The sequence below is a fragment of the Patella vulgata genome, chromosome 3 (assembly GCF_932274485.2).
Source record: "Patella vulgata chromosome 3, xgPatVulg1.2, whole genome shotgun sequence".
NCBI classification, from domain to species: Eukaryota; Metazoa; Mollusca; class Gastropoda; family Patellidae; genus Patella; species Patella vulgata.
The window spans coordinates 15,649,901-15,775,373 of NC_065881.2; the positions used below are offsets into that span (position 1 = coordinate 15,649,901).

The window sequence follows — 125,473 nt, forward strand, 5'->3', positions numbered from 1 at the left end:
GAAATCGTAGAAAAAGAGCCTTAAAATCGAGCAAAAAAGTCAGTTGGGTCTGCGAATAACCGTTTGGGAAACCATGAAACGTTTCTCTTGTTATTTCCATTCCTCAAACGACAGGAGCAACAATATTAGAATACGGTTTACTTAAAACATACATTAGCCAAGAGCTAAATCTGCCAATTGCAGGTCTTTCATTAGGCCTAAAATGTTATCTAAATTATTAATTATATACTAAGTAACTTATCCAGACCATAATCAACTCTCGATGGCATCGCCACCCTGCGATATTTACTTGATTAGATTCCGGTTTGCTGCTTCTGATTAAATCAAAAAATGGATAATCGAGACTATGTTTTTTATCGTACCGACTTTAGTAATGATGATCAAGGCTAGGCCGAAAATTTAATCTCTAAATTCTCGGTTCAGGGTGAATCAATTTGATTGAAATTTTCAGCAAATTCTCTTTACATTATCTAGTTTTTATCAATTATAGTGAGAACTGCCAGTTCTTTATCTAATCTCCCATAATGTATCTTTAAAGATGATGGAAGAAAGGGGTTGATATAAAAGACTGTCCACGCAGGATAACCAATTTGTCATTTAGTAACGATGGAATTTGAACATACTTGCTTTAAGATCAATAAATCTATAATATTTGTGTTAATCGTTCCCGTGGTCAGGTCCACGTACCATGATTAATTTGTCTTTTTTTATCCATGGAATTTGAATGTAATTGTCGTCAGTATATGTTATGTCTTTTACACTCTTAAATTGCATAAATGATTTTGATATATTGATTAAACTTAAAAGTACACACAAAGCGACTGGTTTCAAACACAAACACTGGGTCAGTGAGTAGGGCGCTGGCTCCCTATTAGCGACGTTTCGACTGGGTAGTTTATGCATTTTTGGCTGTTTCGAAATTTCGTTTACAAAGATCTGTGCAAAATTAGAAACCGAATTTAACCGTTCTGTTGCAAATTTTAGAACCCGATTAAAGAAACATTATGGGAGATAAAACAAAGAACTGGCAGCTCCTACTATAACAGTTAAAAACTAGATAATGTAAAGGGAATTTGCTGAAAATTTCAGTCAAATTGATCCACTCTGAACCGAGAATTCAGTGAATGAATTTTGGGCCTAGCCTCTATCATCATTACTAAAGTAGGTACGATAAAATACATAGTCTCGATTATCCATTTCTCGATTTAATCATGAATGAGAGTTGAGCAGCAGATCGGATCCTAATCCAACAAATATCACAGGGCTAGCGATGACATCGAGAATTGATTATGGTCTGGATAAGTTAATTAATGTCTAAATTAATTAATAATTTAGATAACATTTCGGGCCTAGAGAAAGACCTACAATAGGCAAATTTAGCTCCTGCATAATGTATCTTTAAGTGTACTGTATTCCATATCTAGAACATATATTATTCTTTTTCATTAACTTCATTACCTATTTTGAAAGTATTATAGAGAAAACTTTCGGGGTTTCTTTTTTATCTAAATTCTACATAATGCATATTTAATGACGAGTATTCTCAGATAATGTCTCCTCTCCAATACCTTTGACGCACAAGTTACATGTAAAAATAATATAAGATATATGAGGACCTTATTATCGATTATTTGTGTAATTATTGAACCTAAAAAAACGTGTATAGATTATGGCTTTGTTCAGTGAAAAGTGCTTTTATTATCTCGAGAGTTCTATTAGGAAAACGTGACAAGGAATAGGATCGCCTGTCCAACCTCGTGGGTTTTCTCCGGGTCCTCCGGTTTCATCCCACTGCTAAAGATCCCTACGCACAAGCGAATTATTGAAATAAAACTGAACCATGTGTTAGTCAAGAAATGACCTAGTTTGTGTCGAGTGGACGTCAAACCCCATCTCTTTCCCTCTCTTAGAAAATGGGAGGAAAAACGGGACAAATAGTTCGGCCATAAGGGCGTGCTACGTACATTATTCCTTCTGGTATAAGTGAGACAATGCCCCCAACATTTGACGACAACCTTTATTATAATGTTGGGGGATTGGATGGCCGAATGGTTAGAGCGTGTCTGTCATTGAGTATATTGTCCGGTTGTACGTGACAAGGAGTAGGGTCGCCGGTCAAACCTGTTGAGTTTTCTCCTGGTCCCCCACTGCTAAAGACCCCTACGCGCAGGCGTATTATTGAAATAAAATAAAACCATGTTAGTCCCGAAATGACCTAGTTTTGTGGGGTGGCGTTAACCCCCTCTCTCTGTCTCTTTGATTTAAATGTTTGATGCTAATGCTTGTCTCCAGTCTCTCGCCAAAATTCTGCTTTGGGTTGAACGCTTTGCACCACAGACGCTTTGTCCAAAGATTGTGTGAGGTTGCCATTGCAAAAGGTGTATCAATCCTACGAGATTGAAAAGCGACCGACTCGACACCTAATTGTCACGTATCGGCGGGGAACCGAAACCATACTAGTTGACTCAAGGAAAGACTTCAAAGAAACCGTTTGCCCACACCCCCTACCCTCCCCCGCATTTAAATTGGCAAACGCGGTCAGTTATCAGGATCTGGATATTACCGAGGACACAAGTCCATTGGTTTCCTAATTTTTTCAGTGATGACGCAGGGGATTACGTTGATTGTTATATAATTAAAGATGCAGATTAGATAGTGTATTCCATTGAATCCTTCGCGTAATATAGCCCGTTTGGTGCTGACGTCATAAAAAACATTATTCATTACATTAGCAATTCATGATTGGGGTGGGGGGGGGGGGTGGATGGCTGAAAATTAGCGTGCGCGCGCTGTATCATAAAGCCTGTCATAGAGTCGACTGGCGTGGTTTCGAATCCCCGGTTGTACGTGACAAGGAGTAGGGTCGCTTGTCCAACCTCGTGGGCTTTCTCCGGGTCCTCCCACTGCTAAAGACCCATATGCGCAAGCGCATTATTGAAATAAAATTAAACCATATGTTAGTCCCGAAATGCCCTAGTTGTATCGAGTTGAAGTTAAACCCCATTTCTCTCTCACCATCCTAGGTCCCTGGAGCTTATGGGTATCTAGATCGCCGGAGATGCTTTCTGAGCGATTTCTGGCTAATGTAATTACTCAGCAGGGAAGTTTTAATTCTTTTCTAAATCCCTTACCACGAAAACGCAGTCGATGTTGACCTGACCATGTTATACTGTATTGTCTTATTTGGGGTTCAAATGGCATTTTCTGATCTGGCGCCTGCTGTGAGTCATGAATAATGCACAGTACCATAATCATCGCTAAAGTAAAACACCAAAATGTGAGCAAACCGAGAGCTAAGTGGGGTTTAAAATCCGCCAATTCAACACGAAATGTAACATTTTGGTGGCTACCATTGTGGGTTTTGATTTCAATAATTCAATTGCCCGTAATGGTCATTCGTAGTGGGTGGTACCGGATAAAATCACACGACGTTATTACAGCCGACCCTACACGGTGAGCAGTACAGTCTTGAGATGGCAACCATGACATTTGTCCCAATGACAGACCCTGTGATCTAAAGCCCTCGCATTAGACGCCCGAACATACAACTGTCAGTTCTAACGGGCTCATCTGTCCTTTAAAATTGAAGCAAATGTGCAATTCCCAATATGACTCTTGACTTCCATTTTCTCTCCAATAAAGGAAGGGTTCGTTGTTTTAGTACGAACTCATATCTAAATCACCAAATCAGTTCCAACTTATCTAGATAACGAATCTCATTCACCGTTTCAGATGACTGAACATAATAACACAAACAGATCAGATACAACCAATAACGAACGACACACTTTATTCGATCGCCAGTATTCCTCACTGTCAGTAAGTAGGACGCTAAACCTCATTTCGTTTCCATTTCCCGCTATCAATAATCAATCAACTGAAACATTTTCCTTTAGTTATCAGCATCCAACATGTTGTTTGGCGGTGTCCTGTAAACGTGTAGTAGAACTGCCCCGTTGGCTTCCATCAACATACATCACATGTTCTTTGAACGTCTGATATTTTTTTTTCAAAAGAGTAAAGTAAAGTTCACTGGGTCATAATACAACACTATTGATCAACGGGTCAAAATTTTGCTCGATCTAGCAAGAATCATTTGATCAACTGGTATTGTTTTCGAATGATGCTAGTGCGAATCGCGGTGGGGTTACAAAGATGTTTTGTCGATCAACAACTATGTAACTTTTGAAATGCAGACTAAAGCCTAGTTTCATTTTAAAGGATACACCACTTGATTTTCGACCATGGTGAGTACGATCATTTATCTAGTGCATTGTATGTCAAGCACGGTCTTGGTCGGACTTACCTTCTTGTGGGCCCCAGGTCAGACTCCTCAGTGAAATCTCAAATTTATTAAAAAAAAAAACCAACCCAGGTTATGCGATCGTTTCAGTGGACCCCACTAGTACGGTCCACTTACTATAATCTAAAACTTAAATATCAATCAATCGATTAAACACTAAAACCTATTTACACATACACGGAGGCACAATTGAGGTGCTTAACGAATTCCCAAGGGGTATTTCATAATCCGATTTCGATATAACAGAATGGATTTATAAGTAAATGATTTAGATATAACTGTATGGATTTATAAGTAAATGTATATTTCATCTTAAAATGAATGTATTTTTATCGTGACCCATGTAATCATTTCAACCTAAGCCCTTGTTTTATTCCTAGTAGAACTCAACCACTAGATTAATACATTTTCGGTAAGTGGCAAGTTGGGTAATTGCGTGATGAAAATTTTTAAACATGTTTTTAATTAAGAACGCCATTGAGTTATTGTTCCGAATTAACAACAATTTGATAATAATTTGGAATTCCTAAACGTGAAGTAGATAGACGTATTGTGATGTGTGAAAATTCTAAACTACGCCACTTCCATTAAACGGAATTTGCGTTGATTGTTTTGCAGTGTAATAAGTACGAATTAGCGTTCTTTGTCAGTTCATAAGTGTATCTCTGGACAGTCTATACTAAATGCTTAAATTAATCAGGGTTCGCATTGGTTGCCCTGCTGCTGTTTGACAGACAGTTCCGTTTCATCTGCTGAGTGGCCTTCCGCCCAGTCTACTTTACGGTATTTAGTAACCACTGAGCTGATTGTTACTAAACGTCTCAACAACACTAGATTGTGGTCTTATTACTAAAAACACTCAATTCCATGGAACTTAATTCATATTAATTATGACGAATGCCAAAAACATTTAATAAATCAAAGCGACTTACGTGCCGAATTATACATACAAAATAGTAGAACTATTAAAACGATATGTCAACGCCATTTTTCTAATTCCCTCATGATCGTAAGTCAATACCAGTGCGTTTCATAGTTATGATAATTGCCTTTAGTAGATGAAAGTATTTTGATTGGAGTCGTCTTAACCGGTACCGTTGCCTTTGTCGTTACCAGTAGAGATTGTCAAAGGAATCTTGCCGTATTGATCAGAAAAACACAGTGTTCGTGCCAGGGCTAACTGCATGCAACACATCCAACCGTTATTGCCTCACGAGAGGTGTTTATTTCTATTCTCCCGTTTCATTGGTTGAAAGAGACACATAACGGTATATGTCCAGTTTTACGAACGACTTTTCATCAGTATTTGATTATTGTTCCTGAACTGAAGGGACAAACCTTCTCATCACTCATATGTTATTGACTTTTTATTAAGATCAGGGAATATTCCAATAATTTTATCAAAAGATTTTTATTATAAAGGTAAGTCTATTTTAGTATTTGGCATGTTGAATTCTACCTGTGTTCCTCTCTTTTTTTGAAAAAAGACAAGCTTGCTAAATTAAATACGGATAATTATCTTTATTGCGGGATTTACTTTGTGGTATTTAATTTAGCAGAGCACACCCAGTTCCGTTTTATATAACTAATTTCAACTGTCAAATCCGATGGTGCTCAATAGAAACTACAAGTAATACATACCCACTTATACTTTTTGGAAAATTTAAAAGACACCTTTGCAGATACCACTTTTTATTTAATGCGAGAGAGAGAGATATGGGGTTTAACGTCCACTCGACACAAACTAGGTCATTTCGGGACTAACATATGGTTTAATTTTATTTCAATAATTCGCTTGCGCATAGGGGTCTTTTAGCAGTGGGGGGAAACCGGAGGACCCAGAGAAAACCCACGAGGTTTGACAGGCTTTTATTTAATGATTTTCTTTTGTTGTTTACATAGGGAGATTTAACAGTTGTACAAGCCGAACAATACAATAACAATATAAACCGCATATGTTCAAAGTTATATGATATCTTGAAATTGAATCGATAGCGCGCAACATAATATAATACCACGAAAAAAAAAATTAACTAAAAATAGTCAGGGTATAGAATATTAAAGGAAACTGTTTCCTTTTAGAAAAAAAAACCCATAAAACATATTAAACTGATCTGATTGCATACTGTGCCATTAGGGAACACTTACTCTAAAAACCACCCTGACTGCACAATTAAATTCTAGCCCGCTATGAAGAACGGATTTTTGTTCAATAGGTAACGCTAATTAGTAGCCTAATGACGGAAGCTAAAATGATGGAGTTAATTTTAAAGAAATGTAGGCGACGTAATTCAGAACACCCTCAAACATTTTATGCTTTTTAAGTTGTTGATTTACATTACCATTGGAAGTCCGGACTAACAGCAATTAGTAGCCTAATGACTGAAACTCAAATGATGGAGTTAATTTTAAAGTAATGTAGGCGACACAATTCAGAACACCCTCAAACATTGCATACTTTTTAAGTTGTTGATTTACATTACCATTGGAAGTCCGGGCTAACAGCAATTAGTAGCCTAATGACTGAAACTCAAATGATGGAGTTAATTTTAAAGTAATGTAGGCGACACAATTCAGAACACCCTCAAACATTGCATACTTTTTAAGTTGTTGATTTACATTACCATTGGAAGTCCGGGCTAACAGCAATTAGTAGCCTAATGACTGAAACTCAAATGATGGAGTTAATTTTAAAGGAATGTAGGCGACACAATTCAGAACACCCTCAAACATTGCATACTTTTTAAATTGTTGATTTGCATTATCATGGAAAGTCAGAGGTTTCCCTTGAAAGCATATAACCTTCCATGGCGTTACTAACTTTTATAAAGATTTAAAACAAAACAACAACTGAAAACACGCAAGTTAAGTACTTGATGTCCCTTTTCAAATCAAATTAGACAAACTACAAATTGTATAAGCACATCCGATTATTGCCCGTTATAAATTTGAAACATAACAAAATTGAGATTCATATCCAAACTCTTAAATCGGGATGCACAATTTCTCGTGCGCTAGTTGAAACTGGAACAACCGCATAACTTTTGTAGAAATACATTTAATGCGATGATATATCAGTGAGGGTTTTCCAAAACAAGACTACTAGCAGTCCCCAGAAACTATATTTCTTTTGTAAATGTATCACTAAGTTTTACCTAATTGATTCCGGGATGCGTCTTGTTTGGGCATCGTTTGAGTATTAATCGAAAGAAATGACATGAAACGGTGTTTAACGTCCTGCTGTTCTGTGCCAGCCTTGCTAATGAAGGGGTCATGCGCCATGTATGTGAATTGATGGAACATTTGTCTGAACAACGACGCGCCATAGTCTTTGTCAAATTAAACTATCAAGGTTTCTTTTAGTGCATGCCATCTCCAGTTTTTGGTATCAACCGAACTACGAGGTGTTCCTTGTTAGATCATCCATGCTGTACCACTGACAACATCCTTGAATGAACCCAGGACCTCTTAGTTAGCGAGCAAGCACCTTAATCACCCCCCCCCCCCACTTTAACCTAAAGACTTTAGTGTGATAATCAATATATATATATATTTAAAGGGACAATAACACACTTGCTGGCTTGACAGCTCCAGAAAATAAAAAAACTAGATGTGTTAGTGTCCTACCTGTTGTGTAAATTATCCATTAAATCCTATTTTACTTGTCCAGAGGGTTCAAAAATATTTTTAAATCCAAGTCACATTTGAAAAGCTTTACGTCAGGCTTTTCAAATCATTTAGTTGAATTTTTCCAATTTTTTAAATTAGGTGTGTTAAGATGAAATTTGTATCATCAATTAATTGGAATATTGTAAAAGAGTGCAATTTGTTGACCAGAATAAAGATTGGGACATATTATTCAGTTACAACAAGAGTGGTATTGAGCCTTTAATATACACAAAACACGTTTACTTTTTCTAGAATACATGGCACGACTTTCCTTTGAGGGGGTTCGCGTGGCTTACACTTTTGTATAGTACTGCTGTGTTATAGTTAATGCTAGTCCCGAAACCCCCATCCCTCTCTCTCTCTCTTATGCAACTGCGGTTGGTTTACTATCAAATGGTAAGTGGAAGAAGTACTGCAAATAAAAACCTCATAGCACACACCCGTGGACACGCCATCTAAATTATACAGACACTGCAAGCAATAAACAACCACTATAGTATATCGAATCAAGTGAATGTTAACTTTGATTGAAGGGACAGTTTTTAAAATATCTCTACTGACTGGTTACACAGATTATATGTTGATAATGACTAACCATAAGATGACGGCCAGTGGTCAACAACATCCGACATGCTGGCTGGGGATGAACGTATTGTTAAGCAGTTTATATGGAAATATTCTGACAGCCTGATTGATAGATAGGCCTTGTGTTTTAATTAGTATGCAACCCACGAGTAGAGGACGGAAACATCATTATTCTTCAATATTCAGGAAGGCGCCATAGCTTCTTGCTATGCCAGTCGCGTTTACAATATTTACAACATTAAGCGAAGCATTTGGGAGATAGTGTGCAGGACAATTTCAGGTTAACCGATATTGTGCTTTAGTTAGAAAAGAAAATGTATAAATCTGCATGCATATTGATCGTTATCACGGATATCGCGTAGATTTATTTCATTGTCTTTGACTTGACACGTCATACATCATCAAATTACATGTAATCGACCCCCCAAAACCCTGCTTCGGGTGACATAAACCTCCGTAAGAACCTCCCCATTACGTAAGCACAGTGATTCATTTATTTAATATCAAGATGTCATGCTTTATAATTCCTGTGCTTTTTCTTCCATTTGGACTCAATTAATGATTCATATAGTGCATTTCATGGATGCGCTTTTCCGATTTAACAAGAAATTAAATTTGCAGAAATCGGACGCATCTTGATTCACTTCAGGCAAACACAGCCTTTTGGTATGTTGTTCCTGACTGCTTTCACATACTGCACCATACCACAAACACTCGGATTGTTAATTAAGGTGTTTACACTATATTTACCTAAAACCAGTTATAAATAACACATTTACCAGAATAAATTTCAAATTTAATATTATAGAGCATACAATCATTAATACTGTACCAAATATAAAATAGATAACATTTTCGTCTATTTTAAGGTTTAAAAAGAGTCATACACAGTTTAGACATCTCTTTAAATGTGGGGAACCACGGTGGCTAAGTAGGTAAGACGCTGGATCGCTAGCCTGGAGGTCGGGGGTTCGATCCCAGCATTGGCCGAGAAAGTTCATCCAGATTTTCCGTCGGGATTTCCTCCCTGACAGTGATGCAGGACGGAGTGTCTTCATTAGTCCAGTTCGGAGCAGAACAATAGGAGAAAACAATGGGGTTTAATGTCCAATCGATACAAACTAGGCCATTTCGAGACTAACACATGGTTCAATTTTATTTCTATAATTCGCTTTAGCAGTGTGAGGAAACCGGAGAAAACCCACGAAGTTAGACAGGCGAATCTCATCCTTCATTTCATTAACTGTGCTTTATAAACCATTGTAGTTTAGTTTACACCAGACAATTCAACTTGCCGATAAACATCTTAGAAGCTTAATATTTTCTTTATGTCAAAAACAAAAACCGCGTGTGTAATTACAGTATGATGAAGATGCTAGCGAAAAAAACTTCAACCAGTGCAAGCCTATACGAGATGACATTTATTCAATAAAAATCTGACATTCTCTTGAGACCATTAAGTTATGGAAAGTAATATCGATATGAACTTTAGATGTTAACTAAAGAAAACGCTTGCATGAATTATTGAACACTTGATGTCAGAGGTATTATAAAGTCTCGATTGACATGTCCTGTGTCGACTTGATGGCAATTTTGTTACAGTGTGTTTTTTTTTTTCATTTTTCAATCGCGGACATTCCGTACAGGTTGAGATTTGTAAAATGTTGAAAAGTATTCCATATCAGTAGTCTATTTAGTATATTGAGAGAGAGGGGAGTGGAGAGAGGGTGGGGGGGTAATTTCGGGACTAACGTGGTTCAATGGTAGGGATCTTTAGCAGTGGCAGAAGACTCATCTCATTGACATACTTTATGCGTTAAACCCCACCTCCTTAATATTTTAATAACAATGCCTTTGAGGTATAGATCAGAATATGTTCCATATTGCTGGCTGGAATCAAAGTGCACATAAGACGAATCTCGATTCTGACGGTCATGTCGTACACTGTTAGGCATAAAACCTCTCAAAGATCCAGTCCATTACAAGTTGCAAACCTCGTTACCAGTAAGTGGCCATGACATTTGACCCCGTCATAAACTTGGACTAATCCGCCATGTGTCATAACTGCCTGATAAAACTTAATCAAGATAACAAACTGACCGATCAGGGCTATTGTGACGGACGAAGACAATTACTGGGCGATATACAGCTACCAATTTTTATCGTCTTTCATGTCTATTTTATACAACGATCGTGCATTTTATGGTGATATGCTAACGGTTTATCGGAACCAGAACCATAAAAGCCAGAGAGCCATGGAAAAGTTATGTTTAATTCACGCGGTAGTATAAGCACAGATTGAATACGATGTGGTTGATGGAGGCCAGCATGATGTCCATGGGAATACTTACATGGAAGACAGCTCGTAGTCCTTTACAAGTAATTACAAATTATGGCTTTCGAGCAGACTCGAGGAGAATAAATCATTGTGTTGTTAAGCGGTGCTAGTGTTTCTATCTTGATTACCGTTCATCGCCGATAGTCTTGTTTATTCAATTAGTAAATAATGATCCTCAACGTAATATTACAGTAGAGTCGCTAGCATGGCAACGAGAGTCTATAGTAATTAGTTATTTCATGCCGCCTAATCTCATAGATTGAAAATTCATGTAGGTTGAAATTAACACTCTATGCGTCTAATTCAATTGGATCGAAATTTAATAGATGTATAGATCTGGACCATCCACGAAAAATAATTAATCTAATAATTAAGCATTGTTAGAGAGGGGCCGCCCCCCCCCCCATCAACTAGCAATCTGAGTATACAAATATTTCATATCAAAATTAGGGGACAGACATTCCCTTTGGATCAGACAATGCACCCAGGTAGTTTCAGAAATAAGTAGTCGCGTTAATGCGAATATTGGCATGTTTTATTAAACCACGCCATGACTTTAACACAGCACAGGTTATATTTCCAAAAGCTGGCCAATAAAAACACAATTCTTATTATCAATATAACCTTATGTCTTTGCTATGTTTCAAAAAAAATATTTGCAAGCGTATTTTCGGTTGCCTTAACATAATTAGTTATCTGGGTGTTCCATTGGTGGTTGTGGCCATTGATGAATGGTAATTTTTATGAGCAAAACATCTACAATAATCACCGGAAATGTAATTGTATGCCTGGTAAGTGCACAGCCCATCGAGCGTTTATGTGTTTATTAATATGACTCCAGTGTTTACCAAATGTATATTATTCCACTGATTTGCGTGTTTTAGTTATCATATGATAATTGTTGTTATTGAAGTCTTAACTTTATACTTTTATTTCATCTACTTTACTGTCAGTAATCAGAAGGAAACATATTTGTAATTATATAGATTGTAGGCAATAAACCAAGCGAAACAATAAATGTCTATTCTAGGTTACAGATGTTTTGATAATTCACCTGGATAAAAAAAAAAAAAACCCGACTTATTTTTTTTCCCAAACGTGAAAATATCCTCTTTTTGCACAACCTTATCGCACCCATAATCAAGAAATGAAATGAAATGGGGTTTAACGTCCTACTGTTCTTCTCCGACTAAAGAGTTAGTCGGCACCTATAATCAACAAACAGGTTAGATAATGAAATGGGCGTTAACGTCCTGCTTTTCTGAACCAACCGGCATAATTGCGGCAGTTAGATAATAACAGCGACACAGGGTTTGAAATCCACTTTACACACAAACTAGGTCATTTTATTTTGGGATGACATACGCGTAGCAGTGTGAATGAGTCACAGAAAACGGGGGAAAACCTACAAGCAATCTTACCCTTTAACACATTTACATTCATGACATACAAGACCCCTCCAAGTTACGTAATAATTCTTGGCAAGTTAGAATCAAATCAATATCGGATAGGTTTCGGAAATGAAGTGCTTCTAGTTATCTAAATCTTTAAAGGGCCCAGAAAAAGTCTGGTTCAAGTTCATCAATGAATTCTGCGCACTCTTTTTTACTGAGACCTACCAATAAGACTAGATATTAAAACACGAATGCAGAAGTTCTGTTCGGGTCATTGTATTGTTGCTTTTTTGTGAGATAGCCGCCGCGAGTTCTGTGTCAGTAGAAACGTTAAAAGGATCATTTAATGTAATTGATTTACATCGGAAATAGACATTAGATTAATGTACTATTTTGCAGGCAGTTTTTCCTTTTTTAGGCCAGTTAACTCAATAAAAGTAGTACATGTGCTTCAGTATTTTAACCAGGCTGGCCCATTTCTCGTTTATAACAATTTGCTGAATTCTTGGATTGGGATAAACAGGCTGATTTTATTATGGTAATTCGTTGACCTATTGCTGAATACAATTGCAGATGGAACCATTGACTTCATCATATAATTCCCTCTCAGTAATCTGAATTGACATACACAGCCTGAGTAGATTTTAGATTATGGTTGGGTACAAATCGTTCATAATCATTGTAATACAGGGTGGAGATTATTTTCAGATCAACATCATCTTGATTTCCCGAATACGTTTGAGGGGATGGATGGCCGAATGGTCAGCACGTGCGCGCTGCATCATGAGGCCTGTCATTGAGTCAACTGGCGTGGTTTCGAATCCCCGGTTGTAGGTGACAAGGAGTGGGGTCGCCTGTCCAACCTTGTGGTTTTTCTCCAGGTCCTCCGGTTTCCTCCCACTGCTACAGACCCCTACGCGCAAGCGTATTATTGAAATACAATTAAACTATATGTTAGTCCAGAAATGACAAATTCTGTGTCGAGTGGACGTTAAACCCCATTTCTCTCTCTCTCCGAATAAGTTTATTTTGGTCTACAGTTTCGACATTCATTTCTTTAGACGAGTTTTGTACGGGGCCCTTATTTGTTCTATTCAAACAGTCTTTCGGGTGTTATCCTTTAAGTTGAACAGATCATGATATGATTTTTGTTGTTGACAATAGTAAACGTTTCATCAGCTTATTTGTTTTATAAACAGATGGTCACACTATTATTGGATATGTCTATGCCGGAAAAAACATACCAAATTACAAAGTCCACATTATTAAACAACCTATGAAATGAAATAAAATGAAATGGATTTTAACGTGCTACTGTTCTGCTCCGAACTAGGCTAATGAAGACGGGCAAACGCCATACATTGTGCTATGAGGGAAACTTGGCCCGGACAGCGGCCTACTCTTATGTCAAATTCCAACTGTCAAGGGATCTTTTACGTGCACGCTAATGTGTACATGGGACCTCGGTTTTTCCTCCCATCCGAACGACTAGACGGCTGTCTTTGTCAGGCCCTCCGTCTTGCATCACTGACAAGGGGGGGGGGGGCACGCCGGAAAATCTGGATGAACTTTCTCGGCATATGCAGGTATCTAACATCTGACCTCCAGGCTAGCGAGCGAGCGTCTTACCCCTCTGAACTGCAGACTAATACTTATTACATTTCTTTTCCCTATTAAAGGAAAAGGGGGAAAAGATACTCCGAACGACTAGACAGCTGTCCGTGACCTCCGAACAACCTATGAGCTGAAAATAGTAATGGTTGTGGACAGTTAATTGTAACAACAACCATCGTTCAGCACATTGAGTACCTTTAAAGATATGTGGTTATCGACAATTTTAATAGCAACCATCATTCAGCACATTGAGTAACTTTAAAGATGTGTGGTTGTGGACGGTTTTAACAGCAACCACCATTCAGCAAATTAAGCACCTTTAAAGATATATGTTGTTGCTCTAGAGAACTGCTTCTAAGTTGGTGATATTGGTAGTCATAAGGTCAGTTTCCTACTAATTCTCATTCTCTGTCATCCAGCTGTAAATGCTTCTACTAACACCAATCGTTGAAATTGATCAATTGTTTGGAATTAGACTGGAATCACACAGTAGCGTGGATTGGTAGCATACCGCCGTCTATCATGTTATGGAGCTCACGTCCGTCAAATTATCTTGTATACCAATATATCACCGGTATCAAAATAGATCCCATGATCTCCCAATGTTATTTGAAACTAATTTACGCTAAAAGCTCCAATAACAGAATGCTTTGAAGGCGTCTTTGAGGGTTATATTTTGAAAAACACATCTACAAACTATTGTTTTACTGAATTAAGGTCGTTTTACTCAGTAAATGTTTGATCAAAATCAAATTATACCTTATAATTTGAGTAACATTAGCACCGTGATCATGGTATAATATATATGTATGACACTGATCGGCTTATTCCCTGGCGTTAAATGGTGTGTTGAATAATAATATGCATTTTCTTTAATAAGTTAATTGGTTCATTTGGTTATCATTTCAAGCTATTTTGAAAAGGTGCTGTGTGAAATGTGTTATAAATATATCGGCATAATTTGTAGAAATTGAAAGAGATGTACAATTGTACAATACAAAATAGCTCTTATTAGTAATCATGCGAACGTTGTCACTGCTGTTTGTGATCAATGAATAAGCCCATCTTGCCAGTGAAATCCTTGACCTCGCAAATTGTCTTCTCTAAAATACCAAGAGAAATAATTTCCGTTCCATTTTGATACTTTTGAATACTATTTAGCGGACGTTATTAGTTTAACGAGAAGCTTAGTTCTAGAAAGTGGGTATTTCAACCAAGTTTGATTACCCACACAAGGACCCACTGGGGCTGTTTGCTATGCATATGCTCTATGATTATATTGTCGTTATGTTGTTCCGGGGATAAAGGTGTCTTAACGACATTGTAAATTTAACATTAAGTCATTTAGAGGGCTCAGTCTCTTGGGTGAATTTATTTTCTACCAGAGGCCTAATCGTATAATGTTTTGATAGCTTTTGTTAACACATCTTCCTCAGGAGTTTGGAGGGATATCATCTATCTATGTAAACATAACCCTCGCGTCAACAGTCCATTAAATTACAAGTCACAAAAGAGAACAGATGGATACACTGCAACACAACTGGATTGAGTATTTTTTCCATTTACACAATGATTGACCTTTAATTATTATAGTGCATTAATTTAATTTTTGGGGGGAATTACTGACATTCCTTGAAACATTGTGCAACTGGGACCGATTACTGGAATACGGTGATATTAACAACATTAGCCTGTCGATATTTGTATACGACTTCATGTACTAATCAACTATTACACGTGAAGCTAAAGAAGCACCCATACAAAACCTTCTTGTTAAAATGGATAAATGATTAAGTAGCTGTCAACAGATTTTTATAAGTAAAAGCGATTGCTTAATTACACTACCAAATTTTTACACTAATAGGATTGGGTTCATGGTAAGGATTACATGGCTACATTTTAAAACTTGATATTTTTAGCACTCGTTGTACTTGAGTTTAAGGTTACTTGCATATTGATGTAATTCATATATTTAAAATGCTGGCTAAGACATTATCATTTGGACTAATTATTCGTACTGTTGGGTTCTATAACCGTATAAATGTTTAACGGCTGGGAAATAAGGTCTATCAAATCGCTCGAAGACAATTGGGCAGAAATGTTATAGTAAGGGCAAAATGCTCTTTCGCGTCATGCATATGAAGGGAAATGAGGATTAACGTTCTACTCTTCTGCACCGACTGGGATAATAACTTTTTTTTTTTTAGAAATGGGGTTTAACGTCCACTCGACACAAACTGAGTCATTTCGGGACTAACGTATGGTTTTTAATTTTATTTCAATAATTCGCTTGCGCGTAGGGGTCTTTAGCAGTGGGAGGAAACCGGAGGACCCGGAGAAAACCCACGAGGTTGGACAGGCGACCCTACTCCTTGTCACGTACAACCGGGGATTCGAAACCACGCCAGTTGACTCAATGATAGGCTTTATGATACAGCGCGCACGTGCTAACCATTCAGCCATCCAACCCCCGACTGGGATAATAAAGACGGGCATATTAGATATTATGCCATTCAGTGTGCTGACAGGCAAATTTTTCGCGGACGGTGGCGCTATGGCCTACTCTTATTTCGAATCTCAACTGTCAAGAGCCCTCTGTCGTTCACGCTAACATGTACACGGGATCTCTTTTTTTTTCATACCATCCGAACGATTAGACACTGACACGGGGACACCGCGCCGGAAAATCTCGAGGAACATTTTCTCGGCAAACACAGGGAGCGTCTTACTGAACCACCGCAACTCTCTCATAGGTATTAAATATATGCAATTCAACAAGGTCACAATTTTTTATCCGATTTTGATGAAACTGTAGTTCGGTCTATTTATAGTAATTCTCTCTCTGTCTCTTTTCTCCCCTTTTGCATGCCCATTTCTGTTGATTTTTTGGTCTAGAATGAACGAAGAGGGTTTGAATAAACATTTTCTTCCAAGTTTTTTTTTGAATATTCATGATTTTGAATATTCTTGTGTATGCAATGAATTCTCCCCCGACTTCGCACCCATTGTTAGGTAGTTCGTCAGCTAAGTCACGTGACACAAAGATAGCCTCTTTTAATATAATCTTTTTTATAGCAGGGGTATTCCCTCGCGTAAATAGTGTTTTGAGAAGGATTTGTAGCAAAATGTGTATAGATTAATTAGTTTATTTCGAAATTTGAAGGCTAAAGTTAGAATCTGTATGACTTAAGAAAAAATTAGCGGCTAAAGTTATACAATATCCACGTAAGGTTTTATAAATCAAACCCAGTTGGTAAAGTGCAGATTAAACTATTACTTTGTGAGATAAAACTATGAGAATCAAGTTGGTGGTTAAAGAAACCACAAATTCTTTAAAGGTTCTAGACGCATTTTCTTTTAGAAATTTGAAGGCTGAATTTAGCATCTGTATGACTGTTGTGGGAAACCTATCGACTAAAGTGATACGATATTTTAAAAGATTATACACGTAAAGCATAGTAACATCAACTCCAAAAGGGGAAGGGGGGCTTTAGATGATATGGTCTGTGGATTAGTTTCCCTCGCAAGGAGTGAGGTCGCCTGTCCAACCTCGTGGATTTTCTTCGGGTTCCCCCCACCCCCAATTCTAAAGACCCTACGCGCACGCGAATCATTGAACCATGTTAGTCCCAAAATGACATAGGCTGTTTCGAGTGGACGCTAAACCCAATTTCTCTCCATTAAGAGTGGATGGATATATGCACGACAATATATGGTCGCATGATTGTGGGCGCTTAATTGATAAAAGCCGGATTAGGGTATTTTGTTTTTTTTAAATTGCTCAGACATTTGTATAACAATCTTACTTCTACTGTTCACTGGTTTTGTCACTAGGGAAATCACAAAGAACATGGCTCTAACTTAGGATTAAAGTGTCAACCATATATCACAACTGTTTGCTTTATTAATTTCACCAGTGGGCATTACAAAGAAAAGGAAGAACGCCAGACACTAGTTTATAAAATTGACCCAGCCAAACCCATAGACACAAAATATAACATAAAGAAATAAAACCATATTTTTGTTTAAAAGCGTGATAACAATAACATGACATACCCTTTAATATCAATTACGTAAATTTAAAGCCGTTTATTATTACACGGACTATCAATTTGTAATTGTTTACGGCCTTTACATGGTAAAATATACTCAAATCGATTATTCACCATTTAATTCAGAAAACAAAATATCAACTGTAGGTAAATGAAATGAAATGGGGTTTAACGTCCTACTCCTTTACTGGGTTAATGAAGACGGCTATTCCATACAGTATGCTATGAGGGGAATTTTGCCCGGGCAGCGGCACTATCACCTACTTTATATCGAATTCCAACTGCCAGGGGATCTTTTACGTGCATTCCAATATGTACACGGGACCTCGGTTTTTCGTCTCATCCGAAGGCCTAGCTGTCCTTGTCGGGCCCTACGTCCTGCATCACTGACAAGGGGAAACCACGTCGGAAAATCCCGATGAACTTTCTCGGCCAATGCAGGGATCGAACACCCGACCTCCAGACTAGCGAGCCAGAGTCTTACCCACTTAGCCACGTGATCCCCTAACTGTAGGTAATCTCCCGGCTAGGGTTTACACTATCGAAATGAAATGAAATGCTCCGAATCGGCTAATAAAGACAGGCATACGCCATACAGTGTGCTATGAGGGAAATTGTGCCCGGACAGCGTCACTAAGGCCTACTCTTACATCGAATTCCAACTGTCAAGGGATCTTTTACGTGTACGCCAATGTGTACAGGGGACTCGAACGACTAGACAGCTGTCCTTGTCAGGGGTGCCTGTTTGTTTTGACCACACCTCGTTGATATTATCTTCAGATGATGCCAACTATGGACAGATTAGCAATTCACCATTTATCTTTGTACATACATGTACTGAACAAAATTTTTAGTTTACAAAGTAATTAAACCACCATGAAGTATTTTAGAATTTATTATTTTAAAAAGCCTTAACCTTACAGCTATGGTTAAGAGTAACATATTAATAGAACGGCAAGTCCATAAGAACTGCAGTCTTCATACAGTAAACACCCCCCCCCCCCAACGGAATAAACTTTTTTTTCTGGATTTGCAGTTAGCGTGTTTGTGATCATTTTGTTGGGTGGACACTGGACAATCCGCTCGATTTTGTTTCCGAGAGAGAGTTATTTACAAAAGTTCTTTGAAAATATGAGAACGGATAGACCAATAATCAAAAAGATGTGTACAGCTCCAGAGAATGATGGGCGCTTAAACCAATCCATGTTACACTGGTTATGACAACCTTAAGCGGTTTCCTCAGAAATTCTAAGTCGATGTTACATTTCCGTCGGCCATTCTATCTTGTCTGTACTTCTATAGCTGATTTGTCTGGAGTTGGCGAAGGAGTCTTTGATGTTTTCAGCTTCCCATATCCACTTCCCCCCAACAAGAATTGGCCTTCATTACTTCAATTTTTAGATCAAATAGGCTAATTTTAGATCAAATAGGCTTATTATTAAGAGTACAGTTCCAGCCAACATAAGGGACCAGGTTGGATGCATATAAAATCACAAAAACTATATTATGATCAAGATTGTCGCCGTCTGTAAATTCTTTTTGATCTCGGGGTGGTATTTTTGATAATTTTAATGTAACCGCTAGTAGCCATAATTGTACAAATAGACAAGAAAATACATATCCATCATATAATCTTTTGATTTTGTTAATTGAAATATGGCGGTCGTTCATTTTTAGGTTGTGTGCCAATTTATGTCCTACGTGATCAATGAATTTACAGAGATGTAGTCAAAATTAATTCTCATATGAGTAATAGGTCTACTATTTTCTGGTCCTCCCATCTCACCAAATCTATCATCGTTCGGAACTATCAATTTTGGAGGAGTTGAATCATTAAAAAGATCCTATCGCGTTTTCTCGACACTATCCCGAAATCTCGTCTTCAGTTAAAATGGCTTGGAAGCGTATTATTCGTCTTATCTAAAACATCAATGAACACAAAATAACATTTAAAGTCATAGTTAATTCTCCCTCCATTTTCGATTTTTGTAAATTGGAAAACTAATTCATTTTTCTCTTCTTGCAGTGGTAACTGTTGGACTTCACGCTATATATTGTGTTAAAGGTTTAATATGTAGAAACGGGTTTTAAAATTCGTGTTCTCTCGGGAGTAGTGTTGACAAGTAAGGTACTTCATTAGGTTTTTTTCTAAGCCGACAGGGCGAGTTTTGCACTGAATTGGACGCCGATGCTGCTTACATACCCGTGCCAAATTCGATTCACCCAACACATTGCAAAATTAATTTTGTCCATAACGAATCCTGAGGGATGCTGATAGAGGCTCGTGATGAATGATAAAAACAAAAACTGGAATACTAATTGCGTCTTCAACTCTTCAGGATTTCGGTAGACATTTTATAGGTAAAAGGAACTTTAGATCACGTTTGAGTAATGAAAAGAGAGGACTGCAGTGATGTCTTATTTGTCTGCCAACCATTTCTAATGGTTGGTTTTATTTTTTCAAATTCATTTATAGATCGCCTTAAACGATATATTTTGAATCTTAAATGAAACCACTTGACTGCATTCTTTGTCGATAGACTAATGCTAAAATTGGTTGGAATTCATTATTGCAGCCCATGCTTAATGCTGCTTCCGTATTGTGCAAAGATATTAAGGTAATTTGACACTTTTATATTAGGACATAAAGATTTAAAAGGGTGTTTTATTTAATGTCAAACTGTAATTGACTTCATAAATCTTTTACGCCTGGGGTTGTGAGCCAGAGATAAAAACATATTTGAATACAGAGAGGATATTGCATAAAAAGTTCACCGCAAAGTGACAATTTCTGAAAGCCCCAAACTGGTAAAAAAAAATTCAGATTGTACAAAAGTGAATAAATATATTCATATTTGAACACCGGAAAGGGTCCTGGATTTTTGCTGGCACTAATAAGCTTCATCATATTAAGCCCGTCTCGGGAGACGGTAAAACTCCTACAGGGCCAATAGGAGGGATGAAGTTGTTTGATGTCCACATGTTCATCTTAAAGTCATTGTCAGCCATTACACTAATTGCACTAATTATTTACTCCACTGGGTCTGTATTGTTAGATACTAGACTTTAAAAGAGACACCTTTTATATGATATTTATATAAATACGAGCTTTTTTCATAATTTTTGAATTTGGTGTACATACTTAAACTAACTTATTTTTGGAGACACAGAAAATAATGTTGCGGAGGACCTGGCATCTAGTGGTGCGGGTGCGGTGAAACACTAAGGTCACGTGTACACATTGGCGTGCACCACAATGATCCTTGGCAGTTGGACTTCGAAATAAGTAGGCCGTAGTGCCACTGCCTGGGCAAAATTTCCCTCATAGCACACTGCATGGAGTATGCCCGTCTTCATAATAATAGCTTTACACATTCTACTATTTATCTTGGCTATAAACAAGAGGTCAGGTGAACAGAGTATGAAATCAGCTAATCATTTACTGATGCTGATGTTTTTTCATCCTGCTTTTTAAAAATGCCACACCGTTACAGATCATTTACATGTTACCGGTATCAGTTATAATCCATAATAATGTTAGATATAATATAGGTTTTCAATAATAAATGGTAATTCTAGGTAATATAGACATTAGAATCGCAGACACTTATTTAACACATCATTACCTGAATGGTAATAAACTATTGAGCGATATAGAACTAAATCTAATTTATAGCGTGGAAACGCATTGATTATAAACAATCTACAGAGAGTGGCGGATAATTTATAAGCCAGTAGACTCATCTATTTCAGTAAAATGGACGCGCTTTAGACCGAATGAATGAAATGGGGTTTAACATGCTTCAAAAACCTGGTTAATGAAGACGGACGGTGTACTTGGAACAGAAAATTGTCCGCCTACTGTTAGTTGTCTAAGAGTACACTTGTGCACCTTGGGTTTTTTTCCGTATCGGACCTTCTGCGTTACACCCATGATCACATATTCTTTCTGGTCAATATTTTAATTAAATTCATCCGTGTATATATGGTTTGTTACTTTATTGTTTATTAGTATCTGACATGTCCATTTACTAACCACCTACGAAAATTATTTTATATTAAGAGTGGACTTTTAGAAACCTTTGTCCATCCGTTTCCTTTAAAAGTAATTATGATTAAATCGATGGTGAACTTCATCGTAAACTTAATGCAGACTTTCTATAAAATGCCACAGAAACCTACGTCATAACTTGACCAAGTAGCCCTAGCCAGATGTTTCATAAATCACCACCACCCTTAAACTCTCGAGTATTTCCTGGACAGTCTTGTTTCGTATTAAAGGATTTTATAATGACACTCCGTTTGATTTGATTAATGCAACCACATTGTATAACATAACTATAAATACATTATGACTTGTGTAGGTTGATTGGTGATCTAATTCAAAGAATAATGCATAATTCAAAGAATAATGCAGAATATATATATATATGTGATTCAGTACAATGTTTGTCCCATAACTCGAGGCTTTATACTTAAGTGGCTGGCTTAGTTTTATTTAAGCTAACAGAAACGTACGGAGAATCATTAATCAAAATGAATGCTCAGAACAATGGCACACACGCCCTTATTGTCTCTCTTAAAATGTGATTGATCAAGTACAATATACGGCACGTGATTTTACCAAGCAACTTGTTCTCCGACCAATAGTTAATAATAGATGTGAAATGACCAGAGGTACCGACTTGTCTGGAGCTGAGGAACATATAATAGATGAATACATATCCCCAGGTGCCACGGAGATAACCGACTTTTATCCGATGTCTATCTCATCTTGACAATGGCTAATTGAACGGACTGAGCGTACTTGATAAATATTATTATTCCCTTTTTCATTGTATATTGATAAAGATCTCAATATTTGTTATTTTAATTCCACTTAATTGTCCGGACAGTTTATTCATAAAGATAAACGACTAAGATTGTTTGCTTGGATGGTAGTTTATTTAACGTATACATCCGGCTGAATTCCGTCAACCCGCCCTGGGCCATGGTTTTAGTAAATCAGTATAATATTCTTGTACAAAACAGTAACAAATGTACGTTGCTTATAGTTACATGTTATTAACGACTGATAAAATCTACTGACTTGAGATGCAATTGGGTTTAATGTGGCTGCAACAATCGGTCTAATGAAAACGGCGAAATTTGTTTTAGCAAAATAATTAAGGCAATACATTGGAATTACATGCACTGAAGTATAAACCAACATCTTTTAAGGGGTGTGTTCAGGAGTTTTTGGAGCAAGGGGTACAATGTGTGGAGACGTCAAGTTTGGTGCGAGGCCTGGGGGATTGTCCGAAAATTTGCTCAAATCGGAAGCTCTGAAATAATATGTCTGGTCATTTAGAGAGAGGCATACATGCACAGGGTTATAGTGGAGTGGCGACAAAACGACGACAATGCTTAGCAAAATTGTTTGATCAACAATGTTGGAGAAATAAAAATGCTTTACGCGAGCAGGAGAGATCCGAACGCCCTCTGGACATGCACGTTTCCTTACTGTTATGAAGCATTGTCTAAAATGTCAATTAAGAAATATTTGTTTAGCCGAACATGGTGGTGGATCTAACTCTCAGCTATTGGTCTGGTGTCCGCTTCATAGCCTAACTTGGTAAATAAATAGTCTGTTATATCCATTTAAAGAGGAAGTCAAGACTAATTGTACCGGGTCCTAGTTTGTATCTATTATTTTATTGTATTTACGAACACTTGTGGAACTTTGTTAACACTGATATAAAATATTTATTATGTTTTTAATAGTTAATAGTCAGAATAGAAAAACGGCGTATATAGCAAATTCATGATAAATGTGAACACATTACTATGTCTATATTGGCATACTCGAAGCCAGTAAATACAAAATAAAAACAGCTAATAATACATTAAGTGTGTGCAATCCAATAGAAGTCGAATGGAATGGAATTGCACATCATGCTTTTCTGCACCGACTGGCATAAGAAAGACTGGCGTACGCAATACAGTGTGCAATAAGAAACATTTAACCAGACAACGGCACCACGGCCTTTTTCGAATTGTAAGTGTTAAGAGTTCTTTTACGTGTACCTTATTGTGTCAATTTACCTCGAGTGTTCGTCCCTTCCGAAGAACTAGATACTGTTCTTGTCCGTACCCCCACCCCATCCTGCACCACTGACAAGGCTGGAAAATCCCTAAAAACTTTCTCGACCAACCTCTGGTAAGAACCCCACCTAATACTTAGTGAGCCAGCGCCTTATTGAGCCACCCCCTAAACAACCAACAAAAGAAAAAAGAAAAAGAACCCCCCACCCCCACGGAACCAGCTAACACATTAAGGGTGCATGAAGCTATAGAATAATTGGATATCCATTACCTGGGTTTAACTCTATTATAACGTGGAGAATCATTGTGAAACATAATGAAATGATTTTAAAGTAGGCTTGTATTTATTTTCCGGTGGGACGAAAACCCGAATTTGAATTCGATGAAGAGTAATCTCAAATGTCACTGTCAGGTTTTAAATCCCCCGCCCCCAAGCATAAAGCATACTACTTGGCATGATTGTCTTCTGTATCCCAGTTGGTGTAAAAACGTAGGGCGTTAATCATCCCCATTTCATTAAATATAATTAATGAATTTTACTTATAAATGTTCAAATGTTGGTAAGGATTTCCCGTTTATTGCAGGCACGTCTAGCCTCTTTATTCTCTGTAATATAGCAGATACTTGGGTGTCCAAATTCTTTTAACTCGATCAAAAGGTATGGCATTCGATCGCCTACTTGTACTTGACAAAGAGTTCTTGGAATAAAATTAAACCATGTTTCTCCCAAAATGAACTAGTTTGTGTAATGTCGACGATAAGCACCCCCCCCCCCCGCTCTTTCTCTGGTGCACTCAAGAGAGAGTCACTATGCAATATTAATATATGACGCGACGTTTCAACATTTGTGCCCGAAAACGATAAATCAGTGTTGGTGATATTCCATATAAATCGTCTTTCAATAATGTTAAGTTTGCTTTTCGATATTTCAACCTCAGCGTTGTGCCCGACACCAGTTTAAAAATCTCATGAACTCAGTGACAAACCACTTCTCAAATCAGACAAGATTCGTTAAGTCCGTTCGGTTTGCGTAATATTCTTGATTTGAATCCGTCAACTCGTGATTATCTATAACAGATTTTGTCTGATAGAATCGGAAGAAAACTTCAGAATATCCGATGAAATAATTTGAATGGTGTTCATCACCTTGTCAACATTTTTCATACGTACTAAGACGGATGGGAAAGAAACAATATTTCTTGAAGTAAATTTGACATTATTAGATTTTTTGTTGTAGCTTCGGTGATCAGTATCATTTAATGTAAGAAAAATGTCAGAACACTTTACTAATGCTGTGTAACGCGGAAAACCAAATGTTCTTTGTTTTCTTTAAAATGGGCAGCGGGCGAATGGTCTAACCCGTGCGCTTATAGTTTATCAGGTCGTGGGGTCTGTAATTTAATCAAGCATGTTCAATCTTGTGTTTTCTCCTGGTCCTCAGTGCTAAAGACACCCAAGCGAGCTTTTAAAATAAAAATTAACCACGTTCCTCCCAAAATGACATAATTTGCATCAATTTGACGATAAACCCCATCCCCCCCCCCCCGATACCTACCCCCGGGATGGCCGAATGGTTAGCACGTGCGCGCTGTCTCATTGAGACAACTAGCGTGGTTTCGATTTCCCCGTTGTAAGTGACAAGGAGTAGGGTCGCCTTCCAACCTCGTGGGTTTTCTCCGGGTTCCTCCCCGGGTCCTCCGGTTTCCTCCCACTACTAAAGACACCTACGCGCAAGGGAATTACTGAAATAAAATTGAACCGTGTGTTAGTCCCGAAATGACCTAGTTTGTGTCGAGTGGACGTTAAACCCCATTCTCCCTCTCTCCGATCACCCCGCTGCTAAATTGAACCATGTTCTTGTTACCACTAAGAACTTGTTGCAGGATTAGATTTATAATGACGGAATCAGCTGGGTGGCATTATCAAATACAGAAACCCTGATATCGTTCAAAGGTCAATTTGATCAATACGTAATTAAAGGGAAATTTATTTACCCATGAGTCAAAGCAAACGTATTTTATAGCCACTGTATAACATCAATAATACTGAATAGTAGCTGATCAACACTTCAAAGGGTCACTAGCAATTGATTTTATGTTGTAAAACTGTTATGAAAATACCAATTTAACATCAACACAATAGTTTATGATCTTCTAAAAGAGTATTGTTATATATTTGTAAATGTAAAAGCGTACTCGAGCTAAGAATAAACCTATCTGATTGCAAAGATAAATCTGATTTTTTCTTGAGTTATATAACGAAGTCAAAATAGAGAAATGGAAAGACCTTTTCTTCCCATCGTGGAAGCACCGATAACATACTTCATGAATTATTAAACGTGAACGAGAATATTACGTCTAGCCATCTAGTGTGGACCATTTTCAGGCTTCAAAGACGTCAAAATAAAGTATTTATAAGATCCAAACAACGGGTAGCTTAAATAAATTGTTTCAGCGGTATTCGCTACACAGGGCACAATCTTAGGGAATGTAATTACTGTTTGTTATCAATCCATAGCTGAAACATCGCTCACTGAAAACACAGTAACTTTATGACATAGAACTTGGTCCTGTGCCCCTTCGAGGCCACATTTAAACTATAATATACGTTTACCTGCCCTACAGATGTTGGAGTCCATCGGAAGGTCTATCATTAAGTCAAGTGGTGTGGTTTTAATCCCATGAGCGACAAGGATTAGGGTCACTCTCTCAACCTGGTGAGTTTTTGCCCCCCCTACCCCGATCCACGCTCTAATGAATACATAAAATAAAATTGTATCAAAAGTTAAGTCCCGAAATGACCGAATTTGTATCGAGTTGTCTTTAAACTCTCTCTCCCTCGCTTAGAGAACATGAATTGCAATTTATTATACAAGATAATATGCTTTACGACCAAACTAGACGAACACTTAATTGGTTAATGCGTATAATGCATTTAATATTTCTAATTGATCCAAATGCTAAAGCAGCATGTGCCATTTCCATTGTGATTGATTAGATTAGTGCTACGAGCCACAGATATATATATCTCATGATATTATTCTCAAATGCATGGTTTTCCAATTCATGAATATTTACACGCACTTACCTCAGAGTTACGTAAATCGTTAATTTTTTGATTATTGTAATTAAAATAAACAAATAAATTCGATCTATTGATAATCCCACACAAGCAGCAAATTGTTAACAAAGAACAACGTCCGTTTAAATCATTGAACATGTTTACAGAGAATTACTAAAAGAATTTCTTTTTAAAAAAAATCCATCCACAAACACTTAGTTAGATTACTTCGTTAACCTCGGATGACTACCATAAGCAATACACAATGGGAGTACATGTTTAAAGATATGCGTAATTTATATGGGACATTTGTTTCATTTGAATCCTTCCAGACGAATACATGTTAAAACCAACAGTTGAATTAAAGTTATTCGTTTCCGTCAGATATCACATCAATATAAACACGACCGAAATGTAAACCTAAGAAAAAAAAAAGAACAACCATACAGAAAAGAACTCCTACAAAGCAAAACCATTTTCCCCCGTGGTCTTTAGGGAGTATTACAGAGTTCCAAATGCTGACAAAGAATGAGTCAATAACCATTGGAATCTTTTACAAAACAAGTCGAAAAAACAACCTATGATACAAAGATCTATTCAGTTTCCCTCGACGACGATGTTCGATCTACGTGAAAATTCTATGAATTTAACACTGTGAGAATTAAACAGAACTGTATTGCTTTGTTGTTTTTTTTTGTTTTGGGACGAAAATAAATCTTGAAAGCTAAAAGGTTAGAACATTAAAGATGCTGAGTTTTCTATAAAATTTTCTTTCAGTTAACACAGCTATGTGCAACATGGATCCATAAATTGATTCTTTTTAAGTGATAATATTTTATCCTGAAAAGTTCGGACAGTTGTCTATATTGACTAAGGCTTTTCATTCTGTCACCAGATTCGTCTCACCCATTAAAATTTAAGCATCAGTCACGTCAGATGTTCTCTTTCGCCCATAAAAATTTAAACCCCAAGTAAATAGACTACATAGCGACAATTATACATTGTATCTCTGAAGAAGCTAATTGCGAAACTTTCTCGGCTGCTCCTAAAACTAGTTTAAATAATGTTCAACAATGAAATCTGCAAGGGTTGATGTTATAGTATATGGTGTTCAGAAACATGGCAAATACCTACTCAAAAAAATTATTCAGTGTTTCGTTCAAAAGGCTATGTAATAATAATAATACATAACGTAATTAAATCATATTCAAAAATCTAAGGTCAACGTTTTGTCACTTGCTAAAAGAACATTTTCCCAAAATAACAATTCCGAAATTAACATATCTGTAAATTCATGTTTTCATGAACGAAATTGGCAAAGAACTAGAGCAACTAACACTTCTGGAACGTTTATTGTATTGCGGGCGTCACATCAGATGGCCATACAAATATGGAATTTTGAATATCGCGCGAAGATGGCCCTGAAATTGGTCAACAGCCGCAGCAACTGCGGTGCCTATAGAAGGTCACACGATGGCACTCGAACGATACACGCTAAGATGCGATTTTGTCTAGTGGTTTATACCCGATGGTCACACGAATTGGGTTACTCAGGAACGACGCAGGAAGAAGATGCTTTGGGGGCGTCACAATTATGTTCCGGAATTAACACCGTAAAGTAAATGTTCAAATTCGGCGCTGATGGTAATAACATCGGGTCATTCGTGAGAGCATCTTAAAGTAGCTAAGTCTCTAACTCAATATCATCCAAAATCTTCAACATTGAAAACACAAATTATTTGTCAATTTAAATCAACATTGATGCTGTGATCTTACCGGGAAAAGATGGGCTTCTGATATCCAATATTTAAGACAAAATAAACATTTTGCCATTGGTACACGAATCGTGTATCATAATGCGTTTCAGCCCCAGTTCTAGCAAGAGACTCGAGGAACGAGGCTAGACATACTGCACCAAACCAAACGGCGTATGTAGACTGGAATAACCAGGCGCTAGAAATTTGCATTCGATTGAGACTGCGGGCTTATTTCGCGGAACATAACTGATTTGAAATTAAAGTAAAAACGGAAACAATTGAATGTATATCAGTTTATATACATTCATATTACAGTATTATATGAGTTGCGACCCACTTGTATCAATTTCTAGGTCCCAAATGTTAGCGATTTAGCTCTTTTAAGTCATCGTATGACCGCCTGGGGAGTTTATCAGGCTCCGACAGCAACGTCAAAATTGCCGAACGACCTTGAAGTGGTATGACCATTTTGCCATGCATACGATGGCTTAAGACGTCTAGAATGGCCCAAAGTTTTTACGATCAGTGTCGAAATGAACATTTACTTTATCGTGTGTCCATCTTGTTTCAATATCGGGAGAATGTGAAGCTCGAATATCCGATGAATATCACAACAGATCCTATTTGAATCGCTATTTTTGTACGAGAAAAGTCTTAAATCTTAATAATGAATCAAGGAATTTACCAGATAGTTTTCAATAATGAATCAAGGAATTTACCGGATAGTTTTCAATAATGAAGATGAATATACCCAAACATGTTTCGCAAATTTAAGACATATTTTATGTTAAGTATTAATGAGCCATAATATTCATGAAAAAGATAGATAAAAATATTTTCAGGATTCAGTCTTTTTATTGAATGGACGTTCTATTCATGATGCAGCTTTTAGTTTTAATCCAGTCAAAAGATCCAATCCTTACAAGTCCGCGTAGGCATGAAATTTGAGCGCCAAAATACAGATGATTGATGTATTTACCTTGTCTCAAAATTTCAGTTCAAAATATTGAGTTGTTTGGACGTGAACGTCAAAACCGCATATCCCGACACGTAACCAGTTGAAGATTTCTGGTCTTTTTTCGATGGGTGATAATCGACTGCCTTTCCTTTGGAGGTCTATACAGTGCATGGTCCAGGTGTTGTACTTGATAACGAAAGGTAAATTTCGCCTACACGTTAGTTTTATAAGTAAAATTCTGGTTTTATCCATACACCATATAATACAGCTTGGGATACAGGTCTCCATTTACAGATGAAGACTGGCTGGTTTAAGTTGTTTGAAAACGTATCACGTATATTAAGTTAATTGCTCAGGCATGCAGTAGAGAATTTTAAGGGCTTATAACACAAAATTAAGCAGTTTTATTCTCCAAAATATAATCGAGATTAGCCCTTTAAACTAAATGAGGATGACCCAGATACTGGTCAACTTTCATCTGTTGCAAAGGTAACAAACTGGATTGAAAACCGTTGGAGATTATTGATGTTTGTCGCGTAACGACAGCAAGGCAGATTTCATGGATTACTTACGCCATTTATTTCTTTAGGTTATATTGTTTCTGGAATGCTTCACAGTTAAACCAGTTATCTAGAAAAGCTAGCCATTTAAATACATAATTCAACATGTTTTATTGTATGCTGTAGACTAAGCCATTGTTCCTAATCTTAATAATATTGATTTTAAAATAATATACCGGGCGAGTAATAGAATTATAAAGCACTATGATTTTTATTTACTTTTTTTTTTATTGATTGTACACATGATTTACTCTGATTAGAAAATAAAATCTTATTGACTGTTTTACATCTTTGGAAAATATATTCTTTGAGATTTATTGAAGCTTACTATTGAATTCATTGACATTATCTATTTCATCAGTAATTCATGTCTATGTAATTCCATGGTTTTAAACGCCTACCTTCTTCGTTACTTTTTATCGGATTTATTTTAAATTTGAAGTTATTGAATATACGATCAGAAATTTATGACGTATATAGTTACATGGTTTTATGCACCCACATTTTCGTTAGGCGTTAGATACTTTATCGGCTTTATGAGGGTTATACCAATCTGTTTCACAGATCTTTTAATATCTCCGTTACAGATGACTGTTTCGACACGTGACGTAACATCATGCGGCGTCTATCATTGGCTCAATAGCGCGTGCATTGTTTACATAAGACGTTACTGATTCGGGCTAAATGATGAATATTACTTATTTTAATACCCATTTACACTAAATAGGAAATGATTTTTTACCTACAAACAATTCAAACGTCTTTATTTATTTTTTTAATAAATGAAAAAAATGTTTTAGAATTTAATTTGACGGAAGAAAAAAGTTAATATTTGGGACTCATTAAGTCGCATCGATGTCTTCTTTATCAGTGATTCTAGCGGCCTAGCGAAAATTCACTGCTGATCAGTGTGGGGTTATACATGCACGAGGACGAACCCTATCGACATTGGGTGGGGAGGTGGATATCCGAATGGTTAGCACGTGCGCGCTGTATCATAAAGTCTGTCATTGAGTCAACTGGTGTGGTTTCGATTCCCCGGTTGTTCGTGACAAGGAGTAGGGTCGCCTGTCCAACCTCGTGTGTTTTATCCGGGTTCCTCCCACTAATAAAGACCCCTACGCGCAAGCGAATTATTGAAATAAATTTTAAAAATGTGTGAGTCCCGAAATGACCTAGTTTGTGTCGAGTGGACATTAAACCCCATTTCCCTTTCTCTCTCCCCTATCGACATACAGCGCTCCGCCAAAGACTGTCATTCAATTTGAACCCTTCGCGTATTTCACCGAACTGATTACAAATGACAGTAAAAAAAAAAGAAACGATTGAATACAAAGCAATTTATATACATTCATAATATATTATTATATGCGTGGAGACCCATTTATGTCAATTTCTAGGTACCAAAGAATAGCTATTTAGTTCTTTTAATTTTTACCATGCATTGTCAATTTCCAGAAGGGCACTTCGAGAGCAGCACATCCGTGGACATAGCGCTGGCTCCGGGATCGATGCCAATGTTGGTCGAGAAATCCCTGTGGATTTCCAAGCCTGGTTTCCCCTTGTCAGTAGTCTGCCAAGGAAAATTGTCTATTATTTTGGATTGAACGAAAAACTAAGGCCCCGTATATATCGTTACAATACAATGACAGTTGTAAACGAAGTAAGAGCATAAGTGGTAACGTCACGGTTATGTCCATAATAGTACATTGCATGGTATATGTCCGCCTGTGTACGTAGAAACGCCAAAATAGTACACTGCGTAGCGTATCCCAGCCTTTATTAGTCCGGTGTGCGCAGAATGTCCAGTCCTATCTAATAATAGCATATAATGCAAGGTTAATTCTAATGTAAGTCAGAAAACTGATTTCGACAGTTTGATATATTGACGTAAAAATGTCATAAAACTAGACTCGTCCATATGTAGTGACAGATGTCATACACAAGTTAGAGCATGCTTGCTCTTTCTACAAGACTCATTGTACTAGTTAATTCTGATGTTCACGTCCCTAATAAAACGATCTGTATTGAATAGATTCATGTTTTAAAAATGATAATCTAAGGTTCCAGACAATAGATGTTTGTCTTAATCAAATAAAACAGAATTAAACTCGTTCTTAACAAAAACAAAGCTAAACCTGTGGCTATAGATGTAAAGATTAATTGGTTTTAGCTGTTAAGAGGCGAGGATGTCATGTGATTTATCTTGTGAATATGTAGCGGTGTCTATAAAACTCTGAATGACTGATACCAAAATAACGTGAATCTGAACTGATGCGCTTCCCTACTAACTAATATTAATGTCCACATAAAGCAGATTAGCTTTCCACAGCCCACTATATCTCGCAATAAAGAAAGGATTGAGACGTTAATTGTTTACTACTTTATTTCTTCGAATCCATTAATGCCGATCTTTATCCCAAACTCGTAACACGGACTTTCATATTATTGGTTTGTTTATGACTGTATAACAACGAATTAAAATATTATGTTACGTACATCGATGTTTTTTTTAAAAACAAAATATGAATAATGACGACGTCGAGACCCCCTAGTTATACGGCAAAAGCTGAAAGTTAAGTCCCATTGCAATTTCGTGATAGGTCACGAGATGTAAACAGGGTTAGGACACGTGATGGTTTACATCCAACTGACCTATGACGAAATCTGCAATGTGCCTCGTCTTTTAGATTTAACCCTGGTTATAATAAGCAACCGCTATACCCACCGTGCCATCCCGAGTAATATGACATTCGGGTATGTTTGTGTTTTTTAAAGAGGGTCACGGTGGGTATAACGCTGGCTCGCTAGCCTGGAGGTCAAGTGTTCGATCCCTGCATTGGCCGAGAAAGTTCATCCAGATTTTCCGGCGTGGTTCCCCCTTGTTAGTGATGCAGGACGGAGGGCCTGACAAGGACAGTTGTCTAGTCATTCGAATGAGACGAAAAACCGAGGTCCCATGTACACATTGGCGTGTACGTAAAAGATCCCTTGACAGTTGCAATTCGATATAAGAGTAGGCCCGTCTTCATTAACCCAGTTCGGAGCAAAACAGCAGGACGCTAAACCCCATTTTATTTCATTTTTGTTTTTTAAATCGTATGTTAGCGATGTGATCCCATGTGATTGGTTGTTACATTATTCCACGCAAACTAAGAACACGTTTTACTGGATCGTTTCAATAATGTAGTAACGAGACCTCTTACCGATAACATTTACGTCACCAATCGTCTCTATTCGATATTCCATTATGAGCTCTGAATCCCATTTAATCAAACACAAATATGGCAATATTATTGTCTCTGGGATGTGTGATTGTGTTATAACTCATGTCTTTCAACCGAGATATCTTAACGTATTCACCTTTTATTTTACCAAGAGCAGAAACATGTCTGCGTCACCAAATGCCCCTTATCACGAGTGAATAATACATATTATGCAAATGTAGACTGGATTACATAGCCAAGGCAAACGTATTTAATAGCCTCTTTTGTTCTCGTGTCAGACATTAACATGGTTAGGAGACGAAACCACCAAAACACATCTTCGGCACATCGACAATATGACACCGCATGTCAGCGCCAATAGCCAGAGTCTCTCCGATTGAAATACGCCATGGCATGGTAATGAAACGCAATTACTCAAGTCATTTCAAAAATAAACTCTATGACATAGATTGTCGTTTATATTTCTTGTTTTCATACCGCTTCACTTCATTCTTATTATAGAGATGAATTGCCTTTAAATTGCCTATGTATTATACAATACAGGTTTCCACGATAAAAGAGCAAAGAGGCTGTTTCCAAACTATAGCTAGAAGCCAATTGGTTAGGTCATTGTAATAAGCCGTGTAAAAACTTGGGAATTGAGGTATCTTTCGACAGGAATCATTAATCACAGCTGAACTTGAGATAGGTTGCCAGACTACTAACCATACGGACAACGAATCACACGCTTATAACAGAGAAGTCTTGCGCGCAGTCTATTGATGTTGTGGCTTTGTGCATCTGTAAATGTAAACCAAAACCTAATACTTATCATTGACACGTTGAAAATATTATTTGACACACTCAAGGACAGTAACTCTAAAAGTATCAGATTTATTTTCAGTGATTTCCCAACGTTACTTAACCACTTTATAATGCAACCTGGGAGTTTTGGATCGAAATTGCATACCGGGCTCTCTATATATGTGTGTGCATTTTGACTGTTGATTTATTACATTTAAAGTTGAAGGATACAGACCGCTTGTCACAGTTATTTTTCCATGAGAAAACACCACTGAGGTGTATTGCGTTGTCTTTTTCACGAGCTAAGTGGGCTGTTTTTTGTTGTTGTTATTTTTTTTTTTTTTTGCGGGGGGGGGGGGGGTGCAACGCAAAGACCACACGGCATACCCTACCTGTTTCATTCCTATGTTATTAAATACATGCATACGCCTCATTTCGAAGAGAATTAGTCCAGATGGAAACTGCGCCCTATAAGACTAAGCTAAAATTATAGTCTAATCGTATGGGAATTTATATATTTGTCGGCATAGTAGAAGGATACACACCGCTTGTCACAGTTTATTTTTTCACGAGAAAACTTCACTATGTGTATTGTGTTGTCCTTTTCGCGGGGTAAGGTGGCTGGTTTGGGTTGGGGAGGCCTGGAGGGAGGGGGCAACGCAAAGACCGCACGACATACACTACCCGTTTCTTTCCTATGTTATTAAACTCATGTTTACGTCTTTTGTGGGGGGGGGGGGGGTGGATGACTGAATGGTTAGCGTGCGCGCGCTGTATCATAAAGTCTGTCATTGAGTCGACTGGCGTGGTAACGAATCCCCGGTTGTACGTGACAAGGAGTAGGGTCGCCTGTCCAACCTCGTGGGTTTTCTCCGGGTCCTCCGGTTTCCTCCCACTGCTAAAGACCCCTATGCGCAAGCGAATTATTGAAATAAAATTAAACCATGTGTTAGTCCCGAAATGACCTAGTTTGTGTCGAGTGGACGTTTAACCCCATTTCTCTCTCTCACACGTCTTATTGTGAAGAGGATTAGTCCGGTTGGAAACTGCACCTTAGAAGACATAAATGTAAATTGACAATTAGATCGATAAGATTCATTACATGGTGAGTAAGCTTCACCTAGTATTCAATCCCTATAATGTTAACCTATATAACAACAGGACAACACAATATATTAAATAGTCTTTGACGTTATACTGGTAATCTAACCTACAACCTGCTGTTTTAGAGGATATAAAATATCCTGTTCTAGAAATCACCAAATCAATGTAATGGAAGACAAATTATGCAATTTCAATATTAATTATGGACCAACTTTACGGGTGTGGTGTTGTGAGAACGGTATACTCTCACTTTGTTTAGGGGGTCACGGTGGCTAAGTGGGTAAGACGCTGGCTCGCTAGCCTGCAGGTCGGGTGTTCGATCACTTGTATTGGCAGAGAAAGTTCATCCAGATTTTCCGGCGTGGTTCTCCCTTGTCAGTGATGTAGGACGGGGGGTCTGACAAGGACAACTGTCTAGTCGTTCGGATGGGACGAAAAACCGAGGTCCCGTGTGCACGTAAAAGATCCCTTGACAGTTGGAATTCGATATAAGATTAGGCCGTAGTGCCGCTCTCCGGGCAAAATTTCCCTCATAGCACACTGTATGGTGTATGCCCGTCTTCATTAGCCCAGTTCGGAGCAGAACAGTAGGACGTTAAACCCCATTTCATTTCATTTAATTTCAATTTGTTTAGCTTGGGGTAAAACGCGTTCTCTCACTATTTCAAGTAAATCCAACTTTACAATTTTATTATATAATTGAGTAGTTCAATTGTTCCTTCAACCCAATCACTTTTACTTCAACTTACACGATGTTAGCTTATAATTTTTGAGATCCGGTGTGGGCGTGCAGGAGAGTGAGTAGAATCTGAGTATCACGTTCAAAATACGTGACCCCTCTTCATTTGCTTAACACTACTACCCAACTAGTCATGCGAAACTAAAATGAACAATAACTGCAGGCGGATCCAGGCAGTTGGTGGTGGCGGCTCATGTGTATTGAAGAGATTACTGTTTGAACACCACCCACTGAAGGAGTTCTTCATTTGCTTAACACTACTACCCAACTAGTCATGCGAAACTAAAAAGAACAATAACTGCATGCGGATCCAGGCAGTTGGTGGTGGTGGCTCATGTGTATTGAAGCACCACCCACTGAAGGGTGTTGGGAACTCTGTTTTTGACATCCTGCTCTCAACCACGAATGCTCTTCAGCAAATGCTGTAATGGCGAACTAACAGCAACAGCAAACCCTTTAAAGGGTTATATCTTTGACAAAACATCGTTCATCACAAATTCTCTTGCGAATTAATCAAAAGAACCCATTATCTAAAAGTACTTATCCAAAAGAATGATTTGTCATAATATTATAAATATTAAATACGTTTTATTGTTTACTAGCCATTGTGATACCCATCGTGACAGATAACACAACACATAGATAACAGAACAATATATCCCAGATAGGGACACCGCAAAGGAACTCGTGTAAACAAAACATATATTATAAATTAGCATGTAGGTCGGCTCTTTTGGTATGAACAATGCGTTGAATAATTACTGATGATTTACTTCGTAAAACTGGCGATTGTTTCTTCCCCAAGGCGATCGTAGTCCTTTGTCTTGGTATATTTTGAAGTTTGAATGTTATCTGATCCTAGGCACGATACTCAGGAAATTAAATGAAATGGATCGTAATTGACGTCCCGACAACATAATGGTTCTGTCACGCTTTTGATTTATAGGTGCGTGTGCATGACGGGGCGAGGGCAATTACTCATACCTCGGCTGTCCAAGCTGACTTCTGTTTTCGTAAAGTACCCTTCGAACAAAATGCGCCTGATGATTCTAAACTTCACTTCTAAACAAACACCCCTGCAACCAGCAGTCTGGATCATGATTATCAAATATGTAGCTTTAGATGGCCTTTACACCAAGACTTTCGACTTGTAGTTTAGTACAAGTATTGCAGGGGTTTTCCCGGACTCTGGTTTCATTTAACCCCGTGAACCAGAACTGACAATGTTGTTAATTGACGGAGCCTTAGGCTTTTTCGATTAGCGTCACCCCAAGAAGAAGATGAGTAGCGGTTAGCGACCAGTTCCCGGTCCATCAAAAATAGATCATGAATGAATATTCCAATCAAATTACTTATTCTGGGTTACGATATGATTGTTTGATTAAGTTTTGACACAATTTAGCCTTAATACTCGCAATTGTTAAGTACCTCGGCTACGATAATAGTCTTTTAACGTTAAATTCTTTAATGGGCTGGGTGTTCTAATCAATATAATATATCGCCCAGCGGATGGTATAGAAAGTTAATTATGGGCTTGAAATGTGAATAAATGTCTAAATAGTAATTTATATAGCATTTGAAAACAGAAAAAAACCTGCACATCACCACCGATTAGCTGCATTCGGTGTTCTTGAATACGGTCTTTAACTTGTTGTTGAACTGAATAGATATATGCAACACGAGTGGCAAACTAATTATCGCCAACCTTTAACAATCCTATTAATAAAATTGAATTGTGGTGCATTACAATTACTGTTAACTTGAAATGTATTTCTCCTTCATAATATGTCAATTACATAGCATGTTCCATCACATGATGTCGATTTGCCAGACAACACAATCTGAAGATTGCGTGTTTATACACATCATAAACTCTCAACTGTTGCTTCTGGAGTTAAATTTTTAAAATTGATATCTGTGTAAAGTATTTCGGACGTCTAAGTTGATTAATCTACAAAAGAAGCGCACTTAAACCCTTTTTGCCCAGTGTCGGGATTTAATCCCCTTGTCAAAATCTCAAAGACTCGTTTACCAACTGCTTTGTCATGCATTAAATAATTTTCGAATCAGATTTCACTTCCATTTGTCAATTTCATTCGTATTGAAGTTAATCTAATTAGGCTTATGACTTATAATTTCCATCAAGTATACATAGCCAAATTTATCATTTTAAAAACCGATTTTATCTATAGAATGGAAATGGAGTTTAACGTCCTACATTTCAGCACTGACAGGGTGTAACCTACGCCATACAGTGTGCTATGAAGGACATTTTGGCCAGTCATCGATGCTACGGCCCAATCTTATTTCACCTGTCAAGGGTCCTTTTACGTACACACCAACATTTACACGAGATCGCACGCTACGTCATCAGTTCTAGAGGGCTTCCCCAACGGCGGCAGACAGTGAATTCCGTGGCGGTTTAATTCTATTTTAGACAATCTTTTTCATAATTATACTGAAACACATCCCTTTCAAATATAACAGCCTTTGTTGGGCACTGCTTGACTGGTCAAATAAAAATGAAATGATAGAACGAATCGACACTTTCAAACTGTGCCCTTTTTGCTCTATTCAATTTTCAGGAAATGTGTTGTATTATGTACTAATTTCGTTTATGTGGATTTCGTTTCGTTCGGGTAGTGCATCTGAACCTATTATACCTGTAATCAAGTTTTGTTTTTAAACGAAATGAAATGGGGTTTAACGTCCTACTCCTATACTGGGCTAATGAAGACGGGCATACGCCATACAGTGTGCTATGAGGGAAATTTTGCCCGGGCAGCGGCACTATCGCCTACTCTTATATCGAATTCCAACTGTCAGGGGATCTTTTACGTGCATTTTAATATATACACGGGCCCTCGTCCCATCCGAACGACTATACAGCTGTCCTTGTCAGGCCCTCCGTCCTGCATCACTGACAAGGGGGAACCACGCCGGAAAATCTGGAAGAACTTTCTCGGCCAACACAGGGATCGAACACCCGACCTCCAGGCTAGCGAGCCAGCGTCAATATTTTATTCACAGCATACCGAAACAGGCCAATAAGAGAGAAATGGGGTTTAACGTCCACTCGACACAAACAATGTCATTTCGGGACTAACATATGGTTTAATTTTATTTCAATAATTCGCTTGCGCGTAGGGGTCTTTAGCAGTGGGAGGAAACCGGAGGACCCGGAGAAAACCCACCAGGTTGGTATATAAATCAGAGAGACAGAGAGAGAGAAATGGGGTTTAACGTCCACTCGACACAACTAGGTCATTTCGGGACTAACATATGGTTTAATTTTATTTCAATAATTCGCTTGCGCGTAGGGGTCTTTAGCAGTGGGAGGAAACCGGAGGACCCGGAGAAAACCCACCAGGTTGGTATATAAATCAGAGAGACAGAGAGAGAGAAATGGGGTTTAACGTCCACTCGACACAACTAGGTCATTTCGGGACTAACATATGGTTTAATTTTATTTCAATAATTCGCTTGCGCATAGGGGTCTTTAGCAGTGGGAGGAAACCGGAGGACCCGGAGAAAACCCACGAGGTTGGACAGGAAACCCTACACCTTGTCACGTACAACCGGGGATTCGAAACCACGCCAGTCGACTCAATGACAGACTTTATGATACAGCCATCCAACCCCCCGTATATAAATCAAGTTGACGAGAAATATTAAATGGGCTAATAAAGACAAATTATGATGAGTCTCCTAGCATGAAAGCATCTGCTGTAAAATATATAATTTGGTGTTTATTTCAAATTATTTCTGTACAAGAGACCCACTTGAAAGGATCAATATAGTACAAACATGTCTCAATGACATGACAGTCCATTTGATGATAATTAGAGGTCCATGGGAATATTGAAATCACGAAGAAAAATAACAAAGCATCTCATAAATTAACACCACTCCCAACCCCGAATACATTCACTTGATTTGTCGGGGTTTTTTTGTGAGCAATGGGGACCTTTAATACAATTAATGGCAAAATTTTACTGACGATTAAAAATATTTCTATACTGAAAAATGCTAGTAGAAGTGCGTACGAAAAAATCCATTTATGATTCCTTGAAGACATTCAAAAGAATGGCACAAATGTTATTTGTAGAAAAATTTCTAACGAATCTAAGAATTGTTCAGAGAAAATTTAATTTAACTTGGTGGATGTATTCATGCACATTTAATGTGTTTTTGCCATCTGATCGTTGTTAGAATGAAATGAATTCATTGATATTTTCTCTTTAAAACACGAAGAGGGTCGTGTAATTTGGTTTATCAACACGCAGTCAAAGGGGTGCATGTGAATTAATCCGGCTTTCAGTAAACTGTATTACAGTCTAAAGAAAACATGAGATATTTGGAATGACACATGAAATTAATTACTCTTTCATATTTCCACAAATTGATTCCATTTCCATCGTCTGTCAAGAATTTGATTAGAATTTTACAATATATTAATTCCTATGTCAGACGAACCGATCAAATCAATGCATACCTTCAGTAAGGTAATGGCTCAAGCTTTATAATCTATCTGGCAATGCGCCATGATGTTTTAAACAAACTCGTATTGCTCTCTCCGCCATGTTGTTTTTTTTAAATCGACTTCCACATGTCAAAGCAACGTGTACTCGTCTGTTCTTTCGTGTCTGTCGGAAGGAAAGGGGTCGATCTCAAAGAGTCCTGATCTAATTAAACATCGATGCTTCATTTGGTATTTGCATTGGACATCCAGTAGATGTTTCACAGAGAGAGGGGTATAGAGAGGGCGAGAGTGTGTTCTAAATGAATACACGTATCTGATGTACCAGGTTGCCTCTTCAACTCCTATAAAAGAATCTGCACTGCATGTTGATTGATGACACGAATAATTTAATTAACGAACGGTTGCCTTGCAAGATACGCTCACATTTTGCAAGAGGTGGGCAGAAAACAAGTTTCGGTCTGATTTTCACGAAATCCGAACACAACCGTCATTAGGTTGTAAGACTGATATATTTCAACGTTTTTTAAAATCCGATAAAAATAGTGACCTCCAATCGGAGACATTGATATCACATAATCTCAAAATGGCGTATGATTTCGGCGATTCGCCATTTTGTACAAGTCACATGATCGACGTAATTTACTAGCAGAGTGGCGAACCTTCTCGAAGCAATCGCTACGTGTACCCATTCGTGATCGGCCGTAAAAAAATGTCTGGCGAATTTCACTCAGCGCGACCAGGCGAAGGAAATACGCTCGTCAGGCACTAGGCTTTAATCTAACAAACCCATAGGTAAACCTAACACTGTGTGTATTGTATGTTAATATAATGGACCGTAGAGATAAAATACTATAACATGCCAATACCGAATTTGCATACACATTTTTTTAATATTTCCACTCTCGATTTGCCATGCTTGAGACAATACTTTGCTTCTCGGCAGTTTTTCTGGGCGTTTTTTTGATTACCTAGAAACAATTTTGCACCATGCAGTAAAAACTTGTTTACAAAGCAAAACAAAATGCATAAATAATACCCCTTTGTATTCATCGCCAGTGTTATGGAGCGCTCTTGGTTACTCAAACAATTTTGAAGCATACAGTAGAAACATGTACTCATTACAAGCTAAAGCAAGCAAAGCAAAAAAAAATGCTAGAAGTAAATCTGGCGTTTTATTGAATTCATGTCATGGAGAAAGTATAAAAAAATCGATTGAGTTGTTATGAGTGTTGAGAGGTTATCAATATACTTTATGAATGGAATCAATCTGTATATGTGATTAACCTATTGTTCACACAGGGTGTAACAGAGAACAAGTTTCCTTTAATCTAGCACGTAATGGCTTAAATATGGACTGTTACATGTTGGCTTTGATTACTAAAAACATGACATTGCTCCGATATGGAGATAAAAAGAAAATTACGCACGTTGCCCCACAACTGGTAGTTTCATATTCTTTTATATCATATTCTGCAAGGTTAGGTCTCCTGGGATATTATCATCACAAACGGGGATATTGTCCTTAATTCACATCTGGTGTACTCCGAATGCAGTTCACGAGCTAGTAATAAGGTATCTATCCTTCACAAGTTAATAATTGTTTTGCATTTGAAGTTCATTTGACTTTTTTTTTGGGGGGGGGGGGACTAAAAAAGCAACCCCAATTACACTAACTGGATATTCTTGCGGATCATCACATCTGGAAAGAATGCGGTGTCTTCCGTTGCTGTTACTTGAATTTATCTATTACCTGTATTTCTCAGAAGTAATTACCCCCTCGACCCCGACAGCGTCTTCCGTTGCAGTTACTTGAATTTATCTATTACGTATATTTCTCAATTAGAAGTAAGTAACACCCCCGACAGTAGCCCCGCCATAGTTCCTGGGGTTTGGGGCGGATTAGTGAGGTTTCGTACATGTATGTTGTAAATTGCTGGAAACCCTGGCAATTTGTGCCTCGTTTCGAACGGCAGAAAATCCCCACAAAATCACTTCGCACCCACTGTTTTGCTATCTTTAGCTCCAAAGGGTTGGCCACTAATGCACCCATACATGGAATTGTGTTTCTGTACAATTTATCAAACTTATTGTACTCGTATCATCCATGTATGTTGTAAATTGCTGGAAACCCTGGCAATTTGTGCCTCGTTTCGAACGGCAGAAAATCCCCACAGAATCACTTTGCACCCACTGTTTTGCTATCTTTAGCTCCAAAGGGTTGGCCACTAATGCACCCATACATGGAATTGTGTTTCTGTACAATTTATCAAACAAACTTATTGTACTCGGATCATCCATTCCACGCACTTTTAGCTACTTGATGTCACATCCTATTTATTTATTAAGAAATATATATCAAAAATAATGAGAATATGTTTCTAGTGACATGTTAAATTATCAAAATCATATATTTCCACGGAAGATAATGAATTTTTTCTGTTTCAGTGGCTTATGTATGTAAATGATACATTCCTCTAGATCGTTAAAAGTAATTACAACGCAGATGTTGGGCACGGAAAGGGGCAGGTCAAACATTAGAGTCGTTATAATGGGATTATCCATGGGATCTATGAAACTACACAAATGAGCCAGCTGTGCCGGCTATGTGTTCAATATCCATGTTGACAAATGTATTCATTGATAGTCAGCAATAACTTAAAATGTCGCTTGAGGTTAATTAAGTCACTGTCGCTTGAGGTTAATGTCACTGTCGCTTGAGGTTAATTAAGTCACTAATTCGAATTCCCCAACATTATTTTTTTTATCTGAAATAAACTAGAAACAACAATACTTTTTAACCTGGGATAAATGAAATATCAATAATAATTGTGTTTGTCGAACAGTAAAATATTAGCCATTTCAATACAGAGGGCGAGAGGATAACGCCCACGAGGTAGGAAATGAAATGAAATGGGGTTTAACGTCCTACTGTTCTGCTCCTATGCTGGGCTAATGAAGACGGGCATACGCCATACAGTGTGCTATGAGGGAAATGTTGCCCGGGCAGCCTACTCTTATATCTGATTCCAACTGCCAAGGGATCTTTTACGTGCATTCCAATGTATACACGGGACCTCGGTTTTTCGTATCATCCGAAGGTCTAGACAGCTGTCCTTGTCAGGCCCTCCGTCCTGCATCACTGACAAGGGGGAACCACGCCGGAGGTAGGACACGTTATTGGCCTGTGAATGTACGGCTCGTGTAAAAGTAAAGATGTTATGGCCACATGGTAAAGGTCCAGACTACTATCATGTCTAAAATCAGCTGCATTAAGTCTGTCTAGCATTTCCAGTAAAATCAGTTTCCATTGCGTCTCAGTTAATATGAATACAATAGAATATATTAGTAATTGTAAGAGAACCGCAATACACAAAAAACAAAATCCACAAGACTAACATGTGGATAAGACCAACAGCATAGACATTGCAAGAAATAAACAACAAATCTCAAATCAAGTGAATGGATCAGGGGGCCAGCGGTAAGCTCCAATTGTACAGTTCCGGGTCTTATATTAACTTAGTCTGAAACCTATATCACCACATTTCCAATACGTCATGCTAATTCTAAAAATATATGTCCGAACAAATAGTTCCGATAGTGCAATTTTGACCGATTATTTCCTGCAAGAAAATGAAAGCCATTTTCAGTGCCATGGGATAATTTCAGACCAGATATATCTCTTGAGAAGTGTTAGCAAAGACTGAAATATTTACTTGAGGAAGGAATTCAAATATCTTTAGCTGAAAATCAATAGAAAAACATTTGTAATTGATTGCTGGTCTATATATCATATCCAATTCTCCTTCATAGACCAGAAAACACGGGTTCAGGGGTTACAGACCTTAAATTGAAACAAGACCGGTCCCCATTCGAATCTGTTCATCAATTTTTCACAAGAGGCAGACATTTGGTAAATATTCCCAACTTTCTTATTTTAATTACTCTTTCTCCGACTACCTTAACTTTAAACCATATTTGCTTTGATCTCACAAACAAATTTGTCCCCTGGCTCGAGGATTATTCCTGGGTGTACTTATCACGTCTGTTAAGATGACGTTTAGAAGAGTCAAAGCAAATGTTAGTTTTACGTTTGGGAAAAGATTTTAATTGTGGCAGCAGACGTGCAGTTCTTTAAATATCTATTTCACGAGATAGGCTTATCTTCTGTGGATCACCTCTGACATATAGCTATTATACTTGTGTGTCCATTTTTGAGCAATTTCCTGAGACATTCGGATTGTAATAGATTGGCGTCCACTACCATTTATCCCATGATAATGTTCTAGTATGATCGGTGTCTTTTATTTGCAAAGACTCGACTGAGAAAACAGAATTTGACGAAATATTTGGACACGTCACCTAATGCCGTGATCTGTCTAGCCAAACCTGCGAAAGGGTATTATTTTCATCACCGGCTTGCAAGAGAGGGAGGGGGGAAGAGCAGGGGGTGTTAACGTCCACTATTAGGTCATTTTGGGACTAACATATAGCTCAATTTGATATCAGTAATTCGCTTGAGTGTAGGAATCTGTAGCAGTTGGAAGAAACCAGAGGACCCCCGCCCGCAACTTGACTGGACAGGTCACGCACAAATCTGGTATTGAAACCACGTGACTTGACTCAATAACAGAACGTTTTGTATTAATGTACCCATGAATTTTAAATCAAATCATTGAAATAAAACCTAGTCTACTCACATATGCACAAAATATCCAGACATTAATTGGTGCAATGGCGAAACTAAAGAGTTTCAAGGTGGTCCTTTTACATTGCCGCCCAACCAACCCAGAAAACACAACACACATATGAAAAATACTCAAATTGTCAAACATTGTTTACCTGGAAAAATAATATTGTGAAATGTGGCTTGTATCCATCTACTGTCCGGACAGAAAAAGGCCTCTCAAAACAGAGTACATGTAGACTACCAAACGTGCGGAGTCCTAAAAAGGTCACCATTGACAGGGATTTCAGAATCTGTCAATTATTTTTTTTTGCTACCCCCCATAGAAAGCCCCTTTTCTTGTTCACCACACGCATCGTCCAAGATTGGCATACGCTTGTATTTTATAGCCTTATTAATGTTGCTTTTGAATTTTCCGGCGTGTTTTCCCCTTGTCAGTGATGCAGGATGGAGGGCCTGACAAGGACAGCTGTCTAGTCGTTCGGATGGGACGAAACACCGAGGTCCCGTGTACACATTGGCGTGCACGTAAAAGATAGCTTGGCAGTTGGAATTCGATATAACAGTAGGCCGTAGCGCCGCTGCCCAGGCAAAATTTCGCTCATAGCACACTGTTTGGCGTATGCCCGTCTTCATTAGCCCAGGTTAGGAGCAGAACAGTAGGACGTTAAACCCCATTTCATTTCATTTCATGACCCGAAAAACGTCCCACTATGCAATATGGAAATATCCACTCTAATCGATTAAAGTAAAATCGAAAGTTGTTTTTCTTTTATCGGTCTTCTCAGGTAGCAGAAGTAAGAGTGTCTCTTTAATGTTTAATTGATATAATTCTTTATCATGATTTTAGCATTGCTAACCCAGATGTGAAAAACATAATCAAAGTCTTAATTGTTTATTTTAGGTATTGGAATGACCAAACAACCACGCAGATATGTTAACATACCAAATTGGTTTGTTTTAAAGGGAGATAGAAAAAGAAATAATACTAAATCATTCTGATGAGTTGATGATTCAACTTTAAATTGATGTAAGTATATGTTGTGTATATTTGAATAACGCGTGGAATGAACACTCAGCAAACCTCAGCAGATTCCGGCACCCTACATCTAGCCCCGGCTGTATGACGAAGTCCGCCATTGAAACTACTTTCAAGTTCCCGGATTACCAACGGACTCTTTGAAGAATGTTTTATCATACAAAGATTTCAAAGTCTGAAGCTGTTTTTCTCTCAAGTTTGTCTTTAGACAATGACAAGTTTGCACTGAAAATTCTACACACTCTTCGAACGACGCAATTGTGAAAACTTCTTCTAAAAGCGACAAGTTTTCCTAATAAGTAAACCGGTGCCGCATCGCAATTGTATAGGCGTATGTACATATCACTTACCGTCATACAGCCGAAGCTAAATGTAGGGTACCGGAATCTACCGAGGTTTGCTGAGTGGTGGAATGAAATGAAATAGGGTTGAACATCCTATTGTTTTGCGCCGGCTGGGCTATTGAAAACGGGCATGTCATATATTGTGCTATGAGGAAAATTTTACCCGGACAGCGGCTCTACGACCTATAATCTTATATCGAATTCAAACTCTTAAAGGTTCTTTTACCTACATTAAACATATTTTATTGTTCAATAAACAACTGTAAAAACACAAGTTTTACAACTTATAAAAGTCTTCTCCATTTATTACATAAATGAACTTAAATGATATTAAATACGTTTTTATATTAAAGATACATTATGGGAAATTCGATAAAGAGTTGGCAGTTCTCACTATAATAGTTAAAAACTAGATAATTTAAAGGCAATTTGCTGAAAATTTCATTAAATTGATCCACTATGAACCGGGAACTAAGCGGTTGAAATTTCCGCCCAGCCTCGATCATTATTACTAAAGTCAGTACGATAAACAGCATAGTCTCGATTATCCATTTAATCGTTAAATCGTGAAGGAATGTTATGCATAATCCACTAAAGATCGCAGGCTAGCATAACCATCTAGATTTGATTATGGTCTGAATAGGTTAATCAATGTCTAATTAATAATTTAGATAACATTTCAGGCCTAAAGAAAGACCTGCAATAGACAGATTTATCTCTTGCATAATGTATGTTTAAATAATACATGAAAAACAAATAAAAATAAAAAATCGTGGCGTGACAAGCAAAATGATTATTTAGGTAAAGTGTATTCTAATCAAACACGCCTTTTTATTCAAAATAATCAAACACACCAACCCTTCCATTAGAATAACTTGATTATGATATAAATTATAGTATATGAATCAACTGTGTAAGTAATTTAAGGAGTACGGCATTCATCTCTAGTTCGGTGAGTACATTAAATTGTTATTAATCTAAAATCGATCATGTATGATCTGTAGAAAAAAAAATATCTTTTAACATGTGACTGTCCCGAAACTAGTTCCAAAGATCTTGATCAATACCTAATATTATTGTAAATATCTGCTGACATGAATGTTTAAAGATATATTATGGGAGGTTAGATAAAGCGCTGGCTGTTCTCACTATAATAGTTAAAGTAGCTAAGTCCGTAACTCAATATCATCCAAAATCTTCGACATTGAAAACACGAATTTTTTGGCAATTTAAATCAGTGTTGTGATCTTGCCTGGAAAAGAAGGGCTTCTGATATCCAATATTTAAGACAAAATAAACATTTTACCATTGGTACACGAATCGTGTACCATAATGCGTTTCAGCGCCATTTGTAACAAGGTGCTCAAAGAATGAGGCTAGACATATTCCACAAGTCATGTCAAACGGTGATATCATGTTCTTATTTGGAGAGCATGCGCAATAAATAAAATCGGTGTTGACTGGAATAACCAGACGCTAGAAACTGACTTCACAGTAAAACGAACACGATTGAATGTAAAACAGTTTATATAAATTCATATTACATTATTATATGTGTTGCGACCCATTTGTGCCAATTTCTAGGTCCAAAATATTAGCGATTTAGCTCCTTTAAAAACTAGATAATGTAAAGGGAATATGCTGAAAATTTCAGTCAAATTTATCCACTCTGAACTGAGAATTTAGCGATTGAATTTTTGACCTAGCCTCGATCATTAGTCTCGATTATCCATTTCATGATTTATTCATGAATGAAAGTTGAGCAGCAAATTGGATCCCAATCCAGTAAATATCACAGGTTAGCGATGACATCGACTGTTGATTATGGTCTGGATACGTTAATTAATGTCTAATTAATAATTTAGATAACATTTCAGGTCTAAAGAAAGACCTGCAATAGGCAGTTTTAGCTCTTGCGTAGTTTATGTTTAAGCTGATATACATTATATGATCGCATTCTGGAAAAGCGACAAGTTTTTTTAATGTATTTTTGTATAGCTATAAATATAGAACATTTACGTCATAATTAAGTGTTTTGTTCCCAAATAATAACAGATCGGCAGTGATCAGAGTACCCATCAAATTCAAGAATGTGCTAAATTTAGATGTAACGGTAGTCTTCGTCGGATTAAAAAGAGCCTCGTCAAAGATCACATCCAATACTGGTTTGCCCAGTACCGTTGCTACGATAATATACAATCAACGCTACATCTGTCAACACTTATAACGTCGCTCAGACTATTCAGTTTGCATAATCTATGTTTGAATTATTATAATAAACACGGTCTGCTCTTTATCTAAATCTTATATAATACATCTTTAATAGACACGTCAGAATCTATTGTCATCCAACCTGCCTTGCTCAACACTCGTGCGGTAACATTTTTTTTTTGGGCTAGCCTTGAAAAGTAATCGGAATTCTAATAGCGGTTTCCTATGTCTAGACTAAATTCATATTTCTTCATTAACTAAAAATATTTATACAAGACAAACTATATTTAAATGAAATAAAATATTGATTCAATTTGTATTCTGCTCGTAAGATCAAAGCAGGCCATTTTAACTTAATGTCGTTCTGCTATTTAGTGCATATCAATACAGTTTAAAAAATATGTTTCAACGTTGGCAGGTAAACATAAGAGACACGACTTCCTGGTCAATACCGAAACATGGTTAAAGGTATCTTTAATGATCAGCCCGTCTTCGTTAGCCCAGTCGGATCAGAACACTAGGGCGTTAAACCCCATTTCACTGTATTTATCAACTCTTGATGCCATCGTATAGTCTAGATTTTCAACCGATTTAAATCCGATCTGCGGTTGATGATTTACCGTAATAATGAATAATCGAGACTTTGTTTATTATCGTTACAACGGTAGCAATGACAATCGAGACTACAGTGTTATTGTAACAGGATAACTTGGTTCGCGGTTAAGTAATTTGAATGAAATTTTCAACATATTACCTTTTCATCATTTATCATTTAACTATTATAGCGAGAACTGCCAGCTCTTTATCTAATCTTACATAATGCCCCTTTAATGGTGAGTTACTCGAGTTTATGATTAAAATACGTGAAATGAAATGAAATGGGGTTTAACGCCCTACTGTTCTGCTTCTAAGACGGGCATACGCCATACAGTGTGCTATGAGGGAAATTTTGCCCGGGCAGCGAAACTATCGCCTACTCTTATATCGAATTCTAACTGCCAAGGGATCTTTTACGTGCATTCCAATGTATTCACGGGACCTCGGTTTTTCGTCTCATCCGAAGGAATAGACAGCTGTCCTTGTCAGGCCCTTAGTCCTGTATCACTGACAAGGGGGAACCACGCCGGAAAATCTGGATGAACTTTCTCGGCCAATGCAGGGATCGAACACCCGACCTACAGGCTAGCGAGCCAGCGTCTTACCCACGTGATCCCCGATTAAAATACGTACATCTTACACTAATAATGTGTATATTAATGCCCTGCTTAAAGTAGCTGAAGTGGGGTGGTAACAGATTTGAAAGGCTAATAAACAACAGATATTCAGATGTTAATCCGTCTCTCCAATGATTATAATGTTTCTGAAATCTCGATACACAAGTTAGCATCGACATATTAGACACTTTTGGCAAGCGTAAATTCCTGGTCCGTATCGATTTTGCGCGTGACGTCATCAATGCGTGTGTATTTCTCATACGTGAAACGGCGCACGGATACGGCAGCACGTATCGATCAGCTTTCATACGGAAAAGGTCCGTATAACATCGTTGTCTTTTAGACGCTGAAATGTTGTGTCGTAGCGTTTTTATGTATCTATGTGTATCCTAGAACACGAAGGTGTATATTTGATGTGATTTTAACCATGATAAAGACTGGAATTTAATCATTTTTTTATGAGCTTTTTGCGGAATTTTCATATTGTTCATGTCTGTCTGCATGCTGGGTGATCTACGTGCTAAATTTAGGGAGGTGGGACCTTGCAAATCTGTAAAAGAGGTATATACTTTCTGAAATGATACATTAGTGAAACCAAAAAAGGCTGTCAAGTCCAAGTCGAAGATTTTTAATAAGATTCGACACTATTTTTTAAAAATCTTTTTAAATAGCTCAGCGATTGTCGAGCGACTTTACTCCCTTCAGAAATTTGTAGGCTAGGCACTTGACTAGTACTGATGTTGATCTTGGTAGATAACTGCCATCAGTTAACTGTAATAGAACTAAGTTCAGCTCAAGCTACCCACAGCCTACATGTACGTACGCGAAAATCTGCCAAAACTCTAAAACTACATTGACGCAACGTATCACTTGACGATACGAATAGGAAAAAATTCACTTGCCAAAAGTCTCTATTGGCTTAATGCTCCCGTGTTCAAAGGAAAAACAATGCCATTGTTAACAACACAATCCCAAAGATTTGCACAGCGTGCGAAATAGTTGTGATGCAGCTTCGTTGGGTTGGTGAAAATCGGTTATATATTAGTTCACATCGGTTACTTATAAACTTACAATGGCATTGTCCTGGGAAGAGGCATTTAATATTTTTTATCCATGATTGCATTAAATCTCTGCGCCAAGGGGTTACTGATAAGTGCAGTTTGTTGACTGTATGGATCGGCTATGCATTTGCATTATTTAAAAGTAGTGAATGCATCCATCTTATCTTATTTAATTAAAACGTAGATATCGTGAATCATTATTCACAAATTAATTTAGTACAATGGGAAAGGTCTGAATCATAGTTGTGTCAATAGACGAGAGTGACCAGACATGATTTCCTATGGGCCTCTTTAATGGGTAATAAACGATGCAACAAATTGACACAGAAAACCCTTTTATGTAATTTATACTAACAACATTGATGTGTCCCAGGAGGGATTATAATGTATTGGTCATTCAGCCTTGTCAACATCGGGGTTTATATTAAACTATAACTTTATAAAGGTTTTTGGAAATTTGTTACAGTCTGTCTATGATATAGAGACAGCTGGAGATTTACCCGATACATTCTTTATTTATTTCACTATTATACACTAATTACGTTTTACCAATACGGGCGCATACAGTGTAGCATTTATCATGGTTTCTCAAAAAGTCGTTGAAAGCTTTGTTAAGGCTGTAACTAGAAAACGTAACCCATGTGCGCGTTATTGTGTCGGCAAAGGATCGGATGGACTATCGACCTTTCGGAACTGACCAATCAGCGCAAGCTAAAATGCCTTGTGACCTTACAAAATAACGATACTGACTTGGACATAAGACCACAATCATGAAAACGCGGCTGTAAACTGAATGTGCGCACTCACACGTACCAGACTCGTTGCTTCAACAATCGCGAAAGTAGCATATGTGCGCAAAACGTACAGGCTCCCTAGAACTTGTTGTGGCGACAGACAATCTCTTACCGATCTGAAAAGGCAGGTTTCCTTAGAAAAAATATAAAATTAGGAGATCAGTTTGGTATGACTGACACAAACGCCAACTATATTTCCTTATTATTTCTTTGAAAACGCGTCAGCTTTGTAATTCTTTAGTTAAAAAACTACAGGAAGCCTCAATCGGTCTAATTCTAAGTACGGACCGTCGTTATACACATCCGGTTTCTTCTCCTTACTATTTCTAGAATACCTGGTACGTTTATTTAGAATCTTCAAAGTATTAACATGATAAATTCAACATTTTGTATTCAAATCGAAAAACTACGATATAGCTTTGTCCACGGAAGGTCACTTTCGTCGTCTATATATCTAGTTACTGAAAACGATTAATAATAATTTCCATGAAAGGTTATTTACTGTTTATGGTGATGATATTTTTTAATCGCTGCCGTTAGTCTCCAGTCATAAAAACCATTAATCATAAGATAATGAACTATGCGTGTGATTATGAATAAGATATTTCAGAATTAACTATATGGTCCATTCACGTGATTCATAAACTGCAAGAAATGTTGATCGGCTTCGTGTCACTAAAGACAATCACTTTTCCACAACAGACCTTTCCACAAGTTAGACTTCTCCTTAAGGCAATGATTTACTGGATATCCGTGTTCATTCAATGTGTTAATGTTAGGAACCACGGCTCTGGAGGCATTTATGTAAAAAAGGTCTGTTCTGAGATTATCGTTAAGACCCCCGTCTCGCACAGAGATCCAGATAAATGCCAACAAACCCTTTTTCAAATTAACGGCTTATTCGATAATTGTCTTATGCTTAAGGTGCAATCGAATGTATGGGCTAGAAATGCAGATTTCTAATAGAGTGTAAAATTGGAATCTGTAACCTATAGCTGTTAATACCATTTGATAAAAAACAATAATGTATCAAAACTCATTGAGTCGTGGCCAATTTCGCTGGAATACTTCGACACTTCAGATCTAATGGCAATTTTCATCAACCCTTAACAGCGTTAATAAAAGTGTCACATAAAATCTTTTTTAAATTGGCTGCGAAATGAACCATATTGAATTAAATTAAATTCCAGAGAATTCATTCTGAATTTAAAAAGTTAGTATTGGAGGAAGCATGGTGGCTCAGTGAAGGGGTTCGATCTCGATGTTTTACTAAGGTTTTCCTCTTGTTAGTGATGTAAAACGGATGGTCTAACAAAGGAAGGTGTAAAGTCGTTCCGATGGGGCTAAAACCCTTGGCTCCATATACACATTTGCATGCACGTAAAAGAACCCTTTATAGTTTAAATTCGATGAAGAGAAGGTGAGAACGCTGCTGTCCCGGGAGAATGTCCCTCATAGCATCATGCATTGCGTCCAATCGTCTTCATTTTCCCGGAAGGTGCAGAAAAGAAGAACAATAAATCCCATTTCACTGTTGTTATTATCGGAGACTTACAATCGGGAAAACCTCAAAGTAAGTCATTTAGACCCTAGAAGTAGTTTTCACCACCGACGCATATTTGGTTAGTCGAATATAACCGATTGACGTTGATTGGTAAAACACCAATTATTAGACCAGTAATTTTAATTGATTGCGTAAGGGAATCTCGTACTCAATAACACCCAAGTTATTTTATAATTACACATTTTAATCATTGTGTAGTGTTAACAGACACAATACCTGCCTTGTAATTGTGTGTACTTAAGCGCACGTTTGTTTGATGCGATGGTATAAATACAACATCCTTGACAAGGAAGGTGCAACGATGTCACGTTCTGTAAACTAATGGACTATTCACCGAGATTTGTGAAACCTCTGAATCTATATTAAATATCAATGTATGAATCTGGACAGGATATTCGCTTATCTCGTGCTCACAGCGGCATTATTGATGTTCGCCAAACTATTCTCGCCTTCTATCAAGCTGTCAGAACTCATCCCCAATATTGTTTGTTTCGTCAACACCATTTCACTAACTCGTATTCATAGTTTATTGTCCTAATGAATCTTTTAGCATCGGGTCAATAGTTTTTATACCACTGGCTTCCCCCTATAGAGTTTGTTTTCAATCGGCAGCATCAGCTTCTAACGCCCTCTGTCCTTCCTCCTTTTCCTATTTAGCGTCCAACACTAAAAGCGAACGCGATATCGGAAAAAAAGAGTAGAATAGCGTGATGCCAGTAGTCGATTCCTGGTCCACTTGTACACACAAAATCTCAGACGTCTTTTTAGAAATGAGAATATCCATACGTGGGTTTCATTTCATCTGGATATAGAATATTGAAAAAAGTTAGTATCCTCAGGTCTCTTATTTGTTCTTAATATGAAGCAGACTCAAAAATACAATAATATTGACCAAATCACACTGTACTTTGCTTTCACAAACTTCTCAATCTACAAATCGCGCGTATATGCCAATAAATAATTGGTCTGTATTCATAAAATCCAGTACCGGATTAAGACGCACGGAGGGCCCGGTGCACTTAAGTAAATGGGCCCCCTACCCCAGCCCTCATTCAAACAATAGTTTAGGTTTATACGGAGTACATAATAGCCAAATAGTAAATCAGTATACACGTAATCTTAAATCACTGAATCATGGATGGAATGAGAAGGACTCTGTGAGTATGGTATGATCGTGGGGACCCTAAAAAGGTTAGGGGGCCTTTTTTAGTCCTGAATGTACGTTGTTTTTGATACCTAATTGTAATTATTTCTTGATATATTATTATCTGTTTGATGGTATGTAAGCTCTGGGGTTATGGGTACTCTAGAACGGACCATTTATTCAACCTTTCTCGCACACGGGTGGAGAGAATCCCTAGAGTAGGCAACCTCACGGAACCAGGCTCTGTGACCTCCTGCCACCAATCCGTCCCTGCACGCAGTGTTAATCTGTTTCGTTTGGAATAAACGAAGGAAATTTGTCAGTGACTACGGTGGTTAAAAATAACTACCGATATACAGTTTTTGAATGAAGTATACAGAAACAATTCTGTATTCTAAGTGGCCCCAAAACCTTGGGGTCCCTGGCACAGCTGTTCCTCGTGCGCTATTGGTGAATGACGTGATTCTGCTACACTTATATAAAGAAATACTTTTAACGTTTCGTCCGTATTACTTTGAGAAAAGCGTGATTCCAGAAACATAAACCGATACACGATCAGAATAATCTTTAATACATATTAATTATTATTCCCCATTAGGTTTAAAGAACAAAGAATCTTCCCCGGATTATTGTCTTATTCTGTTTCGAACAGTAGTCTGCTTCATCCTTTCACTCCATCTGATGTTATTTCAAATTTATCTTGACTTTTTCTCAAAATTCTTACGATACACCCTTGAGGTTGCTTCCAAATATTTCTCGAATTCCTTATCCGAAATCAATTATCCCACGTGGATTCTCAAGTTTGCTATCAGACGTACCTTGTGGTCACATTGGCGTATTAGAAAACTATTCTAAAGCCAACGCGTTCTACTTGAATTTCAGATTGACTAGTTCCATCATTTGCTTACTTTAGTGTCAATCCTTGTCTCATCTGGTCAAGATCTTACTTTAGACATATTGTATAAGTTTCATTTGATACGCGTCCTCCGGGTTGGTCTGGATCCAGTCAATCTAATGTCCGTTGTTCACATTTAGAACCTGTGCCTCAAGGTAAAATGGTGCGACAAATTACTCTTTTAATTCTTTATTCTTTAGGTAGCTATTTGATAAGAATAGATTCCGCTATTCAAAGCAATAAAAGAAAATAATTAGTTAAGAGTTATGCCGAAGGTATCCCCAATTCATTCCCCAACTTCTATTTACAACGGCTATTATAACAGGATAGTGTATACACTGACATTTACAGCTATTCCTATAGAACTAACTTCCATCTTTCCAGGCGGTGAATGTATCGCAATATAAAAGGCAGGTTTCCTTGACTAATATGCATTTGACATGCAACGGGGCCGCTTTGTACATTGCATGACTTGTTCTCAACAGGATCTATACCTGACGAACAGTTACAACGGTAAGTCGGCTACTGATTATTTATTTACCATGCAAGACTACTTACGACAATGATAAGAAACAATTAGCTATTTATCTAGGATCCCCTGGTCAGGGAGAAGTCATAAATTTGGATTTGAAAATGTTGGCGTCTTATTCCACAAGTTGGCTGGAGACTCCATTGACCTGTCAAAGATATCTGGACAGAAAGTCCCCCGACGTCTGTATTTTTGTACTGGGTGCTGCGCCGTTGACTAATGTGTGCGTGAGAACTAGAATTTTTAAATTGGAAATTTCATGTAATAGTCAGCAAAGGGCAGCGATCTTAGAGATCCGGTCAGCAACGAAAGGAATGGTGTATTTCACTTTGGCAAGCACAAACCCTATCAAAATTCAGACTTTTTGCATCGCAAGTCATGGAGTTGTCTCCCGATTTACGGTTAAAGGACTATGTTTTTTATCAGACTTTCTTGAAACTTTTATGTCATTTTCAAAACTTGATAAAGCGACGTCCTTTAATAACTCATTTCGGCTAGTTGATAACGTCCAAATATCCAAATACACATCTGACATAATATTCCACAAAACCTTAAGGAAGACTCCTATAGAGAATTTCGGCGGCAGGTAAAGCTCCTGATTCAGCAGATGACACGCCCTGTGGGGGACTAATGGTTGAAATTGTCGGCCTATTTGTCAGTACGGCTGGTATCGTGCTCAAGACGATGTAAACTGGTTCTCTCGAGGATACATAACATGACTTCTCGTTTTAGACGTTAGTCACGCAATTTTGTATTATTTGTTTTATTTATAACCTTGCGGCTTTCAATCGATTTGTAGAAAATCTGTTCAAAATCAATGAAATTTGTTAATGACCGTTCCAAGTGAACCGCTACTGCATGGATTTAGATATCGTAATGACAATAAATCTAGTCTTAATGACATTTGTAACTCGTCTTTTCAGCTCTCCCATCATTGTTATAACATCATAGCGTGACCCGTACTCCCTCGTGCTCAATGTATACCCCCGGCTGCAACTGCATTTTATTGTATTATAGATTTTTACTTTTATATTGATCGTAAAAGGATCGACTTTCCCAGAGTGACGTATCTGAGACGTCTGATTTCTGCGACATGATGTCTAAATAGTAATTAGATTATTTGAATAGCACTTGTAACAACCATGAAAATAAACACAGATTGCAATCATATTAAAGTGTGAAAAGACTCTGTATCCACTAAATAAACATCATCTATATGTAATATTCCGCTGCATTATTCTGGTTAAAAGGCAGATTATTTGACTAAAATGTTGGTGGTGAATTGCGGGAAATGAGGTTTTTGATGTGACAATTGCAACATTATATCACTGTATCAATCTAATATACATATAAAGTGAACGAAAATATGTATCTTTGATTCGCAGTTGACCTCTATGTGTTTTTATTGCTTGATAGATTGTGTATTTTGTAGAGGTAAGGCGCACTGGTTCTCGTGTTCGATCCTGTTGTTGCCCAAGAAAGTACATCGGTATCTCCCATGGTGGTCCCCCCTTTTCATTGGGACGGGTTTAACGTACTAGTAACACATGCTATTCTATGGTACATTTCATTTCAATAATTATTCCACAGTGTGGTAGTGTGGAGTCGTTTCTTAAATTGACAACTAACTAAGCCGACATCTAAAACACAGAGCTGTATTTAACCACTTAAAATGTCTTCCAATTATTACATGATTTTAGCTATTTATACAACATACTGTTTACATACTAAGAGTCTCGTGAAACCGGAAGTAGTATCATTCCGAACCCGGAAGTGGTAGTCTAACGCCTCGCTTACACGCCAAATGTCAGCCTCGGGGAAGCCCTTTTGAAGCTGCCAACTCGGAACAGAAAATAAACCAGCTAATGACAAATATATAGAGAGATAGACATCGTGTTCTAATAGTTTGTATTATAGGGCGTTACCTACGGGAGTTTACCTTTCCTAGAAAATCCGAAGCGTCTTGCCGGGTTTTGGTAGCCCCATCGTACATTGGTCATTGAAGAACCCGGTCAATTTAAGTGTTATTTAAATTTTCTTACTCATTTATTTTTAAAGGACATGACCGAGAAAAAAAGACATTGACCTTCAACTATTTTTTTAAAAGGATATTGAGGAAAGACATAAACAAGATCTGTGTTATAATAACCAGCAATGATTCTTTCTGTCTATTAAACATCTGGAATTGGCCGAAATGAGTTTTTGTCATGGTGAAATTGTCACCGTTGCCTCATTTATCAAACTAGAATAGAAGAATCAATTTAGTCTGCTTATTAACACTAATGTTATTTTTGTCAAGAAATCAGTTTGTGCTCTTGGGTTGTTGTTTTGCTATGGACTGATTGTAGATGGGGTTCGGATTTTCTAATAAAACTAACAAGTGAACCTGTTCTTGTAAATACCTGTTATTGTATTTTGCAATATAAAATGACCAGAATGAAACGAGTAACAGTATGCTCAGGGAGAAGGATGGGGTTCCGGGACTAACAGGGTTCGATTTTATTTCAATAATCCGCTTGCGTGTAGGGGTCTTTTACTAGCGAGAGGAAACCAGGGGACCTAGAGAAACCTCACGTGCAAGCTTTTAATTGAAATCACACCACTTGACCTAATTCCAGACCTTAAGGTCTAAAGTGCTTAGGCAATAGACAATTCGACTCATTATCAGAATAAAACCATCTTTTTCCCCTGGTCGATGTAAGATAAATTATTTTGTTCTGGCCATCAATAAGGGTCCATAAACCAAATGGTCCAGCAGACAAAGGCAATTGTTGAAGTGAAACTACATTACTAAGAATGATACCTTCTATGATAAACGGCGGCTGTTACAGATCATATAGATTATAAAAACAGAATCGTAGCATGGGCGTTTACATTCTGAAATGTCAGCAAAAAATTGTTGCAGGGGATTATATTCATTTCTAATGCAGCGTGTAAAACAATATGTTTAATAAAGCATGCATGAAAGAATTGATGACAAACAACCCTTGATAACTGATAATTAATTATTAAATAAATAATCATAAAAATTGAATTAGTTGTTTTGAGAAATGAGAACATTTCAATTTAATTCTTTTCTCCATCACAATGTTGCATTTTTCATTGACTGGAAATATATTGTTTTTGATTTTGTCCTCATATGTAACTGACCAACCTTTATAATAAATTGCTCAGATCGAAGAATGTAGAGGTTGCTTTGCAATATTTTGGATAACATCCAATTGTTATTCGAGGGCATTGGATATATTCGATAATTCCTTTCATAGCCTGATGATCGCTTGAGATTATTTATTATAACAAGTTATTACATCTAATAGCTATCTATGTAATAAAGATAATTATACCGATAGTGATAGTACTCGGGAGGGCAAAGATAAGTTGCTATTTTGGTTACCCCGATTATTCTGTAACCGTAGTTAATAGAAAGCCAACATCTCCTATTCCTCACAGCGGAACTGTTGTTCGGGCCTTTAACAAACCGTACATTATCAATGAAATTATCAATATACGCGATGGGAAATTCTGATAACTGATCTCGATAAACTATTAACCGGTTACCAATAATGAAATTGAATGAACCCAAAACTAAACTGATAAAAAAGTAAATTACCCAATTTATTGAAATTGACCTATTTATTTTGCTTATCTGTGACTAATATAAGTACTTTGGCAATGTCATTATAAAAGTTACATGAAGATTAATGGCTTCATATATTCTAATGATAACCTTAGGTCCATAAATAGTTGAACACTTGACATCATAGCTTGCTTTACACAGTTACCTAGAAGATCCCCGGTTCTCCGCAATAATTCATGGCGATAACCCAGTACTGATCGAAGCGTGGATATCGGAGAAAACGTAATGGTCAAGTTGTCACAGTAACCTACCAATTCCGTCATTAGTCTTGGTCACTGGGTATAATTGATTCGGATCTCTACATTTCTTGTAATAACCGATTTATATATCAGGTTTAATAAAATTCGTCAGCAATATATTAATGTTAAGTACTTATCAGTGGTTCTGGTTGTTTGAGAGTAATGCCCCTCTGCTCACCCATAGGGAGCGACGCTTGTTCAGGCGGTCCCAAGGTGTTTGCAGGTTCCTGAGGATTTTTCAGCGTCGTTTCGTCTTGTCAGTATTGCATGCGGAGGGCCTGGCACGGAACAGCGGCTAGACGTTCGTACACCATTGAGAGCACGTTAAACATCCCTAACAAATCTGTTTTTATCTTTGGAAACATTAAAGTGGTGACCAGGAATGTGTCCATCGAATCCCCAAACGTTTTTAAAATCTACAACCAAAGTAAGTTAACGGAAGTGTATGTATAGCTGCTGATACCAAATCCGAAGGGGTGTGTTGGGGGGACATGTTCTCTTATAATATTGCCAAAGAGATACATAATTTTCATAAGATCATGTATTGTAAACCCCAGAATCCGCTAAATATCTTATAAACTGAGCAATATAGTGGCATAGGAGCTAAATCGCTAATATTTGGGACCTAGAAATTGACCCTAATGGGTCGCAATGCATATATATAATAATTTAATCTGATTGTATAAAAACTGATTTACATTAAATTGTTTCCGTTATGATTCTAATTTCAAATCAGTTATGTCCAGCGAAATAGGGCATGGGTCTCAACCGAATGGCAATTTCTACCGTCTGGTTATTCCAGTTTATTGCGCATGCACTCCAGATAAGATATGGCGTCACCGTTTGACAGGAGTTGTGGAATATGTCTAGTCTCGTTCTTCTGGTCACTTGTTACAAATGACGATGAAACGCACTATGGTATACGATTGTGTACCAATGGTAAAATGTTTATTTTGTCTTAAATATTGGATATCAGAAGCCTACCTTTTCCCGGTAAGATCACAACATCAATGTTGATTCTAATTGATAAATAATTCGTGTTTTCAAAGTGTAAGACTTTGGGTGATATTGAGTTAGAGACTTAGCTACTTTAGCCGTCTATATATCCAATTAGACAAAGATATAACAACTCCGTGGCAAACACTAAACGTGCACATGAAATAATACAGGTTCATGGAATTGTATTATTTTCACTTTGGTTTGACGAATGTTCCATCTACTTAAATCCAGTAATGGAGTATTGTTGAATATTGATAAAGGAATTGAAATAAAATCTATAAGCTTATTGTATTATTAATACGTTTTATTTTATTACCGTCTAGTTATCTGATAGGATACATCGCAGTCTATACTCCCACGTTGTTTAATTATATCAATATCAATAGTGATCTTAACGTACCTATTGCCCGGAAAAGAGGGGAGATATAGGGTTTAACCTCCACTCCACTCATCCCAAACCAGGTCATTTCGGGGCTAACATATGGTACAATTTATTTCAAAAATTGGCCTGATGAAGTCTTTAGCAGTTGTAGGAAACCGGAGGATCAAGAGAAAGCCCACGAAATAAAGCGGGCGACCCTTCTCCATGACACGTACAAGAGTGGGATCGAATCTTAGTAGGTACATCATTTTGTATTCATCACAGAGAACGACTAAGGTGATCAATGTTGTAATAACGCTACCTGTTAGACTGGTATTCAGTGTATGAATTGGTTATCTCATGAAACAAGCGTACAACTTAATCTGTTAGCTATGTAATAATATACTACTTGGCCGGTTTTTGACTTTAGATTGAAATGAAATGAAACTGGGTTTAACATTCTGCTTTTCTGCACCGATTGGGCTCATGGAGACGGATATACTCCATACAGTGTGCTATGAGGGGAACTGTGTACGGCTAGCGACTCTACGGCCTACTCCTATTTACAATTTCAGCTGCCAAGTGTTCTTTAACGTACATGCCTTCGTTAAACCATTCGACCACTGAAACCATGAATCTACTTTATCGTCGTTCTTCTTTTCTGGCCAATCTCTTCCAGTACGTTCAGTTAAACTAATCCTATATAATTAGTTCACTGGCTGTAAATATAATTGTGATCAAAATTATGATGTCTCGATGTACGTATATATTAGTAATACTTCGTTTCGTTTTAATTACACGGTCACAATGATTGATAGAAGACCAATTACCGTAAATATGTCTTACCCTTTCCATCTCTAGCAGAAAGAAGCTGGTTTATTTCATTTGGAGAGAGAGCTAATTTAAAGAATAATTATATTTTTGAAAACCTGCTTTAATATCAACGGATTTCATCGTATAAAAAACATTTGTATGGTTGCCTAAACGCGTGTTTGCGAAATCGAAAAGGTATTCAATCCTACAACTCGTGAGTAGGCTGGTTGATATAGTGATAATGGATTTGAATGGCGGCGATCAAAAACTGTAGATAAATATTTGGGAGACTAAAATCTGGTGTTATCTCTTGTCATATTTTAATAGTATCATATTATATGTATTGCATATATTTATGTCTGGAGGCATGCCTAATTAACTATTTGATAATTACTACATAATGTTTTGAAATTTAACACGAATCGTTCTAATGGTGACTCGGCTAATAAGACGTTGGTTCATTAGCGAGGACGTCATGGGTACCTAATAGATTCGTAGGAGCGACCAAACACACAAATCGCTCATGTTTACTGGAAATCGGGAAATAGCCAATATGGGGCGCGGGTCATAATTACTTTACAAACTAATCTTTATATAGCCTCATTGTTTACGTTCACAACAATATTGCGGCTTGTTCGCTCGATTATAAGAAAGTATGTTTGAAATTTAATATAAACAAGTGGCATGCACACAAAAGAGGATGCGTGTACACGCTTGGCTTGCGTGTAAATTCGACGACGTATAGACGGAGACGCCCATGCCTAGGCAAAATTCACTCATATATACTGCATGTTGTATGACCGTCCTTATCAGGGCAGAAATGTACAACGTTAAACGTTTTCATTTCTTTGTGTCTGTATTTTCGAATCTGAAATATAATGCAGAGGAACAACCATTTAAACTCGAATAATATTCGGACGTATTAAAGAGTTGCTCCAATCTTTTATTCGTACAATAGATTAGGTGTACATGCCCATTTGAATGAAAATATAATGTTTTTAACTGCATATTCATACTCTTGTCGTTGATAATAGACGATTGAAGTGTGGGTAAGAACTGATGAATACAAAAAAAATAGATATCGGATGCCCAGACTATGTTATTTTCATAATTTTAAGGTTCAGTATACCGCCAACGACCTCAGAGTTCAGGCTATCCTCTTGTTTTATGTCAAACAAGTTCATTGTGACCCCTCACAACAATCTCCCTTCTCAATTAAATCGTATTTGCTTCGTTGGCGAGTACTCTTCGACATGTCAAATTGTGTTGAACTATGTATTTTATGTACCTTTTCTACGATTGCAATCCCAGTGGAAATAAGCTAACAAAGCATTTTTTGTTTGCTTGTAATCCTTATAAATGCAAATAGCGATGAAGGACTTCTCATAAATGTTGCATGATTTCATTTATATAATAGGAAACAAACGGATGTTTTCGCTCATTGCAATAAAGAGCCATAAAAATGAATGGTTGGGTAGCAATCAATGCAGTTTAGCATTAAAACGACAGAACATTGGGAAAACGTTTAGCGAAAAATAATTAAATAAGTTTCAATGGAAATGTGATTGTAATGTTCATAATGTGGTATGCCAAGGCTGTTTTATTGTTTCATTATAATGAGAATGTATTAATATTTTTGTTCATAAAAACGGGAATATAATGAGGTTGATTTGATATCAAATAAGCCATAACAGCTTTAAAATAAATTCGACTGTTGTCTAAGGCGATTAAATGGGTCAATAAAAGATTTCATTTGATAATCCTTTCGGTATATTGATCCAGATATGGCTCAAAAGTTTTTCTTTATGTTACGTTTATGACATAAAGCTGACGAAGTAGGGAATTTAAGTATCGCAAGAAATATTTCATATGCCAGAAAATATCGGAGGGGATGATGTTAAGATGGTATTGGGTTCACAAATAAATCAATAGACAGAAAAAGGCAGACGGCATGTCGGTGTAATAATAGTCAGAATGATTGATGTGTTTCGTCTGGTATATTTAGGTAATTGACATGTGATGCCACCCTCAACCTTTTAGTGCTGGAACCACCATGTCTCAAAGCTGAATTGAATTCATGTACCCATTCTTTCACATTGGCCAAATTCAGTTTGAAAAAAGTAAGTGGTTTCTTAGAAAGCATCCCGAAGAACCTTTTTGTATAAAATATGTAACATATGATTCATAGTTATTCTGTGCTCATCTAAATAATTACTTAGTAAAGGAAGTCGCCTGACTTTATCACCCCCGCCATCATCCCATAACATAATGAGTAGATATAAGAAAACACAGATTCAGTATAACACATGACACAATTCCATGGAACACAAGTTACTTGGAGGGTTTATTTCAGCAGCGACATCTGGACGTGGGTTCTCTCGTCTTTATCTAGCAAAGAATGACAACCTTAGTACCATGAAGATATATGTATACAAAATATGGAACAATGAAAAACATTTATATACAATCAGAGATAATCATTTAGAAACCATCGAAGGGGGTGAGAAATGAGGATGAATCCTTTCGGCACCAAACAATTATCTCTACATCGCATGAGAAATGTTAAACTGTTACACACCTTGATATATTTACCATCAGATCTATTCTGGTTGATGAGATTGAGGGGGTTGGATGGCCGAATGGTTAGCACGTGCGCGCTGTATCATAAGGTCTGTAATTTAGTCAACTGGCGTGGTTTCGATTCCCCGGAGTAGGGTCGCCTGTCCAATCTCGTAGGTTTTTTCTGGGGCCCCCGGTTTCCTCCCACTGATAAAGACACCTACGCGCAAGCCAATTATTGAAATAAAATTGAACCATGTGTTAGTCCCGAAATGACCTAGTTTGTGTCGAGTGGACGTTAAACCCCATTTTTCTCTCTTTCGCTGATGAGATTCCATGTTGATGACGAGTGATTTGGTTAAAATATTAATTAAAATCTGATCATTTCACTTGATTTGATATTTGTGGTTTATTGCTTGAAATGGATCTCTGGATTTTGTCTTGTCCGCAGGTTTGTCTTTTCGCCTTTGTTTGTGTGTAGTGTGCTCCTTCAACACTTACTAGATTGGTACCAGAAGCGACATCGTTTTACGATTACGTTATTGCTATATTTATTTCCGTGTATAAATCATACCACAAAAAAAGTACTATATAATATAACAAAATTAAAGGTTATCGCAGTTATATTTGAGTATCAATGAATGAACGGACATCCCTAAAGTGGAATAAATCTTTGAACCCACAAAAGTACTATACAATATCATACAATACATGAACATAAAGTTAAAGGTTATCATTGAGTCTTCTCATCTATAGTTCATCACGATATTAAATTAACATACCTAAATTGTTAATAAAATGTATTTCACTTGCCAATGAATATACAATTGTTTTAGCGGCATTTATTAATTGAATGAGAATATTACATGAGACAATTATATGGAATACAAGTTACTTGAAGGATTAATTTCTAGGACGTTTCGACGAGAGGGAGAGATGGGGTTTAACGTCCACTCGACACAAACTAGGTCCTTTCGGGACTAACACATGGTTCAATTTTATTTCAGTAATTCGCTTGGGCGTAGGGGTCTTTAGCAGTGGAAGGAAACCGGGGAACCCGGAGAAAACCCACGAGGTTGGACAGGCGACCCTACTCCTTGTCATGTACAACCGGGGAATCGAAACCACGCCAGTTGACTCAATGGCAGACCTTATGATACAACGTGTACGCGCTAACCATTCGGCCATCCACCCCCACCCATACCTTTCGAAGCAGGTGCTCATGTCTTTATCAAGCAAAGAATGACAACCATAGTACAGTGAAGATATAAATATGTCACAAAGACAACCATTTATATAGAACCAGAGATATTCATTTAGAAACCATCAAAGGGGGTTGGGAGCCTAAGGATTGGGTAGTAATCAAATATGTACAAAATATATACCATTTTAATCTATACCACGAAAATAACATACAGCTTTACAAAATACATGAATGATATACAGTTCAAAGGTCCAACCCGACATCCTTCATCGCTGCATTACAGTTAAAGTTGAATTGGGTATTTAATTAACAATCCCGTAGTTAAAATGGTGTTTCACGTGCCCATGCATATATTTTTAAGTAATAAGCTATTCAAATGCCCCAACAATTATTGTAAACATTTTCCTTAATTGTCTCAAATGATTGTAAATGATACATAATTGCAGCTAGGTATAAATGTATATTTCTATGCTAACGTTTAAGTAAATAACAGGTACATGTTCATACATATGGTTTTAATATTAATGCATGTAACATTTTAACGGATGTGTGGTCTGGAGAAATAATTCAATTCCATTATATTTGATAATCAATGTCGGATAAAACATATATCATTGTAATATCATTTCAGTTCTATTGAAATCTGTGAAATGGTTTTCGATATAGCTCATCAGACTGTCTGGGCTTTTTGTCAAATGATTTCCAAGACAATAAAATCAGGATAATGGATTCCTGTAAGATAAATTGCCTAAAAAGCTTCGCGAAACGTAAAATGACATTACCATACGACTTAGGTAAAAGAGAAATTTGACCAGATTGTACCTTATAATTCGATGCTAAGATTCAGGAGCTGTCTTCGGAATTAACGGGATATACGAGAAAACTGGAAATTCTTTCTTCTAGATTGTCTCGTTTGTTTGGATGTTTATAAAAATTACAAAAAAAAAATGATAATGAAATTGGAAAATGTGTCCTGAAGATGGAATATTTTTGATTCTTGAAATATTGCAGCTTGGCTTCATCTGGTATGAATAATAAGTCATGTTGCCTAAAGCGGTGTCTTTTATTGAATTATTCCCGTTTATATATCACGGATCTATACCTGTTAAATATGCGGAAGAATGATCAAAGTGAGAGAGAGAGAGAGAGAGAGAGAGAGAGAGAGAGAGAGAAATGGGGTTTAACGTCCACTCGACACAAACTATGTCATTTCGGGACTAACATAGTTTTTTCAATTTTTATTTCAATAATTCGCTTGCGCGTAGGGGTCTTTAGCAGTGGGAGGAAACCAGAGGGCCCGGAGAAAACCCACGAGGTTGGATAGGCGACCCTACTCCTTGTCACGTAAAACCAGGGAATCGAAACCCCGCCAGTTGACTCAATGACAGACCGTATGATACAGCGCGCGCGTGCTAACCATTCAGCCATCCAACCACCCAATGATCAAAGTACTGCGACCCATTTGTGGGCCGCCTTACCAACATTATAGGTCCCCGGACAAAGTAGTGCACTGTGGCCCCTACATACACAACAACTCAGAGGAATACAAATTTAAATCTATACTTATATTTGTAATACCCCAGTGAGACCGGGGTGGCATCCTTACTGCGCTGCTACGGCGACAGAAAATATTCTGAGAGCGCATCAAGGTTGCCATAAGCGTGGTAAAACAGTCAGATATCGTCCAGTGGTCTTCATGGTCAACAAACGCAAAGGTTCTGCAATCTGACCTGGAAAGCTGTGAGACCACGACATTTTTCAAGTTTGTAATTTTTTGGGACATTTTATCGCGCTGGGGTCATAAAGCGAACTGTAAAATGACATAAATCATAGGTCATTTTTCCATCGACAATTTTCAGCTCAACAAGTTTAAGTAAATCTCAGTTAGCTTTGATAGGTTATTTTATTTTAACAGTGATCTCCCTTTTCCACAAACCTCGGCTAAACAGAAACGTCATTGGATAACCCCGTGCATCAAACACGGCGCTGTTTATATAATCTTCGAGACCCAACTGACGTTTGAATCTTATATAATCTACAGGTAGTGCTTTCATTTTTTCAGGAACAGCTACATTTGAACTATCTGGCAAATAAGTTTGGAAGATTCTCAAGTATATCTGTTGATGGTAAGTATTCTATCAACCTTCTCAAAATATTACCATCTTTCACGACAGATGTAGTTTTAGCATTACATGCATATATGTTTTGATCATGGTCTACCACAGAAGCTATTCCGGGTTGGAAATTTCTGTTGTTTTGACCTTTATAAGACAATCTGCCAGGCCAACCGGCCTCATGGAATTACAACCCCGCCGCGACTGACCACGGTGTAAAATGTTTTTGAAAATCTCAACGATTATAGCCACCAGAAAACCCAATATTTGACAATTACCCGATACAACTTTAGAACGTCAAACTAATCTGGAGGCAGGGACGCCGTTGTTGGAGGTGAATTACTATTACATGCCTGTTTATCTCTTGATCCCACCCCAAAAAAAATCACGAATATTCACCGAACTCGGACAGAAAATGTAAATTAAACATTCTCTTCGATTCTAGACTAAAAAGTCAATACAAATTACATTAAAACCTGGGGAAATGTGGGAATTGATAAAATAAACCAACTATTGATGAAAAATTATCTCGAGTTTGAGAACAGTTTCAAGTCTGGGACCAACCCAGTCTGGCTTCTTGAACAATCTTAGTACCATAATTTTAGTCCCTTCCTTATCAACATGGGTTGCAGTGTTATAGCCATTGTATTAGTCAATTTGTTATGTCGTCAGTTTTTAATGTAGTTCAAACATCTTATGTTTATAAAGCCATGGAATTGTCGGCATCAATTATATATTTTTTTCATTGATTCATCCATTACTACGATACCATATCTAATTCGCAATATCGGACCTAGTTCGGCTTCGTTATGCTTTTGTACTTGGATTCAGTGACACGATGATTAGAAAGATGACGTTAAGAATGAGTTGTTGAACCTAATGTCATTACTAAAAGACCACGTAAGGATGCTAAAAGGTTCATACACAACCCAAGGTCTTCATTGCTCTTAGCGGAAATATAAGAAGAGTCATTCCTTATCGGGAAACTTTATCAACAATTTGGTTTGGATGTGTGTTTCTGTAATAACCTTTCCTACTTTGGTCCGTAGTTTATCGTTTATGGCCTGCTTTTGTAACCTGCTGAGTAGTTAAATCAAATCCATTCTAATTGGAAACAGACATAATGTTAATTTACGAGTGGGGTTTTGAAAATATACAAATGTTTTATGGGTAATGCTATCTGACCATAGCTCTCCTTATAATTATTCACAAGAGGGTTTTGATATATAACAGAACACAAAGATTGCCTTGCAGACTTTGTTTTTTGAAATTATTCAATATCCAAGAGAGCACCAAAATGTATAATTTTTGTACGGAACACCAAACCTTACAACCTTGTTACAATTCGTTAAATTTTATGATCAATTCTCAATGGTGCATTAGATACATAGCTATTACCATTCTGGTTTCTGGGTTTGAGAACAAGTGGCATGGTGGCTCTATTTTTCAGCAACAATTTTATCGACCAATAAAAAATATTTGATTCCCCTGGAAACTCTATATGAGGTTCTGAGGGGATAGGACATGTGTTGTCAATGGGAGAAAGAATTTACAACAGAATTAAAAACAAAGTTGTCAATTTTATTGGTTATATTGCTGGTAAAATTTAAAATGAGTGCCGAAATGGGCAGGATATGAGTTTGTCAATGGGAAATAAAATTTAGAGCAAAGCTTCACATTGTCGAGACCTTGAAGTCAGTTGTTTTACAACATAGGGATGCGCCCAGAACATTATATTTATGTCCTGTCTTGTGACAAATAGATAACACTTCTTGTTGGTTTGGAAAGTTAACATAGTTTGGTTGTAGTTTTGATTTGTTGTTAGATCCCCCCCCCCTCCCCCTACTAGTCTTCCCTTGAGTTCCTTGGTGTGTGGAATTTGGATAAGTTAATGGAATACTTTAATCGAGTATCTGATTATTGTGAATATATCACACAACTATGAATATATTGTTGACAGAATATTAAAATGAAATTAATGTCATCGACATTATAAATAATAGATTAGTATATTTATTCTACATGTAAAGCAGAAAACAAGCTGTTCACCTCCTGGTAATTATGAAGAATGTCCCCATAATATGACATAATAAATAACAAGCGAAATACATCGCTTCCTGGCTAATTTAGTGGGCGTCGGTGACCGAATGGTCTAGAGTGTGTACTTTAGATCATAAGGACTGTCATTTGACACCAATCAAAATACACCTTCCTGAGCTAATTTAGGTAAGGGGTGAACGAGTCAAATGGCATGTTCTCTATCCAACCTTCGTGGTTTTACCCCGGTTTCCTCCCACTGTTAAAGACCCCTACGCACAAGCGAATAAAATTGAAATAAAATTGAACCATGTTTTACTCGTGAAATGGTCTAGTTTGTGTCGAGTGGTCGTTTAACTCCATTTCCTTCTTCTGTGTTAATATATTGAAATTGAATGAAACAAGACTTAATTTACGTTTACTGAATTGAAACTATTTAGATAAGAATAAAAGCAACAAATACTTTCAATGAATTAGTTTATATATTCCCCCGAGCCCAATAACCGGGAATTCAAAACAGAAAACAGCAAAATATATTCAAATTTAAAGCTTTTAAATGGATGTGATACACTCAAACACGATGGAGGTAGAATAATTATTTCTCATTTTTACATCGAATAGTATAACAAAAAAAGTGGAAGTGAAATGAATTGGTGTTTTTAAACAAACGTTCTAATGGCTACTGAGGAAGGGCAAAGGACATGCAGTGTGCTATGGGGTGAATCTTGCCCGGACAGCGGCGCTACGGCCTACTCTATCAAATTCCAACTACCAAGGGTTCTTTTACGTGCACGCCAAAATGTACAATGGATCTCGGCTTCTTGCCCCATCCGAACGACTATACGTTGTTCCTTGCCAGGGGTAAAGACAACGTCAAAAAGCTCTGAGACAGTATTTCAGCTCGTTTAGATGCACATGATTAGAGTGGAGTAGGGCGAAAACGGCGACTATGCTCCGCAAGATTGCTTGTTCGACGTTATTGCGATGAATGTAAGAGATAACAAATGCTTTACGTATGCAAGGGAGGCGTGAAGGGGGCGGGGTAGACGCGCGCCTATGGATATCATGCCTTTTGGTTGTGTTGTTTTTACACAAAATATTAGGTGTGTGTGTGTGTGGGGGGGGGGGGTCAACTGGTCCCAGAGTATCGCGCTTCGAACTCTTGGTGGCCGACTTGCGGTCGTAGTTTAGATCCTGAGTATGATTGTATGTGGCTTGGATATAGGGTACTCCGGTTTCCTCCCACATTAATGACCTATACTACAATAAGACTACTTGTCTGCGATACCACCCATGGTCGAAGCGGGCGTTAAACAATATGAACAACAACCGCTGAATGTTTCGTTCTACTTAGATAAAGCTTTTAATCTCTCAACCTTTTGGGTCTCCATATGATATCATGTTTAAATCAATTCTAGAACATGTTCGTCTCCACACTCCACAAAAAATAAACATAATTGGCTTTGATATAGAGAATCTCCTACGAGTCTTTTTTGATATCAAAAAACATCAACACAAGTCGATAAAGTAAAAAAACGAGGCTCTGACAACCGAGCAAAAATTGTCAGATGAAAGATTTGTGGTTGACAATAAAGTTATTCTACATTTTAAAGATGTATTGTGTAAGATTTAGATAAAAGAACTGTCTGTTTAGCTACAATAGTTTAAAAATAGTTAAAGATACATTATGGAGATTTGATAACGAGTTGGCAGTTCTCACTATAATAATTAAAAACTAGATAACGTAAAGGCAATTTGCTGAAAATTTGATTTAAATGGATCCACTATGAATCAAGAACTAATCGAATGAAGTTTCTGCCTAGCCTCGGTCATCATTACTAAAATCAGTACGATAAACAACATAATCTCGATTATCCATTTAATCGTTTAATCGAGAAGGAAAGTTATGCAGTAAATCGGCTCACAATCCACTTAAGATCGCAGGCTAGCGATGCCATCTAGAGTTGATTATGGTCTGGATAAGTTAATTAATGTCTAATTAATAATTTAGATAACATTTCAGGCCTAAAGAAAGAATTGCAATAGGTAGGTTTAGCTTTTACATAATGCATGTTTAATAGAGAATGAATAATATGTTGAAAAATTTCAGTCAAATGACTATATTCGGAGCGAAGTTATGAGTATTTGAAGTTTTGACAAGCCAGTCTCGATTGTCATTTACCACTGTTACAACAATAAACAAAGCCCCGATTATCCATTTTAACTTTGAATTATTAAATGGTGATGTTGTTCTAAGCCATTCAATACCATACAGCCATCCGATCTTCTAGGGAGCTAATTATGTGAATACATACCTAATTACTAATGTATGTAACATTTGAAGCTAGATTAAAAGACCTGCAAATAGGAATATTTATCTCTTACATGTTCAATATGATAAAAAAATTTCTTTAACATTTTTAAGTAATATACCATTAATTTTTGGAGACTAACAAATGATGCAGTTATTATTGTCTGTAACAATATTTATTATTAAAGATGTTACTCTCTTCACAAGGTCGGCAATAGTTGCCAATAGATCTGAATAAAAAAAAAACATGCGCCGGATAACCAGTGTTGGTCAATACGCTATAAGCGTGTTGTTAACATTAAAGAAGTGCGAAGGATGAGGGTGGTTTAACGTCCACTCAAAACTATGCGGGTAATTTCGGGACTAACATATGGTTTATTATTATTTCATCACTTGGCTTGCGAACAGTCTTTATAATTACAACGAAACCAATAATCCATTTGGCCATCCAACATTAATTTTAGTCGTATTTATATAAGATACAACACACTTTCATACACAGTGTCTAGTCGTTTGGATGGGATGAAAACCGAAGTCAAGTGTCACATTGGCCTGCACGTAAAAGAACCCTTGACAGTTGGAATTCGAGATACGCGTATGTCGTAACGCCGCTGTCCGGGAAAAAATGTCCGTCAAAGCTACTGTATACTGTATGGCATATGCCCGTCTTCATAAGGCCAGAAAAGAAGGACTTTAAACCTCATTTCATTTCATTTGACCTGATTAATATGTCATCTCTATACATTATGTCATATGTCTACACATTATTTCATGTGACTTGGTAAATGTACTAGTAAAGTGATGTTGCTCTAAAAATAATATGACAATGTCTCTATTTTGATGGATGTACGTAATTTCTGATGTACACAATCAGACACTGTATATTATAATGTGTCTGGCCGTAAATAGGAAATAGTGTACCGGTGCCATTTCAGCAGTGCAAAACTCGGGATATTCAACAAACTTTGAATATTTCTTTAATTCTTCATATCATCTGATAAATGATTAATTATTTTAGAATAAACAGATGGCTCGGTGAGTGTGGCCGAAAACATACCTCGGGATGGTCTGACAATGGAAAGCTTATAATCGTATAATCGTTCAGATGGTGCCGTGACAACCTTTGGCAAATTGAATCCGAAAAGTACACAGAAAAGGCGCTTCCGAGTCATATTCCAGACTGTGGAGTCAAAGTCCAGAGAGTGGCGCCATAGTCTAGAGTGTGGAGCCACAGCTTGGAGCTTTAATGTGCCGGGGTCGAATCTGTGTGTGGTTCTAGAAGGTGTGTCATATATATCAAGCGAAATTTTTCTTCAGATTTCCAAACATTTAAAAGTTAGTTGATGTCCATACATAATTCTCCCAACAGTCATGCTCAATATTACGATCTATGTTTTAACAGCAGGTATGTTCGGTCTATTCTCGGTATTAAGATGACCCCTAAAAACCCAAATATTTCCGATTGATAGTCGCAGTATTATTATGTTTTTGAAACTTAAGACTCCATTCGAGCATATTCATGGGATGGAAATGACTGAATTGGAATATTAAGTAATATTTCGATAAAGGGCTTGTCGTTTTTGCTATAATAGTTTAAAGTTGCAATTGCAAATTTTCAAGTTATATTTTTAAAATGTATTAAAATAAAGCCTTAAAATAGATGGTATCCATAAACAGTCCTACCTTGTTAATCCTATAATTCGCTATTGCCAGCTGAGAAATTGGCAAAAATATCATTTTTAACTTCAAATTCCAACGTTGGAAAATGGTTGCCCCATGTTGTCAATAGCAAAACAGGGGAGGTAAATGTGTTGTTATTTCCTGTGTGGGAAATAATGCCCATGATCGTATAATAGTGATTTGATAACCTATTGAGCAAAAGACATAGAAATAATTATGTTTTGACTTTCTTAGAAAATTTGAAATTCTCGCTTTAAAAATAGATAATGCAAAATGAATATTGAATATTTTAGTCAAATTACTATATTGTGAACGAAATTACCTTATTTTGAACGAAGTTATGAGATGTTTAAGATAGTCTCGATTGTCAAGTAACATTGCTGCAATAAAAACATCAATTATCCAGTTGGACATTACATTATTAAATGGCGCGGGGGTTCTAATCCAAACAATAGCTAAGCCATCATGTGGTTTAGAGGGTTGATTATAGGCTTGTCAACTGAATAATTTCTACATAATAATTTATATAACATTTGAAGTCATTGTGTGATTTAGCGCTTGCATAATGCATATTTAAAGGCCCGGTGCGTCATTTAGCGCTATAGCACCCGCTTGCAATATTTTGCAAGATTATTCTCTAATATAAATATTAGTCAAAGACGTTTTAATTCCATTCAGTATTAATAAATTTTAAATTTCATCGATCTATACTGCTCGGGCGTAACAAGACGCCGACATATTGTATTGGTAGGAAAGAAACCTGATGAGTCTAGTTTAAATCCGATTGCATTTAAGCCTGGAGGTTATCTAGCGTTTGTAATCTGATTTATTAATCAAACCGGGTAGACATTTAGCGTATATAAATTGAGCCGTAAGAAATTTGATATTTTAAAGAAATGCAAATGAAGCATCGAGCCTTTAAGGAAGACACAAATTGTATTGTGAGGGTGTATTATACATAATGTCCTCTGGTTTCTATTTCTATATAATAATATACAACTGGCGGTAGTTTTTTCTTTGATGTCCATAGCAGTTATATCTCATAACAACCTGTCATGACGTCGTTATAGGTTGATATATTCGTTCATATCAACCGCTGATGACGTCATGACAGGTTGATATTTGATATTTTAACGAAATGCAAATGAAGCATCGAGCCTTTAAGGAAGACACAAATTGTATTGTGAGGGTGTATTATACATAATGTCCTCTGGTTTCTATTTCTATATAATAATATACAACTGGCGGTAGTTTTTTCTTTGATGTCCATAGCAGTTATATCTCATAACAACCTGTCATGACGGCGTTATAGGTTGATATATTCGTTCATATCAACCGCTGATGACGTCATGACAGGTTGATATTTGATATTTTAACGAAATGCAAATGAAGCATCGAGCCTTTAAGGAAGACACAAATTGTATTGTGAGGGTGTATTATACATAATGTCCTCTGGTTTCTATTTCTATATAATAATATACAACTGGCAGTAGTTTTTTCTTTGATGTCCATAGCAGTTATATCTCATAACAACCTGTCATGACGGCGTTATAGGTTGATATATTCGTTCATATCAACCGCTGATGACGTCATGACAGGTTGATATTTCATATCAACCGCTAATGACGTCATCTCAGGTCGATATATTCGGCTCATATCAACCGCTGATGACGTAGATGATCGAAATAATACAAAAAACACAGAAATAATTTTTTATTCTTTTGACAATTAAAAATTGTTATGGTACAGTTTGTAATATTCAGGACCGAAATAGACGGCGTACTTATCGGCATATTTAAATCGGTTATCCATACTCCATGTCTAAGATATCTTTCAGAATTTTCTTTCCGTCCACACACTCCTAGACTTGACAGTATTTATCGCCCAAGAGTTCCTTTATAAAGTATTTTTGGGTACAGTCCACTTAAAACAGTCGGTCAAATCCTTCTCTGAACATACCGAAAACCTTCAGAGTTCACTGTCAGAATTATCACAAAAATAATGCCTTTTGATCCTAATTTTCTTCAGGCTTTGGATAGATCCTCATCGATATTTGCATTCACATCTATTTCATCGTCAATATGTTGCCTAAAAGGAAATGATTATTCGTCTGTATTACAATCGATTTTGTTTTTGCTTGCAATTCAATACCACAAAATGGCGACGTATAAATAAAAACATGCACGTGATTAGATCGGTAATTTTCGCTATTTGACGGAAACTATCGAGCAATTATCCAATCATTGTTGCCTTTTAATGGAAGAGCCCATTAAATTTAAGGGTGAAATGGCGTTGAATATGACGGATATAAACCTACTCTCCCTCGGATTGATAGGTGAGAGAGAGAGAAATGGAGTTTAACGTCCACTCGACACAAACTAGGTCATTTCGGGACTAACACATGGTTTAATTTTATTTCAATAATTCGCTTGTGCGTAGGGGTCTTTAGCAGTTGGAGGAAACCGGAGGACCCGGAGAAAACCCACGAGGTTGGACAGGCGACCCTACTCCTTGTCATGTACAACCGGGGATTCGAAACCACGCCAGTTGACTCAATGACAGACTTTATGGTACCTCTTATAGGTTAATATCCTATACATAAAACCATCTGTAATTTATACATATAAATAATCACTGAAATTATATAACAATGGAGGGGGGGAGCCCTAGAGTGTCACGCTTTGACCTCTAGCTGGCCGGTCACCTCTGGCTTTCGGTTGTGGTTTCGATCCCTGGTGTGAGCGTATGTGGCTTGGATGTAGGGGCGCCTTCACAACCTCGTGGGTTTACTCCGGGTACTGCGGTTTCCTCCCACAGGAAAGACCCCTGTGCGTGCGCTAAGATAATGAAAAAAAAAAGATAACTTGTCTGCGATATCACCTTCGGTGGAAGCGGACGTTAAACACTAAGAACAACAACATATAACATAAATCATGGTATTGTTATATTTTAGCGAAAATGCAAATGACGCATCGAGCAATTAAGTAATACACAAATTGTCTTGTGAGGGTAATGTTATACATTATATACGTTGTCTTCTATTTCTATATAAAATAATCATTAAAATATATAACAATGGTAAACTTATTAAAACATAATTAATAGTTTTGTTATTATACAGATTTGAGCGATGAATGTTATTATTTTAATAATAGCATTATATAAATCTTCCTGGGCTTGATACTATAATCAGATAGCCATTGATTTTATGGGATGGTTTTTTTTTTGGTTTTGTCCTTGTATGAGGACAGTAACATTTCTAAATTATTGCTTCTGTCAATGTGAATTTAATAACCCTAGAGAGATCGAGTATTAAACAACCATTCTGCAAGTATTCATAACTTCAACTTTTTGTTTTATGTCCGTATATTTTAACAGTCTTCTGAAACTGATCATTGCTGTTTGACTAGTTAAGCTGGCACAAATACGTGGTAACTGCATACCAAGCTGATCAGCAATAATTAATCGCTTGGTGGCTACAATCACTGAGAGAGAGAGAGAGAGAGAGAGAGAGAGAGAGAAAGAGAGAGAGATGTGGTTTAACGTCCATTCGACACAATCTAGGTCATTTCGGGACTAACATATGGTTTAATTTTATTTCAATAATTTCAATAACCCACGAGGTTGAACAGGTGATCCTACTCATTGTCACATACAACCGGGGATTCGAAACCACGCCAGTTGACTCAATGACAGGCCTTATGACACAGCGCGCACTTGCTAACCATTCGGCCATCCACCCCCACCCCTCACACTGATAGGGAGGACATCGGGACGAGTTAATTAGTTCTCAATATTAACATTTTTTCTTCTGCTAATTAAATTCTTAATCATTTTTTTTTTTTCAATTATTAAGAAAGACAAATAAAGGTGTTGGAAATATATCTGGATTAAAAATATTTCCGATTTAGTGTAAATGGATACATGGAATAGTACGCGAAGGATTTAAAGGCACCAATTCTGCCCGGATCAGTTTGTGTTATTACTTCCTATGTAAACAAAGCACGTCACACATAGACCTATTGCACGTAAACTTAAAGGTCAATCATCTTGTACAGAGTTAAAAGAAAGACTTTGTATTACCACTGTGAGACCGATTGACCGTACTACACGTTAAGGCTCAATACCACTCTTGTCGTAACTGAATAATATGTCCCAATCTTTATTCTGGTCAACAAATTGTACTATTTTACAATATTCCAATTAATTGATGATACAAATTTCATCTTAACACACGTAATTTAAAAAAATTGGAAAAATTCAACTAAATGATTTGAAAAGTCTGACATAAGGCTTTTCAAATGTGACTTGGATTTAAAAATATTTTTGAACCCTCTCGACAAGTAAAATAGGATTTAATGGATAATTTACACAACAGGTAAGACACTAACACATCTAGTACTTAGAATAAGGCTAATTTTTTTTATTTTCTGGAGCTGTCAAGCCAGCAAGAGTGTTATTGTCCCTTTAAGAATCTAAAAACGATTTATAAGCTTAGATTTTGCCAGATTTAATCGCAACAGTTTCAACAACTGATTGATTCAAAACATCATAAACTCATACGTTACAAATCAAAATAACCATTTATAGGCGTTGATTTTTCAATTTCAGTCTGTCGTTTCGAACGGGTTATACACGTACACCAAATTAAACAAATACATTATCTTTAATCGTCGATGTTAACTGATGGTCGACAAGGATAAAGCAGTTTTTTTCTAAATTAAAATTACAAAGTAATATTACAAATCAAAAGTCGATTTATAGGCGTTGATTTTTCAATTGAAGTCTATCGTTTCGAACGGGTTATACACGTACATCAAATTAAAATAGACATTATCGCTAATCTTCAATCTTAACTGATGGTCGACAAGGATAAAGCAATTTTTTCTCAATTACAAATTAGAAAAAAAATTGTGATCAAGAATGATAAACATATTTTTTTTAAGTTCTAAGGGATCATTCGCCGTCGTATTATTGCTGTTATTATTTTTCGTTTATTTTCAATTAGGAAGTTTTTGTACTGGATCAGCATTCGTGAAAGGTTTGAGGTCACGTACTTATGTGTGGGGTGTTATCGTATTAATACATCTATCGTAGCGTAATTCGTCTTTATAAGTGTGTAAACAAGGTTAGTATTCAAATCGATATCTGGAACGATAGATTAATATTACCCAACGAAAGAGAGAGAAAGTGAGTGAATTTAACAGACAACTGGTAATCCAATTTGCTCAAATATTTTCTAAATGAACGTATACGTATATTTATACCCGGTCATGTTTTTATATCGCATGTCCTCGATCAGAATCATTTGCTCATTATCATTTCCAGCCTCTCATCGGGCAATTAACAATTATACGCAGCGAGAGTAATGGGTAATTCTGATGTATAGAAACGTATCAATAGGAGCGCCGATGCGAACCACGGACTACTTAGAAAATGAAAACTTATTGCAGCATAAGATTTGATAATAGCGACTTTTATAGAATGAAGGTTCACTGTCTGCTTCTTTGATGGATTTTGATACAGCGTTGTAACGGTAGTAAATGCCGAATAAACTAGCTCAGCGCTGTTGGACGCCAGCGAAAATGGCTGGTTGCGTTTTTGATTAATTACATTGGAATTTTGGCTATATTCGTTGTCACTTGCCAGGATTTTCATTAAACTCTGATAAACAAAAGTATTAGAGCTTGGACATATTGAGATTTATGTCGATGGCACTTTGCCACCGTGAGAATGCCAATCCTGCTATAACAGTGACCATTGAGTGACCACTCGTAACAAATGGCTAAATAGCTACGTATTGATCTATGTGTGATTAGACTCTATACTGATTTATTCAGTCAGTCATCATTGTTATGAAACAGATAATGTATAAGGCAGGGGATTTTAGAAGCCTTTATATCGTTTCTTGTCAATGAAAATATCTTCTTATAGCCATTACTGTCTCGCATCGATTACAAACCCCAGCTTTCCTTGGGCTCTAAGAACAACAAATTAGACTGTTTGTTTATAAAGAAAATATACACGTGTTTATATTGTCTCCTCGCCAACACTAAAATTTCTAGTAATTGTGTATCCAAATAAAAGATTAATTGGATACAGACCGCCATTAATCTCCCTCCTCCATTAACTTAGTGTAGTTCCTTCTATTTCTAGTCTTTTTCTACGTCCACCCATTGCCCCCCGCCCCACACCCCTCCTCGGTTTAAACCTTTGAGAAACGGGATTGATTATACATTATCTACCAGGTTGTGGTTGATATTCATGAGGCGGAGGGATAACGGTGTTAAGAGGTTGGTCGCACTGAAATGTAAGACGAAAAGTTACATGCTTATTGGTATGCTACTTCCAGTTCGAGTATCTCATACCATTCTTTTGACTAAGCTGTTGCAGCATGTTGCCCCACTTCAGGTAGAAAGCGTGTAACATAACGAAAATTTAAGACAAGGTTTAAAGTTGGTCAAAGAGACGATAATTAACATTGAAGTCATTGGGGAAATCTATGGTGATTTGTGGTCATTTGCCACTTTTTTGTCTGCTTCCGGCCGGGTTTTCACGATTTATTGGCTCAGAGGTGTATCATTCGGGAGAAATATTCGTATGTTTGATCGAAAATAGTCGTTATGAGTTATAGTTGTAAGAGTACAGCGACATGTGCGATTTTTAATCCATGTAGTGGAGACAGTAGTAGTTTTAAAAGGCTTTAAAATTAAGTGAGAATATTCTGTACACGGGGGATTTCGTAATCATACAGCACGTAGGTTAACTACTTTACCGTGAAAATCTCGAGTGACCATTATTTACGAAAATAAACAAATAAATAAATAAATAAAATAAAATATTTAAAGGATAAAAATAAAATCTTGATACAAATTTTAGTTGATGTTTTCGTGAATGTAACCCCTGGTGATTTTCGAAATGGTAGCTCGCAGCAGCCAATTAAAAGCTTGCATTCTAAAAGTCCAATTTTTTTAGTTCACGTGTTCGTGAAAAGCCACTGGTTAATTTTGATGGATATATTATTCTGGTTATTAGCTCAGACAGTTATCTTGGAACCATGGAAAATGAACTAGAAGATTACTTTGAGCTTAGCGGGTAGCAAATATTTTAATGATTCGTATAATAATTTGCAGTTTTTATATCAACAAAGTCGCGGTTTCATTCAATGAAAACCAGGTTTTCCCAAGTTCCTTGTGAACAGACTTGAGTGAAACAGCTTCAATCACGTATCTATTTGGTTTCTGGATTTTTAAAAATAGATATCGAACCTATTTATAACAACCAAGAATTAATTTATGATGCGGCTTTATATTTGATTTTTTATTCTTTTCATGAAATACCTCTTTACATAGTTTTTTTTAAAACAAACCAACTTAAAGGAGCTAAATCGCTAACATTTGGGACCTAGAAATTGACAAAAGTGGGTCGCAACGCATATAATACTGTAATATGAATGTATATAAACTGATTTACATTTAATGGTTTCCGTTTTTACTCCAATTTCAAATCAGTTATGTTCGGCGAAATAAGTCAGCAATCTCAATCGAGTGCAAATTTCTAGCGTCTAGTTATTCTAGTCTACATAACTCCATTTGATTTGGTGCAATGTGTCTAGCCTCGCCCCTCGAGTCTCTCAATACAACTGGGGCTGAAGCGCATTATGGTACACGATTCGTGTACCAATGTTAAAAAAAATATTTTATCGAAAATATCAGATATCAAGAGCTCATCTTTTCCCGGTAAGTTAACATCATCAATGTTGATTTAAATTGACCAATAATTCGTGTTTTCGATGTCGAAGATTTTGGAGGATTTTGAGTTACGGACTTAGGTCCTTTAAACAAAATGATGTGTCCAGCCAATTTAAGTACCGAGTCACAGCGTTATGGAACAGCCATAAACATAACACGGTGCCACGCTGAGCATGACGCTATTTGGCTAACCAGGGTTTTCCGGGTTAGACCCCGGTAGTGGGTGCCCATAACATCCCACCTGGATTTCCCTTATCAGTGGTACAGGACGAGGAATCTGACAAGGAAAGGCATCTAAGTTGTTCGTATGGAACGAAATCCCGTGTATAGTACAAGTTCCTCGGGCACTTTGAACTCGAAATAAGTGTAGAACTTTGCAGCAATGCATGGCGTATGCCAGCTTTTAGCATACCGGTTGGAGCAGAAAAGTAAAATCCTATGAAGCCACTTCCAACTCCGTCAATACAAAATGTCAATGTAAAAAAAAAGGTGATTATTACGCATAAGAGACCGATTCAGCGCCAAATATCATAGAAAGAACAGACAGAAATCTGAATTTTAATTAAATAGTGACGAGGTTGATTTATTAGTTGTATAGGCTTTATTAAATATTCACAACTTCGTATACAGCACCCCGGTTATAATTAGCCAATATTTTTTTGTCGATGGATAGGGTTAGACTGACCCGTGACATCAACGGTTAAGTAGCATTTAAAGTCTCTAAAGTCTCTAACTCAATATTATCCAAAATCTTCAACATTGAAAACACGATTTATTTGTCAAATTAAATCAACATTCATGTTGTGATCTTACCGGAAAAAGATGGGCTTTTGATATCCAATATTTAAGACAAAGTAAACATTTTACCATTGGTACACGAATCGTGTACCATAATGCGCTTCAGCCCCAGATGTATTAAGAGACTCGAGGGACGAGGCTAGACACATTGCACCAAATCAAACGGCGTATGTAGACTGGAATAACCAGACGCTAGAAATTTGCACTCGCTTGAGACTGCTGGCTTATTTCGCCAAACAACTGATTTGAAATTGGAGTAAAAACGGAAACCATTGAATGTAAATCAGGTTAAATACATTCATATTACAGTATTATATGCGTTGCGACCCACTTTTGTCAATTTCTAGGTCCCAAATGTTAGCGATTTAGCTCCTTTAAGAGAAAGATTTTGAAATTGAATATAATATTACGAATTGTCGTTAGATATTTCTACTTGATTCATAATTATTTTCAATTATCGGCACTCATTTTAAATCTTACATGTCACCAGGAAACCGCTGACGCTGTCTTCACATTTATATCCACTTCAAAATGAAGATAGTGTGATGTACTTATCTTAGTCTAGGAGGGTGATGCATTTCTTGCGGATGTTCTCGGGAGTCGAATTCATCTTTGTCGTCATAAAGCCGGTTCTTTATCTGTACCTGTTGTCTTAATTTAGATGAAAAATTGGAATGGATTCAATGAAATTACTAGAGAAGCATTAACCAAAGTTGAAAGTGTTTCTCGTCATCCATCTATTAGAGAGAATCTGAGCTGTGTTGAAAGCCACGTCTCACGTAATAATAGGACGGTCAATCTCGAGTAAATCATAGCACTGGACGATATAGTCTGCACCGGAAGTCTTGACTTTTACTCTCCATTTATTTTCGATCAGGCGTCTTGATGTCCCTGAAGAGCATTCTCGTCGGTATGACGAAATACTTGTAGGCACTTATTGCTATCTATATTAAATCTGTATTTGCGTGGAATTGGGTATTTGGGACTTTAGATGACCACATATATCATGCTATGTCAATACTCTTGATAATACAATGATTGCGGCAACTCATATTATCTGGCCATCACTAAACCGCTTACTAAAGTTGGCCTGTTCACCAATATCATTACAACTCTTGTATGGCTCTTATTGAATTATGAGATACAAAATCATCTTATTGCGATACTAATAAAAGTCCGTGAGAGAGAGAGAAATGGGGTCTAACGTCCACTCAACACAAACTAGGTCATTTCGGGACTAACACATGGTTTAATTTTATTTACATAATTCGCTTGCGCATAGGGGTCTTTAGCAGTGGGAGGAAACCGGAGGACCCGGAGAAAACCCACGAGGTTGGACAGGCGACCCTACTCCTTGTCACGTACAACCGGGGATTCGAAACCACGCCAGTCGACTCAATGACAGACTCTATGAAATAAAATTGAACCATATTTTAGTCCCGAAATGACCTAGTTAGTGTCGAGTGGACGTTAAACCCCATTTCTCTCTCTCTCTCTAATACACAAATCTAATTCTATAAAATACCCCCGCCTTATAGAGAAAGCATGATTATAAAAAATGGGTCGTCCGAATGTGTATGTATGTATTTTATGTATGTAATGCATGGATGTATGTATGTATGCACACAAATCTAATTCCATAAAAATACAAGAATCCATTTCTTTACCCCTGGCTTCTAAAGAAAGCAGGACTATTAAAAATGGGTCATCCGAATATATATGTACATGTATGTCTGCCTGCCCTTCACATCAATTGGAACATAACCAGTCTGCTTCTAATTGAAGTATAATGTTATTTAAACTTGGTGGAAGTCTTGGCCGAGATAAGCAATTTTATTCGTCGATGCCTAGAACATGTTAGCTTTGATGATAATTGTACCACTGCTTAAACTAAACTGTATAGTGATGCTTAATAAAATCATACGCGTGCAAAGAGAGAGAGAGAGAGAGAGAGAGAGAGAGAGAGATGGGTTCAACGTCCACTCGACACAAACCAAGTCATTTCGGGACTAACATATGGTTTAATTTTATTTCAATAATTCGCTTGCGCATAGGGGTCTTTAGCAGTGGGAGGAAACCGGAGGACCCGGAGAAAACCCACGAGGTTGGACGGGCGACCCTACTCCTTGTCACGTACAACCGGGGATTCGAAACCACGCCAGTCGACTCAATGACAGACTTTATGATACAGCACGCGCACGCTAACCATTCAGCCATCCAACCCCACCTAAGTGGTTAGCACGTGCGCGCTGTAGCACGTAGATATAAAACAAATTACATTCTACCAGGAGACAATACCTTAAACCTACATTATTCGAGGGCTGAATCTGCCTATTGCAGGTCTTTGCTGCTGCTGATTAAATAAAAAAAAGGATAATCGAGACTATGTTTTTATCGTACCTACTTTAGTAATGATGATCGAGGCTAGGCCCAAAATTCAATTGCTAAATTCTCTGTTTAGTATGAATCAATTTGACTGAAATTTTTGCCAAATTCCCTTTACATTATCTATCTTTTAACTATTATAGTGAGATCTTCCCGCTCTTTGTCTGATCTCTCATAATGTATCCTTAATGGGGATCATAAAGCAGACTTCAGTCTTGCTGATAAATTGTTCTTTAACTGGCATTGTAAAGTTAAGTTTTTGAAAGTGATTAATTAAGATATAGTACACAGGTTTTTGTTATAAATCAGAAAGGATTTTAGAGATTCTCAAAGCCAACAAAATACCATAACATAAAGTGACTAATTAAAATATGGTATTAATCAAATTATACACATATTTTGTAACATATCGGAACGGATTTTAGAGACTGTACAAGGCAACCAAAATATCACGAAGCAGTAGAAGAATACTTAGCTATGAAGTGACTAATTAAAATGGTTTTAATTAAATTATAAACATATTTTGTAATGAATCGGAAGGATATTCGAGACTCTCCAAGTCACGAAGCTGTGGATGAAATACTATATGAAGTAACTAATTAAAATGGTTTTAATTAATACGCATGTTTTATACTGAATCGGGAAAATTACATAACAAAAATATCACGCATTTGGGAGGAAATACCATACCATGAAGTGACTAATTAAATATTTTGTATAAACATATTTTATTCAAACAACATGAATAGGATTGGGTAACAGGCAGAGCCTATGTGAAAACCCTCTCCCTGTATACAGTATAATTTACAATAATAAAGTATTTACATATATACAAGGTATTTACAGTACATGTAATTATATTATATAAAAATGAAAAACTTGTAGTAAAATATCTATTAAATTAGGGAATTTTAAAGAGAATTGAAAATAATAATTTTTAGAATCGTTGAGAAAGGTTAAAAAACTCATGTAAGGTCTTAAAAATGGTAATATTTTCAGCAACGGAAAGATTATTTGATCCAAATATGGTTTTAATAAAATTATAGACATATTTAATAATGTATCCGAAATGACCTCTCCAAGTCACATAAATATCATGGTGTGGGAAAATACATAACAAAAATATCACGCACTTGGGGGGAACTACCATACCATGAAGTGACTAATTAAATATGGTTTTAATAACATTATAGACTTATTTTATAATGTATCGGAAATGACCTCGTGTGGAGATAAATCATACTAAATGCTGGGAAATTGTTTTGAAATTCCATTGATCTTAGTAGATTGCTCAAACTAAGAATCGCTTGATTTCATTCTTAAATCTAGTCACCAGACAACCACTTGTAAGATATTATTGACATTGTCTAGAATATAAATAGCTCTTGTGACACACACGCAAAGGTAAGGCAATTTGATGATCAAATCCCACTTACATGATTAAGCCGTGTCTAAGACATACGTTGTTAAGAGATTGATGCAAGCTAACCATAAAGCGTCCGTATTAAAAGACGTGGCTTCTGTATTCTATCGGAAGTGGCTTTATTGTCGAACATCAAAGCAGACATGCAGCATATTATTTCATGACACAGGATTTCTTGTTTTTTGAAGTTCGAATACCCAAGAAGCAAATATTAATGAAGGAGATATTAAGCGAAAGATTGCGATGTGAAGAGATGTATCCGAGTCTCTTTGGAAAGGCAGATGAATGGCCAAGGTGCTGATCTATCGATTCTTGTACGCTCGTTCTCTTTATAAATTCTCTTTGATGATTTACTACCATTCTATAACCGTTTATCCAAAATATGATATCTCGGATTCGTCCGTCCATTACACCAATAGCCTTATGTCGTAAAGTAAATAAGATCACTGTTGTTGGCGTGAACTGATCGCTCTATTAATTGATTTGGCCCTAGGAGTCGAGGGAATGTTTTTGAGACCTTTCAACTGTTTTTTTACTGCCTGTAATTTGTTTGTGATCGTCCATCTTAATGGACATTTTTTTTATAATTGACGTATTAATTGACAGGATGTAATGTTTTTATTTTCTAGCTGAGAACCCCTCAGTTATAATTTGATTAAAGATTGTTAATAACGTTTACTTTCATCATGGCCGAGCTTTCACGAAAAAAGCGAAAATGCTCTGATACGGGGAAAAAACTGTAGTATGTCAGTTCTGATTTTATCACGAACAAACAGAAAAGCCTAAAAAAAAATCTCACAATTATGATAATAGATATAACAAAAAAAGCAGACGTTTAACGTTTGTAAGTGGAGTACAGATAATAAATAAAAACATGTGCTAGGCTAGATTGAACTATGATTATTAGGGTGTTTGTATTTCTGACAATAGTGTCCATTAAATTTTAATTAGCAATTTGTCAAGAGCTGAAATCATAATTTTGAATTAACAAGATAAATGTCATCAATATGGTTTGGTTACGAGGATCTAGCACGAAAGCCGAATTAATTGCTTGATAGAAATTTATTTTTTTAACATATTAAAAATTTGCATTGTATAGTGCTTTTCCGATGCAGTAGAACTACATCATGATCACAGGGTTGCATTCTAGATCTACTAATTATCAGTGTCGATTGTCGCGTCACTGTCTTAATATGTGCCGTTCGGACGCTTAACAACGCTTAAATCAGCTTAACTTTGCTGTATGAGTTCAAAGGTAGGACTGGGGCCACGATGGCTCAGTGAGTAAGACGTTGGCTCGCTAACCTGGAGATTCCGTGTTCGATGCCAGCGTTGGCCGAGAAAGTCTTGTAAGGGACAACGTAAAGTCGTTCGGATCGGACAAAAAGCCGAGATCTCGTGTACAAATTGGCATGCACGTAAAGGAACCCTTAATAGTTTGAATTTGCTATAAGAGTAGGCTATAACGCTGCTGCCCGGGTCAAATATGCCTCATAGTACTCTGTATTGCGTATGCCCGCCTTTATTAGTCCAGTCGGAGCAGACCAGTATTACGTTAAACCTCATTTCATTTCAAAGGTGGGACATATTGGTCAGTTTATGAACATCAGCTCGCTACCTGTCTTCGAGAAGACTTTAATGTGTAAGCAAACTGATGGATTGATTGGATTAGATGCTCGGCTTCCGGTTGGTTTGGCATGCGTATTTTATCACGTTTTGTACAATTCGGTGGTTTCAAAGAGAATACACGACTACGTTATTGACTATATAACCTCTGACCATGGCTGTCAGAACAGTTATGTAGGTTTCGTCTTTAATTCATTTCAAAGTTACATTTTCTTGGCTTAAATTCACCTGCAGTTTTAAACTAGCTTCTTTGTGGTCATCTGAATAGCATACTAACATTCAGATACCTAGATATTTTATTCTGGTATTACAGAATCACTTATTTTGCTTCAGCACCAATACTTTAATGCCGGATAAATGAGACTAGAAATTGTAAAGAAATTACCCCAAAGAATGAGTTGAAATGAAATGGGGTTTAACGTCATACGTTTCTGCTCCACCCTTGATAAGGAAGAATGGTTTGTGACCTAAAACCATGCTAATGACATTTGTCTAAAATGGCGACTCTCAAGAGCCGACGAACGACTTTAAAATTTCATTACAGACACTAGATATATAATAAGGCATTAACCCAGTCTCTACAGAAAAGTAGGACGTTGAACCCTATTTCAGTTGACTTAATATAGAAAAGTTAATGAATTATTAATATGTAAAGTACGAAATGATGTGTTAATTTACCTGAAAATAATTCAAAGTGCGGAATAGTGATGTATTTATTAATAGATAGACAGCGAGGTATATTAGAATGTATGCATAACGCGACTTTAATACATTTATCAAAAATACCATTAAGCTTTTTACATTTATCGTCAATGAGATATAGCAACTTTCTCATTTAATATCAGAGGTGTCCAGAAATGTATTCTTATAAATCTACAACGCCCAATAATTCATAATTAGACGACATTATTCCAAATCAACGCAACCTGATCTTTCGATAGACTAAATGGAATAAATTAATTTCTGTCAGGCATATATCTATAATCAAAACCCATCCATTATTTGGCTGGCGCGACCAGTACCCTCATTAATCACTATAATCGATAATGGGTCGACAAAAGGAAGATACAAACCCCAATTTTAATCACATTAGTATGATATTATTGATAATGCAGTTCCTTGTGATAAAATCTTAACTTCAATACTCAATACTCTAAGACGATTGACATTTAAGGAGAATGCACTTGTAAGACTTCCGTACAAAAGGACTGGATGAATAAAACTTGAGTGCCCATCACAGTAGTTTCCGGAAATGACGAATGCAGCGGAAGCTTGTATTACGTGTTACAAGGTACATTCAATCAGAAATGGGTGCATGTTTCAATGTTTCGCCAACGTCTAAGCTTTAAATAGATGCACAAATTTCCTCCAAGTAACAAATAAATTAAAGTTTTTCCAGCTTACGATTTACCCATTACTACCCAATACCACCCAATACCACGCCAATACTAACTCAATATCACCACATACTGCCCATTACTACAACATATAACCCGATGTTTTCCAGCAACAAGTACAATCACTGAATGAATAATAAACATAAGAACTGCACCTGTAGTGCTAGTAGGCGTATAAATGTATGTAGGTCAAATAAGAACAAACATTTTGATTATTTTATTATCAAATTATAGTTTTATTTAAATGATCAACATTCCCATTGAAATGTAAAAAGACTCATTTTGTCATATTTAATTTTTCACAGAGATAATCGTTTCCCACTTATAATGGATTTTGTTTCCTACGAGACACTAGTCTTTATACTATCACTGAGTTGCATTTTCACGCGAATCACTTTGTAAATAATATATTTGTATATATTTAAAATACAGATGTGACGTCATCCTTTGATGTTGGCGTACCATTATTCCACATAATGGTACGGGCAATGTGCCAAGCGTAGGTTATCTATACTAGTTGCAATATTGGACTCGCGTGACGTATTTTATTGAAATGCACGTGCTGGATAGTGCCTGGATTGCACTCGTGCAATATCAATATATTACTTAATGTCTCGCACTCGACCATTAAACTATACATAACATCATCTTTGATTGGCATTTAGTAATTGAACACATTAACACAGTGTACAATTTTATGTATACACAATTACTGAGTTTAATACTAAGCGACGTTTTGACGGGGATACTCTCGTCTTTATCAAGCAAATGATACGGGTATAATGTGAATAGTAGGCAAATATATACAGAATTTGCTTGATGAAGATCCATTGAAGTTGGAATTCGATATAAGAGTAGGACGTAGTGCAGCTGTCTGGGCAAATTTCCCTTATAGCACACTGTATGGCGTATGCCCGTCTTCATTAGCCCAGTTCGCAGCAGATCAGTAGGGCGTTAAACCCATTTCATTTAATTTCATTTCTGCCCTTGTCACGGAAACCCTTGCTGGGAATGAGTAACACATAAAAAAATCCAGAAACATAGAAGACACTCTTCAAAATGAAATGAAATGGCATTTAACGTCCTACTGTTCTGCTCCGTCTCTGCTAATGAAGACGGGCCTACGCCACGGCCTACTCTTATATCCAATTCCAACTGCTAAGGGATCTATTTTTGCACGCCAATGTGCACATAGGACCTCGGTTTTGTCATCACATCCGAACGGATAGATAGCTGTCCTTGTCAGGCATTCCGTCCTACACCACTGACAAGGGTGCTCATTCACCCCCGTTTCAGATTTAACTATGTTTGCTTGCTATTAGATTATTGCACGGAATATCAACAGAATTCAAAGGTTGCGAGTATAGTTTACTAAAAGCATGTTACTGTATACACGAATTTGACATATATCATATTTCAGCCAACTGAGTCGCAATAAAGCTTAAATAATTTTAAGGGCAGATAAAATGAATGTCATTGTTCATATGTCACATATGCATGGATTAAGTTAGTTAGTCAATATTATGAGATAATAAAGTTTAAATAATGTTATGGGCAGGTGTCTGCTCGTAAAATGAATGTGTAATTGTTCAAATGTCAGATATGCATTAATTAAGTTTGTTAGTCAATATTATTGTTATAATATTATATGATTGCTTGTTTTTATTTAGAGGTATACAATACTCAATCTTTATTATATCCTGGTAATTAAATCGTGGTTTTAATTGTGGAGTAATCATGATGATCCTATCGGGTCTTATCATACATTTGGGTGAGTTGTAGCAATCGTGCTGACCGTATCGGAACGTATCGGAACGTACCAGATCGTGGAACCAATACGGACAATCCTATCGTAATGCATCGCACGACAGTTGGAACCCAACATACTGCTGGCTTATATATACTATAGGGTTATTAATAACACCATTACCATTATAAATGAGCTGTATTTGGTATTTGAGTTTTAATTCGAAATTAAAGTAGGCCGTGGCGCTGCTGTCAGGGCATAATGTCCCCCATAGCACACTGTATGGCATATGCCCGTCTTCATTATCCCCATCGGTGCAGAAAAGTAGGAAGTTCAACCACATTTCATTTATTCTTAGATCAGATTCAATTTTGATACCATTAATCATTTTGTACTATGTCATGTGTCATATGTTTTCGATTACCTGACCCACAAAATAGGGTTGGAAAATATTTATTATTTCCTTTATGGGGTTTTTACTGTCCTACCATTTCTAGTTTGATTACTGTGTAAGATTCTTGAAAATAATATATACCGACATTTCAGTGTTGGAATTTGCCCGGAGAAAATCACGACAAGACCAAGCAAATGATAGGTTCTGGAAAATGAGAGAGAAAAGTTGAGGGTCGGCGATTTTGGCTAAAAAAAGGACGGTATTTTTTTTTATTTGGCCTAATATAACCCGTATTTATTAGCCCAGTCAGGGCTATTTATCGATATTGAATAATAGTATCAGGAAAGGATTTCTAGCTAACTCGACAAAAAGTAGGTCATTTCGGGACTAACATGGGGTTCAATTCTATTTCAATAATTCGTTTGCGCGTTGTGGTCGTTAACAGTTGGAGGACCTGGGGTTACACCACGTGGTTAGGCAGGCGATCCTACACATTGTCACATGCCGGGCTGGGAATCAAAACTGAGCTACTTGACTTCATGACAGATCTAATGATCTAAAGCGCACGCGTTATACTATTCAGCCATCCACCCCATCAATAATTTCCATCAATAATTTCATCATTTTTTGGTCATTTTTCAAAATAGATGCAGCGGTCACTGTTGCGCTACTCGTGGCAGTTGACGAAGAAGAACCGCGAAAAAAAAGATGGAATGAAAATATTGACGCAATTATTGACAGATTCTCCACAAACGATCCATACTGTCATTCAATAAATTGACCGTTCGTCAATATATTGATGAACCATCAATAAAAATCAAAATGGTTTTGATCCGTCAATATATTGACGCAATGATGGTTATTGACAATATTTTACATCAATAGAGCCCACACACGTTCAATATTATTGAGTCAATATATAGAGTCAATTATATTGACGGAATTATTGAACGTGTATGGGCCCCTTTAGGTCATCGAGACATAATTCCATTAAATATCTGTATTACCATAGACTTTAGAATAATATAATTAAACACAACATCATTTAAATGGAAATCAGTCATTCATTCCTGCAAATATTGATAGAACATTAAATTTTATTTCTATAAGGGAATAAATATAATGTAAGCTTTGATGTTTAATTAAAGCCGATAATGGCATAATACCGAGCAATAGTTGATGCTTATGGACCTATTGTATTACATTGTTCATAAATGATTACCCCAGATGTTGTATTGTATGATCAACTTTTGTTTAAACTGTAAACTGTGTAATACGCTGTCCTTGGCGGATGAATTGATACAATTAAGTCTTTTCTTATTCAATATTAATGGTAGATAATCCCCTGATAATCAGTAGTTTTGTGTCGAGTGGAAGTTAAACCCCACTCTAGAATTCAGTCGGATAAAACCAGGCCAATCAAAGGATTTTACCCAGTACTGTTAATGAGGTGCTGGTATGTTTTGATCGTCTGTGTAGCGCAAAGTTCGTTTTTTTTTTCTTAATAAGACCATTTTAGAACTGATATTCATTACACAATATTGTACTTTGCAACGACGAACAACAGCTTTAAAGGACAATATTGGTGTCAGTCATTATCATATATGTGATAGAACTGGTTAAACAAGTCCCAAATATAATTTTAGCACGGTGATCATTGCTACGATAGATACGTAATGCAGGTTTCAACAATCGGAAGTGACGAACGCAAAAGGAAAACACGAGTTATTCCTCTATATAACTGACTGAAGTGATGAGTGATAACAGATACATGGGCGAATTTCTGCTCACTAATATAATACTTTTGTCAATTTTGTTGGGATATTGTGATGCACAATGCAGGGTATATTTATTCTTTGTAGAACACCGGTCTCGACTACGGCTGAATTTATTGTTGAGACGAGTGTTATCTTTTAGCAGCTTTCTTCAATCAAAAGTTTTATCCAATTTGACATTTCAGATTGTAAATACGTACGCTATGCCCTGTAATGTATTGAGGGCGTCACTGTGGCTCAGTGATGAAGTGATCGATCTCGGGGTTGGCGGTGAACTTTCCTCGAAATTTTTGCAGCATTGCATTCCCCCCGCCCCGGCCATCCTCGGTACAGGAAGGGGGAATTGGAAAGGAACAATGTCTAATCGTTCAGTTGAGACATAGGTCCCGTATTACCCGTAGACGTGTACGTAATCGACCCTTTAGCAGCTGGAATTCGCCAAAACGTAGATTTAAACAGCACCGCCCGTACAAAAAAAACCCCGTAAAGCACGAAACACCGGGGTATAGGGTGACTTGCATGTAAAAACACATTTGCCATGTGGAATTCTATAAAGAGTAGGCGGGTAAAATTCCCCTGATAACACATTGCATGGCGTATAATTTTCCCGGTAGAGTCAGTAAAGTCGGACCTTATTGGATAACAATTACTGGTTTATTATACAAGCGACGTTTTGGCGATTGTACTCTCGCCTTATCAATGTTGGGCTGCTATCCCCTTTAATTTGCTGAATTGTCATGTATTTAAAAACATGTACCACATATGTTTCTGTAAAATTAACAATCTTTCATTATTTAAAGATCAATTATGACAAATGCGCATTTCTTATTGTGCCTCTGCAAAGAAAAAAACACGTTTTGTCGTAATCAGTTTTCAATGATAACATTTGATAAAGTTGTTCAATATTCATCTTGACATTCGGTTATCGTTGGGGAGGTTTTTTGGGGATGAATTGTTATTTGTTTCATGTCTTTGAGAAGGAAGTTGTCACTATGACTTTGACGTTCGGTTAACATTGGGTTTTTTGTGATTTGTGTTTTTATGTCTTTGTGAAGGAATTTACCACTATGATTTTGATATTCTGGATTAACTGTGTTGTTGCAATCGGTTTCATAGCAATAATGTACGAGCCTTATTTTAACTCTGTGAAAATCTTGCGAAATATGGCACCACACAAGGAGATAAGGGGGTTTGAAAAGACCTATCTTGTGGAACTCTAGATTTTTGAAAATATTGTGGAATGCTGTACAACACAGAGAGATAGTAGAAAAGATTGAAAAGTACCACACCTTACGGGATGATATGATAAACAAATAATGTTCCAGCATAATAAATATAAAATATTTCATAAATTTTTCATGATCCAGCTTTTCCAAACGCCCCCAGTCCTTGCTATGTCTATTCCACCGAAGTTATATCGCCGATAAAATTTTCAAGATGACAGATCGCTAAATTCACTTTCATGTCTATATGTGACATTACATCATACGGCGTGGATAGGACGTGTATTGTTTACATCGGACGTAGTAACAGAAACTGCTCGGGCAGACTTGGTGCCTTTTACTCATTTTATGCTTCGCATACTATTTTTGATAGTAAATATCTTTTATTCAGATTTTCTTCCTACACCTTTATTTTCTTCTTAATAAATTAAAAAAGTATTTTAGAATTTAGTTTTTTTGAAGAAAGAAAGTTATTTTTGAGAGCTTATTAACTCGCCCCGATGTCACACCCTCTCAGGAGGGGGTGGTGTAGGGTGGAGGGGGCGGCGAATGGTTTAACGAATGGTTTGCATTTAATTAGAAGGTTTGCCATTAAGTCAAGGTGCCTGGTTTCGATTCCCTGTTTGTACGTGACAAGGAATAGGGTCGCCTGTTCAACCACGTGGGTTTTCTCTGCCCCCCACCCCTGCAACTGTTAACGGCCTCTACGCGCAAGCGAATTATTAAAATAAAATTGAACCATATTTTAGTCCATAAATGACCTAGTTGTGGACGTTAAACCTGATGTTTCTCCCTCATCCCCTCTCAGTTATAGCGGATATTTACTGCTGATCTGTTTGGGGTAGACTGGGTAGCATGTCTATGTAAGACAGGAATATTTATTCACTCCCTTTAATGACTAATCTTGCGTTATTTGAGATGCCAATACCAAATAAAATCAATGCAAGACAAACACTGTACGACAGATTTACTCATGTTTTCCTGAGATTGCATAATTTATCTGTTGTAGGTTATATTACTGTATGTACGCCGTTTTACTGGTTATACAACGAAAATATGCCAAGTAATCCGAATATATATATAATATACCCAATATACACATGTTTTTGTCAAGCTTACTTTCCCTGGGGCTAAACAACCAAGGCTGCTTTCCTTTGGTGGTGGTGGTGGGGGGGGGCGAAGGTATGTCAAGGAATAGCGTCTAGTCGTTCGTATGGGGCCAAAAATACGAGGGAAATAACCTTCGGCATTATAATTCGATGAGGAATTGCAGGAGATGCTGCTGCCTGGCCACAATTTCCCTCATCACACTGCATGGCGTGTTTGCGTCGGTTGGTGAAGAAAAGTATGACGTTAAACCACATTTTATGCCAGCTACGAGAAATGAAAAGCCACGTTTGCAAAAGAACTAAATTGGGTCGTGTGGACACACGCGCACTAGCCTCACGTGGCAGAGAACCATTTGAAATCCGGACGACGGAAAAATGTGGTTTAACGTCCACTCGACTTAAACTAGTTAATTTTAGAACTAACATAACGTTCAATTCTATTTCAATAACTTGACCCGGAGAAATACCACAAAGTTGGACAGGCGACCCTACTCCTTGTCACCTACAAGCAGGGAATCAAAACCACGTTAATTGACTCAATGACAAACCTCGAGCCACTCGACCCCACAACCCCTAAATACGAGTAAATAAAAATGGGCTTCGTGCCATAGCATATAATTTGTCCTTGACTTATACAATACTGAATATTCTACAAGGGGAAATAAAAAAAAAGATATTATGTAAATTTAGACAATATAATAATTACATACTGGCTATAAAACCTTTATTATTGTTGGGACATAATATTCTGATGTTTCATTGTAGACATTATATGGCTATATAACCCGATTCCCCGTTGTGATGTAATTTTCTCAATGTCTGGCGTAGTTGTTCATAAATAAAGGGAATCTCGAGGATATTCGTCTTTGTACTTCTACAAGAATGTGATGTTTCTCATGATAAGGGCAGGAAGACCGTACTACACACAAACAAAACCAATAATATAAAACTGTGGACAACACAAAAACTACACAGACACAGACATTCCAAGCAATAACTAAAACAATCAAGTGCATGGGCCCGGGAGACAGCCATAGGAATAATGTAACCGGCCTTGACGGTGGTCGTCTACTGAATGGTATCGATAGTCATTGTAAAGTAAAATTGCAATAGTCCCAAAATGACCTAGTTTGTGTCGAGTCAACATCTCTCTCTCTCTCTCTCTCTCTCTTATCGAAGCACGTGTATAATTATAATCTGAGAAATAACAGGATATTTACACCCTTAATGTGCTTTCGGCACATAGTTCATGTAATATAGACAATAATGGGTGTGGGATGATTAATATCTAAAGAAATATTATATTAAATTTCCGATTCTAGGCATTAGAACGGAGAATATCATGACGTAATATTCCTTTCCTGCACCTGGAAAACCCAAGACAATACCCTCACGGATAGAAACGTCATTAAAATCACTTTATATTGTGTTTGCGTATGATTATCAACGTTAATTACTAAGATTAAGGCTGTAATAGGATGTTCCCCGACCCTGGGTTCGATGTAGCATTCTACGCTCACTCTAAAGGTAGTAATTGTTTTCTATCGATTTAAATAGTTTAGGCGCTTAAATCGAACATATCGCGGACCAAACTTTTATTCCAAGTTATATTAAGGTGATTTCACACTAGGGGTCTAATCGGAATTGAATTCAGAATAAGCTCCGAATTCAATATGGAACAACTATTTTCAATCAGGTTATTCGCAGTCAAAATTTGAGTATGGCGCGATTGGTTCAAATCAACGGGTTTACCGGAACCTTGCGGGCAGGTTTACTTCTATTTCCGTTTTATCGCTTGAAGGGAAACGTGAGTATTTTCCGGGCCAATAGTCTGCAAATAAATAAAAACATGACTATTGCAAACACAAATCTATTTTGTCTTTTCTCGTTTCCACTATTTTTGCATGGTTGCATTTTGCCCTTAATTGTTATAGACGATACAATACTGTTTTATTGAATTTAATGCAAATGATAACTATTAGTCACGATGTTTTGCGTTTTATTACCTAAATTACAAATTATCTTGACTGTTATCTCACAGTACTACACATATAGAGTAGTATTTAACACAATAACTCAAACTATGAGTTAATTTAAACAATATTTTATTAAATAAATTAAATTGGGTTCAACAACTGGCAAAAGTTTATGATATAAGTTTTCTCTGAGTTGTTTACGCGGCCCTAATATTGCAAATTTGGAATTACTGGATTAGTTGTTACCTTGGGGGACAACCCAATCACCAGTGTTATTTGGACAGTAATTCGTATACATAATTACCAAAATTATAACCAATAAAATGATAAAGAAGTCTGAGTTTCGATATAAAAATAATCATAAAATACCAATTAAAACAAATTATACGTCTGGATGTTACCAAATTTGAATTTTTTCCGTGTCTTCTGACACCATTTAGTTAGTTCTTAACAGTTTTTATGATAGTTTCATTACGGGGAATGACGAATTGGCCGCCTTGAACAAAATCCCTTGTTCATTTCTTGAAACATGGCGCTCATTATCATTTTATATCATGTTTTGTTATTGGACAGAATAATTAATTACATCAATTTTCAGCTACCAACCAAAGACTTATAAAGTCTGTAAGCTAATGTATATATAGAAGATCACTATGATTGTTGTCGACTTCTAATAATTTGGATGAGTATATCGAGTCGTACAAGAGAGAGCCATCCATTATTATTGCTAATATTGATTCAGGCCTGATGATGGTCATATATAGCCCATAGTTGGTGGAGATGATCAAATCGTTTGGTATTTATTATAGCATTAGATGTTTAATGCTGGTATTGATAACACTGTGACTGTTGGAGCGACAACAGCTTAGCGGGTGTCTAAAATGGAACTATCCCAGAAGGTGAGTTGCTAATATCATGATTTAAGATAAAGACGAAAATAACCTTTAATAGAAAAACACATAGATACCGGTTTTAATAGCTGTCACGCTGTATCAGGGTCATTTATAGTTTATGAGTATTTCGCTACAAGACCTCCATCAGTTGTAAAATATTTTTATGGCAAGAGGGCATATCACTACTTAATGTTTCAGAAATCGTCAGATTTGAATTAGTGTTTAAACAATGCCGCTAATAACTAGTAGGTGTCAATGTCGTTAATAATTAGTAGATGTCATAAAAATAAAATTAATGTTATGGCTGTTCAATAGAACAACCCGCAGAAAATAACTGAATAGGTTTGTAAACTATTCCGTCGATTACTGGCAGATGTCATAAAACTACACAATATAGTGATATTGCTGTTTTATCGAATAGTCCGCAAAAAATAACTCCGTTTGGTTTTCATGGGTTGATTCTGTAGATTATTCTAAAATTCAACTTGACCGAGTAAATATATGTATTGAATACCACACCATTAAATTATAGACCCGTTCATGCCTTACCAAAACACCTGTTTAAAGCTGTATTGATCGTAAACAACATATAAATATTAAATGTATCTACACCCAAAACATTGATGTCTATGATTTGTGTGTGTTAAGACGCCAGGGATCCGTGGTGGCTCTGTGAGTAAGGCGCTTGCTCGCTAACCAGGGGTCCAAGGTTCGATCCCGGTGTTGGCCGAGAACGGCTCCTGGGATTTTCCAGTGTGACTGGTTTCAGGACGGATGACCAGGCAATGACAGTGTCTAATTGTTCGGATGGGATGAAAAACCGAGGTCTGATTGTCATGCACGTAAACGGACCCTTGACAGTTGGACTCGAAACAAGAGTAAAGCGTAGCGCCGCTGCCCGTCTTCATTTTCATTAGCCAAATCGGTGCAGAAAAGTAGGACGTTAAACCGCTTTTCATTTCATTTTATTTTGTGTTAAAACTCCATCAATAGCCGTAGACGTTAAACAATTCGTTCAATATGTGACGAAAAGGAACGAAGTGACACAGATGATCGAATTCGTAGCAAGTGCACCGGGTGCGCATATCATATTCATCACAACCCTCCATTCCGTTTCAATGGCGATAATGGAAATTGAAAATCAACATGTGTAAGTAAGTTGATAAGTTTTTACTGAATTCTGCACGTCCATTCACTACTAGAAGATAAAGGAGGTGTTGTCTCAATATTTATTTTTGTAATCAACAAGTCTGAAAACGAAATATCAATAGTAATCAACATTCATGAATAGGTGGTATGTATAATTCATTATTTTCATTGACATTCTTGGCTTACTACAGTATGCTTAGACATGTTTCATTCGTCCTTTCATTTTTCATTACATCAGTCTCTTAATAATACAGTTTAAAGTGGCTAACACACCATAAATGTGGTATATCCATTACCGCAATGGACTCGTGGTTACAGTTTAAAGTGGCTAACACACCATAAATTTGGTATATCCATTACCACAATGAACTCGGAGTTACAGGTGGCTACGCCCCGTTTTAATTCAGTAAATCATTATCGGTAATTTCTTTTAAACCCAGACGCCCCGGTTAGCCGTAAGTAGTGACAAATGTCGTACACGAAGCAGGCTATGATAACCGTCTCCAGATCACCCGATACCGCTTCTAGTTTGAAGGTTCATAAAGCTAAAACAAAAATATATTTCATTGAAATTAATGCAATTTACTGATATCCATATTGTCGTTTAAAATTGTGTTGTCTTTATGGTATTCTTGTAGTGACGGGAATCGTGCATGAGGGTATGATGGAAATGGGATGTACACAAATACGTGGATCTAGTTGATAAATATTTTCAATTTTGGTCAAGGACCACTTAGGAGATAATATCGTATTCCACTTTCCCCAGCTTTAATTTTCTATTTAAATTCATATTATCTATAGCTTTTGTGTATATTCAATAATATATAGACATCGTTGCATTTGAACGATTCTGGCGGACTTTGGAATCGAAATTGACGTCAAAGCTAGTAATGTTTAAAGGGCCCATACCTCTATTCTTTGGAAGGAAAATTTTCGGTGCAATATGTTAAAAGTCAAACTGAACGACAGACGGATGCACCTGCGCAGTCCATTCCACGCGTTTTCTTTATTTATATTATTTTATCGTTTGTGAATTAGCCATTTTATTACTGGGGTATGTATTTCTTTGTTCATTACAAATAGTGCTCAAAATCATAGAGTACACGACGTCGTCCTGTTCTGATTCTAAAATGACCACTGTATTTTTTAAATATAAGATATTATGACTCCATGTTTTCACGGTAAGATAGCAACAGAGATATAGAATTAAAATTTTAAATATTATGAATAATACTGAGTTCGAGGTCTAGCTCCTTTAGAATAGCTGACGATGTGAAGCTCATTTTTGTGTAACATCTTGCAATAAAGCATAAATATTAATATTATGACACACAATACGTCTATGTTTATTCTGAAGTTATTTTTATTGCTTATACTTTATATACAATACTATTGACAATTTGAAATTATAATATCCTTTTGTGGTTGGCGACGTGTGCACGACTATAGAAAACCATTTCATTGGAATAGACAACTAGTGTAGGCAAATATTAAAATTGATTTACTGCAAGAAAAAGAGAGCATGAATATTTAATCCGGCGTTACTGTTCAAAACTCCTTAATCAAGTAGCATTACGTTCACCGTTTCCGGATTATTTTGTAATACTTTCCTGTTAGACATCATCTCACGCAATCTGTTTATTTTATTTTATACTTTCCTCGTAGGTTTAAAAAAAAAAAAAAAAAAAAAAGAATTCCAGATAAGCTTACTATTAAAATTAAAGATAAGTTTGTTTTATAGTTTTTAAGATCTCTTGGATATTATGTTTCCAGATCAGCTAGATATTATAGTTCCAGATCAGTTTATTATTATAGTTTAAGATCCGCTTGATATTATAGTTCCAGATCAGCTTGATATTATAGTTTAAGATCCGCTTGATATTATAGTTTAAGATCCGCTTGATATTATAGTTCCAGATCAGCTTGATATTATAGTTTCAGATCCGCTTGATATTATAATTTCAGATCAGCTTGATATTATAGTTTCAGATCAGCTTGATATTATAGTTTCAGATCCGCTTGATATTAGAGTTTGATATTATATTTCCAGATCGGCTTGATATTATGGGTTCAAATCCGTTTGATTCTATTTGGTTACGATCAGCTGCATGATATTGCTTAAGATCAGCTTGATACTATTTGGTTAGGATCTGTTTAATAATTGTTTAATATCAGATTGATGTTATTGGTCACGATCTGCAGCTAGATATTGTTGTTGAAGATCCACTTGATTCTATTGGATAGATTAGCTGAATATTAATTATAGTATAAGATCAGCTTAGGACATATTGTTATCATTCACATTATTCAGCCCCCACCCTACCCCATCCCTCCAAGTCTGGAGGTAGAAATACATAAATAAATTTTAGAAATGTACGTGCGCAAACGGGAAATATAACAAGTAAAGTGAAAACTCAGGGTGGGTGAAATTAAATATGAAGCTAAACGGTGTTAGCTTTAGGTCATTGCTATTGTCTATTATATCTATAGAGAGATAGAAAAGCGTCGGACAATTATCACTTCCAACACGACTCCGGTCCCTTGACTAAATAAAACAATTGGCAGTCTGGCACTACTGTCGCCATAACAAATTCCCCTGTCGACCATAAACGGGTCGAAAAAAAAGAACTAATTACAAATTTACGCCATTTTGACTTCTGGCTCGCTAACAAGGAAGTCTCGGGTGCGCTCCCAGTGTTAACCGAGAAAGTTTCTCGGGATTTTCCGGCGTCGCTTCTATTTGTCGGTGGTGCAGAGTGGAGGACCTGCCAAGGATATTGTCTAGTTGTGGGGATAGGGCGAAAAACCGGTCCTGTGTACACTTTGGCGAGGACGTGAAATATCCCTTCACACATGGAATTTGATATAAGAGTAGGCCGTAGTGCCGCAGTCGGGGCAACATTACTCCCCATAGCACACTATGTGGCGTATTCCCGTCTTCAATAGCCCTGTCGCTGTTGTGTTTTGTATAATAAACACATGTATAAATGATATATTAATTAAGTCCAGGTGGCCCTTGTTAATCTGGTGTTTAGATTTCCTACCACTTAATACCATATCGATATCTATGTCTAAAATCTAACCTACAAATAAGCCGATTTCCTCTAACTACCTGGCGTGGATTAACTTATTTACTTACAGCATTATATGTGGATTCATATATAAACTATAAACTTCCATTGTGACGAAAACCAGGGTCGCCAAGTGAGTATGGCACCTGCTCACTGACCACGAGGTCTCGGACTTCACCTTTGTCAGTGGTGCAGGGCGGAATATATGGCAATGAAATACATCTAATTGTGCTAACGAATAACCGAGGTTCCATGGATTTCATAGTCTGTACGTCAAAGATCCATTGACAGCTGGGAATCCAAACAAGAGCCGGCCATAGTACCGCAGGGCCTCGGGGAAATCACCCCCTCCCAATCGCACACTGCATTGCCCCGATTGGTACGGAAAAGTAAACCGCATTTCACTTCAGTTATTTATAAATATAATGTCTAGGCTTATAATATAAAGTATTAAAATGTATCTTAAAAAATCGTGTTGTACGGCAATGACTATCTGTGCAAGATTATTAGGAGCCAAAACCAAAGTCCCGTTTATACCTTGGTATGCACGTAAAAGAACCCTTGACGGTTGGAATTCAGTTACTACCAGACCAAACATTCCCACAAAGCACACTGCATGGCGTATACCCGTCTTGGAACACAAACGTAGGACGTAACATTCCATTCATTAATGCATTCATTATTATAATGTATTATAATATCGTAAATAAATGCTTATTTTTGTAAATGTATATCTATCAATTTATATACGAATGATATTCAGAAATTATTATTGGGATAGGAATGAGGATGTTTACTTAACTATCCTATTCTCTTACAAACCATTCTACTTGGTAGAGATTTCGATTTTCATTCCTGGAGAGAAAAAAATGGAGATGGTTGTAATAACCTCCCAGTCCTGAAGAATGTAGAATTATTTCAATTATCCACAAGAAAAACGTCCTACACACTATCGTTGCCTGGCTTTTGTAATTGGAGGAATCTTCGGGAGGAAATTAAAGATTTTTTCTATATATTTCTGTCGGAGTAAATGCGATAGTTTTTGCATTCACTTAGATTGAATTCTGCAGTCTGTAAGTTGGTAACTGCTTCATTAAAAGAAAAACAATTTTCTCTAAATTGACCACCAGTAATGAATATTGATTCAGTGTCTCCAACAAATGTGTTTTTTATATTGTCGACAAGTTATTTGTGAAAATCTCTATATTTTTTATGAGTTTTGTATCCTTATTTTTCCGAATTGATACGAATTAATCGCGAGAATGTTATCGACCTTAACGAATTAAATAATCACATAATCGATCGATAACTTACATTTTTACTCTCCGCCGTTGTTCAATAAATTTTAGCACCTAATAATATTGGTTTTTAAAACTTCTGTTTTAATGTGATTTGTTTTCTTAATACTGTTTTTTAATTAAAGGATCTAATTACAAGGATGCCATCCATCTTAACGAATTAAAGAATCACTTAATAGATCGACAACTACAATTCCTGCAAACTTTTACTTTCCGTTGTTGTTCAGTACATTTTTGCAACTAATAATATTTGTTACCATAGCTTCGTTTTAAATGTGATTTGTTTTGTTAATACTTTTTTAAAAAAAAATTAAAGGATCTAATTACAAGAATGCCATCGATCTTAACGAATTAAAGAATCACTTAATAAATTGACAACTACAATTCCTGCAAATTTTTACTCTCCATTGATGAACAACACATTTTTTCACCTAATAATATGCGTTGAAATGAAATGAAATGAGATGAGGTTTAACGTCCTACTGTTCTGCTCCAAACTGGGCTAATGAAGACGGACATACGCCATACAGTGTAAAATGAAGGAAATTTTACCCGGACAGCGTACCTTTTACGTACACGCCAATGTGTATACGGGACCTCGGTTTTTCGTCCCATCCGAACGACTAGACAGTTGTCCTTAGAAATTAAATGATATAATTGCATGAATGTTATCGACTCCAACGAATTAAATAATCACTCAATCGATCGAAAACTACAATTCCTGCAAACTTTTGCCATCTGTTGTTGTTTAATTAGCTTTTTGTACCCGAGAGGATTGCTTCCCTGAAATTTCTTTAACATGTATTTCGTTTTCTTAATGCTTTTCGAAATTAAATGATCTAATTGCACGAATGTTATTAATCTCAATGAATTAAATAATCACTTAAAGGGACAATAACACTCTTGCTGGCTTGACAGCTCCAGAAAATAAAAAATAGCCTTATTCTAAGTATTAGATGTTTAAGTATCCTACCTATTGTGTAAATTATCCATTAAATCCTATTTTACTTGTCCAGATGGTTCGAAAATATTTTTTAAATCCAAGTCACATTTGAAAAGCTTTACGTTAGTCTTTTCAAATCATTTAGTTGAATTTTTCCAATTTTTTAAATTAGGTGTGTTAAAATGAAATTTGGAATATTGTAAAATAGTACAATTTGTTGACCAGAATAAAGATTGGGACATATTATTCAGTTACAACAAGAGTGGTATTGAGCCTTTAATTGATCAATGTCTATAAACTTTTACTCTATGTAGTTGTTAAAAAAGCTTATGGTACCCAAAAATATAGCTTCTTGAAATTTTTTTTTTAACATGTAATTCGTTGTCTTAATACATTTTCCTCGAATGTAAAGGATCCGATTACACAGATGTTATCAAGCTAAACGAATTAAATAATCATTTGATCCATCGATAACTACCATTCCTGCAAACCATTACTCAATAAACTACTGGTACTCAAGAATATTGCATATTAAAGTGGCAGAACTGAAGATTAGATAAAGAGCCGAGTTCTCGCTATGATAGTCAGCATATAGATAATGTAAAGGGAATATGCTGAAAATTTCAGTCAAATTATTTCACTCTGAGGCGGGAAATTCTCAGTTCAAAAGCGATATAGCCTCGATTGGCATTGTTACCGTTGTTACGATAATAAACAATGTCTCGATTATCTATGTTTACAGTTCGGATTAAAATCTGTTTAAAATCGGACCCATCAGACGGCATCGAGAGTTGATTATGGTCTTGATGCTAGCGATAGCCTACGATATTTAACGGATTGGGATACATTTTTTGAATAATAATTAAACTTAAAAATGGATAATCGAGACTTTGTTTTTTTATCGTTTCGACTTTAGTAATGATAACCCAGACTAGCCTAAAATTCAAAAGCTAATATCTCGATACAGATTGGAACAATTTAAAATTTTCAGCATATTCTATTTACATTATCTATTTTTTAACCATTATAGCGAGAATTGTCAACATTTTATCTAATCCCCGCAATTCCCCTTTAATCAATTGATAACTATATAGTGTTTAATCTTTGTTTTTGTTCAATACGCCACTTGTACCTGATAATATTGCATACTAAAACCTCCTATTTAAATGTGATTAGTTGTCGGGATACCTTTTCGAACTGATATGATCTAATTGTGTGAATGTTATCGACCCCAACGAATCGATTAATTATTTAATCGATCGATTGTTAAAATGTCCATAAGGCTTTACTGTACCCACTACTAGAATTGTTGTTCAATAAACTGTTGTTGACATTCAATAATATTCTATTCTGAAAACATTTGAGATATGATTTGTTACCAAATTTTCCGCACTTTGGTCAATACTCGTTTAACGACCTAATTGATAATATTATTGATCCCAAATAAATGAATAATCGCTTAATCGCTCAATAATTATAATGGTTGTATCGTTTTCCATGTCAATAAACTAGTTTGTACTGGATAATATTGTATTCTTAAAATAATAACTTCCTATCCAAATAAAAAAGACCCATTTTAACGTTTTGTTTTATTATGTGTATTTTAAGTCCTAATGGTTTATTTTTTTTAATATCAACAATATTCTATTTCAAATGAATGGAATAGGATCAAGGAACATACATAGCCTATATCACTCTTATTGTTGTGTGAATAAACAAGCATGTGTAATACGGTTATGCCTATTTGATAAGGCCAACTTCCAGTTTTGACGAAAATTGAGCTGGTCTTAACAAATAGTTTTAGCCGTTGTAGTACCTAGTAGTTTAACGTCTGCTTCCATGAGAGTGATGTCGTAGACAGATAGGAAGCCTACTGTGAAGTCTGTAACATTTGTAAAAAAGACCCCCCCCCCGGGACTCCCACAAAGGAAAGGGAGAGCGGACAGGGGGTTCGTGTTGTTAAAGTAGCTAAATCTCTAACTCAATATCATCCAAAGTCTTCGACATTGAAAACAATTGTCAATTTGAATCAACGTTGATGTTGTGATCTTACCGGGAAAAAATGGGCTTCCGATATCCAATATTTAAGACAAAATATACATTTTACTATTGGTACACGAATTGTGTGTGTACCATAATGCGTTTCAGCGCCATTTGTAACAAGGAAATCGAAGAACGGGTCTAGACATATTCAACAAGTCATGTCAAACTGTGACCTCATATTCTTATTTGGAGGGCATGCGCAATAAATATAACCATACGTTAGAGATTGCCATTCGATTGGGACTTCTGGTGTATTTCGCCGAACATAACTGATTTGAAATTAGAGTAAAAATGGAAATCCGTTTATATACATTCACATTACATTACATTGCATACGTTGCGACCCATTTGTGTTAATTTCTAGGTCCGAAATATTAGCGATTTAGCTCCTTTAAGGGAACATGTGGCTCCCAATACCTATTTTATTCATAATTAATGGTAAAAATGGATTTAGCATGGAGATGTTTGATTTTACAGATTAAACCGTGGCCCACTTTTGCTTTGTTGTGATTAAATATTCATTTTATGGATACCCTACATGTCTTCGTACTTTTTTAATGTAAAAGGAAGCCGCGGTGGCTCAGTGAATAAGGTCTCATGTTCGCTTCCGGTGTCTATGTCTAGTCGTTCGGATGGGAAGAAAAAACCGAAGCCTGTGTACGTAAAATAACTTTTGACAGTTGGAATTCGAATAGGCCGGAAAGCTACTATCCGGGCAAAATTTCCTGATATCCTGATATCTTCGTATTTCTTTGATTTTAAAAAAAATATCAATTGTCTAGAATTTGAAAGGAAATTGATTAGTAATGGCCAATGGTCTGGCACAAACGGGGTATACTTAAAGATCATTAAAGGATCAAAGTTGACAACATTAGTCCAGCTTAAAAACAAAGATTTAATATTTGATTAATTCCAGGATTAAACTTTGATAATGTTATCGTCTGGAATGGTATAATAATAGGCACAAACGGTGTCAATGACGTTAAGATTCTTTTAATATCTACAGTAATTGCCATATATCAATTCCCAACATTGGTCTGGACACTATCCGGTATTGTTTTTTTGTAACGCTACTAGACATATTCATATACATGTTTCCTTGTCTTGGTCTTTGTTGGCTCTAGCCCATCCTCGCCACACTTATTCAAATATTAGAATTCTGGCGTCGTTGGTATGGTATGTCGCGAATCTAAAATAATGTATTATTACAGTTTCTATTTGACATTTATCTAAATTACATGTTGCCTTGGCGACCTTTTTTTTATAAATGTTCTTTATAGATATGTAAAACAAACTAAAATTAAATCTGTTTGAATTAGCCAGACGTAAATAATTGGAGGTAGCGGAAGTTAATAAAATAAATATAAATACGGTTATAAAAATACGGTTATAAATTCAGTTAATTGACAAATCTATTACTTTCTTATTGTGTTATTTTATTTGGATTGACTTGCGGTCATTGAGTATATTCTATATATTTTAAACCATATTGAGTCATTGTGTTGCGAAATATTGGGATTGTATAACGGACATTGAATATATTCTACTTTAAGCCATATTGAGTCGTTCTGCAACAAAATATTTGGAATGAATTACTGCTCTTAAAGATACATCATGGGAGATTGGATAAAAAGCAGGCGGTTCCCACTATAATAGTTAAAAACTAGATAATGTAAAGGGTATTTGCTGAAAATTTCAGTCAAATTGATCCACTCTGAACCGAGAATTTAACGATTGAAGTTTCTGCCTAGCCTCGATCATCATTACTAAAGCCGGTACGATAGTCTCGATTATCCATTTCATGATTTAATCATGAATGAAAGTTGAGCAGCTAATCGGATCCTAATGCAATAAATATCACAGGCTAGCGATGACATCAAGCGTTGATTATGGTTTGGATAAGTTAATTAATGTCTACTTAATAATTTAGATAACATTTCAGGCCTAGAAATATAGAGTCGTTCTGCTACAAAATATTTGGAATGAATTAAATTACTGCTTTTAAGTATACGCTAATTTAAACCATACTGGGTCATTGTGTTACGAAATACTGGGAATGAATAACGCCCATTGAATATATTCTAATCAAGCCATATTGAATCGTATTTTGATAGAATTACGGATCTAAGGTAGAGGTATAATTGTAGGTATATCGAGAGGTTCTGTTACGAACTATACCGATTGAATTACGACTGTTGAATATCCTAATCTAAACACAATTGGGTCGTTCTGTTACGAAATTGTCGTTAGTTTTTATTTTAAACAAAAATGGTTATGCTTGTTGGCAACAAATATTAGTTTAGTCAATGTTTCACATTTTATTAGAAACATCAGAATAAAAGATAAATTCAAAACGCTACTGCGGGTAATTTTATCAGTAAAATCATAAAGGTGTTTTAACTGAAAGTATAAGTTTTTATAATATGTGCATATAAGATTTCTCTAGTTAAGGTATGGTTATGTTGCTACGGGAATATTGTATTATAGTGGCTAATTATTAGATTGGCCTCCCAATATAACCACCTGCTGCCTACTACTGAAGTAAAAAGTAATGCTTTATAATTGTATTTTTATTGCTACAAGAAGGGTGATTAGGCACCCATTCATTCATGGAGGTCATTTTCAAAAGTCGAGATATCTTCCATAAAACTGAGTCTAGCTCTTATTATGCATTTAGAATCTGAGGTTTTTAACTCAGTGTCATTTTATATCATCTTTAAAACGTGTGGCTCATATTCATTAATTTCCTTCATTCAAGGTTTGCATACAGACGGACCCTTTGGTCATTTCATGCCAATGCGTTTTTACTGAATAACGCGTAATTGCCTGTAACATAGTAGAGCCATTTCAACAACCCGGCAAAACATGTTATTGAATTAAGTTGTAAGAGATTGCCAATTTATTTAACAAATAAGTTTACGTAAAATGTTACCGGATCAAGATCAAAAGGTTCTTGTCGGTCGCTGATGTATTGAAAAGGAGGTTAACGATATGAGCCAGGAGTGACATATCTAGTTTTTCCTTGTATCAAATAAAATTGGCTAACAAAAAGGTTGTCGATATTAATTTACTTTATCGGCAATTTCGTAAATATTGTTATTAGAGCTTCTGCGCCATTAAAGTCTTGTTCAGAATCTTTTTGATTATAGTTATTCGTTGTTTTCCCACAGGAACTTTTAACGCATTTATTACATGGGTTGACAAATCTTTCCTAAGACGATTACATAAGTCTTAATGTTTCGATTCCTCGCTGGTACTTGACAATGGGTAGGGTGCAATACACGTAGATTTTCGCTGCGTCGTCCGGCAACCCGCCCTCTGCCAATAACTCCCTCTCCCTCGCTCTCTCTCCCTCGGCCACCCTTGTCTTCTTGTGGATTATTCGTCTGTGACCGGAATAAGCGGTTCTTGATTTTGGTTGTTAGAGATGGGGTCGGGCTTGTTTTTACATTGATTTCTATAAAAAAAATGGGGGTGGTTGGATGGCCGAATGGTTAGCGCTTGTATCATAAGGCCTGTCATTGGGTCAACTGGCGTAGTTTCGAATCCCCGGTTGTACGTGACAAGGAGTAGGGTCGCCTGTCCATCTTCGTGCGTTTTCTCCGAGTCCTCCGGTTTCCTCCTACTGCCAAAGTCCCCTATAAGCACGGGCGAATTGTGACGAGTGGATGTCAATCCTCATTAATTCTCTCTCTCTCTCTCTCTCTCTCTCTCTCTATGCACAAAAATATTCTTTTGGTAAAATAGTCCGAATGCACCAAGAAGATTTATACTTTTGGTTGAAAACGAGATTTTGTGATAAATTACATCCGGGCATACGCGTGTCATGTGATAACAAATAACATGTTCGTACAAAACCAATCAAAAGATGTTTGACAGTTACATTAAAATGTTCCCTTGTCACATATTGTTTTCTCGAGATAAATGTTGGTTTTATATTAAAAAGCACAAAGGACAATAAATCAGATTTAGTACAGATCATAAATCCCCCCTCCAATGAAGAACGAATATCGTTTTTTTTTTTTTTTTAGATGACGTTTAGTAATTGAATTGGAAATACACGTGACAGAATTTTATGTAATACAGGGACTGTTTCTTAGTGAGCGACATTTACGTGTAGTTTAATGGTCGAGTGCGAGACATTAAGTAATATATTGATATTGCACGAGGGCTATATCTATATATTACGCAATGTCTTGCACGAGACCATTAAACAACTTAAAATACAGACACTATCCAGCATGTGCATTTCAATGAAATACGGCACGCGGGTCCAATATTTCGACTAGTTTAAATAATGTACATTGTCCGTACCATTATATGAAATAATGGAACACCACCATCAAAGGATGACGTCACATCTGTATTTTAAATGTATATAATGTCCTGTAATAGTTTATAACTGTATCACTGCCTCCTGATAAAGACGTGATAATTCTTGCGCTCAGTTACAGTTATTACTGGCAATACGACTATGTTTCTCTAGTAATTATCAACCAGTGATATAATATGAAATATAACGAGACAATGTGATAAATAGAAACACCAGCGGTTGCCAGGCAAGATACGCCCACATTTTGCAAGAGATGGTTAGAGAACAATCTAAAAACAAAAGTGATTTTTCGTAAAATGAGGGGCTATAATCCAGAAAGTTATGGTCTGAAATGCGCAAATATCAAACGGGACTGAGATCGTTGGGATATAAAGATATATTTTAAGTTTCGTGAAAATCGGATAAAAATTGTGACCTGTAGAGTGTCCACAAACAAATTGTGGATGGACGGACGGACCGACCGATCGACGTCCGGGCGGACAGGGGCGACGGCATAATACGTCTACATGAAAATGTGGGCGGATAAAAATGAATTGGTACTTAATGTCCTGCTTTTCTCCATTGACCGGGCTGTTAAATGTCCTTTTACACGGGACCTTCGGTTTTTATCCTATCCGGACGACTAGACACGGCACTATCCGTGCCAGCCCCCACCCCTCCCTCCCATAGTATATAAAGCGTGTATTTGTTTTTGTGATGGTTAATCATGTTATTCCCCGGATTAATTCATTTGATTTCAAATATAAATTTGTTGTTTATTGCTTAATGCAAAGTCTGGGGAGTTTGTCGTGTCCGTTGGTTTGTCTTATCGGCTTTGCACTTGTGTGATGCGGTCCCCATGTACATACTGTACATACTAGGCGACCTTCGGTTGCACGGATTTTCGTACTATAGTCGAACCAGTAGTCGTGACCAGCCGTACCATGCGATAAAGCACGGTCGGGATAGTTCAAAGATGGCTGACAAACTGACACTTGAGAAGATTTTCTGAAAAATATAATAAAATTGCCAATTGCCGTTGCGTTATTTACACCTTGGTCGGTATATTGACTAATCCTATTTGTAACCTATTTTAAGCTTGCTTTCACATTACAGTATGGAAAATTAATCAGTTTTTAAAAATACATGAGTAAATAGTAGAAAATATAGTAGGCGGAACAACTGACATGGTCGCCACCATATTGAATAGTCAATGGCTAGGGCCATTTGCGTTTGGGTGCTGGTTCAGACTGTAGTCGCGACCATAGTCTACATCCGAAGGTCGCCCTAGAGACTGTGTCTGAGATATTGTTAGATATACGTCAAATCCGCTGTAAATTTAAACTCATTCAAATGTTTATCATGTGTCAAAGCTGTAGTTTCTGTCGATAACCGAATACGTATTGAACGTAATGCCTTATTATGTAAGATTGCATTCACTGAATAGCGCATTAAATGCCAGCTGTTATGTTTCTTTTGTTGCATTTATTCCATTTTATCTGCACAGTTGATATTTTGTGCAACTTACGTTTCATGTTGCATTTTTATTATCTTGCACTTCCCACCCAGCTGTGTACACTGACATACAGGGTAATTTTTAATAATAATAATGATATAATACATTTATAGATTGTCTACATTCCAATACAGATTACTGCTCCGCGGCGTTATTAAATTTGGTAAAAATGGTAGTGCCACAATGAATAAAAATGAATTATTAATATAATCACGTAAAATGTTTAAGAATCAAAAAGTTCAGTTATCAAAATATCATCACAAACACTACATAAAACTTTGTTTAAGAAGACATCACAATCACTACATATTCTTTATGAAAAGAATAGGAGACATCGGTGACCGGTGACTAAGACGGTGGCTCTATAGCCAGAAGTTCGAACCCGGTGATGGTCGAGAAAATTGCCAGTTATTTTCAAGCCTGGCATTCCTTTGTCAGTATTGCAGGGCGGAGGGAATAACAAGGATAGTGTTTAGTCATTCGGGTAGGGCGACAAATCGAGGTCCCTTGTACACTTTGGCGTGCAAAAGATCGTAGCGCCGCTGTTTGTCCTCATATCATACTGCATGGCGTTTGTCCGTCAACATTAGCCCGGAAGGAGCACAAAAGTGGGACGTTAAACCCTATTTGATTTAACCTAGTAAACCATATCCAGACACAGTATTTCAACACCTAGTAAAATAGGGAGCCACGGTGACTAAGTGGGTAAGGCGCTGGCTCGCTAGCCTAGAGGTCGCGTGTTCGACCCTTGCATTAGCCGCGAAAGTTCATAGGGATTTTCCGACGTGGTTTCCCCTTGGCAGTTGGAATTCGACACAAGAGTAGGCCATAAGAGTTCTGCTCCCTTCATAGCACACTGTAAGGCGTATGCTCGTCTTCATTAGCCCTTCCTAGTAAAAAATATCCAGACACAGTGATTCAACACGTAGTATAATATACCCAGGCACAGTGATTCAACACCTAGTAAAATATATCCAGACATAGTGATTCAACACCTAGTAAATCATATCCAGACATAGTGATTCAACACCTAGTAAAATATATCCAGACAGTGATTCAACACCTAGTAAAACATATGCGGACCTCAACGCACTCCTATGATTTATACAATAATCTACTAACGAGATTGTAATCAAGAAAATATCCGACAAGCGTCCATCAATTTAAATTAAACCACTTATAAACTCATATTGTATATTGACGAAAACCATACCCAACACTATATCATATAACATTATCCTATATTACAGGATTATTATGATATCGTTCTTAACTGACATTAACCATCTGCCCAATTCTATTTTATTATAATAACTTTAATCTTCATCTGCTACCAATCCGTATTCCTTGTTTCATAAAAGTTAAAGGAATTTCCGGAATTTTATTAAAACCAGACGCAGCGCGACGGATAATGATGTAAGAATTGGTGTATGAGATCCAACAGTGCTCCATTAACACAGTATAAGCCATATTCTTTATCTATATCTAGTTCATTGTCTGCATTTATTTTATATTACCATTGGTGATAACAGCTGCCAGGGTAATCTACAGCTACATAAATTATAATTAATGCATATTGTACACATGTTCCAAAGAAAAAGCATGCTGAATACGTTTATTTTTTTTTATTACTGGATCATTTAATGATGTAGCAAATAAGTGCTCGGAATCTACAAATATTAGCCGCTTCTAATGAGTTCGTTTGTCTAACTTTTCAAATTTCTTGCTTTGAGCAGGACGGGGGCGCCTGGTAAGAGACAACGTATAGTCGTTCGGATAGTACGAAAAACAGAGGTCCTATGTACACATTGAAGTGCACGTAAACGAACTCTTGGCAGTATGAATTCGATATATTTCCCTCATAGCACACTGTATGGCGTATGCCCATCTTCATTAGCCCTGTCGGACGTTAAACCCCATTTCATTTTATTTCATTTTGCTTGCTTTGAAGTTTTCTTGTGTCATTGCTGTACATGTATTTAAAAAAACGAAAGATGTAACTTTGAATCGTTTTTCGAAAGTAAAACAAATTGGCAACAGCAAAAAAAAACCCAACCCGTTCATCAAATTGTACAAGACGTTAACTTGATAATGTATTGGAATCATTCAGTTTGAATGTAGTTGAAATTAAAAACCTGGAAGATGCGATTTGTCGGTTATTAAGCATTGGGTTTCAGAGAAACCATCAAAGTGTAAAAAAAATTGAATCTTTTGTGAAGCCCGAGGATCAGTTAGATGGTTCGATCAGGTTGAATAATTTCCAGCTTTATTTTCTATAGAAAGCCATCTAGATGATATCCCGGGTTATCGATCAACCGGGGGATAGTTGGATAAACGAATTAAGGCCGATACCATTGAATTTAATTGGTGAATTACAGACAAATTGTGCAAACCTCTCATTTGATCAAGAAAATAACTTCCTTAGAGTGTCCTTATGTGGGAAAAATTATCTTGACTATTAGTGCTTCTTGTATGAATTTCTATGTGACACTGTTTGCTTTCCTTTTCAGTATGAAGACAGAAACGTGTGATGTTTGCTATAGAAGAATGGTTTGCCCATACTCTAGGTCAATGTTAAACGGCGGACATACTACTTAGAGTAGCTGAACCAACATCGCTATCTCTTGTCCATAATGTTTAATCAAAGCGTTCTCGTCACGAGTGTTACTCAGATTGAAGCAGCTATGGACAATGTATCTGGTGACGCACTTGTTCTGGGAACTAATTGGACGAACGCTTCAGGTTTTGAGCCGAATGTTAATACGACACCGCCACCGTATTACCCCGCTGGGTACCCCAGTGGTTATACATGGGTTCACATTATCTGTTCTAGTATTGCTGTTACTTTAATCATTTTGCTCATTGTAATTGGGAACTTTTTGGTCATTTGGGCCATCATTACAGATCGGAACCTGAAAGGAACTCAAAATCTCTTTATCGCTTCGTTAGCCTTCGCGGACATGTTTTTAGGTATCTTAGTCATTCCGTTTTCATTAGCCAATGAGCTAATGGGTTACTGGTTTTTTGGAGTAATTTGGTGCGAATTGTGGAAAGCTGTCGACGTATTGTTGTGTACTGCATCAATTTCTAGTTTATGTTTAATCAGCTTGGACCGATATTGGTCTATTACTCGTGCAATGAGCTACTCGCGTCAAAGAACTCCCAAGCGAGCTGCCATAATGATAATGATCGTTTGGTTCGTTTCTGCTGCAGTATGTATTCCACCTTTAATTGGTTGGAAGCATCCCGTAAAGGAATCCGATTGGCCAATGTGTACCCTGAGTGATGATGTTGGTTATGTGTTCTATTCATCTATTGGCTCTTTTTATATCCCGGCATTTATCATGTTGTTTGTGTATTATAAAATTTATCAAGCGGCGAAGGCACGAGCCCGAAAGACGGTTAAGAAACCACCGGGCCCACAGGCTATTGCAAAAACAGAAGCGATATCGTCCGTACCTCGTACGGAAGCACGATTAAACAATCAAGTGAAAACCATTGAAACCCCCAAAGAGGAAGAAGATCCCGACACGTTGACTCCAGATTCATCGGACGAAATAAACAATCAAAAAGATGTCACATCGTGTCCGCAACCTTTGGCAATCACGGACATGTCAAAACTTCTGTCCACAGATTCGGACTCGTGTGAACCTGTGACACGAAATATCCGTGTTATTCATAACAATACGTGCCTGGGTGCGACTACCGTTACTTTACTTACGAGCGATAACGATACGGAATCTTCGTCGGAACAAACCAAAGCATTGTTGGGTCCACACAGTAGGGACACGGATACTGATGGTGGCAACTCGACTGAACCGGGAAACGGAAAAGTTCAGAAGTTTACCATAGTTGACCCCAAACAAAATGGTAGCCCAAATGTGCTAGAAAAGAACAAAGTGAAAGCCAGTAGACCCGGAATCCTACCCGGGATAACTCGACATTTATTTAACGTGAATCGAAGTAAGAAAAAAATGAACTCGGAAGGAGGTGACACGAAACCCCCCGAATATTTTTCAGCTGATAAGCACAAAAGGAAAATTGCTAAAGCAAGAGAACGAAGGGCTACGTTGGTGCTAGGTCTGGTCATGGCAGCTTTTATTTTGTGTTGGGGACCTTTTTTCACGATGTATTTGGTGTCATCATTCTGTAAGGACTGTATCGGTTATATGGTTTTCACCGTGTTCTTCTGGATCGGTTACTGTAACTCTGCCTTAAACCCTATCATTTATACTGTGTTTAATCGTGACTTTAAAAAAGCCTTCCAGAAAATCATTTGTGGTAAGAAGAACAATCGACGAAACCGATAAAAATATCCCCAATTATCGTTATTGTTATTTATTGATAAAACTTCGTAATCAGGGCGTGATCGGAGAATCTTATATACATATAATAATAATAATAGCGTAAAGGTTAAGTTCTACAGATTGTTCGAATTATCATTTACTATTAGCGTTCAATTATATTAATTGTTAAAATTGTTGAAATAGTAATGCATTGGAAATATCCATATTTTGTATTTGCATACCATGTCAATTGCTTTGTCTGATTGTTATTTATACAGTGCATATGAATCTTTATTTAAATTAAATGTGTTCCTATAAAAAGCTTTAAAATATATTATCGTTATGGTTAAAGAGCAGCGTGGCTGCTTCAATGGCATTGATACACCAACATTACCGTACAACTGCATTTGACAACGGCGCCCCCTCCCCAACCCTCCACAGCACATAGAACTGTGTAGAACTCCATAAGATGGATTCGACAAATAACAGCGTTTCTTATAAAAAAAACGGGAACATGAGTTGCTTTTTCTGATACGTCATTTGTATTGTTCGCTAAAATATCAAATTTATAACGGTTCAATAAACGCTAGTATGTACTCGGATTGGTTATTTAATATTTAATTTAAGAAAACAAAATCAGAATACCATTGCTAGATAATGTCCCGGTTTGGATTTAATCCGATTTTTTTTAAAAAAAAGGCCAGTCGATTTTGTCCGTCCATGGTAAAATGGCGGAACATAGCGAGCAGCATAGATCGATGGAATTTCAGTTCAGTTCAAGTGGCCCATCATTTTAACACGACTCAATCCACGATGGAATTTATTCAACTTGATTATTTAGAAAACACAAAATATCAAAGGACTGGGATTTTTGTGGATTAGAAAGAGGCCCAAAACTTATAGGTGGCATTGGCTTGTTTATATTCGCTGCAGAGGATGCTGAATGCTGTGAAATTTTCAATTTGTCATATCTTTGTAAATACTGCATGGAACGAAACCATTTTTCAACAAAAATGGTGTCTTTTTGTTCCCCATCTTCGAAGAAGGGGGGTGTGGTATTTAATTTGGCCGGTCAACATGTAAGCATATGTTGGGGCGTGGATGTATCTGTCAATCAAATCAAACAAGAACATGGTTGGTGGGTTCTTTTAGGAAATATCTCTGATCAGTATTTCATTACAGGTAACCGTATAGCCAGATTGGTTGAAATTTGTCACATGCTTGAATGTGGCCCCTACGGAATAGAATTTAACAAGTGGTTTTATTTACAAATGATCTGCCTTTAATGGTGTTTACTAGAAGTTGATTTTTAACTAGCACCCTTTCAATGGGTTGTCCAGAATTGTTATGTAGTTATGGTTATAATGCAAGGCACAGTTGTATACATTCCGTATATAATAAAATGAAATGAAATGGAAGTGGGGTTTAACGTTATACTGCAGCGTGCAATGAGGGATGTTTGCCCGGACAACGACACTACGGCCTACTCTTATTTCGATTTCAACTACCGAGGGTTCTTTTACGTGCACACCAACGTATACAACGCTCCAATCCAAACCATATATTAGCGATACATTCGGCATTAACTTGGTCAGTTCAAGGTCAATTCTATAAATAGTTGGATGGTCATTTACCTAAACCTCATTGTCTATAAATGCAATAGATTCTTAGACTGGCGGCTATCGACAGTACAAACCATCTTATCAAAAATCAGCAGTCTATTGTTCTGAAATTCCCATTAAGGATTGCAGCTGACATATTATCATACATTGTATACTAGACTAGACTAGACTGATTGGAATTTGAATTCTTGTACGATGTTTCTTCTCCAATAAGATTCGAGACAAGGACAAGGATTAGGGTCGCTTGTCCAAACTCGTGGGTTTTCTCCCGGTCCTCACACTGTTAGAGACCCCTACGCGCAAGCGAATTATTAAAATAAAATAGAGCCATATGTCGCTTCCTGTGGTGGCAATACCTCATGATACATTACTGTCGCGTCCTGTGGTGGGCAACATCTCAGTATACATTACTGATTCGCCCTGTGCCGAATGTCTTGGTGCGTTTCTCAAAAGATAACGGGTTACTTTGCAGCGTCAATAGGGCAAATGAAAAAAGACAAACGGCTTAATGTGTGATGTGAAATATATTTTGCCCGAACAGCGGCGTTCCACTTTTTCTTTATCAAATCCCAGCTGCCAAGCGTACACATCATCCGAACGGCTAGACATACCCCGGCCTGTTCCACAGATTCGCCCACTCATCGTTAGATAAGTACATGTGTTTTATAAAATCAAAACGTTGTTGCGCTGTTGTCCCTTTAAACGCTAGTGTTATATTAAAATCAATAAACAAATTTCATAAAATATTCTGAACTTGAAAGCTTGATAATGTGTAGACAAGTCAATATTACTGTAAATGACAAATGACAATAAAATATCTGCTACTTTGAAATGAACCATTGTACCTATAAATAAAAGAATGGTCTTTTATAAATCTGTGCTTGTGGATACATTTAACCCAATAAACCCAATATTTAATCTCAATTAACAATTATTTAGATTTCAGGTAATATTTGTTAAAGAAACATTAATGTAATGCTGATCGACACTCCCTTCGTCAATCGGAATAATGAAGACGGGGATACGCCATGTAGTATACTAAAAGGGACATTTTGACCGGGCAGCGGTGAAGACGGGGATACACCATGTATACGAAGGAAATTTTGACTGGACAGCGGCGTTTCTGCCTACTTTTAGTCGAATGACAAATATCGTGGGTTATTTTAGATGCATACAAACGTGTACACAGGACATCGGTTTTTCGTTCGGTCCGAGCGACTAGACACATTTCCTTGTCATCCCGGCCTGCATCACTGAGAAGTAGAAAGCAACTGGAAAAACACGAGGAATTGTCCCGAACAACATGTGGGTAAAATCTGCTATAGTTAGTCAACTCATTGCTGAGCCACCGTGCACCCCCCCCCCACCTCCGCACCCCACCCCACACACACACCCAACAAAAAAATCCAAAGCAAAACAAAAAACACACCAACCTCTTGTAATTTCTTTGCAGGGTAGAGCATCGCCACCTTGATAAGACTGTTCAAACACCAAGTTGTATTTGGCATTAATTGTATTAAATAGAAAAAGAATAAATGCTTCACAAAATTCTTGAAGTATACTTAGTGTTTAATTCGACTAAAATCGTCGATATAGGAATTAAAATGTCGGTCAAGCAGGTGGTATCTGTTGTTAAGCGAAGCTGATTGTAGACAGACGGCGTAAGTTTCGTACACTCTACAGGTAACGGGTTTTGTTTCTAAATTCTGGGGGTCACGGTGGCTAAGTGGGTAACACACTAGCTCGATAGCCTTGAGGTCGGGTGTTTGATCCCTGCATTGGCAGATTTTCCGACGTGCTTCCCCCTTGTCGGTGATGCAGGATGGGGGGCTGACAAAGACAGCTGTCTAGTCGTTCGGATGGGACGAAAACCCGAGGTCCCGTGTACACATTGGCGTGCACGTAAAATATATCTTGACAGTTGGAATTCGATATAAGAGTAGGCTATAGTGCCGCTGTACTTGCAAAATTTCTCTCATAACACACTGAATGGCGTGTGCCTGTCTTCATTAGCCCTGTTCGGAGCAGAACAGTAGGACGTTAAACCCCCATTTCATTTCATTTTTAAATTCTAACTTTCTGTTTCGTTCACGACAGTAAACCGTTATATTTAAATCTATTCATAGCCATAAAGCTGTATAGATCTTGTCACCAAAACCTATACACGTAAAAACGTTTATATCAAATTATAACAAAATCACGTCGTTATTCGAATACACATCTGGAAAATATTGATATAAATATTTGATAAAACACGAAGGGAATGAATGGTACCATTTAATTACATATAAAGCTTTAAAGATAGTACCAGGGTTGTTTTCATTATAAGGTATATCACCCTCCGTTGGGCGATTTCAACTTGAAATTTTTATGGGCGGTATCGGATTTCGAGGATGAAAATCGATAATTGACAATTAAAAAAAATGAGTCAACACGTTGGTCAACTGGAATTTGTTATTAATAATTGATTACGACGACGATGTGTGGGAAGAATAGAGTTACCAAATGACAATGATGCTATAATAACCCCTGCTTTGTCGAATATTCATGGCATCAATGATAAAAAGGAGAACCACCGTACTGTTAACCAGGAAATCACTATGGCGTAATCACAGCCATTTTGAAATTGTGACGTCATATCAAAATCGAAGTGCGCAGTAATGTCCAGGAATCAAGTATGCCAAGTGTCACGCTGTCGATCGTATATAATATGGCTGAGCCTTAGGCTTTTAATCGGAGAGCGTTGCATACACGAACAACCAGGTGAGTAGCGCTTGGAGACCAGTTCTTTGTTCTATAAAATATCTCTGCTTCAAATGGCTGTAAAATTACACAAAACATAAACAGTAGCACTGTGATCCGCGTTTGATGTCTAAAACTATACAGATATATCTTACCTTCAGGGAGACATCAGGTGTTCTTTCTCACGATTGTCTTCAAGATCTTGGCTTATAATTAAATCTACTTTTTTAAGACGGCGCAGGTGGGTGTTACAGGTGCATAATTAACTCGTCTAAAAAGAATGGAAAAAAATATACAAAAAAAACCCTTTTAATCTTTTAACGCCTTCAAGCATGTTTGTGTAAGGCTATAAGATACTTGAGATTAATCGACAGTGTTTTGCTAGTCGGATTAAAGGACAATATTGGTGCCAGTCATTATCACATATGTGATAGAGCTGGTTAAACACATTCCAAATATATTGTCCTTTAATTGCATTTGTAAGGCAGGCCCGTACAGTGAAAAAAATGTCTAGCATAAAAACAATAGATATACATTGTCCGCCAATTTTATAGCACACCCGAGAACACCCCCCCCCCCTCCGCGGTTGCTCTTAGCTAGTTACGGCCCTGTTGTAAGGTCATGTCATGCCGTGCTTATTATAATTGTCCGATAATCCGTTTATACTTGGGCAATTAATTAGAGAATTCATTGACAATCTATGGAGATCTTTTTCTCAAAAGAACTGAACAATTTCATGCATTTCTATATCGTACAGAAACTCGCAAATCCGTGGAATGTGGCTGATTTGCTAGTTTGAATACAGGACATTCGAAAGCCTCCCCATGGCCAACAAAAGAAACAGGAGTTCCACTCTATGATCCTTTTGAATAGTCGAACCTTAAACCTAGCTCACGTGTTTGACATGCACGGGTCGTAGGGATTAGTAGCTCGCAGTCTGGCCGCAAGAAACCGGGTGAAAACTTTGTTATGCGTAGAGCCAAAAGTCTCTATGGCCAGTTCGCGATCTTTTACGGAGTCGAACACACGCAAGTGAGGAGTAAAGCTGCATTTCCTTGAGTACGGATCCGGTCCGGCTCCGGTCCGGTTGCGGATACGGAAAAAAAACTTTCATAGAATTTTAGTAAGAGTGTTTCCTTATGTGCGAGTGCGGATACGGTTCTGTATGCGGCGTCCGGTACGGTTTTTCGAAACGGACCATGTAGCGTTCGGTACGGAAACACATGCGGAACTGTGTCCGTAAACGCACATAAGGAAACACAGTTTGGGTAGCCCGCACGGGAAAAAGGTAAAAATAGTTTTTTTTATTCTTTTTCGTCTTGTCAAAAACCAGCAGTCTATTGTTCTGCAATTCCCATTAAGGATTGCAGCTGACATATTATCATACATTGTATACTAGACTAAGACCCCCCCCCCCCCACACACTCCTCCACTCCATCATGTTTAGAACCTTCCGTCGATGGGAGTCATATCACAAGTGATCCGTCGCTTAAACATACATTATGCAAGAGCTAAATCTGCCAATTGCAGGTCTTTCTTTAGGCCTGAAATGTTACCTAAATTATTAATTAGACATTAATTAACTTATCTAGACCATAATCAACTCTCGATGGCATCGCTAGCCTGCGATATTTACTGGATTATGATCCCATTTGCTGCTCGACTTCCGTTCATAATTTAATCATGAAATGGATGATCGAGACTATTTTCTTTTATCGTACAGACTTTAGTAATGATGATCGAGACTAGGCCGAAAATTCAATCGCTTAATTCATGGTTCAATTTGACTGAAATAATGTAGGTTTTAACTATTATAGTGAGAACTGCCAGCTCTTTATCTTATCTCCCATAATGTATCTTTAAAACAGACCAAATGTATAGAAATCATAACAGTACGATAAATGTCACCATTAAATTTACCAACATTAATAATAGAGTCATCAGGAAAAAACCTCTCGCCATTAGACATATTCAGATGAAAGTTCTATGAAATTCAATTACTGTTCATTTAAATTTATAAAACATGTATATGCTATATCATTTCCTAACACGCGATGTCATTCCCTTGCTGGCATTTTTCGTCTCGGAGTAACTATCAATTCTATGTGGAGTTAATGCCCGTAAACCTTATAAACTCTCCACAGGAATGACGTTTTAGATTTTTATCTAAATTAATTGCTGGGTGGGAGTATCCGGGATGTGATAGCATTGTTTATGTCGAAATTCGGCCCAGTATATCAGTATTATGTGGAATTCATTTATCGTATTTGTATATTTTATTAGTCGGAACGCGTTTGATCATAAGGTCTGTCATTGAGTCAACTGGTGTGGTTTCGATTCCCCGCTTGTTCGTGGCAAGGAGTAGGGTTGGGTTTTCTCCGGTTCCTCTCACTGCTTAAATACCCCTGGGCGCTAGCGAATTATTGAAAGAAATTTGAACCATGTTAGTCCCGAAATGACCTAGTTTGTGTCGACCGGACGTGAAACGCCATTTCTCTTTCTCTCTCTGCCATAAAACTGAAGTAGTAGGAAATAACCGACTGAAAATTATCGGGGAAAGTCGACTGCTTACAAAATGGTCAAGTTGAAGTTCTTGCCCCCCCCCCCCACCTCACACTAAACTGATCGTGCGAGCTATGTTTGCGTGGGAACGGTAAGCTTAAATAAGGGATTTAGCAATCCACGCGTTAATCTTATACAAGTCAAATTTATTTCGATCATTTTACATAGAATAAAAGCCGATAATCCTACGCAAGGGAAATCACTCCATATAACCTTTGGAGTAAGGCTACTAATTAACATCCGTCTGCCGCCAATGTTAATGTCACGCAATATATGGGCCTCTATTGTTGAACGTTCTATCAACATCGCTTCTCCATTTTTAAATTAAATCATTAAATGGCGATTGTATTTTAATCTGTTTACATCTGCGCCATCCGATGTTCTAGAGGGTTGATTACGTTAATAAATGTCTAAATAATAATTTATATATCATTTGACGTGAAAATAAAACCTTAAAATATATGGAAGGATAACGTTGCCAATATTATTTCAATGTTCACGGTGGAAACTGCATATGTCAGCAGTTCGAAATACGTATTTTAGTTATACAATTTGCAATTTCCATTGCTCCACAATACTGATGTTACAGTGTTAAAATACAGAATACACTTTTCAATAATACAAAATACAGTATAATAGTTATTTTGCACATTACACTTCTCCAGTCTGCAGTTTGCATAATAGACAAATGCATAATAGAACTTAGCATATTAGAACATAAATTATTAGAAATAATATTGGCAACGTTATCCTTCCATAGTAATAGGCTGATATAGCTCTTACATAATGCATCTTTAAATACGTCACATAATCCCGTTAAGACAATCTAACGATCTTTTTCAAACGGCTCAATATTTTGACTTCATCGTCACATGTTGCCGTTTGATTTACAGATATACTTCAACCTACTTTTATCTATGGTATCCTGGGAAATCTGGGACTGTCCCTTTAAAAGAAATGGTTGATTTTGTGGGGTTGGGCTTCCATACAGCATAATAGAATGGAAGTTAATTCTATCCATTCGATTCGAGATCCTTCACGAATGTTCTTAATGCCCCAAATAAAAAAAGAAATATCAGTGGCTAAATCGGTGTAAATAATTTTTCTAACCTCCTTACCACCTTTGTCACGATCCTTTACTTGTATCTGAAATGACACGTTAAATATTAGTCAATCTATTTAATAAATAGCTAGGCACATTCATGGCTTCATGTTCGTTCTTAATGGGGAGACTATTTATCGACAGGAACGGCAATTTATGGCCAGAATAAGAGCGAGTTTAACCAGTT

The 125,473-nt window shown here is 36.9% G+C and overlaps 1 protein-coding gene across 5 annotated transcripts; it reads left to right on the top strand.

Moving 5' to 3' along the window:
* Nucleotides 1-5,524: 5,524 nt before the first annotated feature.
* On the top strand, nucleotides 5,525-117,854 carry LOC126816169 (alpha-2 adrenergic receptor). Of its 5 annotated transcripts, XM_050542419.2 has the most exons (4): nucleotides 5,525-5,725; nucleotides 46,299-46,424; nucleotides 68,064-68,127; nucleotides 115,483-117,854. In XM_050542419.2, exon 4 carries the CDS (start codon nucleotides 115,606-115,608, stop codon nucleotides 117,280-117,282), a length of 1,677 nt encoding a protein of 558 aa, XP_050398376.1. In that variant the 5' UTR covers nucleotides 5,525-5,725; nucleotides 46,299-46,424; nucleotides 68,064-68,127; nucleotides 115,483-115,605; the 3' UTR covers nucleotides 117,283-117,854. The 5 variants fall into 5 exon arrangements, with proteins under 5 accessions (XP_050398376.1, XP_050398377.1, XP_050398380.1 ...); XM_050542420.2 differs by lacking the exons at nucleotides 5,525-5,725; nucleotides 46,299-46,424; nucleotides 68,064-68,127 and adding an exon at nucleotides 98,488-98,646; XM_050542423.1 differs by lacking the exons at nucleotides 5,525-5,725; nucleotides 46,299-46,424; nucleotides 68,064-68,127 and adding an exon at nucleotides 99,279-99,794.
* The last annotated feature ends 7,619 nt before the right edge of the window (nucleotides 117,855-125,473 follow it).

Excerpts from the sequence above, each read along its gene's own strand:
- LOC126816169 (XM_050542419.2), top strand. The coding sequence starts at position 115,606 with ATGTTTAATCAAAGCGTTCTCGTCACGAGTGTTACTCAGATTGAAGCA.